Source organism: Phaseolus vulgaris, chromosome 4 (assembly GCF_051622355.1).
Source record: "Phaseolus vulgaris cultivar YP4 chromosome 4, ASM5162235v1, whole genome shotgun sequence".
In the NCBI taxonomy this organism is placed as follows: Eukaryota; Viridiplantae; Streptophyta; class Magnoliopsida; order Fabales; family Fabaceae; genus Phaseolus; species Phaseolus vulgaris.
This window is the reverse complement of record NC_143501.1, coordinates 12,511,930-12,619,501: the sequence shown is the minus strand read 5'-3', so window position 1 is coordinate 12,619,501 and position 107,572 is coordinate 12,511,930. Positions and strand designations below refer to the sequence as shown.

Here is a 107,572-nt window from a genome sequence, read left to right as displayed (position 1 = left end):
TAGGGTCAATCATTGCATCTGAGGAAGTATTGTCTGCTTTGGAGCTTAAAGTTTTATCACATTTTTTTTCCTTAAAGGGTGCCTCGAAGGGTTATGAAAAAATGTGTATTTAAATTGCCTTTGACCTTACTTCTAAGCAGTATGAACTATTGGGTTGTAGTACTTGCTTGATGGGGGTAGTCAATGCGAATAATAATGTTGAAGCTCCAGAAATAGTGCCTTAATCTCTAGGCTGAAAAGACTAGGGTGAGGACGAGCTTCTTAATGACCTGATACCTTTCTTCAGTCAGTTGCAGAGTTTGGTTAATAAAGTAAACAAAACTTTGTTTTTTGCCATCTTTATAAACTAACACTGAGCATATTGCCAAGTATGACACTTCCAAATAAAAAATGAGAGAGGAATTACCAAGGTTGGTAAAGAAGCAGTGTCTCGCTTGATTTTGAGAAACTTTTCCTCCCAATGTTTATTCCATTCAAATTTAGTAATGCCTTTTAACAACTGAAAGAATGGCTTAGACTTGTCGGCAAGCTTAGGCAAAAATTGAGAAAGTGCAATGAGCTTCCCATGTTGGAGTTCTTTAAGGCTACTTGGACTCCTCGAATTCAAAATGGCCTCGTATTTATCTAGGTTGACCTCTTTTCCTTGCTAAGTAATCATGAAACCAAGGAACTTTCTGCCCCCAACATTCAATAAGCTTTTTTCAAGGTTGAGGTGCATGCTATGTGTTTGTATTCGATTGAACACCTTTTCCGGATTAGTCGGATGATTATCAGTCGAGGTTGACTTGATCACCATGTCATAAACATAAACTTCCATATTAAATCTAATGAGGTTTTCAAATACCTTATCCATTAGACGTTAGTAACTAGCTTCAACATTCTTGAGGCCAAATGACATGACTTTGTAAAAATAATTATCTTCTTCAGCCATAAATGTAGTTTTATCTTTGTTAGGATGATACATTATGATATGATTACCTCGAATATGCATTGAGGAAATTGAAGAGCTTGAACCTCGAAGTATTGTCAACAAGTCGGTCAATATTTGGGAGAGGATATTAGAACATATTTTGTTTAGATCGGTATAATCGATACACATCCTCCAGTTACCGTTGGCTTTCTTCACCATAATCACATTTGACAACCACATGGTGTAGGCTATCTCTCTGACAAGTTGGCCTTCAAGAGCTTACGAACCTCTTTGTCAATTAGACGTCTTTATTTGCCGAGTTTTCTCTTTCTTTAAGCCATTAGTTTTTCCTCTTTTAAACACTTAAATGCATAATGTATTTTCTTTCTAATTAGTATATATAATAATTAAAACGCAATATAAAAATGATAAGAGGGGAGAGAATAAATGCACAATTTGTTTTAATATTGGTTCATGTGAACACATACACTACATTCAATTTTCAATCAACAAATTCAATTCCACTAAAGAAGAGAATATTGCTACAAAGTACAATACGAGTATTCTTTTGTCTCGTAGTCACTCTTGACTAACCCCTTTAGTATTATTCTGGCTCATAGCTACTTCTCACTGACCTTTTGAGTATTCTTTTCCCACTACACTTCTAACTTAACTAAGTACTATTTCCCAAGCCACACATGGCTTAACCGAATATTCTTTCCACAAGCCATTCCTAACTTAACCAAGTATTCTTTTCACTAGCCACTCTTGGTTTAACCGAGTATTATTTATCAAACAACCACTACTGGCTAAGATATAAAGATAGTATATATGATGATTAACCGATCACTCAGTTTCTCATCAGAAAGGATAATCGTCTAAAGAGGTATAAATTTGTTCACTCTCTTCTAGTTAGCTAATAGAATAAAAATAGTGTTCTCTAAGAAGCTTTTGATGGAGTACAAAACAATTGAGCAACATTTTAGAACTATACAACTAGTCTCTCATGATCTTCTTCTTTTTCTTCTTGGATTGCTTTATATAGGCTCTAAAGAAAGTAGTTATTGTAAATTCGTCTAGATATTAAGTAGCTTAAGCTACTTTAATGTCCTTCTACCTCTGATAAAGTAAGATGCATTGAATGCATTCCAGGAAACACTAAATGTCATTTTCTTCTTTTACGTAATTCACATAGTTGGATGTACTAACATCTTCTTGCACAATGTGTCTTTTCTTGACTTTGTCAAAAGTACATGGTTGTTTGAAGTAGATATTCTTTCTAGAGTTATCAATGCTCATTGTCAAGGAATTGTAAAAGAAAAATGACTTTAACTCAGACTCCAAGAGGTCTTGATGTTGTTGTACTTTAATTTGAACGAATTTTTTTAACAAATGAAAGTAACAAACATTCCTTACAGCATAGAATACGCATGTATATGTTTTTGTTTAGTGTCATGTTAGTTTAAGTCTATACATGTATTGTTTGAGCATTCTTATGCTTTATCTTAATTAGTATTTAAACACTACCTTTTTTACAAATAAATGATTTAACTTTTAATTTAATCTAAATTCATCCCCAAATTTTAATTTTAGCCTGATTAATACTAAAGTTGTATTCCTGTGGTAAATAATTTCTTTAAATTTTTAATTGGCTTTCAAAATTTAGTTTTCCATTTTATAAATAAACACTCTAGACTTTTGTTCTCGCCAATTGACTCTCCCGCCGATTGACTGGGTTGAACGCCTCTTCTTTGGATCTGCCTCAGCTGGGTATTGACTCGTCTCTCCCTGTTGCACTGAATCGTGACTCCGTTGTGACAGAGGGCACCCTACCTGTTGATTGCACTCCGACGCTCAAGTCAGTAAGGGATCACAAAAAGTAAACAGTTTTCAGTCTAGTGTGCAAAAACAACGTCCCTTCATCTGGAGTCTTAGGCCCCTTTTATAACCGCACATGCAACAATTCTCGCTTCAGAGAATAAAATTTTAATTGAAAATATACTAAGCACATTAATCTTTTATCTCTAAAAGAAAAACCACCTGTCACGGGCACCAATGATCTTCAGGTGCTAAACCGTAGGCCAACATTTTGTTTTAACTGCACGTCCCTATCTTTTAGGGTTAACAACAACTATCAACATGCATTAATACGTAATTAACATGCAACAAATAACAAACATGCACACTTAACGAGTAACAAACACGCACATATCGTACCTACTTACGCATACTTATCTATAAGCATATATAATGGGGCCCTCTCAAATGGCAGCCCCATATATATCTATAAGCACGTGTACATAAAAAACTTATTTCGCGGAACGATCTTATTGTGCGCTTTAGGCCCATTCCTGGAAGAGGGCCATTTGCGCAAGTCTTACCCAGGCCCAACAACCGAGTTGAGCTTGGCTAAGCAAAGAGTCTCCTAAGTACCTTTGGCAATTGACGTGACCGTTTCTCAGGGGTAGGTGAGGCACGGCGCACAAAGCGTCTTTGAAGTGACATTTTACTGCATGCGACCCCACGTGTACACGTGTGTGGTAGCAGAAACTCCATCGTTTCGAATTCCCCTTTTCCACTTAAACTTCGTCCAAAAATGTTCAATACTCTAAACCTTCAAAAACTTACTCTCTTCTTGACTTACAACTCAAAGCTCTTCGCACATTCCTTAAAGCTTCTCTTTTTCCAGCCACAAAAGATATTCCTTTTTTCAACCCCGATTATTCATCTTTAAAATTGTATGCTCTGCCCGGGATCATTCTCTGCTTTTACCTATTCATATACATGCTTGATGTTGATTACTCATGTCGTATGAATTCCCAAATGTGTGTTAGGTTTTTTTTTGTTCTTCTATTATCGTATGAGCTTTTGTTCTACTGTTTGATCCGTGTTTTTGCAAAGTGCCGATAAAAATAATCAGTTGATTCTCATAAACAACCGATTGATTTTTTGGAATCAATTTAAAACAATTGTTTTTGGCTGGTACTGTGATTTTGCATTAATCTTCATTCTTGTCCAAAATTTTCGATAATCTTTCATTAAACAATTGACCCCCCCTCTTGTTGAAGGCCTTTAATTTTGACAACCTTATATTGTGTTTTTCTCTTTTCCCTCTATAAGTGAACATTCACACTTACTTAACCACTTGGTTAAGTTCGTGTCTAGTGGGAATCTTCTTTGGGTTTCTAACCATATTTTTCTTAAAACAAAAACTCATAAACCAAGTGTCACCATAAAATGTGTAATCCTAAAATCAACTCACATCATGTAGTATTCAGAGCATGGTTATTTTGTGCTTAATTGCTTTGAGTTGATTTATGCTTTAAAATTCTAGCACATTTCAATAATGATTTTATTTTCCAGCAATTTAAATTCCACTTTACGATTCAACACCTTTCAATTCAGTTTTTAATTTCCTTGTCATTTATGATTCTGCTTTTTTATTCATTGAGCAATTTAAATTATGCTTTTGAATTATTTGTGTCATTCGTTTTCTTTCCTTACCATTTTTGCTTGAGTCTTATGTTCTTAGTGTTCTGGGAGTGTTTAAATCCATTATGCTTACTTTACTTTAAATTGTGAAGAAAAAAAGAAACAATTAGAATTTGTTTAAGTGGTAGTTAATTTAGTTCCAAACAAAGAATTCAAGTGATCACATGATTTGAATCACAATCCCTTAGTGAAATTGAAAAGTGAAGTAAAAATATGCATGACAAGAATGTGGAGCTATTGACTCCATAAAAACAAAGACAAAATAAACAATTTGACTACATTCACATTTCAAAGTTCAATTACAAAAGAGGATTCTTTTTATGTGGCAAATTGTTTTCATATTTTTGGAATTTTATCCTTCTTGCTTTCAAAATTTCTTTTGGAATTTTATCCTTCTTGCTTTCAAAATTTCTAAGAAAATTAAAACTTCATATTTAAAAGTTTAGTAAGTTTCTTTCAGTCTTCAAAAGTGTTTTTCTTGTTTATCTTGCAAAAGTTTTGTCATGATTTAATTCCTTTTTTGTTTAGCTTTCTTTCTTTCAACTTTTCTGGCTTGTCTTCCACTTTTTTGTTCTCTTAAGTTTTGTTGGGGATTCTTTGTGTGAGCAAGTGATAAGAGCTTTGACTTCTTTCACTTGAAGTGTTGCTACCAAGTGTAGACCCTTTGGAATTTAAAATCTTCCTTGAGTGAATTTAAATCTTTTAAATCCTTTACTAAATAGTCGAGTGATACATATGAGTGAGTGCATTAATTGTTGTTTTTCACCAATTATTTGCTTTCATTGGCTCATTTGTCTCCAGGATAATCTTCAAAACTGTTAGCTCCTCAAAATGCATGTCTTTTAGGGGAGCTTGAGAATACCAAGAGGAGTTTGGCCCACAAGGAAGAGGAAATGCGACAACTAATGGAAAGAATACAAAGGCTAGAGAATGCTCAAGAGAGACAAGCTAGAGAAAGGAGGCGGGAGCTTAGAAGAGCTACAAGGTACCATATGCATTATGGAAGTGAAGAAGAAAAAGAAGATTGGAGAGTGCAAAATGTGGGAACTAGGGGCCACCAACACCAACCATCGAAGAATCCTATCCCTTTTGTAAAATTACCTAGTTTTAATTGGGATAGTGACCCAAATGTATATCTAGGATAGGAAGCTAAGGCAGAATATTTTTTTTTTTAATGTGTATGAGGTCGAAGAGGACCAAAAGGTTAAGTTAGCTTCCCTAGAATTTGAGGACTATACCATACAATGGTGGCATCAAACTGTAATGAACATTGGGCTAAAAAAGAGGTCAGTTGTGGTTTCTTGAAGTGATTTAAAGTTATGCATGCGCACACGGTTTGTTTCTCCTCACTATAGGAAGGAACTCTTGTTGAAGCTCCAACGACTTCATTAAGGACCTAGTGTTAGGATTGATGGCTAAAACAAGGGGGAGGGGGGGGGGGATTGTTTATAAAAGATTTTCACATATAATTTCTTTAGAATGAATCTTTAATAATCAATTCAGAAAGCCAATCAAATAGTCCAACAGAAACTGATATCAGAATATCAATCGGTTAAAAACACGATTTAATTGGTTGTTTATGACAGCGGAAATATCAAACAGTTATGGAGAAGAGAGATAGAGAGCTTTACACACAAGGTTTATACTGGTTCACTCAATCTCTAAGCTACATCCAGTCCTCAGTCAACCCACTGAGTATTCCACTATGTAACCAATCACAGATTACAAACACACACCACAAAGAGGTGACTTTGAATCCCACAAAGCCTACTCACCCTCTTTGCACACAACAAACACCTCAAGCCAGAATCACACTGACTTTACAGAATTTTAAAAACAGTTTTACAGAGTGTAATTTGAACAATTACAAGGAACTAAGAAAGGGTAGAAAACACATGGAATTACAGTACACCAGAAACCCTATTGATCAGTTCTTGAATCACAGCAAAGCCCAAAAGCAATCTTGCTAAACTTGGAAAAACAGCTTTTCACAAACAATTGGTAATCTCTCTTTTTGATCTCAAATCAGAGTGTAAAACTTCTCTCTTTTATATTCTTTAAACATTTGAAGGAAGACTATATTTATAACCTTTGAAAAACTACCGTTAAGGTAGATTTAAACAACTGAAACAGTTAAAACAGGTTTTGAAAAAGCTGTTATGAAAACTCACATTTAATCGATTGAAATTGCGGTTTAACCGGTTGAATGGTTTCAGTTATACAACTGATTCAAAAAAACAGTTTCAAAAACTCCTTTGCTAGCTAAGTGACAAACAACTGATTGTCTCGAAACTTTAATCGGTTGTTTTTCCCTTAGCATGGAAAAACACTTAGTTCTTTAAAACAGAATGAAACCAACTTTGTGTGAGAATCAAGACTGATCTTACAAAGATTCTAAACCCCCTTAACTAAACCCACACTTAAAACACAACACAACTTCAGGTTCCATGAGGATTTGATACATCAAAGCTTCCCATCTTCAACACCTAGGAGTGTAGATGAATACTTCAAAGATTTAGAAGTAACTTTGACTAAGATTAATATGCATGAAAGGGAAGAGTCAAAGATTGTTATATTTGTGAGTGGATTACGAAGAGAAATTCGAAATGTTGTAGAACTTTATGAGTATACATCTTTAGAAAAATTGATTCACCCAGCCATTAAAGTTGAATCACAACTTTTAAAGAAAACATCTTTCAAACATACTCGTAATGATGACTTTTACAACTCATAGAAGGATAAACATAAATTTCCTAAACATGATAATCCTTCCAATTCTTCTAAATAATCCAACCCACAAACTTCTAAAGACTTCTCCTTCTAGGACTAAATCGCCAAACAAATCCTCAAATAAAAAATGTTTTAAATGTTTATGTTTTGGTCATATCGCAACAAATTGCCCTAAAAAAATAACCATGATGGTAAAATGGGGGATAGTAGTAAGTGACAATAGTGATCAATCTTCTAGGTCTAACTCCCCTACCCCTTCAAAAACCCCTAGTGAAAATGAATGTGAGATACCTTGTGAATGTTACTTATTGGTGGTAAGGCGAATGTTGGGGATTATTCAAAAACCTTTTGATGAAACCTAAAGAGAAAATATTTTCCACACCTGCTGCCTTATCAACAACAAGTTATGTTCCATGATCATTGATGGGGGTAGTTATGCTAATGTGGCAAATACAAGAGTGGTGGAGAAGTTTGGATTACCCACTATCTCTCATACAAAGCCCTATAAACTACAATGACTTAGTGAAGAGGGTGAAATTCTTATTAATAAACAAGTCCTCATAACTTTTACTATAGGAAAGAATAAAGATGAGGTTTTATGTGATGTTGTGCAAATGGAAGCAACACATATTCTATTGGGAAGACCTTGTAAATTTGATAGGAAAATTTTACATGATGGCCATACCAATAAGATTTCTTTCAACTTCCAAGGGCATAAGATTATCTTAAAACCCCTATCTCCCAAAGAAGTTAATGATGACCAACTCAAAATGAAAACCAAAAGAAAAAATGAAAAAGATGAAGAAAGAAAAGATAAAATGGGTATCATCACCTCACCTCACGCAGTAAAAACAATAATGTTGACCTGTACAAAATTACAAACTGCACCTCAAAGGTATTCTTCTTACTTATCTTTTTCATTACTTAATCATTCTAAATACTCGACATCTTTGATAAATAAGTTTAGGGATGATATTCACAAACCTCCTAAGGGTTTTCACCTTCTAAGAGGATTTTCACAAACAAAACATTTCCTCCCTAAACATTCTCTACAAACATGACCTATATATAGAACTCATTCATGCGAACTCACAAAGCTACATGGACATAAGTTTGATTCACAAACCACTTCTAGAAGTTTTTCTATCTTTCCTGTGAATAACTATGTTATTTATAGGATTTCTAAATTCGAGGTTGAATTCTTTTCAACATGGGAGGCATGATACAACCTAACTCGACAAGCAGGTGACCAAGGACACAACATACACTTCACAACTAGGCCAATCATCTCAGCATACAAGACCAAACCCCGCTAGGCCTCTGAAAAGCGAAGAACCGAAGATGGACCAGAATATCAGTTGTTCTTCCTTCTAGTCTTTTCACAATACAAGTTTATGTAAAATAAATTTGGCTCACTTTAGGGGTGCCAAATAGAAGAATAAGCTAGAGTAGGGTGTGCTTAGTAATTTGAGTAGGGTGTGCTTAGTAATTTGAGTAGGGTATGCTTAGTAATTTGGGTTTGTGTCAAGCCCACCTTTCATGACATGTGCACCTAGGTTTAGGGTTTCTTTGACCTACCTTCTAAAAGGTTTCTCACAAATGACAACCCTACCCCTCTATCTTACTCTCCAAGACACTCTATCTTATAAATAGAGTTCCTTGCCTAATGCTTTTTACACATTGAATTTTGAATAGAAAAGAAACCTTGTCAGAGTGTTGAGTGAGTCTTGAATGCTCTCTTTTTGTGGGTCTTATCTTGGGTGTTTGTGCATTTCAAGTGGCCACTCTTCACCATTCATCTTGGAGTCTCCCACCACTCCAAGTGGCGTGACCTCCATCATCATCCATAAGCTTCCTTTATCTCTTCATCTCTTCCTTCCTTGCACCATTTCCATTCCTCTTATATTCTTGTGTTCTTCTTTTCCTTTTTAGTTTTTATATTGTTTGTCTTTCCATTTATGCTCTTCAATTTTCGCACCTTATCATCATCATCACCTTATATTATGTTTTTTTCTTTGCCCTTTAGAAGTGAACTTTCACATTTACTTAACCACTTGGTTAAGTTTGAGTCCATTGGGAATCTTCTTTGGATTTCTTACCATATTCTACTTAAAAAAAACACATAAACAAAGTGCCACCATAAAATGTGCAATCCTAAAATCAACTCACATCAAATTGGCTCCAAAAAGGGGATATTTGAATGGAGTCTAAACTTTTTTTCACAGCGGATAAATATAAACTATTTAATAAACCGTCTAATAAATCGTTTAACAAGAAGAATAGAGAAAATAACAAAATATGAGCAACAACAAGAGTAATGAGAAATCAACACACAAGAATTTATCTTGGTTCACCCAAACCTGCATACATCCAATCCCCTTAAGCAATTTCTTAAAAGCTTCCACTAATCAATATACTTGGTTACAACAAGTATTCTAACCTCTCTAGGTTACAACGGGTATTTTTACATTTTCAAGTTACCAGGTTATACCTTTATAACCTCCCTCTGAGATTAATAACTCTCAAGAAAACAAAAAAACACTCTCAAGAAAGCACAAAGAAAACTGACAAGGGTATACCTTCACAATGAGAAAAATTACAATGGTTTAGAACTCAACCTAAAAGGCTAGACACTATAACAACTTGATTAAATGTTCACTATGGCTTTAGTATTTTCAGCAAGATAACTTGAATTGCTTGGCTTGGCTTGCTTTCTTTCTTCACCTTGAATCCCTTTATATAGCTTTTTGAATTTGTCCTTTGATACTTGAATCGGTTAAGTTTGGATTTTGAAATATCTTCATCCCTTCAGTGCTAGACACTCAAAATAAAGAATTTGGATTTGCAATCTTTCAATTTTTTTGCATCAATTTTTTTTAAGAAACTAATTCAAAAATATTTGCAATATGGGTTAGTAAAATCAAATAAAAACATAATAAAAAAATCCTTTTATTCTAGATAGTACGTGATACTAAAAATAAAGTACTTGGGATTTTTAATTATTCAATTCATTCATGTTTAAAAAAAATTATATATTCGCAATATATTACAATTGATAAAAAAATTTTACGCACGATAATTCTAAAAGAGATAGCCAAATTATTCTACAAAACTTGCAAATACAATTTTTTTATTTTCAAATATAATTGATCTCTGATTGAACGTCCTTTGACAAATATTTGTATTTAGAAGATTTCATTTATCATAATTATTTGTTTTAAACAAACCTATTACTCGTTCAACACATTCGTCAGAACGTGAACAAAATTGTAGACACTCAGAGGGTCTACTATATATTGCAACTTTCACTAACCACTGTTAGATCATTTAAATCACAAATAAAGCATATAATTCAAATCACAAATAATTTTAAATTTTGTTATGGAAACAACTATTCTTATTAGATGTCTATCATGAATACATGTAGACGCTTAGAGAGTCTACTAAAAACTGCAACCGTATAAATATTGTTAGAACAATCAAGATACAAGTAAACATTTACTTAGTTTTTGTTATCATAAAAACATAAACTCCACATATGATTTTCTGATCATTATTGACTCATAGACTGTTTAGTGTCTCAATAGACTATCAAAGATCTCAATAGTGTACTGTCATGATGGTTTCCCACGTTGGGTTCGACCTAGTTGAGGTAGACATAAGCCAATGAAAGACTTATCAGATCGCCTTATGAACGATAACATAAGGTTGTGCTTAAAAATCAATATCACCTAGGTCCAAAAGTGCAACCTCTTTAAGTTAGTTAGCAATAATATTTGATTGTTATTAAAATGAAACAATCATCTATCTTTCATTCTCAAAATTAGGTTAGATTGTTTTTATTCAGTAAATCTCTTTACACCACCTAAATAATTTTGTAACCAAGTAAAGTTCTCTTATAAATATGATGGTAATAATAATAATTATTGTATGGAAAAGAAATACTATGTGTCTATATAATTTTCTTAAAAATGAAATTAATAGTAGTAGTTACTTGAAAAGAATAATAATAGATGATTGGTAATGTATTATGTTGTATATACAAGTTATTTGTATTGTGTTACAGTAGTGAAAATTGTGTGTAATAATTTTTAACATTTAATTAACTAATTTTTAATTTTAAAATATAATTTTGATAAAATAAAAAATATGTATATCAAAGATAATATTTTTATATATTATTATAGTTGTTTTTTTTTCAATATTTGTTTAAGAAAGTATTTTTAAATCATCCTTCTTCTAACGTACTTATATCGCATCAAATATACTTATATATATATATATATATATATATATATATATATATATATATACTTTGGTATCGTCAATTTCGGCTCCCACTACCGAGCTAACCGAATGATACACGTCCGACGATCAACACCTTTGGTCTATTAACGCTCAATCAAGGTTAACAAAGTTAAACCATCATTATGAATTAGGTAATACCCTTCTAAGTGCAACTCATTTCACTAATTCGGTCCAATAAGGTAAGTCTATTAAAATAATATAAATCGTGCATATTTCAATAACAATATATGTCATTATTAAATATACTCTGACAATCGAGTGTCGAACATTCTTTACTAACTTGAGCGTTAGAGTGCTTTTTGTAAGTACCTTCCCCATTCGACATTACTCGAGAGATTGAGTGATCAAGCAACTAACACCTAAGAGAACGACACGAAAGTTGAAAGAGCAATTTGAAGTGCGAGTAAACCGACCGATAGAAGGAAAGAAGATGAATTCATTCAATAGTTCTTTACATCTAACTCCCTGACACGAAATATATATATACACACTAATACTAATTATATTTATTAAAATATATTAAAAACATAAAATGTTAATAAATATTACATTATAGGAAAAGACATAAATATATGTCGATAGGGAGTACTTTAGTTTCGCATTACTAAGCGAGTTGTCCTCACTCCTCATAATTGTATCCGTTGGGAACAGGAAAAGGTTCGGCTTAAGACCCGACCCGACCCGTACCCGAAAACAATGATTAAATCAGAAAACGAAAGGCTATGTTTGCTCTTCTTCACATTCAGCATAGACAACTGAGTGAGTGAGGTCAGAGGGAGGGAAAATGAGACACGGCGGAGGAAAGAGGAAGCGCGTGGCGCCGAAACCATTCGTCGTTTTGTGTTCATTGGTGACTGGCTTGTTCGGACTGTTGGTGCTCGTTTTCAGGCCCATGGAAGATGCCCCTCGTACTCCCGTTCCTTTCGCGAGAGCTTCGGAGTTCAACGGTTCTTCTTTGGACGGTGGGAGGAGCATGGAAGGCGTGGTGGCGTTTGAGCGCGTGGCAGAGAAGGCGTGCAAGACGGTGGAGGAAATGGGGGAGGATTACGGAAGAGGAGTAGGGAAGGAGTCTCTGAGAGTGAGAAAGATTATCGAGAATCATTTTGTTGCCAATGGTTCTTTCTCCATTCTTTATACAACCCTCGCTTTCTGCTCTGCTAAATTATTATTATTTTAATGCTATAACAGCTTTACATAATTAGTAGACTAAGTTTGTTATGTGTCATTTAGTAGACTAAGTTAGTACTAATTTATAATATTATTACTATTATTATTGTCATTATTATTATTATTATTATTATTATTATTATTATTATTATTACTTAGTTACTTACTTTCATTTTTCAATTCAATATATCAGGAGATAAAAACATAAAATGTTAGAAAAGATTTTACTTACTTACTTACTGACCTTTGAATGTTGCACGTGCATTGCTAAGCCCTAATGACATTACAACATGTTCACAGTGTCCCCCCATTGAGTTCTAAAAGTTGTTTTGTGCACATCTGAACAGTCCATCCTCACTTGGTTGTAGCCAAACCTTAGGCCAGTCTTGCATAAGATTGTAGAACCATGTAATTCATCTAATAGATAATCTATCAAAGGAATTGAGTATTTATTCTTAATAAATTGTAATGAATGTCCTCAAAGAAGAAATTTGTTTTTAAACGAGCAAGACAATGAGAGCACTGAATATTCTACTTCTTCATCTAGTGAAGAAGAGTCTGAAGTCTCTGAGGAAGAAATCCAGCCATACCTAGTCAAACTCTTCCCTAGTCTCACCCTCACCTTACTAGCATCAGCTACTGTACTAATGAAGCAATTTTATCCAGACTCAATGGTCTAAGCCCAACACCCCTTGGTGCTACTTATTGATACCAATAATCACAAAGCTTGAAGTATCAGCTCTTGCCAAAGAAAATGCCTTAGTGTACCTAGTTGAAACATCTTTACTAACATTTGAGTATCCTTCTTAAGCCCACCCAGAAAACAACTAAGCAAATACTCCTCAGGAAAATTCAAATGAGTAATAATAGCATCAAACTCCTCATTATTACAATTGACTTTTTCTATCTTAGTTTCATTAAGTCAACCATGGATCATCACACACATCACAAAACCTTTAAAGAATCAGTTTCTTGTACTCCAGGCAGCGCAAATTAGAACAGTTGGTAGTTTTTGCAAGAGCTGAGTGCCACTATAAAGCACGACCCTCCATATGAACAACTGTTGGGAAAAACGGGTAATTTTCTCACTAAAATAGAACCCTAATAGAGCTGCCCGACAAATAATATTGAATAAATAAAGCGGAATAATAAAAGAGATAAAGAGGAAAAAACACACCCGAAAATTGTTAATGGAGTTCGGCCTGTTTAGCCTAATCTCCGAGCACAGCAAAAACAACTCACTTTTATTATTATGGGAGAAGATATTACAAATTGGGGATATATAACAGTGAAGGAGGAGAGTTTAATTTATAACCCTCAAACCTCCTCCCAAACAATGAACCCACTGATGTGGGACTTGGGATTAAGCCAAAATCAACAAATCTCCACCTTGGCTTAATTTCAAGTCCCACCTAAAACAAATCTTCTCACAACATAACAAAAACAAACTTTACCGTGCTTCAAATTTGCGCCTCCGGGCGCCAACTTCAAATGTGCAAAAGATTAACCAAGTCTAAACAATATTCAAACTTGGCCCTTGTAACCACCTTGCCTTGTAGCGAACATCTTCTTTATTAGAAAATTCTTCTTTCTTTGCAAATACCCATTTGCACCCGATTTCCTTCTTACCTTTTGGTAATTGTGCCAACTTCCACGTCTTGTTCTTCTTCAAAGACTGCATCTCCTCTTCCATCGCACCCGCCCAATTACCACTCTATGAACTCAGAATGGCTTCTGGGTAAGTGGATGGAATGTCATCAACAACTGGAAGTGCATAGGCAACCATATCCATGAAACGAGCAGGCTTCTGAATATCTCGTCTCTGTCTTCTAACTGCAATTGGCGCTGATTGTTGTTGAGATTCTTGGGTAGGAACCTCTTCCTCATCTGACTCTTCTTCTGCCATAGGAGAGTCACTTGTGGTATTTCGTGTTGGGATCACCACTGTCGGCTCAAACTCCACCTGCTTCCGGGCACACTCCACCTGTTGCGGAGTACTATCATCTCCTTCTGGATTTACCTTCTTTAACATGGCAGATTCATCAAAGGTAACATACCTGCTGATAATCGTCTTCTTTGCCTCTAGACACCACAAACGGTATCCCTTCACTCCAGGACTAAAGCCCATGAAAAGAGCCTTCTTTGCCCGTGGATCCAACTTTGATTCAATCACATGATAATATGCAATAGAACCAAAAACATGCAAAGAATCATAATCAGTTGCAGGTTTTCCAGACCATACCTCTAACGGGGTTTTGCCATCTATAGCAGATGATGGCAAACGATTGACGAGATGTTGAGCGTATGTCACAGCCTCAGCCCAAAACTCTCTGCCTAACTCAGCATTAGACAACATACAACGAACTTTCTCCACAAGTATCTTGTTCATACGCTCCGACACCCCATTCTGCTGTGGTGTTTTTCTAACAGTGAAGTGCCGAACTATGCCACAATTTTGACATACCTTCAGGAACGGATCACTCTTGTATTCTCCTCCATTGTCTGTTCGGAGAACCTTAATCTTCCTTCCTGTCTGGTTTTCTACTTCAGCTTTCCACTTAAGGAAAATTTCAAGCACATCATTTTTGTTCTTCATAGTAAACACCCAAACTCTCCTAGAAAAATCATCCACAAAAGTGACAAAATAATGCCTACCTTCGATTGACGGAGTCTTGGCAGGTCCCCACACATCTGAATGCACATAATCCAGAATACCATTGGTATTGTGAATTGCAGTGCCAAACTTCACTCTTCGTTGCTTTCCCAGAACACAATGCTCACAAAATTCAAGTTTGCAAGCCTTCGTACCTTTCAACAATCCTTGCTTGGTAAGAATTTGCAAGGATTTCTCTCCAGCATGTCCCAACCTCATATGCCACAACTTCGTTGCCTCAGCATCCTTCTTAGAGCTAGAAGTTGCTGCCGCTACTGTCCCCACCATTGTATAACCTTGATAGTAATACAAATTGTTCTTCATCACGCCTTTCAACATCACCAGTGCTCCTGAAGTTGCTTTAAGAATTTCATCTCGCATCGTCACAACTAGGCCTTTAGATTCTAAAGCCCCCAATGAGATGAGATTCTTCTTCAACTTTGGCCATCCCGCAAAATTCTGGTGGATCCATCATGATTCCGCAGCTTGATTGAACCTATCCCGACTGTCTTACAAAGATTATCATTACCCATGTAAACAACCCCGCCATCAAGTTCTTGAATCCAATATCCACTCATCTGGATACGATGATGCTGAAAGCGAGACAATTAAAGAGATATCTGATTCCACATCACTTTTGCATTCTGCAACATTTGCATCTTGCGGAGCCTTCTCTTTCTTCTGCAGTTTTGGACAGTCTTTCTTCCAGTGTCCTTTCTCATGACAGAAAGCACACTCATCTTTGGCAACGGCTCGACCTTTAGACTTAGACATCCCTCTTCTCTCCTTTGTTTGGCTTTGCTGACGACCTCTTGCCACCAATGCTTCTTCTGATGTCGTTGATTTGGTTTTCATCTTATCCTGCTTTCTCAATTCATGACTATATAAAGCAGAACAAACAGCATCTAACGACACATTCTCCTTCCCGTGAAGGAGCGTAGTCTCCAAATGTTCAAATTCATCAGGAAGAGATGATAACAACATCAAAGCCAAATCCTCATCCTCAAACTTCACATCTAAATTCAACAGGTCTGCTACTAATTGATTAAACATAGTGATGTGTGCATTCATAGTAGTACCTTGTTGGTAGTCAAATCGAAACAACCTTTTCTTCATCAGGAGCTTGTTCTGACCACTCTTCTTCAGAAACTTGTCCTCCAATGCCTTCCACAGTTTGTGTGCAGAAGTCTCGTTTTTTACAGCGTACTTCTGCTCTCTGGACAGGCAGGATCGAATAGTTCCGCATGCCAACCGGTTGATGATGCTCCAATCTTTCTCCTCTACCTCTTTTGGTTTCTCTCCTTCAATAGCAATATCAAGACCCTGCTGAAAAAGAGAGTCCAAGACCTCTCCTTGCCACATGCCAAAATGTCCAGTGCCATCAAATATTTCCACCGCCAATTTCAAGGTGGACACCGGGAACCTCGACCATGATGAAGAGGAGCCCGACACTCTGGATACATCCTTGGCTTCTTCTTCTTGATTTGCCATTACAAACTCAAAATATAATATTCAATATTACAAATAATTTCAAACAACCCAAGGCGAACCTTCGGCTCTTGATACCACTTGTTGGGAAAAACGGGTAATTTTCCCACTAAAACAGAACCCTAATAGAGCTGCCCGAAAAATAATATTGAATAAATAAAGCGGAATAATAAAAGAGATAAAGAGGAAAAAACACACCCGAAAATTGTTAATGGAGTTCGGCCTGTTTAGCCTAATCTTCGAGCACAGCAAAAACAACTCACTTTTATTATTATGAGAGAAGATATTACAAATTGGGGATATATAACAGTGAAGGAGGAGAGTTTAATTTATAACCCTCAAACCTCCTCCCAAACAATGAACCCACCGATGTGGGACTTGGGATTAAGCCAAAATCAACAACAACCAACTGAACACGAAAATCTTCAAGTGATTATCTATAAGAAAGAAATTTTCACATTGATAAATCCACTAGTTCACATTATTGCCATTAAACCTAGAGAAATCAATCCATGCAAGCCTTATTCCACAATAATAAGAAAAAGACCCACATTGCTCACCTTGAGCACCTGGAGATCCTGATGCAACTTCCATATTTTGGCTGAGCAATTCTTGCAATGTTTCCTTCATAGACTCACTTAAAGTTCTTTATATTGGACTTGCAAGTTCTGCCAAACTAGCCACCAATGGAGCTGAGACACGATCTTCCAAATCCTTCATTGCTGCTGCATTGCAAGTTGATTCTGCCATAGAAGTGTACTTTGAAAGAATGGTACCGGCTGATATCAATTAATGTGGTTTTTCTTAGTTTTAGGAATTAGATGCAACTCGAAGAACATATATGAAATTGGGGAACTCCAAAGGAGGAAAGGCCCGAAGAATTCATTGAGTAAGAGTGTTTACAAGAATACGATCAAGATACATGAACAATGTCTATGGCTAATCAACTACTTGCCATTTATATTTAACCTCCAAAACTGAATCTAACAATTTGCCTAAGAAAAAGGAAATATCTAACTAACTCAAACTGAATCTAACTAATTCAGTTCAACAGCTAGCAACTGTTGCTAAATTACATTATTCTTCCAGAATTTTTCATATCACACTCACTTATGTACACTCCCTGCACTTCTGTGGAGGATGGTGTGACCATGGTCAATTATAAGATGGTTTTTTATTTTGTTTCAGGCGCTTCAAGAGTCAGGGATTTTCCCCCTGAGCAGTTCTGTAGACATGGCTTTGTTCTCGGGAAGACAGCTGAGGCAGGTTTTGGGAATGAAATGTACAAGGTCTTAACGGCTGCAGCACTTAGTGTAATGTTAAACCGCTCCTTGATCATTGGTCAAACCAGGCATATTAGTTCTTTCTCAAGCCTTTCTTAGTTTCTTTCTCTCCACTGAAAATATTGGTGTCCATGTTTATTGGCTCTTATATGAATGTCTGTGGTAGCTGGTAGCTTTGAAGCATAACTCGTCCCAGAATTTTTTTGACTGTGCTGTTGAGTCCCGAATGTGTGGTACTCAAGTCACGAGACTCTTATTTAATGGACTAGGCTTTTGAGTTAGACTCTTTTAGGTTATGACGGATTCCCTACCCCGACCTATTTTCAAGCACTTTTGCAGACTACTTAGATAGTTTATGGCCTCTGATATTTGCATACTAATGCCATTGTGCCATTGATATATTTGTTAAACTGCTCTGCTCTTGCAAAAGATATAGCATATTTGAATCAACTACAGATCATTGTTGTTAAAATCGGCCAGGACAGCAAACCAGTAATTTGTGTGACCATTATAAGTTGGTTGGCTGAACAAGATAACATGATAAAAATATTCCACAGCTACAACATGAAAGATTGAAGAAATGTTGAAATGAGAAAAAATAATGAGCTTTATTTAAATAAAGAAAAGAACTAGAATTTAAAACAGTATTGAAAAGTGGCTTGACTATAATTTTGATTATCAGACTGAATCCCAACTTGCTAGAGCACACTGTTACAAATATTGTAAATTGTAATAAAACAAAGTCCTGTCTTTCATTATCTGATTGATGCCCTGTTGCTACATTTCAGAGGAAAATATCCTTTTGGAGACTACATTTCTTATTCCAACTTTACTTTTACGGTGAAAGAAGTTAAACATTTGTGGAGAAAAAAAGGTTGTGAAAGCAAATATGGGAGGGAACTGGTTATGAGGATTGATGATTTTAATAAACCATTAGAAACAAATGTTCTCTGTAGCAACTGGAAGAAATGGAAGCAACCCATCATATGGTAAGGTGAAGAATAGTTTTGTTAATTTATTAGTCTCACAAGCATCATAAATGAGCATAAACTTTATGTTTTAGGTTTCAAGGCACTACTGATTCAGTGGCAGCACAGTTTTTCTTAAAGAATATATACTCTCAGATGAGGCTTGCTGCTCTTAATTTGTTTGGTGACCCACAAGATCCAGGTTTACGACCAAATGTTTTTGGGGAGCTCATGAGAGTTCTCATATCCCCTTCAGAAGATGTTGAAGCAGCTGTAAATTGGGTTATTGGTGGTGGGGAGAATCCTGACATCTCATTGCATATGCGGATGCTTATGAATAGGTATTGGATGTATGCGTCAATTTCATGGAGTGGGAATGTTCATGCTTGATTGATGAATAATAAATTTCTGATATCAATCGTAGGATAGTTTTACTTTTTACCACTTTTGGAAAGTTAAATTAATATATCTTGACAGAACGCTTTGAGGAGCCAAAGATTATTGCCAATTCAATTCAGTATCATGTTATCTGTTTTCATTCCATTCTTCTTCCTCGATTTATTTGGCTTTCATCCTCTTCTGTAAGCCCTAATTAGGTACATATTTGACTCCAGAGATGTCAAAGGATTTAGCCTCCGCAATGGTATAGGATAACAGTATATAGAACTCATATAATAAAACAAAGTAAACAAGGAAAGCCTACCCATATGTTAAAATTTATTAAAAATTACTAAATCATGAGAGATGTTCATCAAATATAATGTGAAATCCACAAAACTGTGAATAAATTATTACGGAAGAGCCTGCAGTGTGTTGGTACTTGCTAGCAGTTCCTTTATGTTCACTGTTGATGCAAAATTTCTATGCAGTATGTAAGGAAAAAAACGATCCATGTAGCACAAAAGCATTTTCTTTATTATTGGTAGCAACGGTCAACCTTCATATTTGATATGGGTTTAAATTACTCATTCAGTTTCCGGCATCCCCTTTTCAGGTCTGGAAGAGCTGTGCAGGCAGTGTTGCGTTGCCTGAAAAAAGCAATACGAAGTCAACATCTAATGTCACAAAGACCAAAGGTGGTTTTAGTGTCAGATACACCTGCTGTTGTTAAAAGTATCATGTCTGTGTCTAACATAAGTGAATTTGCAGAGGTAATTATTCTGGTCCTGATTGCTAAACTGCATGCAAATACTCACATTAATGTGCAGATGGAACTGTATACCATTGTTGATTCTTAATAGTAATACCCAAAAAAATATTATTAATTTATTACTTGTTAACAATGACATTATTGCGTTATATTAAGAACTGGCTACATGCTATTTTCAATATTGCCAATCTTCTCTCATAAATGCTTTATTGTTTCATTATTCAACCTTTTGTTTAATATACGGTGGTGGTGCATGCTCCAACAAACTTATAAATGCTGTAAAATTTGTGGGGTGATTCTTGTTCATATCTACTTGCCCCCAGGTTCTTCATTTTGATTATGACCAATTCAAAGGAAGTATGTCTAAAGGTCCGCGCATGTCAGATATTAGAAGGAAGGATTGGGGTTCAGCGCCTAGATGGGTTGCGTTTGTCGATTTTTTTCTTGCTTCCCGGGCAAAATTTGCTGCCATTTCTGGAGCTCACCGGCGTGTTGGTACTACGTATGCTCAATTAGTTGCTGCACTGGCAGCTGCACACAATCTGGGTATTTCTTGCTATTCACTCTTATTCTTGTAAGTAGAGGTTGCAGGAGGATCAATCCAACGATATTTGAGATTTAAAAGAACTTGAAAAGACTTTTGTTGCCTTAAACAAGAGGGTTATTAGTTAGGCCTTTTTTTTTTCAAAGTATGTGTTTTTCGTAAAAACTAAACGCAAATAATTTTTGTTTGTAAGTCTAAAACTTGATCTTTATGAGCCTTACCTTTGGATTGACCCTACATGTCAAGCACAATTTCTTGAAACATGCAGCTGAAACATGAAAGTTGTTTATTCTTCAGGGAACAAGTCTGGTCCAAGGTTTGTATTCTTCAGCAGTTTCCAGAGTAATTTGTTAAATGATGGCCTAAAGCATCAGGTTGGTTGGGGCCATGTGTGGAACAGATATGCTGGTCCATTGAGTTGTCGGAACCAGGCGAATCAATGTGCCTTCACACCAGTCCTCCCTTCTGCATGGTGGGACGGTCTTTGGCAGTCTCCAATTTCAAGGGATATTAACCGTCTTTCTTCTTATGGCATCAGATTATCTGGTCTTGGCAATGTTGATAGCAATTCCCTTAAGAGTCACTGTAAGAAAAGGAAAAATGTTGTACGAACTATTACCTTCAAATTGTAGTTTTTGGAAGTCACAATCATGTGTGTTCTTCTTAGTTGGATAACCCCAAAATGAGTAAGATTAATTATGTTTTTTAGTGGATATATTTAACGTCTGTGTCAAGCGTCTGGTACAGGGTCGTTTGATATAGTGTTTGTTACAGGATTTGTTATAACGATGTTAGTTTTGTATTAGTGTCTATTAGGGTGTTTTCTGTTAATGGTTTAGTTTCCTATATATGTATGGAGCTATGCTCTTCTTGAAAGTGACCTGTAATTCTCTATGCATGAATAATATTTTGCAACATATCTTTTCTTCTTTGCTTTCTCCTTTTCTTGCATCTTGACCGAACACCAAACTTCTTCCATCATGCATCTTCAATATGATATCTTGCTCTGCTTACTTTGCACCTTCTATTCTTTCCCGTCTTCATTGTCTGTAACTTTTGATCAAGAATCTGTTTTCTTTTCTTTCTTTTTGTTTCTGCGGGAAGTGAGAGACACAACACCATGGATTACTCAGTGGACCTCTCAAACTTGTACTAACATTTTGGAAAAAATCCTGGGTATGATTCTTGTTAATCATAAATTAAATGGAGCTAATTACCATTCTTGGAGTAGAAGTATGAAACATGCCTTGCTTTCTAAAAACAAACTCACATTCATAGAACAAAGTATTGGAGCTCAACCTAGTGAGGTTGTTTTTTATGCTTGGGAAATATCTAATGTTATGGTGATTTCTTGGATTACATGTACTCACAAATTGCTCAAAGCACGGTTTATATTGATTATGTTAAGGATTTTTATAAAAAGGAATTTAATTCAAGATCTCAAATTTATTATTGGGAATTCATCAAATAGGGCAAGCGAAATGTTTTTTAATTTTTCACTACTATAAAGATTTTAAAGGAAGAATTGGAATCTTAAAGACTTATTCTTAGATGTGTATGCAATGCAAAATGCAATTGTGAACTTATGAAAACCATATCAAAATGCAAAGAATCTGAATGCCATATGTTTCTTAAAAGGGTTTGGAGATATCTTTGGTGGTATCAATACTTAAATTATTTTAATGGAACCTCTTCCAAAAATTAACCATGTGTCTTCTCTTCTTCATTAACAAGAAAGACAATTAATTGGTATTTTTATTTTTGACATGAAGATGATACAAGAAAGATAGTCAATTCAAGAACGATAAATGATACATCAAACACTTGCTAAAACTGTCAGAAATCAAAATTGGGGATCTCTTAGGAAGTTTTCTGTTCCTAAAGATCTTTTGAAATGGGTTTCTAATATTTCTAAGGTTCCTAATGTCCCAATTAATGTCTCTAGACTCATTTATAAGGGGACCAAACCTTGGTTTTTGATTTCTCTCTCTTTCAGGTATTCTTTGTAGTCAAGGAAACATTGAGTTCAAAGAATAAATGCTCTAGGGAAAACCAACCAAAGCAATGACTGTCCTTATGTTTCAAATGTATACATCTTACAAAGTTTCTTCACAGTTAAGGAGATTCATGACCCATGTAAAGTAAGTTGTATATTCTCATCCTAAGTATGTGTCTCATATGACCAAATGAAAATCTAAATGTTTTCTCTTGGCTGAATCTATTGAGGTTATCTCTACGCAAAGGTATAAACAGATTACATATTTCATTTTTCATCACTTTGAAAGATAATTTTTTTTCTGGAAAATATTCACTTGTTGTCATAATAAAACAACTGGTTAAAAGTTTGAAACAACCTGTTGTTTTGCCTCTGACACCTCTGCATAAAGCTGCCAAAATTGCTTACGCATGGTTAAACCTATTTCTGCTTTTTCAAAACCGGTTGTTGGTCAAATATGCAATAAATATGCCTCAGAATCTTGTCATAAAGGAATATATTTTGTTGTTTTCTTGAAAATTCTAAGCTCTTTATGAATGGTCAATCACAATAAGAGCACTGTCAAAGTAACTTATATTTGGGTCTAACACACTACTTTTGTTCACTGTAAAAGATTCTTTTTTCTTGAAAATTAGCCCACTAAAAGTCAATTTATCTCTACCATTTTTTATGCTTATATAAGAGTGTTTTCAACTAGATATTTCACAAAACAACCTATTTTTTTTTCTCTCTTCTCTACATCGACACTATGAAACTGTGTTTTCCTTATTGCATTCTCATAAATTCTTTCTCTTCTCTGCATTATGGCCTCCTCATCTCACTCACCTAAGTGGAATAAATCACGTGCCATCAAAAGGGCTGGTCATCTTGAAAATTGGTTCTCGGGTGACAATGATAACATTGAAAAATTTATGCTTGAGATAAGTAGAAAGGTCATCAATACACCAAAGTTGTTGTCCTTCAACTGGCTAAAGGAGCAAAATCCCAAGGAGGTTAAGAAGGACTTGAAAGATCAGAAACAAAGGAGGTTCCTTGAGATGTCTAGAAACACTTATTCATATCTTGTGAAGGTATTCTACACAAATGTACTTGTTGATGGTGAGAACATGTATTCACATGTCAAATGGGTAGATATGGAGATAACTCTTGTTGTATGGAATGCCATCATTGGATTAAAATACTCAGGGGTAAGGATCAACAAATGAAACATAGGTGTGATGGGGGACTTTAACAAAATGCAATACTATATGAGCTGCCTCAAAAATCCCATTTGAAAGTGAAGGGTTTTCATGTTGGTGCCTTAAAACTGAATGAGAGGATCATTGCCTTCATTGTCTCATGGATGCTAACTCCAACGAGGAATAATCATGTTGTCCTCACTGAAGAAGATCTTGTCTCTTTTGTATAATGAAGAACATCAAAATCAACTGGATCCATGTCTTTAAGGAGCATATGCTAAAATCTCTAAGGTTAAGTGATTATCATTTTCCTTATGTTGTTCTTGTATATAAATTTCTTCAATATTTTGAAGTTGACCTCGATGAAGAATTGCCTGAGGTAATGAATCCATCTCATGAAATTAACAATGAGTCTCTTATCAAGATGGGATTCATCAAAGTTGGTAACAAATGGGTGAATAAAGAAGAAGAACAAGTGGGTCCTTCTTAAGAAAATCAAACTGGAACAAATGATGGACACCAATCTGCACCAAATGCTGGGAATCAATCTAAACATGAACAAGATGATCAAGGCACTGAAAATCCAACTGAGCAAGTTGTTGATGCAACCTATGCAGCTGGTTCAAGTGTTGGAAATGCAGAAGAATATGCTAGGCGGCTTGATATCCAAGTCTGCAGAATCAACGTTTCAAGCCTTTTCGCCTCGTTAATTCGACTCAAAGCTGGGGGGCTGTGTACCGTCATGGTGAGCCAGGTAGTTTGCCGACCTCTCCACATACTCACACCAATGGTAAGCCAGGAACTTTGCCGACCTCTCCACATACTCACACTCATGGTGAGCCAGGAAGTTTGCCGACCTATCCACATACTCACACTCATAGTAAGCCAGGTAGTTTGTCGACCTCTCCACATACTCACACTCATGGTGAGCCAGGTAGTATGCCGACCTCTCCACATACTCACACTCATGGTGAGCCAAGAAGCTTGCCGATTTTCTCACAGACCCATGCGAAGTGAAATGTGGACGGACCACTGTCCATCACATAACTAGGAAATTTGTCGACCTATCCATAATGGCAGTTCGCTCGGATAGCCCAATAACACTTTAGCCTTTGCGCCTCGTAGGCTCGGCCTAAGGCTGAGGGGCTGTGTCCTGTCCCGAATCGGGTAGGTATTTGGCCGAGCTCACTAAGGGCCCATCTAGGGGAAGTGACGATGTGAGAACTTGGCATGGGTCGCGAACCGACCTAACAGGCCCAAAAACACAACCTGTTTTGGCCTTGGCTTAGTATTGCGCAACACCAACAAGGGACAAATTCCACTAAAGGAAAGTATAACGTTTTTCCTACACACATATTCCCGATAGCGTAATAAATATAAATATCATATTCTCGATAGCATAATGAATATAAATGTTATATCCCCGATAACGTAATAAATATTATCCCCAGTATCCCTGATTACATTGTTTAACTATTCTGATTTATATACTTTATATCCAGATTTTATAGAAAGTTACTGTGAAATGACACATTAATGCCAGGAAAGACCAATGTCAGAAATCCAAGCTCATGTATGTTTATAAATAGACAACCACCTACAGGGAGTATCTAACTTGCATCTTTGCAGTATATTTTACCATACACATTATATTTTGTGCTCTCACTGACTTGAGCGTTGGAGTGTAATTGCGGGTAGAGCCCCCCTCATCCCCAGAAGATCGGTTTGTGTAAACCTGGAGGTAATTCCTAAGCACCTCATCCACTAGCTGACCGACCACCAAAAAGGAATCCGAGAAGAGCTCATCCATACTCCGACCGACTTCGAGCCGGCGAGAACAGTTAACAAGAAACCAATTTAAGCACAATTCCTTGATAAAAACAATCTAAATTAATTAAAGAAGATTTTAAATTTTTTTCATAGATTTATTAAGCTCACAAGCTATAAAGCTCGAACACTCCTCTTAAATGGCGTGTCGGTATCCGATACTCGTATCGGACACTGACACTCGTATGACACCTGTAGGACACGTATCCGTGAGGTGTCCAATTTAAAAAGTATTTGTTATATTTATAATAATTCTAGTACGAGTGTAACACAATTTAAAAATGAAAAATACATTAATTTTCTCAAAATTTAAATTTTATTGTATAAATTGTTATTATGATTATAAAAGTAAGAAACAAATCTTTGTGAACCCGTCATGAAAAACATCTTTCTGCTTCAAAAAATAATCTAAAACATACTTGTGCACATAAATCTTTATTATCAATTTATATAATTCATAATTATAAATATACAAATTCGTATTTCTGTATCCTACATTTTAGATATTTTATGTATTTGTGTCCGTGTCTTTCTTACATAGCTTCCAAGTATTAAAAACGAAGTTGATAAAAAGAAAATCAGCAAAGTTTAGAATTTTTTAAATGGTTTTTTCTGATAATATTACGTGTTTTTGCTCTTAAAAATAATTTCAAACAGCAAAAGTTCTGAAATTGGAACGATTTTACTGTTATAAAATGCTGTCTTTGTTACATCTTTGTTACATTTTTCTTATAAACTAAGATTATAAAAACAAAGTGTTAGCTGGTTTTGTGTAACGTGTCGAATGATTACTGTAAATCCAACCAACAAACAATAGTACAACGGGTCCCACTTTCTTTATTAAACTTTGTTTTTTCTTTTTTCTTTTTTCATTTTCTACTCTCTTCTCTTTCTCGCAACTATTTCTACACACGCACACAACATAACAACACAGTGAGAAAACAAAAGAAGTTCCAATGAGCAATTTCCAGAGAGTATCTCACGAATCTTACCCTCCTCCAGGTACACACTTCACACACCAATCTTATTCCCTATTTCTGATTCTCATTTCATTTTTAATTTCGATTATTCCAATTTTTCATCCTAATAATCAGATTCGCAAATTAATTAATTCATTAAATTGATTTTTTGGACAGGGTACGGATCTCCTTACCCTCCACCGCAACCGGGTTACCCATCGGCGCCGCCGCAGGAAGGCTATCCTGCGCCGCCGCCGCCGCCAGGGTACGGGGGTTATCCTCCGCCGCGTCCGCCATATGACTCGTACCAGGGGTATTTCGATAACGGGTATCCTCCGCCACCTCCTCCGCCGCACTACGACTACCACCACCAGCATGTGGCGCATCACCACCACCACCAGGAGCCTGAATGCTTTTCGTTCCTCCGAGGCTGGTAAATTTTTTCATACTTTAGGGATAAAATGTGATTTAGGTCACTCAATTTTTGGTCTAAATTAGTTTTAGTGTGTCTTAATTAGATCATGACTCTGGTATTTTTTTTATCTCTTTTTTATGCAATTTAGGGTAATCGGCTGAAGGAAGAAATTCCTTATTAAAAATATGAGAAACAAAATTATTTTTAAGCATAAAGACTAAGACAAATTTTAACCTAAATTTGAGGATCTTGAAAACATTTTACATAATTTCGTTTTTTCTTTTTTCTTTTTCTTTTTATTTTTACAGTATGGCTACTTGTTTAGAGTGTGGTCATCTACCCTCGTGGCTTTGTTATTTTTCTGTGGGCAGATGTTGGATAATAGTATTTATAATGGCTGTAGAAGAGAAAAATCAAGAGGACAAAATGAAATAAGTTATTTCAAGATAAATTATTTCATACATAAGATAATTTTGAGAAGTTCTCTCCTAGTTCTTTTAAAATATGATTTTTAACTTTGGAGAAATTTATTTATTTCTTCTTTTCATTAAAGTGTTTACAAAAAAGGAGTTTATCTAAACAGTTCTTAGTTTTACTTCTCCTGTAAGAATGGTAGTTGTATTTTAACTTATCAGCATTTTATTGTTAAATAGTTTGAGGGTTTTAACCTTATAAGTTCTGCTGAATTCGGGGGATGTGACTGTTGACAAAAGGAACAGTGATTAATACATTGAGATTAGAAGATGGGGAAGGATTAAATTTTTAATTATTTATATGCAAGTGAGAAGTGTTCAGTTGAGAGGTGGAGGCTTAGGCTTGATTTATTATGGTTTGTGTTGGCTTTGGCTTAGACAGCACAAGCTATTATTTGATGGATAAACTTGTTTTGGTTTGTTTAACATCCTCAACCTTGATTGGAGAGTGCACATCTTAGTATGTATTGGACCGAAATGATCAACATTTTGTTGGAAAGAAAAATAAAATTTGTTGGTAGATATTACTTTTCTCAAATATCAAAGACATGGTTCTTGAGTCATACATATTAATATATAAATTATATGTGCTACATTTTCACTGATGAGTCTAAGGCATTATTAGTTGATTAATTTAGTTATACTTATTTTTTCTGAATTGAGGTTTCTCCTTATATAAATTCTCAATTCAGATTTCAGAGTGGGTGAGTGTTGTAATTGTCCTGAATGCTTTGTGTGCAGTTCTTCAATTATCTTTGCTGACACATCATTAATGAAGTCCTATAGAGTTGCCTGAAATCTTCTCCTAGTTTCTGTTCTCTAACTCATTTTTGTTAGTTTATGTGGCGGTAACAAGAGTAAGAATCCTTCATTTACATGTGCAGCTTGGCAGCACTTTGCTGCTGTTGTGTGCTAGAGGAGTGTTGCTTCTGATAATCACATTAAAAATGCCGTTTCTTCAGTGTGGTGAACTTGGTTATTATTGCTCTCTAGACATGTATGTGGTTCAAGTTCTAGATAATAAGTGTGCGAGGAGGTAAGACTTGGTCATTCTCGTAACACTTTGGTCTTTCGCTCTGTGTATAGGTTCTGTGATGTGGTTTATGTGAATTTACTTGTACGAAAACTATATTGTAAACAGTTTCTTATGAAGGTATAAAAGACAATGAAGTGATTAATATTGTGAAATTACTCTTCTTTATTCTTCAATATCATTTTCCGTTTTACTTCTTAGCATGAGAATTTCAAGGAACTGTGAATGCCACCTTCACTACAGCACTGGGAAGGACAATGGGTTTAGAAATAGAAAATAAGTGGGTGAGTGTTGTAATTGTCTGTAGATAAATTATACAAGAGGAAACTATGAATCATTCTGTTATTATTCTTTTAAAAAAGAACTACCACACTTGGGCTATGCTAATAAATGAATCATTACAATCACATATGCAGGAAATGTGCTGCTTTCGTAAACATTACATTGTGACAATTAGATGTTGAAGTAGGCAAAAAAACAAGGGTTGAATTGTTTAGGATTCCTTTTTATCAACAGGTCCAGTGACTAGCTTTTTCAAACATGCTTTCCAGAAGATGTTTTTGAAGTTGAGGCCTGATCTATTATGATTATTACAAAAGGATTATCATTTCTTATAATTTTGAACTGAGTAGCAAGGTTTAATTTATTTGAGCTTTTCTTACCATTTACTTTCTTTTTAATCTTTGATTAATAGAAATTCTTAAAACCTTATCATTTTAATTTTGGTTTTTGACTGAATTTTAATGATGGGTGCTGTACTTCATGTTAACGTTAGAGTAATGTCGAACGTTATATTGATTCATGTCACGTTATATAGTTAAAGAAACATATGATTAAGAACTTAATGTAAAAGAACAAACATACTTTTAATAATTATAAACAAAGTTGATCATATAAAATAAAAAAAATATTTGAAGAAAGATATAATCAAGAATATTATATTATACACTTAGTATTAGAAACAAATTTGTTTATTATCGTATCACATCTTTATTGCTAGAGGATATCAAATATCTTTTATTTATTATATTGATTTCTTTTTCTTAATATAAATAAAGTATTGGTGTTGTCTCAAAAACACGATTTCATCTCAATGGTTTTTTCTTTCATTGAGTTTAACGTGGTGTCTAGAGCTTTTTCAAGATCGTGTTGGTTCAGTAGATCCATGGTCTCTGAAGGATTTTTGTTTTGTTTGTGAATCTTTCTCCTAAGGTTCACTCTCATTATTCATCCCCTCAGGTTTTTTTTTTCTTTCTTCAACTCTTCAAATGGAATGTTTTATCTATGAAATGGTATGTGACACGCCAATCCATTAGTAACCTATGAAGTTCGGACATTCCTCTTAAATGACGTGTCAGTGTCCGATATGAACTAGTATCTGTGAAGTGTTCAATTCAAAAAGTATTTGTTAGATTTCTGACAATTTTAATACAATTTTTTTAAAAAAAATACATTAATTTTTTAAAAATTCAAACTTTATTGTATAAATTGTTATTATGATTATAAAAATAAGAAACAAATCGTTGTGAACCATAATGAAGAATATCTTTCTGCTCCAAAAAATAATTTGGAACATACTTGTGCACATAAATCTTGATTGTCAATTTATATAATTCATAATTGTATAATATATAGATTTGTGTCCCTGTGTCCTACATTTTAGAGATTTTACGTATCTCTGTGTCGTGTTGTGTCTAGTGTCTGTGTCAGTGTTTGTGCTACATAACACTACTTTGATGGCAGATACTAGTAAGTAATCTATTTTGTCTTTCTCAATCTTCTTCTTTTGGTCCTAGGTTCTTGACTCTGATGCAAGTGAGCATAAATATAATAATTGTTCCATTTTCTCTTCCTTTACTAAACTTGTCAATTTGGCTTTTATAACTGTTTTCGATGGTTCATAAACACAAACTTGTGGAATTGGTACTATCCAACCCCTTCCTTCCCTTACTCTTAACTCATTGCTCTTTTAATTTAATGTTTGTTGTCTAATTGACCTAACCCTATGATATTATTTTCTCATGATATTGTCTTTACCTTCACCAAAAATAATATTACCTTGAAGGATCAAATATAATATTAGATAATTGGTATCGGATGTGAGTCACATGAACTTATTATCCCTATCCATCATCAATAATATGTGCATCAACGGTCTCTCTAATAAGGATTCATGCTTAATTAGAACATCTCATCTTAACAAAACTGCAAAAGATTGTGTTATGTTTAAAATATTGGTCTATGGATTGTGAGTAATGTCAACTAGGAAAAATATACTTGTCACCCAATCATCCTAATAAATGAGTTTTATCGTATTTTTCTTTAGTTCATTATGATATTTGGGGTTTGTTAGAGCAAAAGTTCAACACCCCTAAGATTTTGATTTAAGTGTTAAAAATAACTAAGTATAAAACATGGTCATGCTTCGTTTGTAAGATAATACTTTTAATTCAACAATGAATCATGTTAGACGCAAGTGTTTTATTTGACAGATGATACAACATTGTAGTTTTATTCTACATCGGATGAAGCATGAGTATGCTTAGATGATACACACATGGATTTAAGTTAATCTCATACTGCAAAAAACATGTATATGCTTCTATGTTGTATGGAAGCTTTATTACTTTCGGTTGCCAATAAGACCCATTTGCAAGAAAAAAGTCACATAAAATAACTTCTTGGATAGAGAGCTAATTTTTTTTTCCCAAAATTCACCAACACCAACATTGACAAGTCTAGAAAGATTATTTGCTTCATACAACTTTACACTTTAGACAAAGTCAAGTAAAAACACACTATTGTCCAATAAGAGATAAGAACATACGATTATGGGATATTATGTAAAAGAAGAAGAATATAAGTAATGCTACATGGAATGCATTTAAGTCATCCTACTTTATTAAGCCCGTTAGACGTAGAAAGACATTAAAAAAAGTTAAAGTTGTTGATGCAATCCTAGCTTGTATCTTCATTTGTAGATATTCTTCTTCATTGTTTTTATTTGAATTTCTTCTATGGTTGATGAATGATGTTGCAAAAGCATGAAGAATTGTAGAATTTTTTAAAAAGATGAAAATTATGTTGGTGAATTTAAGTGAGGTTAGACCAACACTTACTTTCTAGAGTAAGGTTGGGTCAACACTACTAGTAGGACTTTAGAAATTTGTGTAGTTAGAAGACAATTCTAGAGAGAACTTTGAAAAGTAGAAATGTCTCACAAATTGGACAACATTTTATTACTCAAATCAAAAGAGACTCCCATTTAAAAGTAAAAGTCTCTCAAAACCTCTCAAATGAGAGTGTGACAAGTGTCACCACCTTATTGATGCAAATTTTCTCCATTGGGAGAGTGACAAGTGGCATGCCTTCATTGGAGTAAAATCCTTTCCATTGAGGAGAGGACATGTAGAACCTCATGCCTTCCTTGCCTATAATTCTATTTGCACATTTCTTTTACTATGTTACACCCTACTCTCTTTTCTATTTACATCATACTTTACTTTGGCCCAAAATACAAGACTCAATAAATCCTAACCACTCTATACAATTTTTACAAGGCTAAGAATAAGAAAAAGACTTTACATCCTAGGAAACATGTTACAAAAAGTGAAACATCAGTTGTCAAACGAAGATAACCACTCATAAATGCACATTGGAAATTGTTCTTTGTGTGACATCTATCATAAAGTACAAGTAAAAATGTCAATATGTAATAGTTGAACAAAGTTGGTGTCGATGAAAAGTTTATAAAACATCAACCTTGAAGAGGATGGCTATAAAAATTAAACCAAAAAGTTAATTACATAAGGATGATTTAAAAATCACTTGATAAATTATAGCCATTCATTCTACAAATCAGTTCACTTGCACATCATTTAGGGATTATGATGTTAGGGGACTTATATACCCTCCTCCCTTCGAGAAACTCACAGATATAATTATAAATGAATATTTTTAATGATATATGTATTTGGTATCCGAACAACCTGGATATATTTGATAACCAACTAATAACATCATATAATTTGTAACTAAATAAGTACCAAACTACAAGTACTAACTAACCAACTATATCTTTTTGGTTATCTAGGACTTTATTTGATATGCAAAAACTTATAAATACGCATTAATCTTGTATTGAGTACTCACTCAAGTCTTTCACTCAATATTCATATATATTATATATAAGTTCTTACTAACTTTTTGACGTCAAAGAATCAATTGTAGCTGGATCTTTCATCGATCTTTATCAACAACTCGGTGTCTACATCACAAAAAAATAAAGCTTGGATTCGAGAGACCTTACTCTTTCCACCTCAAAAGTAAAAAGGAATGCAATATATGTTATTTATGAGAAGAAAATATAAGTGTAGGATTTTAATAGAACATGTTTGAGTCAAAATGGTAAATGAGTAAGTTTTTGTATAAGGGTCGACTAAGAATTTGGTTTATGGTGAGGGATGCTGATGCAATCCAAATTGAGCTTTGGATGAAGTGATATAATGATGTAGCAAAAGTAATGTGAAATGCACCGAAGCTATGAAGAATTGATGAAGGTTTGAAGTGGTTTTGGTGCTGAAATTAGGGAGAAATTTGGCCAACTCCCTAGGGTTTCACTAAGTCTCTAGACTCTCTAGCAAAAAGGAGATTTAGGGAGAATGAGGTCTGGAATTCAGAGGTTTTCATTCATTTATGCCAAATATAAATACAAGAAGTGAAGTTCACCTATTTATAGGTGAAGATGTGAAGATAGCTTGCTCCTTAAGTTACCATAACTTTAGTTAAACAAACTTAACTATAGTAAGTTTTAGTAGATTAAGTAGGTGTCGTTCAAATCTTCTTAAGATGCTCTAAAAACACTTGCTTGCATGACAAGTGAGGACTTATAGAGTATGTTTCATTTATTTACAACTACTTTAAAAATGGTCATGAAATACAAGATCTCAACATAACTATTCTATTTTTTACAATTTTCATACAAACTAAGACAGTTATTTAACGGTGTATTCTTCTATTCTTAGCTCTGTCTTGTAAGTTGTGAATGGTCTCCATCAGATGCACTAGAAAGAACATGTGGGTTTTGCTTTTCAGTTTTCCAACCAACTAGATGAGGTGGTTTGACGACAAAAGAGGGTGTCATATGTAAAGGAGATACTATGTTAGTTTAGCCCGTTTATTTAAAGATATACTGATTCTATTATGAAAAATATTTGATTTTACATTCAAGTTTTAAAGTTTCCTTTCACTTGAATCTACCTTTTTTCCTTCGTACACAATGCCTTACGTACCTAGCTAGTACAACGTAAATAAACAACAAATATCTATAATCTTAGTAATAACAAATAGGGTACTGTTGGGATAAGAAAGGGAGGTAATTATAAATGAAAGCGTGACTTCCAATTATTCACTTCATTCTGTGAATCAATAATAATGGTATTTACTGCTATGAGGCATAGTTTCAGTACACAGCAGTTAAAAAATCTTACAAAACCATACCCATAACAAGGTACTGCTATTGAGTGCTCTAAATACACTAATTAGGAAATGATATAGAAAGTTTTAGGACTTATTATAAACACACTTTTCTTTATAAAAAAAACTTTATTCTTTTTTATTCCTTAACCAGTATTTTAAAGACACTTGCTATGGCCTTTTCGTTCATTTCATATAAAGTTCCCTATATATTTAGCAACTTCAGAAGTTCTCTGATTATTTATATATGGTCCCTACATTTGTTGGTTTTCTATGTTCCTAATACAAAGCGAGGTAAGTGTTTTCCCTTTGACACCTTAGCAAGCTAAGCAGCAGGAGTAGGAAGAGCAGGAGCAACACCACCAGTGGTTGGCCTGATTAGAGAAAAAAAAACAAATTTCATTACCATATATTAATTAGTGACATGATATAAACCAAACTGAACCTATTTATCATAACCAGATAGCAAATAGTGCAAACTTACAGCCCCACAAAAACTTTGAATGAATCGTATATTCCCCATTGTGCTCCTGTGAGAGTTCCAACCATAAGAATGCGAAGAGGTAGACCACTTATAAACATACCCCATAATCCAAGCTTCTTTACAGCCTGCATTTGGAAAAAAAATTCAGTTCTGCAGGATCATACGCTCTTTCCAATAAACCTATATGATATGACACCTTATATGTACGATTCTTTTTCTTTTTTCCTATTTTATTTTTTTTCCCATTGGACAGGTTGGTCACATAATGTTTCAAATGTAGTTATGCAGAAAAAATACCAAAGAAGAGCGTTAAAAATATATCAAATCTGGCACTTACATCACCAACGGTTGCCCCTTTGGAATTATTAAGGAAAGAGACTATGTTATCAGCGGGATGAGAGACAACGGCACACAATATACCAGCCATGTATCCACCGACAATGCTCACACCTAGTTGCAGGGAATTGCTGCATTCATATTTTGGTTTGGGGATGGCATGCTTGTAGATCATCTCAACTATGTTCTCATAAGAAGCAAACTTCATCATTGTATCTGCAAGAACGAAAATTATTTACTTTATAAGTAATGGTTTAGGTAATAATGTTCATCTAAAATCATCAATAAATGACAACTGATTAGCAATTTTCCGAAGGAAAATTTATAGAGGAACACACAAAAGGAATCACTAATACGATTTTGTACAATGACAAGTTGGCAGAAAACCTGCAAAAGGAAAAGTCACAACACATACACGCCCGACGAACCTGAGAGGAGGAGAGACGGAAGCAGGCCAACACATTTTGGGAAGCCCAGAGACTTACCCAGGGGACCACGTTTCAACCGTTACACCCCCTTGACTGCCGAAAGGTCAAAGGTCTTAGAGGAAGCTCTCAATGCAGATCTCCTGAAGGCACCAAGCAGGACTCCTACTCCGTTGAGTGCCGACCAAACCAAGCATTGTCGATACCACCGCAATTTTGGGCACACAACAGAAGATTGTTGGGCACTGAAGGATAAAATTGAAGAGCTCATCCAAGCTGGTCATCTGCGACGCTTTGTCCAGACAAGCCGAGAGGAGAGGAAAAACGAAGTTGATCTGGAAAAGAGAGAAGGGCGTAGGGACACGCAGGCAAACGAGCAGAGAGGCCGAAGAGGCCGGGACGGCCGAGAAGGACGAGGAGCAAGAGATCATCGAAGAACCATGCCGGTACGGGGAGTCATAAACACAATCGCCGGAGGTTTCGCGGGAGGAGGAACTACATCATCCTCCCGAAAAAGACACCTCCGGGCGGTCAGTTCGGTGTACTCCATCAGCAGAAGCAACAGGAGAAGCCTGCCTCCCATGCTTTTCACGGATTCGGACTTCAGAAACATAAACCCGAAGCACGATGACCCTATGGTAGTCACCATCGAGGTAGCCAACTTTGTCATCATGAAAACTCTGATAGATCAAGGGAGCTCTGTGGATATCTTGTATTGGAAGACCTTCCGAAAGATGGGCATATCTGACGACGACATTGTCCAGTATGATGAACAAATCATTGGCTTCGCGGGGCAGAGAGTCAACACCAGAGGATACATTGACCTGGACACCAAATTTGGAGAAGGAAATCGAGACTGTCGGACGATCAAAATCAGATACCTGCTTGTCGACGCCGAAACTTCTTACAATATTTTGATCGGGCGATCCTCTCTCAACAAATTGGGAGTTATAGTCTCGACACCTCACCTGGCCATGAAGTTCCCGGCCGACAACCCGAGTAGGGGCCGAGAGGTGGTCACTCTCCATGCCGACCAAAAAACTGCTAGAGAATGTTACGCGGCAAGTTTGAAGATTCTGCCACCGCGAACACCCACCCGGAGGGCCGAGGTTCATCATATATCCTTGAGTGATGACTTGGATCCAAGACCTAATGACGAACCCCAAGTGGAACCCAAGGAAGAGGTGGTGCCATGCCGAGTGGGCCGAGCAGGTCAGAATACTCGTTTGGGATCAACCTTAGGAGAAGAGGGAAAGAACATTATCACAGCTGTCCTATACAAAAACACAGACTTGTTCGCATGGTCGGCAGCCGACATGCCGGGAATAGATCCTCGCATAATCTCGCACAAACTATCAGTCTGTAAGGAGGCTAGGCCGGTAGCCCAGAAGAAGAGAAAGTTCGTGGGAGAAAAAGGACGGATAGTCGAAGAGGAAACCAGGAAACTACTGGATGCTAGGTTTATCCGAGAAGTGCATTACACCACGTGGTTGGCAAACATCGTCCTGGTGCAGAAGAACAATGGAAAGTGGCGAATGTGTACTGATTACACCCATCTTAATAGGGCATGTCCAAAAGATGCATATCCATTGCCAAGCATTGACCGGCTGGTAGATGGCGCAGCCGGTCACAAAGTGTTAAGTTTTCTTGATGCATACTCTGGGTACAACCAAATACGCATGAATCCGGCAGACCGAGAGAAGACAGCCTTCATTACCGACAAAGCCAATTTTTGCTATGAGGTCATGCCTTTCGGCCTCAAGAATGCTGGAGCCACCTATCAGAGGCTCATGGACCAGATGTTCCAAGATCAGATAGGAAGGACCATGGAAGTATATGTTGACGACATAATTGTAAAATCCGATAGCGTGGAACAACACGCCAACGACTTGGTCGAGGTCTTCCAGCAGATAAGAAAGTATAACACGCGCCTTAACCTAGAGAAATGCGTATTTGGAGTCGAAGGAGGCAAGTTCCTAGGCTTTATGCTGACAAGCCGAGGAATCGAGGCGAATCCGGACAAGTGTCGGGCCTTGGAAACCATGAGAAGCCCGGAAAACCTGAAAGAAGTTCAGCGGCTGGTGGGAAGACTGACGTCCTTGTCCAGATTTATGCCTAGATTAGCGGATAAGATCAGACCAATCTTGAGGCTCACGAAGAAAGCAGAGAAGTTCACATGGAGTGAAGGTTGCGAAGAAGCTTTTCAAACGGTAAAAAAGGCGTTGGCCGAACCGCCTATTCTAAGCAAACCCGTCCATGGGATCCCTCTACTGGTCTACCTGGCCGTGTCGCCGGAAGCCGTAAGTGCCGCCATAGTACAAGGCACGACAGAACAAAAACCAGTCTACTTCATTAGCCGGGTACTACAGGATGCGGAAACCCGGTATCAAATGATCGAGAAGGTAGCTCTAGCCCTCGTCCATGCCTCCAGAAGGCTACGACAATATTTCCAAAGTCACGAGGTTATAGTGCGAACCGACTTCCCCATCAATAAGATTTTGCAAAAACCCGAGTTGGCCGGAAGAATGATTGGCTGGTCAGTCGAGTTGTCCGAATTCAGCATTAAATACGAACCACAAGGACCTATCAAGTCCCAATGCTTGGCAGACTTCACTTCAGAGTTACAGCAATGCCAAGAACCTGAAACCATATGGGTCTTGCATGTCGATGGCTCCTCAAGTAAGAAGGGTGGGGGGGCCGGAATTGTTCTGGAAGGGCCAAAAAATATACAGATTGAGCAATCTTTGCGTTTTGGTTTCCCTACTTCGAACAATCAAGCAGAATATGAAGCGCTCATAGCCGGACTGTTGCTGGCAAAAGATGTGGGAGCTCAGAAGGTGGAATGTCATACGGACTCACAACTCATGGTCGAGCATGTCAATGGGAACTACCAAATCAAAGATCCTCTGCTCCTGAAATACTACCACAGAGTGGTTAACATCATCAGTCAGTTTCAAAACGTCAAGATAAATCATGTGAAACGACAAGAAAACCTGAGGGTCGACACCCTGTCCAAACTGGCAACCGCTAGGACGAAAGGCCGACACGCCTCTGTCATTCAGCAGATCTTATCGGCTCCGTCGGTCCCCATCGGGGAATGCATGGTCACCGAAAAAGGAGAAGACGACTGGGTGTCCAACATGAAGAAAGCTGTCAAGGACCGTGAAGAAGGGAAGGACGGCCATGACTTACACCTATCCAGGAAAGCGTCACGATTTGTTATAATAGGAGAAGACTTGTACAAGCGAGGATTCTCAACCCCTTTACTCAAATGTGTGTCGAAAGTAGAAGCCGAATATATTCTGCAAGAATTACACCAAGGGGCGTGCGGGTTACATTCTGGGGCCCGAACAATGGCGACGAGAGTCCTGAGGGCCGGTTACTATTGGCCTACGCTAAGAACAGATTGCACCAACTTTGTGAAAAAATGTGTAAGTTGTCAAGAGCATGGTCCGCTAATCCACCCACACCCTCACAACCTGCAAAGCATCAATTCTCCCTGGCCTTTTGCCCTGTGGGGGATGGACATAATAGGTCCCTTCCCCCAGGCAACCGGGCAAAGGAAGTTTCTACTGGTCGCAGTGGATTACTTTACAAAGTGGATTGAGGCGGAACCCCTTGCAAACATCACAGCTAGGCAAGTCCAGAACTTTGTATGGAAAGACATCATCTGCAGGTTCGGAATCCCGCACACCATCATCACGGACAATGGGAGACAATTTACTGATCGCAAGTTGGCCGAATTCTATGAAAGCCTGGGCGTCCAGCACAAGACAAGTTCAGTGGAGCACCTGCAAACCAATGGCCAAGCCGAATCTGCCAACAAAGTCATCATGAACGAACTAAAGAAAAGACTTGGCAGTGCCAAAGGTAAATGGGTAGAGGAGCTCGTAGAAGTTCTCTGGGCATACCGGTGTACCCCCCACTCGGCAACTGGGGAAACCCCGTACAATCTCACCTACGGCACAGACGCCATGCTGCCGGTTGAGGTCGGAGAGCCGACAATCCGAAGAGAACTCCACAGTTTGAAGATGAATGAAGAGTGTCTAAGAGCGGAGTTGGATTTGCTCCAGGAAGCACGCGACAGGGCCAAGATAAGAGAACAAGCTTGCAAGCAGATGGCTGCGAGAAGATACAATTCAAAGACAAAACCAAGAGCCTTCCAAGAAGGAGACCTGGTCTGGAGAATGAAAGGGGAAGCTCGCAGGATCCCAGCAGAAGGAAAGTTCAATGCAAACTGGGAGGGTCCCTTCAAGGTCAGAGAAAATCTCCAGAACGGCGCATATCGCCTAGAACACTTGGATGGCAGGGAAGTTCCCAGGACGTGGAACGCGAGCCATTTGAAAATGTATTTCAGTTAACATGTATTATAGGTGTACTCTTTCCTACCTTCGATCTTTTTTCCCAGAGGGCTATCCCGAGGGTTTTTCATTGAAGAAGGTTTTAACGAGGCACCACAATCAATGAAATCATTTTTATCACTCAAAATCCTCTGGCAAATCATTAATACAAGAATCAATAAAAACCTCTCGGCCAAGGAAGAATTCACTCAAGTGAATCCCTGCCGAGAGTACAAGAAAAACATCTCGGCCAAGGAAGAATTCACCCAAGTGAATCCCTGCCGAGAGTACAATAAAAACCTCTCGGCCAAGGAAGAATTCACCCAAGCGAATCCCTGCCGAGAGTACAAGAAAAACCTCTCGGCCAAGGAAGAATTCACCCAAGTGAATCCCTGCCGAGAGTACAATAAAAACCTCCCGGCCAAGGAAGAATTCACCCAAGTGAATCCCTGCCGAGAGTACAAGAAAAACCTCTCGGCCAAGGAAGAATTCACCCAAGTGAATCCCTGCCGAGAGTACAATAAAAACCTCTCGGCCAAGGAAGAATTCACCCAAGCGAATCCCTGCCGAGAGTACAAGAAAAACCTCTCGGCCAAGGAAGAATTCACCCAAGTGAATCCCTGCCGAGAGTACAATAAAAACCTCCCGGCCAAGGAAGAATTCACTCAAGTGAATCCCTGCCGAGAGTACAAGAAAAACCTCTCGGCCAAGGAAGAATTCACCCAAGTGAATCCCTGCCGACCGAGAGTGCAATAAAGACCTCTCGACCAAGAGGGTTCACGATAAACCTCTCGGCCAAGGAAGAATTCACTCAAGTGAATCCCTGCCGACCGAGAGTGCAATAAAAACCTCTCGGCCAAGGAAGAATTCACCCAAGTGAATCCCTGCCGACCGAGAGTGCAATAAAGACCTCTCGACCAAGAGGGTTCACGATAAACCTCTCGGCCAAGGAAGAATTCACTCAAGTGAATCCCTGCCGACCGAGAGTGCAATAAAAACCTCTCGGCCAAGGAAGAATTCACCCAAGTGAATCCCTGCCGACCGAGAGTACAATAAAAACCTCTCGGCCAAGGAAGAATTCACCCAAGTGAATCCCTGCCGACCGAGAGTACAATAAAGACCTCTCGACCAAGAGGGTTCACGATAAACCTCTCGGGCAAGGAAGAATTCACCCAAGTGAATCCCTGCCGACCGAGAGTGCAATGAAAACCTCTCGGCCAAGACAGTTCAAAAGAAAAACCTCTTGGCGAAGGAAGAATTCACTCAAGTGAATCCCTGCCGACCGAGAGTGCAATAAAAACCTCTCGGCCAAGAGAGTCTCAGAAAGTTCAAAAGAAAAACCTCTTGGCCAAGGAAGAATTCACTCAAGTGAATCCCTGCCGACCGAGAGTGCAATAAAAACCTCTCGGCCAAGAGAGTCTCAGAAAGTCAAACAAGTAACGTATACGAGAAGTGAGTGAAAGACGACATTCAAATTATGAAATTCTCATTCATGGTATTCAAAAGAAACCGGCTACGCCGTATCGAATACACAAAAGACGGGGTCACGACTTTACAAAAAATAACAATTAAACGCGACCCATGCATAGAGGAACAAACTAGCTATCGGGCTCTAGGTGTTCGACCTCTGAAGCTGTCGGGGGAGCTAGCACTTGAGGTGAGCTTGGGATTTGATCTAGCGGCATGAGTTGGCCTTCGTAGAAGTCCTTGTCAACATCAAATTTCCCTTCATCCAAGGGAACATTATAGAAAAAGGCTGCTTGCCGAAGGGCTTTCTTAAAGCCAAGTTCATGTTCCTCCATGACGCTATCTTCGGCCACCTCTAGTTCCTTCAGCAGCTTCTCTATCTTCTCTTCGGCTCGATGGTTGGTATGAGCCATGTCCAAGAGGCTTTCCTTTAAGCCCTTCACTTCGTTATCAGCCTTCTCGGCAACCTCTCTACCAGCCCTCTCGGCCAGTTCGGACTTCTCTTTCCACATCGCCACCTCAGTCTCTAGAGCTTCCTTCTGAGCCACAAGTGTAGCATTCTCGGTCAACTTTGTTTTCAAGCTGGCCGAGGACTCATTCAGCTTAGTTCGGAGTCCCTCCACCTCGGCTGCATTTTTGTCCCTCTTCATCAAATCGGACGCCATCCGTTTGCCGAGTACCAAGGTCCTAGAACACAATTCCATGAAGGCGTCATGAACTTGAGCAGGGCGTGCCGACAGATACGCATCTTGCTGGTAAGGATTCAGCATGATGCTCACCTTCTCGGCCACATTAAGATCGTGTCCAAGAAAGTCAGGCCCACTTGAACCCGGTCTCCCAGGCAATCGGCCCCTCTTAGGAGACCTTCCAGATGAAGAGCGCTCCCCATGGCGCCGAGAAGACTTGCCACGATCCTTGCCATGGTCTTCTTTTCGTTTTTTTGGGTTGGTCGGGCGGTCGACTTCGGCAGCTGGCACTATAGTAATGGGGATAGCAGCCTCGGCATTCGGTGCACCCGATCCTCCCAGCGTATCCCCCCTCGCGGCCATCTGTGCTTGCCGCTTCAGGCGAAGCTCTCGAAAATAATCTTTCTTTCCACCTGGCGGCACCAAACTTGCCATTATACCTGAAGGACGAAAGCAAAGTTAGTCATAGTAAAATGCACAAAAAGACGAGTAAAAACACATACCATCAACATCAACACATCTATCAGGGGACAAGTAGGCACGGACGAGGGACCGGGTTGGAATCTTGCGAGGAAGTTGGTCCAACACCGATAACACTTCCAAGTCGTCATCGGTCATCAGGGACCTCGGCCATAAATTGAAACGTGCCGGATCCTTCGTCCAATAAAAAGGAAACTTAGGTGTCTCACCATCAAAGAAAAACTGCCGTCCCCCCTCCTCAATGACAACCTTAAAGAAACCTGTTTTAAAGTTCTTATAAGATGTCGTATAAGGAGCGAAAAGGCTATTTTTTGTTTGGCCGACAAGGGATAACCAACATATTCGGTCACCCGGCCTTGTGCCAAAGAAATGCAGAAAAGACCTAGCTGTCGGCCTAAGACTCAACACATCGCAAAGCAACCGAAAGGCCTGGAGTGCTGCCCAGCTATTCGGGTGCAGTTGCGTGGGGGCTACATTTAAAACACGCAGCACCTCCATGGAAAAACTATCAAGGGGAAAGCGGATATGCATATCCGAAAACAAACAAGAATAGAAATAAAAAAAAGTCCTTTCGCCCTTCCCCCCTTCCCAAACAAACAGTCTCAAACTCTCGACACCTACGAAGAGCGAAAGCACCACTAGGCACACCATCTAACACAATATCTACGCTATCTACAAAATCCTGAAGCAACGAAACTTTGGTAAAGACAGAAAAGAACTCACGAACGCTACTATGTACCCATTTATACTCGGCCTCTCGGGTTTCCTCCCCTGCGTACCCACTCAATGACAACGACTCTGCGGGTTGTTCACTTTCCCGACTCAAAGGGCCGACAGCCCGAGAAGAGCCTTCGGCATTCTCGGCATCTATGACAGGGATATCATCAGCCAATGGCCTCTCCCTATCAGACCCCCTAGACACAGAAGGACATGAGGCAGCAGCCGAAAGAAGAGACATTGTTACCTCCAGGAAACTCTTCAACCAATACACAAGGAACGAAGGAATATCACTCGGTTGTCGGACTCTCAGAGCTAGTTCATGAATCACATGAAGAAATCGGAGCCCACTGCCACTCCTATTTATAGGTGAGAAAAACGAGAAGGCGAAGCGTCACAACGAATGCCCACCGTTGGATCCACATGCAATGAACGCGTGAGATCCTACCCAGCGGTCACATCCCACAGTACCACGTGCACGCGCCTCGAGTACAAGCCAATGTACTCAACCTCAACAAACTGAAGGCTCACGGCAATTCGACTCTACGTTACATTTTAGCCAACTCACTTGAGCCTGGGGGGCATATGTACTACCAGATGGCCGTAAGGCCGACTAGACCGGATAGACGACAAAACCGACTAGACGACAACAGGCGAAGCTAAACGCGTAATTAAGCATAAACAACCCAACTTAAATGGTAAGCACGGTTAAGACTCAATTGGGCCTTCGTTTGGACCCTAAAGCAGGCCCACAGCGGCCATAGCCCACCTAGAGCAGTATAAATAGCAGAAGAGGCACATCACCCAAGGTAACTATTCACTCCCCACTCTTCTGGTACTTAGCTCTCGGTCTGACTTGATCGTCGGAGTGTCTTCGCAGGTACTCCCCCCATCGTGTCCAAGCTGAAGATCCAGTCGGAAGAAGACCAACCGGAAGACCGACAAGACGAGAAGAACGACACGACATCATCAGAAGAAGTGTTCTGCAGGGTCAGATCTTGTAGGAACAAAACCCATTTTCATTTCCCGTGGCGTCAATTCAATTCGCTCCGGGCCCTCGTTAGAAAATTGTTCAACGAAAATTGAATATGCGAAAATTCAATGGCGTGGAAGGTATAAGGATGCATGTGAAGAGAGCTAGAGGAGACCTGTATGTTGCATTTGACAACGTCAAGAGGCGTGATGGCGGTGTGCGTGAGGCCACAGCAGAGGGCTCCTCCGATGGTGCAAGCAGCGTAGTACGACGGTGAAAACATCTCTATGCTGCGTTTCTCACTCGGAGAACGAACCGCGAAGCTCGAAGCCTCCATCGTCTTCTTCTGCGGCGGTGACGGAGAGGAATAGAGAAAGCTCGGAATCAGAGAATGGCGCCCCAAAGCTTCAGAGTCTGAGGGAGCCATCAACTGCGAACAGTTTAACAACACTGCGTGTGTGTGATTTGTTGGAAGAGAGAAAGAAAATTTTGAAATGTGTTGTATTTGTTAGTTGTTCTGTTTACAACGATTATTTTTGGGTTTCACGGCTTTTATATACCGAACGTGAACACAACGAAACGTCGTCGCGCGAATTGTCAACTTCCTTTATAAAGAAGAGAGAAAGATTGACCAAGTTGACTTCCTTGATCCAGAAGAAACAAGTATTAATTATTTTGATGGTTGTTAAATTCTTTTTCTCTTCTTATCTTTTACCTCTTCAACTTTCTATAAACTTATTAATAGATTCTCATTCTCTTGTATAGTATCTTTTTTTTTATAATAAAATAAAAATGCATTGATTTACGTACACCATACACTTTTCATGATTAATTAATTAAAAATAAGTGATCACTCAATCTGTTTTAATTAATGATTGATTTTAATTATTTAATGACTAACTTTTTTTATGATTATTTATGATTTTTTTATAGTGATTTATGTCTCAGTTCTTCTAAAATTAATTCAAATAATACACTTCATATAAACTAGATTTGAAAATATGGAACACTTCGGAAATGGAAAGTAAAAGAATAAGTGTTTATAAAATTTATTTTGAAATTAAATTGATTTTGTAATGAGGTAGAGTAATATTTAAAAACTTTTGCAAAAGTAAATTTACTGTAAAATTTAGTGTACATTTTTACCCATAGTAAACCTATTAAAGCTAGTTTAATTCAAAATGAGTTTTGATTCAACATGATTGAACCACAGTAGCACAGTATCTCACAAACGTTCGTTTAATATTAGCATAAAGCAATTTGTGAAGGACTTGACCACTTCTACATTACCAATTTTACGAAACGTGGCTGCAATTTCAAAACTATTATTGGTTAGGGAAAAAAAGTATTTTTGACATCATTCATTTAGAAAAAAAAAAACCGTGCTTTTAATGATAAGTTATTAAAGAAGGTATTTAATTAAAATAGAATTTTTATTATTTAATAAAAATAAATAAATAAATTCAACTTAATGTGAAAAAATTGATGATTGTGAACCAATCATGACTATTCCTGTAGGCCAAGAAAAAAGGAAGATGATCAAAGAGATTTCGGGTCAAAACTCTCAACTTTGGAGCAGGCATACTATTATTATTATTATTATTATTATTATTATTATTATTATTATTATTATTATTATTATTATTATTATTATTATTATTATTATTATTATTATTTGTGATTAAAATGTAATTAAAATATTATTATTTTAAGTTGTGATGTGGTTTTTTTTAATGTGAAATATCAGTACCCTTGAAAATATCAATGAAGACCCTTCCATTTTGGTTCCTCAACTTCTCAGACTTTTCTTCATTTTGACTATCACGTCCATATGCAAATTCAGAAACTCGTTCACTGGTATTGTTACAAACTCTTTCTTCGTTTTTTTTTTTTAAGAATATTTATCAGTTTCTCTGATTATTGATCTTCAGAGGAAGTGAAATTCTTTAATAAGATTTTATTTTCTTATTATGTTTTTCAGTCTACAATACTCAAACCTGAGCCAAAACATGATTACGAAAGCCAACTTCAATATTCTCTATCTAATGAATTCTTGGTTTATTTTATTTTGATTTAATTATATCTTTGGGTTTATTTTAACTTCATATGAAAAAGTGTTTTAGTTTTGATCCTTTCTTGTTAATTTTTGTTTTGCATGGATATTACTTTCTTTATTATTTTTTTGTCTCTACCCTTATTCATTAAATAAAATATGAGGCATCAATAAAAGTCATAAAACATATTACATCATGTGACATTCTTAAAAACTGAAATAAAAAAGTGATGTATTTGTAGGACAAACAGTACAAAAATATTTATAGGGACTAAAATTAAAAGTAACATATTTATAAAGGCTTAAGGATTTAAAAAATAGTTTGAGTGGTATAATTAAGATGCTATTTCAATATTTTATTATTAAAGTGAGAAGCATATAAATAAAATAGTTAGTTATTCAAGTTTTATTTTAATATAATCATCATTTTTTTAGATTTTTTTTTTCTCCTATGTCTTCTTTTTAGATTTTGAACCTTATTTTTCATCATACTGACTTTATTTTTGGACTCCTGATAGTGAGTAGAGTAAAATTGTTCTATCAGAATTTTGATTGGAGTAAGTTCAATTATGATTTTTTTTCCTTTGAATTAGTTTTAAGTTTTCCTATTTATTTGGATAGACTTTCTCTGTTCATGGTACTTGAGATTTCAAGACGAGTCTTTGTTAGTTCAGAGTTCTAGTAATATGTTTGGATCATTGATTGGGACTTTGTGCACTACAAAAAATTCATTAAATGGAAACTAATTTTAGAGGCCAAAATAATTAGTCACTATATTTACTAAATTAGAGACTATTTTATAAACTAAAAAATTATTGGTATCTAAAGTAGTTTTTATTATTAATAAAAAATTATAAAGTAGTTTCTAAATTGGCATCTAACCATTAGCTACCAAGATTTTAGTTACTAACTACTTATGTTCTAAATTAGTCTCTATTAGTTTTATAAAGACTAATTTAGAATCTAAAATATTAGTAGCTAATTTAGATACCAATTTAAAAATTATTTTATAATTTTTTTATTAATAATAGAAATCACTTTAGATACCAATTAGTTTTTAGTCTCTAAAAGAGTGTCTAATTTAATCAATATAGTGACTAATTATTTTTGTTCTCTAAATTTAGTTACTATTAAATTATTTTCTTGTAGTGGTGATGCAAGTTAGGTTATCCCTATTTTCTTTAGGAGCTGAAACCCTTTGTGAGTACACCTACTTCTAATCAGGTAAGGTAAGCCTAGGTTAGAGGATCTGGATGTGAAGGTGACGTGATTACAAGTTCCAAATTTCTGTTGCAGGGTTTGTTAAGTAAAATTGATGTTGATTTATTTATTTGATTTTGAAAGTATAGAAATAGTAGATTTTGATGATTTGGTAAATTATAGGTTGATTTTGATGTGGAAGAAGTTCTTGATTATGATTGAATTGTGTTATGAATTATTTGAAGTGCAAACAATAATGAATATTGATTGTTTGAATTGGGATTTGAGTGAATCTTATTTAGATTTGAGTAAGATAGTATTATATTGAATCTTATATGTTTTGTAAGAATACAAATTTTAGAAATGAATGAGTGAAAACAAGAAATTTATTAAGTTAACAGTAAGAAAATAAAGTTGCTCTCAGATAATTTTTCGCTCAAGCGAAAAAATGGAGTAAAAAGTTGGCTTGCTCTCGGATTTATTTTTCCTCAAACGAGGAAATTCTCGCTCAAGCAAAAGTAGTACTAGATTTGGACTTGTTCTTGGCCTCATTTTCAATGGAAATAGTGGCAGTTCAAAGAGCCATCGGAAAGTAACTGTCCTTCCAGGGGTTACTAAAAATCGTCGGTAATCCATTAGTGACGTTAGATCTACTAGGAGAGAAAAAAAACGTGGGTAACCCACTTAGCGAGAGTTAAAACTGTCGGAAATGTTAAATATAACCCCATTGAAAATGATATATTTTTTAGTGGAAGGATCTTTATATTCTCTCCTGAATGAATTGAATAGAAAATAATATTTTCAAAATCACGAGAATAAGAAATAAATAGTTACCCAGCGAGTATGGAGCAAGTTGTAAGTTAAAGTTAGTTGTGTCATGATTCATTTTTAGATAGATAAATTGTGAAAGTAGATAAGAAATGTTGTCAGTTTAAAGATTTAAACTTATTTCCAAAGGGAGTACCAGAGTCGATTTCCAAGATGAAAATAAGAATTTTCTTTGATATGGTGCTTAGACAAGGTTAATGTCAATGACACACTATAAGATGGCTCTAGCTAAGCAATAAAGCTAAAAATAAAATTGGAGGTTTGATAGAGAAAATAGTTTACCAGGTTGAGTATGTCATCCCGAGAAGCACCAATGATATTGGAAAAAAGAAATCATTTGCTTAATTTTTAGTTTTAGAAATTGTTTCTTCATCTCCTTTTCTCTCAAATTTTGTTTTGACTCTTCCTCTTCTTCTCTCAATTTTTCTGAATTTGTTTTTATGTTCTTCATGTATGAAGAATTAATTCTTGAGGATCAATTTATGGAATCAAGAGCAAACAACCTAAATCGAGTTTTGCACTTCAAGTTTGTTCTTATCTTCTCTAATTTTTGTTTCTCACTTTTTTATTACAATTTGCATTTCTAATTTTAAAAAGAAAATTAGGAATCAATTGAACCTTGATTTGATAACTAGATACAAATTATATTGAATGATATTTTTTATTTGATTCATATAAGTGGTTTAATAGATTAATTGAAGTAGTTAATTGTTTAAACTTGGATCTGAATATTTAGAGAATTGTGATAAGAGAAAATTGTTTAATTCTTAAATATGTAAATTGACCTTTTATCTCCTATTGATTTTATTTTTTCATCTTTATTGTGTTTCAATTTCTTGTTGACGTTTTTAATCAATAAATCCATAAATTTTAATTTGTGCGAGAAGAATATTTAAAATTGAATGCAATATACATGTGATGGAAGACCATGCAAAGTCACCATACACAAAAATAAAAGACAGATGAGTTGTCTATACCAATAATAGAAATAACTTGTATAGGATTTGTATTTTACTTTTCTCTAGAGTATTTTATAGATGAAATAAGGATACTATAAAAATCCTAACTTGTCACACAAGTAAGGGCTTCTAGAGCACCTTAGAAGAGTGCACACGACTTCTTTAAGCCACCATAGTTAAGTCTATTTAACTAGAGTCATGGTAGCTTAAGGAGCAAGCTACCTTCATCTATAAATACCCTACAATCTATCCGTGTATTCAAATTTGTAATTAAATGAATGAAGAGTTTTGAATTGGAACAATCATTATCTCCCAAATCTCTCTGGCTAGTGAGCCTCTTTGGCCTAATGAACTTAGGAAGGTTGGCCAAACCTTCTTCCCCTTCATTGCACCATCAAACTTCCAAAACCTAGCACCTCTCAATCGTTCGGTGCCTCAATTACCACTCCACTTTGTTGCATTCTCCATTCAAGAGCTTGGATTGCATCAACATGTGTCATCTAAGAATCAATCTAAGTTGTGTTCTACATTGCACCTTTTAGAGAAAATTTATAATATTTGTTTTCAAGAACAACACTGAAAATCAATCAACACAATTTGACCTTAAATGATCTTATCACTAACTAAAAGATAAGGTCAATTAGCATACATAATAACATATTCATAAAAGGTAGACTCATTCTTGTTAAGATCCATACAATTTATCCTTGTCTAAAACAACTAGACCATATTGTTGGCATAAGTGATTCCAAGAAGGGGGTGAATAAGGTCCATAGACTCTCCTCGTTGAGAAGTAAATTAGATCGTTTAGTGAAAAAAAACACAAAATAACATAACATAAATTTATATTGGTTCATCCAAACTCACGAGCTACGTTCATTTCTTTCTTAAGACAACTACTTAACATATTTCATTATTCAAATGAACAGTTATATGAGTACACAAATCACTTCTGATTACCTTTGTATACAAATCACTCTTGGTTGTACTGTCATAATCTCCCTTTGAGACTAAGACCTCACAAAATAATAAAAGAAACAACTCTCAAGTAGAGGAAAATATTGTTAAGACACTAGATGGTCTAGTACCTACTTGACAATATAGTACTCATTAAACGATCTTGTGATAAGAAAGTCTATGAGTTTTGATGATAAAACACTATAAGAATTGTTAAAGAATATAATAAAGCTCGCTTATAAGTAAAATCAAGCAAAAACACATCAGACTATCTATTAAGATTAAATCTGTTAGACGGTCTTGCAGTATTGAAATTGTTAGACGATCTATCATTGTAAAGCACATTAGGCAGGCTTTATGTTAAGAAAATAATAGTCAAATCATAAAGCATTGACTTATTAGAAAATCTAATTGTGCATAGACGCGATAGACGGCAGTACAAGGACATGTTGGATAGTCTCATCAGACAATTTCTAAGGACATAACAACCTAGACGACTCTAAGGCACAAGACATGTCAAACGAAATAATGGTAGTGAACACACTAGACAATTACTAGACGATCACTTCGTTTTCTACGTGTTAGACAGTCTAATGCATCGAGGAATGTTTATACTCTCCTTTTGCTCGATGAACACAATGTAACTTTCCTATATCTCTATCTTCCTTCATTTTTATAATTTTCTATGTATCTTCATAAGGTATCGGAAAAGTCTAAATTTCTCATGGGTCATATTTTTATATTGCACAATTTGAAAACTTATTTTAAATTCTATAATTTATATTATAAATACATTTTCGATTTGTACATCCTGGATTTTAGATTATACAATGCTTTTTGCGATTATGCAATTTGGAATATATTTCTAATTGTGTAATCCATAAATATATTTCAAATTGTACAATGTAGATTAAATTTATAAAATATACAATTTAGAATCTAGAATGTTTCTAACTTTATGGACATTAATCTTTCCCACATCAACAGAAATACATGAATAAACCATGTGATGAAAACCATCCAGCCTCAAAACTTTCGGCTAAGAAGATAGTCGAAGATCGAGACTCACTAAAGAGATTGGAAAGTCTTTTTCTTCTTCCTAGCCTGTAAAAATTGTATAGAATAGTTAGGAAGTTTTGGGTCTTGTATTTTGGGCAAAAGTAGAGAAGGTTGTAAATAGAAAAGAAAGTAGAGTGTAAAATAGTAAAAAAAAAGGGGTGCAAATAGAAATGTAGGCAGGAAGGCAAGAGACTCCACATGTCTTCTCGTTAATGGAGAGGATTTGCAGCAATAAGGTGGTGACACTTGTCACACTCTCGTTTGAGAGGTTTTGAGAGACTTTCTCCTATAAATAGCAGTCTCTTGTACATGATTTTTAACTTTGATTTGAGTAATGAAATGTTGTTCAATTGAAACACTTTTACTTGTTCAAAGTTCTCGCAAGAGTTGTCTTCTTGCTAGACAAATTTCTAAACTCCTCCTAGTAGTTTTGGCCTAACCTCACTCTAGAAACTAAGTGTTGACCTAACCTCACTTAGATTCGCAGTCATAATTTTCATCTCTTCCAAATTTCTACAATTCTTCATTCTTCCACAATAGTGCTCATCATCCATAAAAGATACTCAAATCAAAAAATGAAGAAAAAGATTTACAAATGAAGATGCAAGCTAGGATTGCATCACTGTGAGTTGCTAAAACAAAGAGCATGAGTTATTTTGGTAAATTTTTATAAAAAAAATTAATTGTAAAATAGGTTTTTGCTACTTGCACCCCCATAAATTGCCACCACATTATTTTAAAAAAATGTACCCTGCTTCATGGTGACATTCAGATTACCTATTTCAAAAATCTTCTAGAACAAGCTCAAGAATTTCCAGAACATTATTTTTGGAATAAGATTTTCAGAACATAATAACTTAAATCGAATTTTCAGAAAAAAAAAATCCAAAACATATGAGATGCTTTCTAAAATAAGTTTTATGGAACCTATGAGATGTTTTCCAAAAACAAGTTTTCTATAACCAATTTTTTAAAGCATATAAGATGTTTTTTGGAATAGGATTTTCAAAACAAAATTTATAGAATAAACTTTTCAAAACATATATTCCGAAACAAGTTTTCCACCAAACCGAATGATTTACTCTCTCTCTTTCTTTCAAAGAGTGCAACCAATTTGGATCAATCACTAAGTCAAAAATTAAAGCGGATAGTTAGAACGCAACTCTTTTTACTTAAGTGTATGACAACTCAAATATCACAATAGAGACTTGATCCACTTATCACGGGACAATTGATATCACGTGCAACAACGACATGATTGTGTAGCCAGGTCCTTTTGCTATTATTAGTATGGGTGCATGTCGTAATCATAGTATACAACAAATAAAAGCCCACAAAATGTGGGTGTTTCTTTATAGATCCCAAGAAGTTAACAAGCGCGATCCTTTTACATTTCAGAATGCTACTCCGTTGAATTTTTTGAGATAAGGAAGCCAATGAAAAAAAATGTAAAAAAAGTTTGCAAAATTATGTTTAAAGTGCAAAACATTCTAACTTAATTCAAATACTACTTTTATCACTCTGAAGCCAAATTCAAGTTTAATCAATAGCCAAACATTTTTTTTTCTAAATCACATTTGACAGAAGATAAAATAAATTTTGATACTTTCTACCATAAAACCAAACACATACTCAATTGAGTTCACCGCTTGTTAAGTTCTAGAACATGACTTGTGATTGTCCATTCAATTTCAGTTCTCCATTTCCCTTGTTTTCAACAAGATTTGCCTGTAGATGTTACTTTAGGGGTCGGTAACATGTGAAGCAAAATTTATCACATCTGGGATTTGGTACAAAGACCACAAGGTATTGTGTGAAATATTTTTCCATGCTAGTAATTGAAATATGAAGAAGCAATACTATGAAAAAGACTTCATCTAATGGGAGAAATGACATCTTAAGAAAAAAACATCTACAAATATTTATTGGTAAATGCTCAAAAAACACTATGCAAATATTAAGAAACTGCAGAGTAGGATACCAGCAATGGCAGCTGCATAATTGAACCTAGATGAACTGGAGGACTTCCCAGCGAACTCGCCGGGACTCAGCATCGGAGAGGAGGCCTCTTCCTCTGGAGGAGCTGCCCATCTCATAGGTGGATCAGCAGTTGGAGTGGGGAAAAAGGAGGTAATAGCAGGTGCAGTCCAATAAGGTTTATCTGTTGGAGAAGCTGAAATAGTTGGCTCACCATTTGAGCTGAAAACCAGTGAATTGGCTAAGAAGACAAAGAGAAGGACAAAGGAAGATAAGTTGGAGATGGTAGCCATGAAATTGTGAGAAGTTTAGCAGATCAGAAGGATGCAAATAATGATATAGGCTGGGAGTAGTAAAGATATTAATTTTTATACGGTGTTTTCTGAACTCAAATTCGAGAGACAGCATCGTTATGGTCAATTACCGTATTCTAAGTATTGTCTGTTTTGAAAATCGGTATTCCGTCACAGTTTTATTCTTAAAATACGTCTTGATAGATTGAGGGAGTATATAAACTGTTTTTGACCTCGACTTTAACCTCGATTCCATGTGAGATTATATTAAGATACGAAAACATATAGTAATTTATATTCATCCATCACATAAGTTCTCTCAGTTCGTTTTATATAAAAAAAAACATCAATATTTACATTGTTTTTTTTTCTTTATTTATTTGTTGTTATCCTAAGAGAAGAGATTTCATCTTGCTAGTGGATGGAGAAAAGTTTGAACTTTTGAACACAGTGGACCCATTTATATCAGTGACCCTTTGGTGCCAATTGCTTCCTGCACCATATCACTGCACACGATTTCAGCAGAAAAGACGAAATTGTCCTTAAAAACAATTTCTGAAATATGTGTTTTGGATTTTTTTTTTCCGGAACGAAATTTTATATTACAGATTTTTTTATCCGGAATGGGTTTTTCATTTTTGTTTCTGGATTTTCATTTCTGAAACACAATAATCTCTTTTCCAGATTTTGTTTTCAGAATGTATTATTTTCAATTCTTGATTTTTTTGTTCGAAATAGAATTTTAATTTTTGTTTCCGAATTTTTATTTTTGAAACTCAATAACCAATTCCAGATTTATTTTTTCAGAATATATTATTTTCAATTCTGAATTTTTATTTCCAAAATTAAGGGCATTTTGGAAATTAAAAAAATATGTGGGTGCAAGTTAAAATTGGTTGGGTGTACGAAGCATTTGCCACTTTGGTTGGTGCTGTCCTACCCCCATGTGACTGGTTTACGTAACTCCAATCAATTGCTAGTTTTGAAATAGTTGGGTGAGTAAATGAAGTATGCTCAAGGTCAAGAAATACAAAATCTAGAAAAGAGAAATACTTTTACATTATTCAATTACAATACTGAGTGAAATTAGTATCTAATATTAACAGGTGGAGAAAATGTTATAAGACAAAAAATATAACTATTTATATGCTATTAATCCATTAAAAATATAACTCTTTTATATGAAGTTTAATGTGTCATCAAAGAAAGTATCATATAAGATCTAAGATTTAATCAAAATATAATTTTGTTTTACTCTAGATCATCTTGTCACAAATTTTCAGGCTTTAATGGGTTTGACGTTTAAGAGTGAGAATCTTTCTCGACAAATGAGTTGTGGAGATTTTTTTTTGGAGAGAACTGTAAAAAATATTTATTTCACAACTCAATAAATTAATATTTAATTATATTTAGTTTATTTTTTAATTTAAAATAATATTATATTATTATTTACATTTTCGTGTGAAAGTAATTTTTTTCATTTTTTTATCAACAAATTTTCTATCTAAATGTCTATAAATATGAAAATTCTTTCTTTATCTTTTTTTTAGGTTTTTTAGACTTTACAATTAATAAAAATTTTAGATTTTACAATTTAAAAGATAAAATTGACTTATAGATTGTACAATCTTAAAAATATATTTTACTTTTTATTATATAATTTGAAAATAATTTTTTATTAAAAATAATTTTATATAATTTAGAAATTAATTTTGATTTTCAAATTATATAATCCAAAAAATAATTTTTGTTTGAGACTGCTTCCCTTCTCATAAAAAAAATTCTAAATTGTATAACTCAAGACTGTCATATAAATTGTAAAAAAAATAAAAATTGTTTGCATAAAAAAAATCAATTGTGTAATTTAAAAGTTATGATATAATATTTTATTTTAAATGGAAAAAATAATATGTTTTTTTTAAATGAAAAAACTGAAAAATAAAAAACATAGAATAAAAAGAAAACACAACCACAAAATCTAAAAAAAAAAATGAGTTAGCAACAACGACATAAAAATAGTATATATTAATGACAATTTTATTTTTTACTCATTTCATAAAGGTATTTCATGAAGGTGTAGAAGTAGAAGAAGTCTTGAGATTGATTGGAGGAAGAAATGTCCACTTAGGGTTGGATGGCTCGTGTGGATGTACTCTTCACAAGTAAAAGTATGAGAGGATATCAGTTATTTGGATTTAGGTTTTGTGGAAAAAAGAGAGAGGGAAAATATAAGTGTGAACAATAAATATTCTTTCCCTTTAAAATAAAGAGAAACAAAGAGAAAGTAGGTCAGCATGTGATTATTTCCGAATTTATCCTTATTAAATAAATTCAACTAACACAAATATTTTAATAAAATAGTAATTAATAATAAAATAAAAAAAAGTTAATAAAAAAATATATACTTATTTATAATAAACAAATTATATAATAATAATTATTATAAATATAATAATATTATTTATATTTAAAGGATCTTCTAATTATAATTTTTAAATTTATAAATATTTAAATTATTTATAACTATATAACAATTGACAATTTTACATATAATCAAAATTTTACATATAAATTATTATTTGTCAAGTAACTCATTTTTTTTTCAGAAATTAATTATTGAATTATATCGGATTATACTACTAATAATTTTAATTCATACAAATTTACACAAAGTATCTAATATTTGATTATTCTCTTTTTTAAAGACAATGGTAAATTTGTAATCTTACATTTTACACCTTTAAAAAAAAAAATACTCTCCCAACAATCACATTACTCACAAACTTCAGTAAATTTTTCATACAAATCCACTCTAATATACCTCAATCTAAATACACTAATTTTCTTCACACTTTTCTCTCAAATCCTCACATATCCACTTCCTCAAATTTTCACACTTTCACTCCTCAATCCAAACACAATCTTAATGGCAACAAGTGAAACTTGTTTGAATAAGGAACATACTAGAATATGTATTCCATTGAAACCCTTAAAGTATGAATAGTTCTCCTAGATATAATAAAAGTGCTCACACCACCGGGTACGAGTGGTCATGGATTGGAATTTTCAAAATCCAATCTAGATCCAACGAAATGGATTATTTTAACTAGATCATATTTATTTGGATTTTTTCAAATCCATTTAAAATATATTAAATTAGATGAAATCTACTTTGTCAATTAGATTAAATGCACTTTTTCAATTAGATTAAATCCATCTCGATCTGGGCCCTAGCTGACTCAACTCGACATGGGCTCAGATCTACTCGGTTCGACATAAACTTTGGCCCACTCGGCTTGACATTGAACCAAGCCGACTCGGCTCGACAAGGGCCAAGACCAACTTGGATAATCGATTATGTCGTATTTTGCACTTGGTTGATAATCGATTATGGTTCTAATTTTCCAAATTTATGACTTTATGTTTTTTGAACTAATTTTTCAATGATTTTTTTTCAGACACAGTTTGATCAATCTTAGACTTGCATTGTGTTATGATTTTGTTATGTTCTCTTGAGGTATGTGTTTATTTTTTTAAAATTGTGTTTGGATGTTTAGTTTTATTTTGAATTTAATTTGTTTAAATTATTTTAAAGTAGTTGTTAATGAGTTTTTAATTTTAGATGTGAATGTTTAGGAAATTTGATTATCAAAGATTGTATATTGTTAATTGTTAATGTAAAAATTTCATGAAATTTGAATATGTTATTTTTGTGACATGGATTGAATTGAATTGAATTTATAGATTAAAATTAGAAATGAATATGTTATTTTAAAATATTGTTATTAAAAAAATTATAAAAATTGTTGGAGTAATTTAAAAAGAGAAAAACCAAATATAGAGAAGATTGTTTTCAACATTTTACAATGTTAATAAATAAATTTATGAATGTATAGATAGTATTTTTTTTTAAACTTTGAAGCTGTTAATAAATAAATTTTTTATTTAGATTTACAGAATAGACATTTTTTAGAAATTATTATTTTTACAGAATGTAAATATAATTTTTTTAATGTTATTTTTTAAAACAAATATTGTATTAATTAAAAAAAAAACAGAAAAATATTACATAATAAATTAGAATTTTTAATAATATGTGTACATAGTTACATAAATTGTTAATGTTATTATGGAAAAATTTAAACAAATATTGTAGTAATTAAAAATAACAGAATAAGATTACATAATAAATTCGATTTTCTAATAATATGGGTAGATAGTTATATTTTTTTAACATTTAATGCTTTATTAAAAAAATATTTATTTATTTGAAATGATTATTTTTATAGAATGGAAATACAAATTTTGAATGTTATATTTATAATTTATTTTTCATTTAATGTTATGAAAATATATATAATTTATTTCTCATAATTTACGTAAATTGTTAATATTATTATTTAAAAATTAAATCAAATATTGTAGTAATTTAAAAAGAAAACAGAAAAAGATTACATAATAAATTAAATTTTTTACTGATATGTGTACATAGTTAATACATTTATTTATTTATAGTTAATATTTTGACATAATGGCAAATTTGATAATAACTGTTAACAGAAGTTTTTATAGAAATTAATAATGTTATAGAGAGTTTTATTGTTACATGGAAATGTAATTAAAAAAATTAATAATGTTATACAAATTTTTATTTTTTATTGTTACAGAATATAATTGTAATTTAAAATATTAAAAATATTATTGTACCAAAACCCTAAATCAAAAAAGTTAAGAGAATATATATTTATTTTTTGATTGATTAAATTATAATTTTGTTATTGTATATTTATTTTATTATATTACATAAATTAAATGATAGAGTCCATTATAATTATTTAAAATTAGATATTAGGGTTATTGTATTGGTGTAGTTTTACACTAACATAATAACCGCATTCAGTATGTTGTATTGACACTTATCCATAATCATGGTTGTGGATCAAAGTTCTACATTTCGTGGATAACATTATGAATTCAAGTAGCAACTACGACGAGGCAGAGATGGTACATTTTGAGAAAACGGTTGCAATTTATGATGACCTTGTTGTGGCGAATATGAATTTAATTTCACAAATACAAGAACAAATTAAAAAAAAAAATAATGAAGGTACTTCAGTGATGATCCTTTGTATGATTGGTTTTGGATTGAATTTGTTACGTACGGGGCGTACTACAAGGAACTGTATTAGTGAGTTCCAACGACAAAAAGAGCGTCGCAGACAAGAATTGATGGAATATTTGGTTCACACTGAACAATGTCGTGATATTATTCGCATGGGACTAGAAGCTTTCCTTCAATTATGTCAACGAATACGAGGAACTGGACTTGTTAAAGATGCATATCGATCAACCATGGAAGAACAAGTTGCGAAATTTTTGCACATTATTGGGCATAATGTGAAAAATCGAAGTGTGTAATTTTTTTTTCATCGGTCTGGAGAAACAGTTTCCCGTCACTTTCACAATGTTTTGAGTGCAATATTAAGGTTAGAGGGGGAATTCTTAATTCAACCAAATGGAACGGTTGTAGAACCGCACATCCTTAACAACAATCGATTTTACTCCTACTTTAAGGTTTGTTTATGATAATATTATTTTAAATCACGTAATGTTATATTTATTTTGTATTTAATAAAACTTATCAAATTTGGTTTACATTAGCATTGTTTAGGGGCAATAGATGGGACTCATGTACGTGTTAAGGTTTCACGTGGTGATGCACCTCGTTTTCGAGGGAGAAAAGATTGGCCAACTCAAAACATATTTGCAACGTGTGACTTTGACATGAAGTTCACATATGTCATGGCCGGTTGGGAAGGAACAGCCTCGGATTCAAGGATATTAAAAGACACTTTGGTACGAGACGATCATTTGGTTATTCCAGAAGGTTAGTTTTAGGAGATTGGGTGTGCAGAAAAATAAATAGGTTATAGTAGTATATACTAACGCAACTTTCCAATATCTTTGTAGGAAAATACTATCTTAGTAATGCAGGTTTTATGTTAAAACCAAATATAATAACACCTTATCGCGGGGTTAGATACCATTTGAAAGAATATTCGCGAAGAGGGCCACAAAATGCTAAAGAGCTATTTAATCTTCGACATTCATCACTTAGAAATGTAATTGAGAGAACATTTGGGGTACTGAAAAAACGATTTCCAATTATAGCCAGTGGGACTGAGCCCCATTATGATGTCGATACTATGACCAAAATTGTTTTAGCTTGTTGTATTCTGCAAAACTTTCTTCGCGGGGTCGACAATGATGAGGCTCTGATTGAAGAAGTAAATAATGAATTGTTACAAGAAGATCTCCAAGCGACCACCACCCATGCTTGTGACCATGATTATAGTCTAGGGTGTCATATTAGGGACACTATAGCAAACGAAATGTGGCAAGATTATGTAAACAATTAATTTCTTGAAATAATATATTTCCTTTGATTTTTCAATGTTTGTCATTCTAACTTTATTTAAGTTAATTAGATGGATCGTGGGAAAAATGTTGCTTCAAATTCATCGGGTTCTTATCGAGAGTTCACAAAGTGGACGGCGGAGATGTACCTAATTTTTCTCAATGCAATGATTGGCGAGGTACAAAAAAGGTGTAGAATTTATGGTAGCTGGACCACTCAAGGATACACTAACATAGTTATGGCTTTAAACGAGGTTGGCTTATCGGGTATTAAGAAAAATAATATGAAGAACCGTCAAAAAAGCCTGAAGGATAGGTGGAGGGAAGTCCATGATATGTTTGGGGGATTGAGTGGTTTCGCATGGAACCATACCACCAAACGTTTTAAAGCCGAGGACGAAGTTTGGAGTGAGTTGATTAAGGTATGATGATAAGTAGTTTTTATTGAACAAATACATTTGACTTCACATTTGGCATAAAATAATAATATGTGACATGTATGTGGGCCAAACCATCTGCGCGAAATGGCGTGTGAATCCCATTCCCCATTATGACCTCATGGAGGAGTTGTGGTCTAATGATAGAGCCACGGAAAGTCGGGTCAGGACAGCCCGTGACATGAATTCACCTCCTGACATGAGCAATTTTAGTGTCAACCTTGGGGACAATAATATGGATTATATCTTCGACCAACCGAACTATGATCATGCAGATGACTACGTCCCATGATCACCTGGTCCTAATGTCCAATCTAGTGATACTCCTTCTGACACGCCGTCAAACACTCCTTCTATGTCGTCTGCTGGCTCTGCGGGCACATCCTCATCTCGAGGATCAAAGAGAAAAGGCCCTACTATGGACGGTATTGATGAATATTTTGCATTGTTGAATACTAATCTTCAACAATGTGTGTCATCAATGAAGGATGAAAATGAAAATGTCTCTCAATTGGTGGATATCGCTTGTGCACAGGCAACGGCAGCTCAAGATATAGCTGCCCAAATTAGACGAAGAAATGACCTATATGTTGAGCATGTACACCACCATCGACGTCATGCCTCATACCAATACTCAGAGTCTGATATTTGGGCAATGCTCGTGAAGCTTAACATCCCGGACGAACAAGTCATGGATCAATGCTACGAGTTCTTATGTGAGCATCCAGGCAGAGTTAAACAACTATTTGGGATGCCATTTAAGCGTCGCATGACAAAGTTGATTGGATTTATGACTAAGCATTGATTTCATATTTGTGCGTCGGCGTTACCTTTGATTGTGTTTGTTTATTATTGGACATGTAATATTTGACTGTGTTTGTTTATTATTGGACATCTAATATTTTTCTTTGTGAACTTGTACTTTCATTGGCATGTAATATTTTGCTTTGTGAACTAGTACTATTGGGTTTGAAATGACCTACCATTATGTTTATGATATCATTTTAACTTTTGTTTAGTTATTTATTGTAGTAATTGCATTATACATGACATCATCATCCCAGAAACGTAACAGAACCCATAAGGGTAAATCTCCAGCAGAAGATATTGACGTTCCTCCTCAGCCAGCAACGACGATTGAACAAGTTCTTGATTATTCAAGATACTTTAGTACTAAACGTCAAATGCTGGTGTTTGAAAAAAAGTTTCACACAAGACCAGTATTACCACCTAAAGTTATGCATACTCCATCTTTTGCTGCTCCAGGATTTGAATTCCAAAATGCTCTGAATTGGCAAGGTTTACAACCTTTTCTTGGAATTAATCTTCCGTATTATGAGGACTTGGTAAGAGTATTTTATACAAATGTAAAAATCACACTTGTTGGTCACCTTGCCATTGAGATTTGCGGAACGATGATACACATTAAAGAAATGGATTGGATGATCATTGCTCATCTCCAGTATGACGGTCTTAAGTTAACGCCTGGGACGATCCCTGAGGAACTGAATTTTGATCGAGCACTGGCATTATCGTCCATGATTCGTGAAGATGTTGAAGGTGAAAATTTCAGAAATACCGGTAATCTGAAAATGAATGACCGATTGTTGCATTACACATAGGTGCATATCTTGTGCCCTCGTGGAAGCAACTTTGCACAACTACTGAATGAAGATATTTTGATATTGTGGTTAATAAAAAAATAATGTACACATTAATTGACCTCATTACATCATGCAACACATCATCAAATGTCGGGATAACAAGATGCCTCTCCCATATGCAAATTTGATCACGAGGATCTTGCAGGTGTATGGCTTCGACTTGTCGAATGAGCAACCAATAATGCTAGGCTGGAATCACTACTTTGGGAAAAAAAGTATGACAAAATTAAATATATTCCAGGTCAATGGCGTATGGCAACTTGGTAGACCTCACCATGCACACGAATAAGATGATGAAGAGGATGAATTGCCAACACAAGATGTTGAAGTTGGTCAACCTCAACCAGCAATCCCCAATCGAACTGAAATGTTAACCCAAATTTGGACGGGGATGCAAGACATGAGAGAAAGCATGAGGAACTTTAACATTCGTTTTGACAGTCTTGATGAAAGGATGGAGCGGAATGAACAAAGGATGGACAGATTAGAGGATACTCTGAATCATATTCATCGTCAACAAGGTCATTGATTGTCTATTTGCATTATGTTATTGTCTTTTATTTTATTTCTATTTTTCGGGTTGAACATTATTATTGCTATTTTTGTTATTTTTGTTATTTTTCACCTTGAACATTGAGAAATTCATATTTAACATTAAGCTTCATTTTATTTTAAATGCAAGTTGTTTAAGATTTGAATTCTATTATGATTAAAGTAAATCTTTCGGGTCCATTATCTAAATTGGAAAATTAATAACATTTAATACGTAGCCTTCAATGTCTGCACATGACATGACATCATCCTCTAGTTGCACTGGTTTGGTGCAAAATCACATGGTACTTTTATCCATGTTGCTGGGAGCACAAGTGCGTTCGTTGCTCCCATTTGTGATTGTGGACACTTTGCTGTTTTGAGAACAGCAACAATTGAAAAAAAATGTCGGAAAACGATTTTGGGATTATCCCAAGTACAAGGTGAATTTAACTCAATTCAGTTTCATGCAAACTTAACTTTGGTTATTTAAATTTTTTCGTTGTTGAATTTTATTCTTTTCCCAAAACAGATTACAAGTGGCATTGTTCTAGACTGTAATTTTTTCAAATGTTACAATGAAGACGTTGTCGATGACAAAGATGCAATTATTATCAGACAACGAAATAAGATATGCCTTCTAGAAACACGTTTAAAGGTTTCCACAAGAAGGGTTAAAATGTTATTACTGGGGATGTCATTTCTTTTTCTACTTAACATTATTATGTTTTTAAGTTTTCTATAATTTTAAATTAACATGTATTTATCTCTCTCTACATCAAATGTAATAATTTTATATATTTTTGCAACTAATTATTGTTCATGATATCTTTTCTTAAATTATATTCATGTTATTATTAATAGTAATCAAAATCATAATTAATAATAATTATATATTTATATATTAATATAACATAACATTTATTAAATAATCATTAATAACATTATAATTATCTACAAACAAAAATTTTACTAATACAAATATTTTCAATTAATAAAATTATAAACAAAGAATTCATATTTCATTTCTATATTCTATTTTTTTAATTCATTTTAATTTTATATTATTTTTTAAGTTATAATTGAAACTTACAATTATTTTAATTATAAAAATTATGTACAAAAATAATAATCATTTCTTTATTATATTTTTACAACAAAAGTATATTTTATTATTATATATAATGTAATAGAAATTAAATAATATAATACTAATTATTTTAATTAACTTAAATATCTTTAAACTAATTAATATTTTATTTTCCTATTTATTTATATATAAGAGTAAATTTGTAATCTTACAATTTATACTATTCAAAATATATTAAAATACTCTCATAACTATCACATCATTCACACTTAACACTTTTCAATGAACTTTCTTCACACATCCACTCTAACATCTTTCAATCAAAACACCCTCAATTTTCTTCACACTTTCACTCACCCACACTCTCAACTTTTCACTCACCTACAATCTCTAATCCAAACAAAGCATAACATGAGCCTTTTACCAGAAGTATATAATGAGGTTTTCCTCAAAAGGTCCCTACTTGCCCAAGGATATGAAGCATTGTAATCCATGGCCACATAGTTAATATCGACTACCCAACTACGACTAAACAAAAGACAGTTTTCCAGAAGACTCCAAACTAATCTCGGGTTGAATTGAAACTAAGAATTCAAAATGTCTATGCCACAAATATCTCCCCTCGAAGGAAAAACCCCATTTCAAACGAAAGGAATGTTTGACATACCTACAAGTATTGACACGAAAAGGATAAATTGTTGGAGATACATTGCAAAGGGAACGAGGAGAGGAACTTGGAAAGTTCTAGAATGTGCCCACATATTTTGTATTCTGGAAAGTGAAATGTTAGGGGAAGTTACACGGAATTAAGGAAGTTATGAGACGTTTCAAAAAATAAAAATTGCAGAACTGATAGACAAGTGTCACGTGTAAAAATGGATGAATGACGGTCAGAGTCACGTCTTTCACAACATCTTAGTGACACATGTAAACCTCTTCACCTACTCAATTCAAGGTTGTTTCACCAACTCAATTCAAGGTGGGTCTATGTGTCCTCCTCATATAGATTGGAAATGTTAGAAATGTTCAATCAACGAGTTTTAGTTGTTTCTTGATACTCTCAAGTCAGTCCCAAAAGGATCGTCCTCGAAACCTGAATTTTGCAGTTTGTTGCTACCAACCTATATTTTCGACAAAATTTCCAGAAACTAATTAATTGTATCCAAAATCATGTGAAATCGTTTTTTATCATTCTGTTTTATCTGGGAAATCTGAACTAAGTAGGAGAAAGACATAATGAAAATAGATCAAATTTTGTATTCTCATTTATGATTGGTTCACTAGTACTATATTAGAGATTCATTATACGATACGTGATTACCCAGAAAAACACTTGAACCATAACAGTTAGTAAAAGCAGGATAGAAGCAAAAGTTTACCTCATTAAATGACTTTTCTGATTCAACTATAGATCAGTTGAAACTCAAATTAGCTTTCAGATAATAAAGGTATCCTACAAACAAAAGCGAACCAAATTTATGATTCCGCACACCAACCTTTTCCAAAGGATTTAATTCACGTAAACCAAAGTGTAGTAATATAAAGGGATACTGGCCATGGTTGAAGTTGCTGCACTTGTTAGATCCCAGATCCTTGAAGGATGAAAAATACCATAACTATCTTGTGAGATTCACAAGACAATTGGTTTGTAGCATGGTCCCTGCTGCATCCTACAGTAATGATGAGGGGTAAAAGATAAGACCGGAGTACAGATTAAACTGACAGGTCTACTTCTGGTAACCCCACTCAGACTAACAATAATTCCCCCCATGAACTGTGGTCCAATAGTCCAAGTAAATTCTAGAACAAAATTTAACCGTCATATCATATCTTCAGGATTAAGAATTAAATACTATATCTTTAAAGCTATTGATCCGAAATAATTGTATCGTTTTAAGTACAGGGAAATACATATGTAGATGTATAACAACTCCAGTAATGCTACAAACCAAAAAGAATTAATACAACAATCAATCCAACTCCTGCATCATTCCTCTTTTGGAATAGATCAGTGCAGAAACAAATAAAGGTTACAATAAAAGACCTCAATTCTTTTGAATCGGTAGATATCAACAACCAAGCTAAATTTATATCCAAGCCAATGCCAAAATCAGATCCTTTGAGTACAGCTTCTCTAACTAGAGAAGCCTAAGATGTGCCGTATCATTCAGCCTTTTTATCTGCCAACCAGTTCTCAGAGAATGCTGCAACACAGTCACCGATGAGTCATCTATGCAAAACTTATGTGACATCAGAGGGCTACATCCAAGAAGACCAGTCAGGAGACACTTAATTGGCACAGAATGTGTAAATAGTCCTATACAAGACACAGTAGGTGAAAAGCTGCTGAAGCCAGAATTATGCAGAGAACTTTGGTGGTTTACATTGCCAGAAGAAATTTCTTCTTCAATTACATCACCAGTGGTTGTGACAAACTGTAGCCTGCTTTTACCAGACTTTTTCCTAGAGAATGCAGGCCGATGCCTGCTGACCAAATCCCATTGGTTTGGAGGGAGAGAAGGTCCATCTTGGTCGTGAATTGAGTTTGTCAGAAGAGTATGGGAGTTGTGCTGTGCAAATGCATGGTTGTCATTTTGATGTGATGATAAATCTAATCTTAATTTTTCATGTAATCCCAAGACGGTTCCATTTAAGAAGTTAATCATCCGGAATTCTACTTGTCTAAGTGATTCACCAGAAGGTGCAGTAAAATCTGGCTGGAACCTGTCAATTAAGGCCTGAATTTCAGGGGTGTATATTTCTGATCGAAGGCAGCCTTCCCAATTCCCTTGACTAATCTCTGCAAGAGCATCAGAGGATTGAATTTGTTCCTCTGAAAAATTGACTTCCTGTTCATTGGAACTTTAAAGAGTAAGATTTCAAGCACAATTTTCTGGAATGCAGTAAGTCCTTTTCTGAAGTGATGCAACAGTGAACCATCAGATATGAAATTTCTGAAGACACATGAAATTTAATGTAAAATAATCATGCCATTACTACAGATTCAAGTAAACTAATTTCTAGAGTTTATTTTGCCAACCACTGAATACACTTAACCAAATCTTTCTGAACAACATTATTCAGTGTCGAGCATCAAAATCATAGTAATAATTGAAGTTTTTACAGTTTCCACCTTTTCCATCTTGCTTTGATAAAAAGGAGAAATTTCTATAACTTTTATTCATACAAATCACATCCAACACAAACAAACAGTAATCATTAGTTCGGGTAGCTTTGGGTTTTCCCCCCCACTCTGCAATTTCATAGATATGTTATGTAATCTCACTTCATTCATCTAACATTCATGCTTTTTAGCAAACTGCAAGTGAAAATATTCAACATTGGTCTTCCATTTATCATCAACACCCACAATGATAATTAATGCCATAAATTTTATTCTTAAGGTCAAAGTTGATGGCAAGAAAATGACATTACAGAACCAATTGAATGTGACATATATCTGGAAAGACTAATTTCACGCATGTATGAATAGAGGACCAAAATTACGTCACATGTATCCTTGAAGAATCTAAACAGATATTTATTGGTTTAAAAATGAACTAGCAGGATACAGGGTGTGTGGAATCTTTAAAAAACCTTATATCTTACTAAGGGTCTGGTTTTTAATAAAAAAGTGTTTGGCTATAGCTGGTTATAATCTGAACTAAATTTAAAATGAAATTGTTTAGTAAAAAGTCTAGTTCATAGTTGACTTTTCCAATCTAAATTTATCCCAATTCTTTTCCCTTCCAGTGTCTCTCCTCCTTCGGAGAGATTTCAAGGCTGTTCAAGGATGAGATAAAATTGCAGGAACCACCCTATCCACCCAAGGGTTAAAATAAGCTGACAACCACAAAATTTTACAATTCTATATAGAAATTCAATATTAGAATCAGTTTTGGAGTGATTATGAATTAAACTACACTCAACCTTGACCTGTGATTTGTTTTATATGCACTCATATAGGTTGTTTTCTTTTATACCATTTAAAACTAGACATCAAAGTTGAAGAACATCCCCTTAGTATTTTATCTCACTTAATAAAAGTGAGTTTCATAAGCATCTACCAGTATTAGCAGCTAATTGTTCCTTAAACATTCCATTACTCAGTTAACATTATTATCACTAAATACCGATACAGTCAGCTAACATCTGGAAAATAATACAAGGTACCCAACTTTCTTCCATGTATTTTATCTCAGATTTGCCCTATGACAACATCCACTAATTTCAGAATTGAACAAAATACTAGATCAACAAATTTGTAAACAGAAAGAAATGGAAAGAAATTGAAGGCAGAAAATGCCAAACTTCTGTGGACCTTTTTCCAATTTTAGTTGTCTACTGTTCTATGCCCTACTGCTTTTAAGATTACATGAGAAGTGAATGTATGATAACAACTTAAGTTGGTTTTCCACTCTAATATTTAAAGAATTGAGTTTTATGCTAAATTTCATGTTACAAGGGAAATGATTTGAAGTCAATATCAATTCTCTAAAATATTAGAGGATAAAACCAACTTAAGTTGTGATCGAAGGATACACCCACTTCTCTTGTAATCTTAAAAGTAGCATGGCTCCAGAGAGCATGGTAGCCTTAACATCAATCTAAATAACACATGGTATATTGATATGTAACCCATCTATCAAAGACGTCAATTCAGTATAAGATGTCCTAAAAAAGTAAAACATATTATTATAGTAAAACAATAAGCAAATTGTTGGGTTTTTTCTATGGGAAATAATGCACATAACTAGTACAAAATCAACATCAAACGCAGTCTCATATCAAAAGGAACAATGCTCTAAAAGAAAACATGAGTCGGTATTATTGTAGACAAAATAAAATGTTATAGTTTGTCTAATTACTGGAATATTCTAACCTATCTTCCTACAAAAGCTTAAACAACATAAAATGCAGTTAGAAAGCATTCAGAATACTTGGCAATAGCACATCTGGAACAAACATACATAAACACAAATATTTTGAAATCTAAGTGATCCTTGCACTTGCAGACGATCAAGCACATTCAAACCAAATATTCTCATTTATCTTTCTACAAAAGCTTAAAAAACATAAAATGCAGTTAGAAGCATTCAGAACACATGTGGAAAACATATACATAAACACATATATTTTGCAATGCTGATGATCCTTGCACTTGCAAACAATCAAGCACATTCATATTAAGTATTCTCATTTCCTCCTACAAAAGCTTAAAAAATATAAAATTAGAACTTAGATGCATTCAAAATACATAGCAAAAACGCATGTTTTGACACACACACATAAACAGTCAGACTATTTCAAAATGTAAGTGATCCTCGAAATTGCAAACAACCAAGCACATTCAAACTAAGTATTCTCACTTAAAGCCATCCGCAAAAGCTTAAAAAACATAAATCGCAGTTACAACCATTCAAAATACACGGCAAGAATGCACGTGGAACATTTAAAATGTAAGTGATCCTTGCACTTCCTCAAAATTGAGCACATTCAAACTGTGTAAAGTACCTTTGACACTGACACCGCCGTGGACCGAGCCCGATCCAGCGGCGACGAATACACGGCGCTGAACCGGACCCCCTGCGACTTGAGGAACACGGCCATAGCCCTGGCCTGGCGCATTCCATTGGCGGTGAGCGCGGCGGCAGGGCAGCGGCCGCCGACCATGTCCGGAGCCAAATTTAACTCGCACTCGCCGTGGCTGATCAGGAAAACCTCCGTCACGGCCTCGTCATCCGGCACCATCCCGTTCGCGGAGAAGCTCCGCGAGAGTGCAGGTGGCGACAGCGGCGGCGGCGGCGGCCCGAGGACGTTGTAGGGATCCCAGACCTTGATCGAGGGCCCGAGGCGCGGCGTCCCGAGCGACGAGAGCTGCGGCGAGAGCGGCGACGCGGAGGCGTGGCACGGCAGCATCTCCGGCTCCTGTTCGAGAACCTTCTTCACCATGTGGTTCCCCAATTGGGCCCGGCCCAACAAGGGCCCGTTGAGGTTCCTCTCATCTTCCTCCTCCTCTTGGTCTTCTTCCTCCTCTTCTTCGCTCTCTTCCACAACTTGCAATGACTGGTTCGCGCCCATTTCCAGTGGGTTCGCGAAACGGCGTCGGATCGCGCGAGATGCGGGATTTTATCGCTCGGATTTGAGGCGCATCAGTGGGGGCGAGAAACGAATGAAAATCGGTAGAGAATCGTGAATGAACGGAAATGAAAAGAAGTAGATCTCGCTGTGTAGGGCTTTTCGATCTTCATTGGATGCGGGTTTTCATGGTTTCGTTTCAGTGGTTCTTCGGAGCTAAAATCTATCGTGTCACATGAATATGTAATATACAACACTTACCACCTATTCACTTTTTTTTTTTGTCTTGCCTCGTTAATCCCTGTTTTTTATTTTATTTTACTACCATATACTCTTGTGTTTTAAAAGAAATTATTTTATTTTATTGTCTTTATTTATTCTTTTAAACGTGTAAATAAAATTAATTAGAATAATTTTAATTGAAATTATAAATGTGTATATAATAAATTATAAATGTTTAAGTTATAATAAATTTTAAAACAAGATATGATTTTCGTCTTTATAAAATTATAAATGTTTGTTTTTTGTTCGGATAAATTATTTTTATCCTTTTCTCTTTCAGAATTATAAATGTGTTAAGGGTTAAACAAATTTCAGATTTCTAATATATTACTAATCTTTGTTTTGAGTATTTTTTTTCAAATTGAATATCTAATAAATTAAAAACAATTGTTTAAATATTTACAGTTATTGTTATTGTATGGGCTAGTCATTTTCTTTATTATTATCCTTACATGACCACTCCTTGTTTTATCTATATACCGAATAATGGATAGGTTTCGAGAGTTTGTTTTCCATCAAGGTTAGTCATGTATTCCTTCTCAAGCTTGTCGGGCTCTCTAGTGGTCAGTCCTATGTTAGTTTTGGGGAGTCCTTGAATCAGAAGGGTAATAATGAAGCTGAGATTAGCTTGGCTCGATCCAATGTGTTAGAATTATAGGCCTTAAAAAATAAGGGGTGAATTGTTTTTGAAAGATTTTCGCAAGTATTGAAGGTAGAATGAAAGACTATGAAGAATAAATCAATTAGAAAATTGTTCGGCCAATTAGAAAACTGATTTTAGTTTGATTCCAGAAAATCAACTAGTTCTTTTGCGAAACAATCATTTGTTTATACCAGCATAATTCAAAATCAAATATAAAACAGTTTAATAAGTGTAAGGATAGAGAGATTCACACAAGATGTTTATACTGGTTCACTTTTAACCAAGAGTTACATCGAGTCCTCAACTAACCACTGAGAATTCACTATATAATCAAACCTAGATTACAAACAACACACCAAGAGTGATGATCTTGAACCCCTCAAGCACACACACACCACTCTTTGACAAAACACACAGTTTTCAAACCAACCCTCTGGAACTACACCCACCAAATCACACAAAAATATAATGTTTAGAGAATAAGAGAATAGAATACAGTTGGATAAATCAAAGATTAAAGTTCAGAATTACGAGACAATCCTATTTCACACTTGAGATGATCCAAAAGCTCTTTGAAATCTTAAAAATTGTTTTTGATTGCTCTCTCTTTCTTAGTTAATGACCAGGAGCGTAAAACAACCTTTTTATACTCCAATGAGATGGTCAAAGCAGTTAAATCAAGAACCAAAATCAGTTTGAATCGTTTTAAACAGATTGCTACAGCTTAACAGAATTCTGTTAAGGTTTTCAGAAAAACAACCAGTTGAATTCTCGAAACAACCAGTTGAATTCTTGAAACAACCGGTTCAATTAGTTTGACAACAAAGTCAAAACAAAGCCAAGCTTTTCAAACTCATTTTAAAATCCACTAAGTGTCAAACAACCGATTGAATCGACATTTCAACAGGTTGAAATCTCACACTCTTTAAAAAAAACTCATCTTTTTCAAAAGGATTAAGATTCAATTAACCTTGGATCATCATAAAGAGTGGATTAACAAATTAAAAGACTACTAGACACACAGACACAACCAACAACAAGGTATTCAAGCATTCCTCTTGGATTTGGAGAAACAAAGCACGTTGTTCAACAATCTCCCCCTACTTGATGAAGACAAATGTCTGGTTTGCTTGTGTTGTAGTGTTTGAATTTGATAGGTCCTGCAAAAAAGACTTTGTGCATATACATAAGCATACATAGCAGCAGTATAACCCAGATTTAAAAAGGAACACAAAAACCAGTTTTCTGCATAAGCCTTTAAGCAGTAAAACAGTGTGTAAACCAGTGTAGAATAAGGTGCAGATCAGTGTGTATATCAGAGTTATAACATAAAACAAAATAAAGCCCCATAGAGTGTAGAGTAAAATACAACACAGAAACCACCAATTATCCTCCTATTTGTCTTCACATATAGAATAAGAGAAGGGAGAAGAACAAAATTAAGAAAAAATTTGAGAATCAAGAATACCCAACTCATTTCTTAAGAAGAAAAACCTTTCCTTAGGCAGCGGCTTAGTGAAGATATATGCAAGTTGCTTTTTAGTTTCAATAAACTGAATTTCACAATCCCCAATGCTCACATGATCCCTTATTAAATGGTGGTGAATCTCAATGTGCTTAGTCCTTGAATGCCGAATCTGATTTTTAGTGAGGTTGATAGCACTTGTATTATCACAAAGTAAAGCCACCTTGTTGACCTTCAAGCCAAAGTGTTCTAGTTGTTGTTTGATCCAAAGGATTTGAGCACAACAACTGCCAGTAGCTATATACTCAACTTCTGCAATTAAGAGAGCCACACAAGCTTGCTTCTTACTATACCAAGATATGAGGCTTGAACCAAGAAGATGGCAAGTGCCACTTGTGCTCTTTCTATCCAGCTTGCATCCTGCAAAATAAGAATCAAAATATCCAACCAAATTTCTAGGAGAGTGAGAGGGATACCATAAACCAACATTGGTTGTGCCCTTAAGATATTTTAGATTTCATTTGGCAGCCTTGAAGTAAAATTCTTTTGGATTTGATTGAAATCTAACACATAGGCAAACAACAAACATGATGTCGGGCCTGGTAGCAAAGAGATAAAGCAAGGAACCAATCAATCCTCTGAATTTGTTTTGATCTACTGCTGTTCCAGCCAAATCATCATCCATATAGCAGCTTGTTAACATTGGTGTGGATGCCTATTTGCAGTTTTTCATCTCAAACTTCTTGAGAATCTCCTTCCACTACTTGGTTTGACTTACGAAGATGTCATCCTTTGATTGCTTGACCTGCAAGCCTAAGAAGAAGGATAACTCTCCCATCATAGACATTTCAAACTCTCCCTATACAGCTGCAACAAACTCCTCACATAGGCAGTCATTAGTAGCACCAAATATGATATCATCAACATAAATTTGAACCAAAAATTATGATAGATTTTGACATTTTAATAAAGAGTCTTATTAATTTTTTCTTTCTCATAGCCATGAGATAAGAGAAAATTGTTAAGTCTCTCATACCACTATTTAGGGGGTTGCTTGAGTCCATACAAAGCCTTTTTCAGCTTGTACACATGGTTAGGATGTTGATGATCTTTAAAACTGGGTGGTTGTGAGACATAGACTTCTTCATTGATGAATCCATTGAGAAATGCACTCTTCACATCCATCTAAAATAGTTTGAAACCACTCATACAAACAAATGCAAGAAGTAATCTCACAACTTCCAATCTAGCCACAGCTGTAAAGGTTTCATCATAGTCAATGCCTTCTTCTTGATTATATCATTTAGCAACAAACCTAGCTTTGTTTTTTGTTATCACACCAGATTCGTCCAATTTATTTCTAAACACCCACTTAGTTCCAATGATATTCATGCAATCAGTTTTAGGAACAAGAAACCACACATCATTTTTAGTGAATTGATTCAGCTCATCATGCATGGCAGAAACCCTATTTTCATCTTTAAGTGCATCACCAATTGATTTAGGTTCAATTTGAGATACAAAAACCATGCTTTTGTAGTAATTAGAGATAGAGTTCCGAGTAGACACTCCCTTATCAATTTGTCCAAGGATGTTGTCCATAGAAAGTTCTCGTGGAATTTTCAATTCTTTGGGCAGATCTTCCTGATGCAAAATTTCAACAGGTTGTTTGCAAGATTAAACCAATTGTTTTTCTAGACAGGATTCCAGCTTCTACAGAATGGTGTTTTGATCATCTTCTTCTGCATAATTCTTCACAGATTCTTGTTCTGCATGGTTAGTCTCATCAAATACGACATGAATAGACTCTTCCACAGTCTTAAGCCTTTTATTATACACTCTATAAGCATGTCGAGTTAAGGAATAACCAAGAAAGATACCATTATCCGCTTTCTCATCAAACATATCAAGGTTTTCCTTTCCATTATTTAAAATGTAACACTTGCAACCAAACACTTTTAAATGACCAATGTTGGCTTTTCTTCCATTAAATACTTTATAATGGGTTTTCTTCAAAATTGGTCTAATGAGGATCTTGTTTATCACATAGCAAGTTGTGCTAACAGCATCAACCCAAAAATATTTTGGCAAATAAGACTCACTCAAAATAGTTCTAGCAAGTTCCTCAAGAGACCTGTTTTTCATTTCCACAAGCCCACTCTGTTGGGGAGTTCTAGGAGCAGAAAAGTTATGGAAAATACCAAGTTTTTCACAAAAACCATTGATTTTTTCATTTTGAAATTCCCCCCATGATCACTACGAATGGCACAAATGTTACTGCAACACATGTTTTGTAATCTCTTGGCAAGCTTTTTGAATGCAGAAAATGCATCACTCTTGGATTCCAAAAACAATGTCCATGTGAACCTAGAGAAATCATCAACAATAACAAGTGCATAGTAGCTTCCACCAAGACTCATGGTTCTTGAAGGACCAAACAAATCCATGTGCAACAGTTCAAGGGGTTTGGAAGTTGAAACAATGTTTTTTAGTTTGAAAGAATGTTTAATTTGCTTCCCCTTTTGACATGTTTCACATATGTCGTCTTTCTCAAACTTGAGTTTGGGTAAACCTACCACAAGATCTTTTGAGATCAACTTATTTAGATGATTCACGTAGATGTGTGTTATCCTTTTATGCCATAACCATGATTCCTCATGTTTGGTTAGAAGGCAGCCAATAGATGCAAAATGTGAGATATCAAGACAGACATTGTTGATCCTTTTACCAATCAACAAAAATTCTTGTGATTTGGGCAGTCGTATCTCACATGTATTGGGTTTGAAGGTTATTTGATAATCTTTGTCAGTCAACTGGCTTATGTTGAGGAGACAAAGCTTGAGTCCTTCCACAAATAGCACATCATGGATCAAGAAGGTATTCTTGTCTCCAATGGTTCCTTTTCCAAGAATTTTTCCTTTGTTATTGTCTCCATATGTCACATGACCTTCTTGCTTGAGGAGTAGATTGACGAACTTGGTTTTATCCCCTGTCATGTACCACATGCCATTGTCCAAGTACCACATGCGCTAATTTTCCATCAAAGAACCCTGCAAGAAACAAAATAAAGGAGCAAGATTTGGTCCCTTTTAAATTTGGGTCCATGAGCATTAACTAGAATATTAGAAACCTTAGAATTCTTAGGAATCCACTTTAAAACACCTTTGGGAACATAAATTTTCCTTACTCTGCAGAATCTAACAGAGTGGTCTCTTTTTATGCAATAAAAGCACAAAACAACCAGTTGTTTTGACAAATCAATAGGTCGTTTTTCAAAGAAACTTGAAAATGACTTTGAAAATGATTTGTTTTTGCTATTTGGATTAAAACTCAGTACAACTTTTCCAAAAACACATTTTTGATATGCAAGAACAATTTCAAAAACTCAGATCGCATAACTGATAACTTTGCATGTACTATGGGTTGTTTCATCTCAAAAGCTGTCATAAAGAAGTAAATGAAATTAGTTAAATGGTAAAAGGTCGTAATTATCTATGAGAGAAGGTAAGGAATGTCATTACCCATGTTAATCAATTGTCGTTTGAGCTCAGCATTTTTGAATTTTTTGTTGAAATTCGATGCGATATGGCGTATGCAATACACAAAAACGAGGTCGTCTCCTTCCTATCCAACTTCTTCAGATTGTAATGCTGAAATTATATTGGTTCCTCTATCAGTAATCATGCACAAATTCGGCTGAGGTGTCACACATTGTCGCAATAATTGGAAGAACCAAATTAAAGCCTCCCGAGTCTCGCCTTCAACAATCGCAAACGCCAATGGTAATATGTTTCGGTTCCCATCTTGAGCAGTTGCGGTCAACAATGTTCCGTGGTATCTTCCAGTTAGAAATGTCCCATCAACTTGTACAATGGGCTTGCCAAAATTGAAACCATCGATACAAGGCTTGAAAGACCAAAACATGCGATCTAACGTGTAACAATAATTGACTTGAACACCATCAACCATACAAGGAAAAGCAATATACTGCACAATTGTCCCAAAATTGCTTTCTTTTACTGCTTCCAACTATCTAGGAAGATCATTGTAGAACTGTTTCCAATCGCCAAATGCCAAAGCAAGAGCTTTCTGTTTTCCCAACCAAGCTTTTCTATACGTGATAGTATAGCCATGCAGATTTTTTATTTCTGCAATTAAGCTTTTAATTGGGACAGAAGGATTTGCTTTTACTGAAGTCAGCACCATGGACGCAATATGGGTTGAATCCAAATTAACACGGTCTGCCGTAAGATTTGTTGACAAACAACTATGTTGTGCATCAATTTTTTTTATCTCCCATTGACTTTGGATTTTACTAAAAGATGAACGTAATCTCCATTCGCACCCTCCATCATGATGTATGCATCGAGCCACATATCTATCTGGCTTTGATTCCACGACAACAAATTTGTAACTGTTGTCTATGTGGTATCGTTTTATGGCATTCAATGTCGCCTCCTTTGACATGAAAGACATGTGCTCATTGAGGTTGCAATCAATGTTATGTCTGGATTGACTGCCAGACGGAATATATTGTGAAGATCTGTTGAACTGATCTTCATCATCCAAATCAAAGTCGTAGTTATCTCCATCTTCACTTATGTCGTCCACGATGTCTCTAATTATTGGTTCTTCATGCTGGCTTAGTGACGTTCCACCGACATTCCACGTGTCCATATGCATTTTTAAAAAACATGATAAACAAGAATGTTACCGAAAATTTACATTACCTTTACAACTTTCTTTGAACTTTATACTAGAAAGAGAAAATAATATATCTCACAAACCTTGTCCTCAATTTTTTTTACTTAGATGCAGGAATTAAGACAAGAAAAAGTGTAGAACAAAGAAGGAGTGCAAGGCTACATGGTTGCATTGTTGTTCCGTTGTATAACAAATGTTCTGTATGAGTACAATATAATTTTAACATAATTTTTGAAATTTTTATTCATAAGTCAAGTCCTCAAGTACTTGTGACAGAAAGCCATCACTCCACGCTACACTTTGTTTAATTTTTTTTTCCAATTTCAATAACAAAGAAGTTGACTTTACCATTGGCAACTTTGGAAGAAGTTGCATTCACCATTGGCAACTTATATTGAAAGTTGCCTTCATGGTTGACAACTTTGCATAGGCACCAAATGAAAAAAGTTCACACACCATTGGCAACTTCAATTGCAATTTTGTGCACCACCAAGCAATGCTTTATTTTCTCTCTGGCTTTATGTTCACATGGCTATAGTTTTCATGGCAGAGATTCTTTTTTCATGGCAGAGATTTATTTTGGAAATAAAGTTTGAATTGAAACTTTCATTTCTTGAAACTCACAAGCAACTCTATTTAATAGAGTCTATCTCATATGCAAAACACTCTCCAACTTTGCCATTGTTCCAAAGTGCTTAGGTGTGGCATTCAACCACAAAGGTAAGTTCTCTCTAATATTTTAATTATTTAATTAATTGTAGTAGCAAGCACATGCTAATAAATATTATCAGTATTTTAGCTCTCATAAATTGTTTTTGTATTTTCTGTGGATGGATCTGTATGTATTTTTGTATTACATGGTGGCATTACTCATGAACCCTTGTTCATTCCTGAAGAAAATTATATCTTGATTTTGACTTAAATTTAGTTATATATATGAGGAAAAATTACATGTAAAAGAATTTAGTTATAATAATTTAGTTCTAATGTACTAATATCTTTAAACTTGTAAACAAAGTTAACTACTTGAAATCTGTTTTAAAAACATTAACAAAATTCAACTAATATTTTTTATTTTCATACAATGTCTTCCATTATAGTTGATGATTAAGTTTAAAGAATAAAGTACGAGTATGAGTATTTTATAAATACTAAGAAGTAGAATAAGAATCTTTGACGATTGGAACAAAGACAGATACATAAATAAATTGTTCTCCATTTAGTGGGATATAGCCAATGGGCAAAAGAGGCCTAGTTCTTGACCTAACACGGAAAAGGCCAAAGTGAAAAGTGGTCACATGTTATCCACGCAGAAACTTTAATTTTGAATATCAAAATGAATATTGTTGAATGAATGAAATCAGAAAAGACACACATGTAATATATGTTATATTTTAATACTTTTATTTGAATACTTATATTTGAATACTTATATTTTAATACGTTATCCACACACAAACATATTTAATACTTATATTTTAAATGGATACAAATGTTTAATATGTTATATTCAATACTCTTTAATTAGTATATGTAAATATCTTTTTCTTATCTTTAATTTAAGAAAATTAATGTTTATTGATAATATCATCGAAGTCATGTGAATTGGTAGAAAATGAACAAAAATTAAAATAAAAGTTGAAGACAAAATTCATATTAATGTGTGAGAGATATATTATTCTGTTAAAGAATTTAAAAATGATAGTTTAAAACATGAAATTTAATCAGTATCAACTTATAAAAAAGGCAAGTTAATATAATTAATTGATATCAAATCCCTCTGTCAATTTTTCTCTTCTTCGGACCGGTAATGGAGAAAAAAAATCGTCTAACAATTTAAACATTGACAAACAATTCCTAAAAAGATACTTTTTTATTTTATTTTTATTGTTCGTACATAACTTATTACTTTCAATAATTTTTTTTATAATATGTTATATTAAGTACTCTTTAATATGTTATATTCAATACTCTTTAATTAATATATGTGAATATCTTTTTCTTATCTTTAATTTAAGAAAATTAATGTTTATTGATAATATCATTTTAATAGGAATTATCTATAAATGTACTCTAAAAATTGGTTGTATTTTCAGGAATCATTTTATTAGAATTTTATGGCATTTCATCGTCTTCCCGCGAATATGTTTGTATTGCGACTCCAAGAGAAACATGTTACTAAATACGTATAGAAAGGTAATGAAAGACTATTGAGACCCAGAAGACATGCAAGATGGGTACTAAAGCATGAGGATATACTTGACTAACGAGTCAAACAGTTAATTAATCATTCTGGTTTTTTACATTTGTTAAAATTTAAGCACATTGACTTCAACCACGTACTAATTACATGATTAGTGGAAAGATGGAGAACAGATACTCATACCTTTCACTTTCCTCTCGGTGAAACAACTGTTACTTTGGAAGATGTGGAATTAATATTGGGTTTACCTATTGATGGACAGGCTGTCACCAGGATTACTAGTGGTGATTTAATATCTTTTTGTGAGCCGTTGCTCGAATTTATACCACCCTTAACAACGGTAAAAGGAAATGCAATTAAGTTGTCTTGGCTTAACAACACTTTTCAGGAACTTCCACATAACGCAATTGATGATGTTATTGCTCAACATGCTTGAGCCCACATATTAACACTTATTGGGAGTCTATTGATGTCTGATTCTTCAGGTAGTAAGGTACATTTAATGTATCTATTATTGTTGGCTGACTTGAACAACATCAAGAATTATAGATGGGGTCAGCTGTATTGGCTTCTCTGTATCGTGTGCTCAATCACGAAATACACTTTAATCAAGATAATATTGGAGGTTGCACGCTGTTTTTACAGTGTTGGGCATGGGAACGCCTAACATGCATTTCTCCACAACTTCAACCATTGACCGATGAAGAAGTTCAACAAGGAGTTGGTTTCCCACTCGGGAAAAGGTATGTTATTTTTGTATTAATTTTCGAGATAAGAAAACAAAGTTCTTAATATTCTTTTGCTTACGTTAGGTGGACTCGGAGGATGCATAGGACGCACATAGGAGGAACCATTGTTCCACAAATACGAGCAATGTTTGATGGCATTAAAGCTAAAAAGGTTGTGACCAATATATAAACTAACATATCATTTTAACTGAATATTTCATATTACTGATGTTTCAAACATTTATATACAACTTTTTTTTGGACTCCATATCGAGTGGATTATGTTAGGCGCTTGATCACTATTGAGGTTTCCCCAACTGCACGGGTTGTAGTTCCTCTCATATGTTTTGCAACTGTTGAATTTCATCAGGTTGATAGGATTATGCGTCAATTTGGATTTCGACAGAGTATTCCAAGTAACCCATTCAACCTTGATCAACTTCACAAAGAGGATATGAGAGGACGAACTGATCGATACTGGCCACAATATCATGTCGCATGGATAACTATGTGGAATGACCGTCATAATCATCTAATTCACGAAAATCAGTTTAACGGAAATGGCCATTTGCATGACAAGTCAACATACATGCAATGGTACATCAATCATACTATCCGCTACATCATGCCTATACGGTCATCGTCCGATGACGATGTAAGTTCAATTACAAAATTATTTATTATTCTTCATTCACTCATCCAAAATTAACACATATTTTCAAAACAGTATGATATGCCACAGGAGACTACACAACCTCACCATCAACATCATGTCGGGTCTTCTTCTCAAGTTCAATCATTTGAACAACAATCTTTTCGTCCACCAGGTGTTCAACCGAATTAGTTGTTCGGATATAGGGATCAATCTCACATGTCATTCCAATCATCATTCCATCAACCACCTTTCAACTACTCAACATTTCCATCTCAACAACAATTTTTTGTTGGCCTATCAAATCCCTTTGCAACCTCTACCATGACCCCCCATTTGCCTACAATCCAATGTCATTTATGCATTATTATCGACCAACAATTCCTTCATAAGTGTCCGCAAATCAGAGTGATGACAATGAAATCGAAGGCACTGACAATGATATTTCACCTCCGCCCCCTCCTACCCTTCCATCCGAACAACAACCACAAGGACGACCACGAAGACAACGAAGAAGACCACCATGTAGCACAACTTCTCATAGATGACAACTTTTCCTATATTTCTATTTTCTAATCATGTATAATATCATTTTATAAATATTGTTTAAACGCTATCTTTTTTATTTATAATTGTATCAACTATAAACGTTACTTCACGAACATAATTTCAATTTTTTAAAAACAATAAAAATATTTTTAATTTTAATAATATTTAAAAAGTACTAAATATTTTACATTTATTACACCACCTATTTTAAATCCAATTTAATTTTAGGTAACTTTGTTTTTTTAAAACAAAATTTAGTTCAATTTTTTAATATTAATTATCTATAAAAATACAAATTTTCTCAATATTCTTATTCACTTCATGTAATTTGAAATAATTTTTAAATTATTATTATATACATCTTTTAATTTTAAAAAATATTAATTATTTAAAAAAATCAACAAAACTTGCCAACATAATTGAAAATTTCAATTGAGATAAAATATACCTAAGTTGTGAATCCAATATATAATCTAATTGAAAATTCTAATTAAAAAAATAAATAAGAAATTAATGAATTTAATTGATATTGATCTATTCTTATAATTTTTTTTCTGTATTCCATTTAAGTAAATATAAAAAAATACCCCATTTTAGTAAATCTAAAAAAAAAGTGCACAATTTTAGTAAAAGAACCGGAAGACAAACATTTTATTTTATGCCAGGTGAAGATTGTTTCTGAAAAGTAAAAACTGCAATTATATATTGAAAACAAAACAGGTACATAGATAAACCTTCAAATTTCTCATAATTTTGTTTCTGTGACCTTTCACCTTCTCCAAATGCTTCCAACTAAAACTTTAACTCGTACTTTCCGCGTTCCATGGTTGGAACCCCAACAAAGCGACGTCGTTACGGGGACGGGCGTTCTCTTTCATTGCAAAACAATGCTGGATAGTGACTGGTATGTGGATCAGTCTCACCACGAGTTTCTCCAAAACGACGCGTTTTTGTTAAACTCTTTGGACTCTTCTTCGTCTTCTTCATTGCCGCAGCAGCACCATATGGTGCCGCAGAAGCCGAGTTTCTCCTCCTTCTTCGAGGCCAACGGGAACGGTTTTCTCGACGGTGGGTTTGATTTCGGTGAGGAGAGCTGTTTCTTAGCAAGTTTTTCGGGGAACGTGCCGAGTTTGAATGCCAAGTTTGCGGAGAGGCGTGACAGGGCAGCGGTGCGGTCTCTTTACGAGCTTTCTCCGCCCACTCTGTATCGGAAGCGGATGGAGCGGTGGCGGGAGGCCGGGAATTTGGAGGAATTGGAGCTTCAGCCTCCGGCAGCGGAGGTGGCCGAGAGGAGGAGGAAGGGTTGAATTATGAGTCTGATGAGTATGGGAAGTTGTTGGAGAATGTTTTTGATGCAAATGATAACGATGATAATGAGAACAGAGTTGGTGGTGGAGACCACAAGGGAAAGAAGAAGGGGATGCCGGCAAAGAATCTCATGGGTGAGAGAAGGCGGAGGAAGAAACTGAATGATAGGTTGTACATGCTTAGGTCTATTGTGCCCAAGATTAGCAAGGTTTGAAAATTTTGGATTGTAACTTTTTTTTTATTGTGAACTAATTTAATGACAGTTTATGTTTTTAGGATTGGTTGGTTGTGTGTAACGATGGCAAAGTGGACCATCTGGTTCGAAATTATTACACTAGACAAGGCTTCAGCTTTAAATCCCAAGTCTGAATTAAACCTGGATAATTTTGGCCCCAATCCAATTAAACTTGATCTGAGTTTTGGCCGAAAAATTGAGCTTTCACTGGACTTAGGGATGTTTTAGAAGCTCAAATTAAATTGAGTCTTATATTTTTGTGTCCTTGGTCACTATAACCCACTGCTTGCAATGAGCCCCATAATCAATTTTGCCACCTCTAGTTATTTAGAATTATTAGATGTATTTCAGACATTTTAAGTATCTTGTGATGTGAGGTGATTCATGGTTGTTTATGTTTGAATAATCTTATATGATGGTGGTTTTTATGAATCTGAAATTTAAGCTGTGTGTATGTGTTGGCTTGGCTTGGTTGTTGTTGATTTGGTTAATGACATCAATAGTTTTCTCCCTTGATGTGTTTGGGATGGTAGAAGCTGATTTCCCTTTTTCTTTTGGTAGATGGATAGGGCTTCAATACTTGGGGATGCCATTGACTACCTGAGGGAGTTACTACAGCGGATTAATGATCTTCATAATGAACTAGAGACAAGCAAGCTTGACTCATCCCTTCCACCTTCTGCTAGTTTTCACCCTGTGACACCCACAGTGCCTACCCTTCCCTGCCGGGTGAAGGAAGAACTATGTGCTACCACTCTGCCAAGTCCTAAACATCAATCAACGAAGGTATTTGTTTGTCACAGTGCAAAATTGTATTTCTTCCCTGTCAGTTGATGTGCCAGACCCAAAAAATATTCCGTAGTGCTTTTCATTATTTGGATATTTGTCAATTTACTTAGTGGCTTATTAAGTATCTGAATTATTTAATGATTCTGTCGCCACCCCCTTAAAGTTTATTTTTAATTTAGGAGGGTTAACTCGTTTAGATTAGACTGTAAGCCAAATGATAGTTCTGACCCTTCTGAATCCCTTGTTAGATTCAGATTCTTTAACCTGCAGACTAGATAGACCAAATGGCCCTGATAGCTCCACTGAATTTAGTCGCTTGTTGCTTCTTCCAATACCATGATATTCTGTCACTGCTATGATTGTGACTTCTCACATGTTCAATAACTATAAAGAGCATTGAATTTGAATAAATACCCCCTTTGTTTCTGGATGAATTGCATCATATAGTGTGTCGACCGGCCAAAAATATTGATTTTCTGATTCTGCGTATTTCATGCATATGGACTGCTTACAACCTTATTGTAGGCCGAACATAGAAATTACACAATTTACGCTCTTTTGCTAGTCTTGTGCTACATATTACATTTTGGAAACATGTTTTTAACACTGATAATGGGTCCTATGTTTCATCTGTCATTGTTTTGATGGCTTCATTTTTTCTTTTGAAACCCATCATCATTGTTTTTTATGGTTTCAGTGTTTTTTTTTTTTTCGAAATCCATCATTGTTTTCATTTCTTTCTGTTATTGATTTGATGGGCTTCAGTTTTTTGGCACCTGTTAGGCTTTTGCTACTGTTAATCTAAAACTAGGGTTATCAAAAACTTCTCTGCCCTCTTTTTTACTATTGCTTAGTCCCCTATAAGGGTAAAAAAGGGTCATGGGCCTTATAAAAACCTTTCAATAATAAAATGGCAGACATTTACTAAGGACACATGAGTCTATCCTATTATAAAGTCCTTCATCCAGTTGGGCTGTCTTTTTGGTCTTGTGCTTGTGTATGGGCCCAGTCTAACATTACTATCCGCGCCACTAGACACTCTGTCCTCAAAGTGGGATCTTGGAATTAGTTGGGCCGTTGGACGGTGACTGGGCTGTTGTGGGTTCTCGTGGGTTTGGATATGGGGTGGGGTGTATGCAATCTGGCGCGGGGGTGCAGGAATTGGATGGGCCATTAAGGGTGAGTTGGGTTGGGTATTGGTTGTTGAGTCATTAGGGTTTGTAGGGAGTGGTGCTAAGGTTTTAGGGTTTTGAGGGGGTGGCGCCGTTTAAGGTGCTTTAGAATTAGGGTTTGTATTGCGTGGAGTGCTAGCGTTGGGCTCGAGGCGTGGGGAAGCTGCACCAGCAGTGAGTGGGACGCGCGGCTCGAGGTGTGGGGAAGCTGCACCATCAGTTAGTGGGACACGCGGCACACTCTTGTTGGCTCCGTCAGGAAGCGCGTTCAGCCCATTAATGGGCGTGGGAAGGGTTTGCTGGTGCGCGTGGGGCTCGAGGCGTGGGAAAACCGCGTCACCAGTGAGTGGGACACGTGGCGCTCTGTTGTTGATTCTATCAGAACGCGTGTTGAGGTGATTATGAGGCGTGGAGATGGCTTGTTGGTGGGGCACGTGAGCGTGAGGCTCGATGCCAGCTAAGTCGGTGTGATTTGTGAGTGTAACACATGGCGTGTTGTCATTGGGTTCCTGATACGGTGAGTTCAGAGCGTTCTGATTTGGGTTGGGAGATGAGTTAAGTGGTGTTGGAAGTGCCAAGTTCTTGGATTTGGTAGGAAGACCCTGATGTTCTCCCACAGGTCCTTTGAAAGGTCTGAGCAGCGAAACGTGAAAAACCGGGTGGACCCGCGTCGACGGTGGCAGTTGAAGCTCATATGCGACGGCACCGATGCGGCGTAGTACCTGGTATGGGTCTGAAAAACGCGGGCCAAGCTTTTGGTGTGTTCGCCGTTCCAATGAGTGTTGCCGGTAGGGTTGGAGTCGTACCCACACCCATTCTCCTGGTTCGAAACTACGATCTGTGCGGTGGCGATTAGCTTGGTCACACATGCGCTGGCGTGTGCGACGCAAGTGCTCCTTGAGGTCGTGGAGGATGACGGTGTGTGCCGACAGTGTCTCGTGGATGGAGGTTCCAGCGTTTGGGACGCTTAAGAAGTCAACTACTGTGGGTGGTTGTCGACTGTACAACGCATGGAACGGGGAGGTTCCAATAGCCGAATGGTACGTTGTATTATGCCAAAGTTCTGCCAAGTGAAGATATTTGTACCACTTGTTTGGTTGGTTTCCCACAAAACATCTCAGGTAGGCCTCTAAGCCGCGGTTCAATACCTCTGTTTGACCGTCCGTTTGGGGATGGTATGACGAGCTAAATTTTAACGTTGTTCCTTGTGCTTTGAACAGGTGCTGCCAGGAAGTGCTAACAAACAAGGGGTCGCGATCTGAGACAATGGTTTTTGGTAGTCCGTGGAGGCGACAAATTTCTACTGAGAAACGCTTGGCTAGTTGCTGGGCCGTGAAGTGTGTGGGCAGAGCGATGAAGTGCGCATATTTTGTGAGTCTGTCGCACAATACCCAAATGACCGAGTGTCCGGATGAGACTGGAAGGTGAGTAATAAAATCCATTGATATGTCCTCCCATACTTGTTTTGGAATTGGTAATGGTTGCAGTAAACCCTGAGTTTTGGTTGGCATATACTTATTTGTTTGGCATGTGGAGCATTGTTGGACAAAACGATGGACGTCTCTGGTCCATTTCGGCCAATAGAATGAAGCGGCTATGTGCTTGAGAGTTGGTTTGATGCTGGAATGGCCGCCATAAGGGGAAGCATGGAACTCTGTCATAATGCGCTGGCGGAAATCAGATGATGCTGACACGAATATCTGATGGCGAAAAAACAGTAAACCATGGCTAGTGAAGAACAAGCTTGGCTGTTGTTGACTGCTTGTGCACGCCTGGACCACTCCCTGACCTTCTGTGGTGGCAAAGAAAGTTTGGAGTTCTTGAATAAGCTGCGGGATTGGGGACGACACTGCAAGCAGTATGGTAGAGGAATCATGACCTTGCCTTGAAAGGGCATCAACCACAACATTTTCCTTCCCAGGTCGGTAAATAATTTGAAAATCATATCCCTGCAATTTAGCAATCCATTTCTGTTGTTCTGGGGTCTGAATGGTTTGGGAGAGGAGGGTGTTTAGGCTCTTTTGATCTGTTATGATTCTGAAATGTTGTCCTATGAGGTATTGACGCCATTTTTTTACTGACTCTGTTATGGCATACATCTCTCGGACATATACGGAGGAAGCTTGGAGCTTGGGATTCATCTTTTTGCTGAAAAAAACTAGTGGTTGCCCAGATTGGCTGAGGACGACTCCTATGGCCATTGCAGAGGCATCTGTTTCGACCACAAAGGGCAGCTTAAAATCTGGAAGGTGTAGTGTGGGCATTGTCTTCATGTGTAATTTTAATTTTTCGAATGCTTGCTGCGCGAGCTCAGTCCATGAAAATTTGTGGTGTTGTAATAAGTCGGTGAGAGGAGCGGCAAGAGTGGCGTAATGCTTTATGAATTTCCTGTAAAATCCGGTGAGGTCGAGGAACCCCCGTAATTCCGTGAGTGATCGTGGTTGCGGCCAGTCGTGTATGGCTTTGACTTTCTCTGGGTCTGGTTGGACTCCCTGTGCAGAAATAATGTGACCCAAGTAACTAACTTCCGCAGTTGCGAAACTGCACTTTGAAAGCTTGGCAAAAAATTGCTGAGTGTGTAGCACTTCCAATATAGTTTGTAGGTGAGCAATATGATCCTGCAAACTTGGACTATAAATCAAAATATCATCAAAAAAACTAAGACAAACCGGCGGAGGTATGGTCTGAGAAGATCATTCATGGCTGCTTGAAAAGTAGAAGGAGCGTTAGTTAAACCAAATGGCATCACTAAGAATTCATAGTGGCCGTCTATAGTGCGAAACGCTGTTTTGTGAGTGTCTTCTGGGAGAAGCAGTATTTGGTGGTACCCTGAGTGTAGGTCTATTTTAGTAAAAACAGTAGCTGAGCCTAACTCATCGAGCAGTTCATCAATGGTGGGAATGGGGAAGTGGTCACGAATGGTGGCTGCATTTAAGGCTTTGTAATCCACACAGAAATGCCATGTTCCATCTTTTTTTTTTATTAAGAGCACCGGTGAAGAGAATGGGCTTGTACTAGGTTGAATAATGCCCTCTTGCAGCATTTCTGATATCGGTGTTGTAATAACTTCCTTGTGGTGATGTGGGTACCGGTATGGTTTCACTTTGATTGGTGGGGTATGAGGTAAAAGAGGAATATGGTGGTCATGTGGTCTCTGTGGAGGTAACCCTCTTGGTTTTTGAAAAATACCTTGGTATTCCTGAAGGAGGGATTGGATGGGTGAGGGTAGGTGAGATAACGGGGATGTGAGATTATTAATGGTAGTGGCTAAGGTTGTATGGGGGCAGTGTTGGGTGTCCACCGATAGAAGGTGTAAAGAGGCAATAGAGTTATTGGATAGATAGTGGCAAAATTGGTGATAAGTGGTAGCTGATGGGTTGGGTGAGTGGGGGGCTTGCAATGTAATATGTTGGTTGTTGTGGGTAAATTGTATGCTGGGGATTGAGAAATCTGCTTAGATGGACCCTAACGTGCTCAACCATTCCACACCCAAAACAACATCCGCACCTTCAATCGGAAGAAGGTAAAAGGGAACAATGAAGGTAGAGTTCTGGAGAGATATGTCCACCAATGGACAAATACCCTGGCACTTAATGAACGCCCCATTTCCAACCATTACCGAGAGGGGTGGGCTAGGGGATATGGCTAGGTTTAAGTGATGGGCAATACGTGGTTGAAGAATGTTGTGGGAGCTTCTCGAGTCAATGAGGACGGTAACAGGGAGGTGATGAATTAGACCTGTGAATTTGAGGGTTTTTGGGGAAATAGTACCTGATATGGCTTGAGGTGAAAGGTGAAAGTGGATAGTGTTGGCGTGGTCATGTGTGGGGGAAATCTCCTCATTGGGTTCAGCTAGGAGTTCTAGGTAAGCAAAAATCGAGAGGAAGTGCATTTATGCTAGGGAAGAATTTTTCGTCACAGTTGTAGCATAACCCTAGGGCTCGTCTCTCTTGCATTTGTGAGGAGGATAAACGTTTGATGGACATATGGGCTGGGGGTGTTGTGGGTGTGCTGGTTCTGTTAGTGAATGAGGGAGTGGGGTTAGGGTGGGGATAGGTAGGTGCTGGAAATCGAATTTGTTTAGGTTTAGAATCTCTGAGTTTGTCTTCAATAAGCTTAGCTAGACCTATGGCTTGGGCAATAGAATATGGGTTCAATATAGTAAGTTCTCTGCGGATTTCAACATTCAGACCAGATATGAAACAATTAAGTATAGTTTCAGGAGTGAGACCCACCACACAATTGCATAAGCGTTCAAACCTGCCTTGGTATTCAGTGACCGACGTGGTTTGCTGGAGTTTGAACAACTCCACTTGATGATTGATATAGGTGGAGGGGCCAAAACGAAGCTCCAAAGCCCTTATGAAGAAGTGCCAATCTGTGAGTAGGTGGTTATTGTGCAGCCATTTAAACCATGAGAGAGCGTCTCCCTGCATATGAAACCCCACCATAGGAATGCGTTGGTCCAACGGTATTTGATAGAAGGAGAAATATTGGTCCGCTTGAAAAAGCCAATCTAGTGGATTTGTACCGTCAAAGAAGGATAGGTTGAGTGTGGGTGGTCGTATGGAAGGGGTGTTGGGTGGTTGCTGGTTTGAGTGATTCGAATGATGGCTACTTTGCTGGTTTATGTGTGGAATTTTAGTCTCCGTTGGAGTCAATAGAGCAACCTGGTCCAGGATGGACGTGAATGTAGAGTGAAGGTGGTCATTTTGAGCCTCTAAGGTAGATTGTCTGCTAGTGTGTTCGGCCAGTTGGCTTTGGATGTTGGTGAGATTTGTTTGGATGTTGGCTAAGGCCTCGTTCAGATCTGTTGATGGAGGTTGGGGAGCCATGGTAGGAGCAATGAAAGTACCAAATTGTTAGGCTTTTGCTACTGTTAATCTAAAACTAGGGTTACCAAAAACTTCTCTGCCCTCTTTTCCTATTGCTTAGTCCCCTATAAGGGTAAAAAAGGGTCATGGGCCTTACAAAAACCTTTCAATAATAAAATGGCAGACATTTACTAAGGACACATGAGTCTATCCTATTATAAAGTCCTTCATCCAGTTGGGCTGTCTTTTTGGTGTATGGGCCCAGTCTAACAGCACCCATCATTGTTTTTATTTCTTTCTGGAATTGTTCTTAGAGTACCCATCATTGTTTTTATTTCTTTCTGGAATTGTTCTTAGAGTGTTTCTTTCTGCACCCATCACAATTCTTCCTGTACTCCATTAATTTTCAGAAAGACTGTTTTACCCTTTTTTTAATGACTTTCAGATTATCTTTTTCGAAAGTTTTTCAAAACATTTTTTGGAATAAACTTTCTGGATTGTATATAATATATTCTAGAATGTATTTTTTAGAATAACTTTTTTGGAGTATGTTCTGGAAAGAACTTTCCAAAATGAGGGTGAATTAGATGGAACATTTAGTTATTTCACCAATTTGATGGGTGCAGAAAGAATTTTGATGGGGTGCATAAAGAAACACCCTTGTTTTGATGGCTTAAGTGTTTTGAAACCCATCATTATTTTATTTCTTTCTATTATTATTTTGATGGTTTAGGTTTTTTAGACATCATCATTATCCTCGTCTCTTTTTGTTATATTGTGTTTGGACGAGGAATTTAAAAGGTTTCAGAGAATTTGAAGTGATTTAAATTCCCTGTATCTTTAAATACTTTGTTTAAATAAATCAAATTAAAATTTTTAATTTCAAATTCTCACATTCTCACGTTAGACAGGGCAATTTATTTTCTGCTACATGTAATATTTTCTGATATATATATATATAAATTGAAATTTTAATATCAAACATTAGTTAATTTAAATATTTAATATAAGAGGAGAGTATGAAGAATTTAAAATTTTTACTTTTTAGATGAAATTTAAAATTCTACAATTTTAAATAATCAAATATTTCTAAAATTTTAATTTCTTTTAAAATTCTCGATTTAAACAATTGCTAGAAAACATTTTAAATTAGGTTTTTTGACACCTGCCTCGATTTTCTTTCTTTCTATCAATGTTTTGATTTTTTTTACACCCATTAAGTATGTGATGTATCAAAGATTTATGTGACCATGGGAACCGAAAAGTATTGGTTTTATGATTGATTTTTTTTAATACACAAACATTTGACCTGTGAATGTATTAATAATTAAAATAGTTGAAATATGTTTTTTAATTTTTTTGACATAAAGTTGAAATAGGTTAGGCTTATTTTTACCATTTTGTTCTATTGCCTGTTCAGCTACCAATAATAGTATTTCATTGACCATTAAAACAAACCAATAAGAATTCAGGTCGTACTTATTGATTCGCAGAACTTAATGATAGTGGTGAAACGGATGAAATTGTTTTGACTGGACTTAAGTTTTTCTGAAACTTATGTAGGTGGATGTTAGGCTAAGGGAAGAGAATGCATGAAACTCATACACTTATTTTAAATGGCGTGTCGGTGTCAAATACAGTAAGATGTGAAGCTGTTCACTCTGCTTTCCCTGGTTCAGATAGATTACCAAGCTAACTCATATCGGATACCGGCACTCGTATGACACTTGTAGGATACGTATCCGTGAAGTGTACAATTCAAAAAGTATTTGTTGGATTTCTGACACTTATAGTATGGTTCTAACATAATTTTAAAAAGGAAAAATACATTAATTTTCTAAAAACGCAAACTTATTATATAAATTTTTATTATGATTACAAAAACAAAAAACAAACATTTTTGAACCAATCATGAAAAACATCTTTCTGCTCAAAAAAATAATCCGGAACATATTTGTGTACATAAATCTTTATTGTTAATTTATATAATTCATAATTATATAATATATTGATCCGTGTTCTCGTGTCCTATATTTTAGATATTATACATATCTTCGTCTTCGTGTCCGTATTGTATCAGTGTCCGTGTCAGTATCCGTGTCAGTGTCTGTGCTACATTTGTGCTCGAGACCAAGTTTTTTACTTTCTACCATGAGGGCATTGGACAACCTTGGATTGGATGCTCAGCAGGCAGTTATCAGCGGTTTCAATGGTTTTGTTTTAGATGTGTTCAGAGCTGAGGTATGTAGCTTTATTTTTTGATGGAAGTGTTTTACACAAATGTTTCCTTTTTAATTTCCCTGTTTATTGTTGTGCTTGCCATTGTTTTTGTTCGGGCAATAGCACATTGTACCATAAACATAATATTGTTAGTAGAGATATGCATGATGTCACACTTTGAGTACTAACTCCCACTTCTCAAAACTATTATTATTTATGAACTCATACTCCTGGTACAATAACATAATAGCGGTCTCAGCCCTATCTTCCTCTCCCTCTGTTTGATTGATCTATGTACAATATGCATGAAGCTTGTCAGTTATGAGAGGTGACCACTGGATAAACTTGAGCTGGAGAATTTAAGGTTCTGTCCTTTTTTATTCAATTGTTGAAACTTTTTAAGCATGTGTTATTTATGTGAGTGGTTGTCACAAGTGTTTCATCTTTAAAATTTGGCCTCAGTCTTTCTTGTTGCTGTCTTATGTTTTGCTTCTGATATCTAGTCTTTTCCTGTTTCTTGCCAACAATACCGAGAAGGCCAGGATGTCCTCCCAGAGCAAATTAAAGCGGTACTGTTGGAGACAGCAGGTTCCCATAGTATGATGTGAGTGAAGTTCTTGACAAACGCTATCCCAATAGTGGCAGTAAATGCAGTTGTTATGGCATGCAGATTAGAAATGCCATTGCTTATTCTTGTATATATAGCTTTGCCTAGGCTAATGATGACTAATGATGGATTGTGTCTTTATGAACGAATTGATTTTTTTTTAATTTTGGAAGGATTTGCGAACGCACAAGGATGACTCTCATGGAGCAATGGATTCCTTGAAGGTGCATGATAAGTAGGGAGAGTGATTGGTTGGGTCATATCACTTGAGCTAGGTGAAGAAGAAGATTAAAGTGTTTATCATAGAGAGGCAAGACAAGAGAGTGAGATGGCTAGCAATTTTGGCAGCAGTTCACTCATTCATTAATCTTACAAAAAATTAGCCAAGCACATCAATTTATAGGAGAGAGGGCTGAACATTTTGAAACCAAAGTTTAAAAATTCAAAATAAAACTCTCTAGTAAGGAGTCATATGAAGTCATGCTTTTCATATTTAGCTCACACCTTCCATGCTAAATTCTCTTCATTTCTAGGTTGTCATAAGCTAAGATCAAGGGTTTACTATAATATCTGTGTTGGGAGGAGTTAGCCCCTTTATTTTCTGAATTTTAGCTAACTTTTAGTGTTAATTATAGTCATGGAATAAATTGTTTTTTTAGCTACTTTTCCGTTCCTAGAATAGTTCTTTAATTTCTTTCTTGCCTAATTAATTTTTTTGACACTTATATATAATTGTAGTCTCAGATTCGGAGACTTCATAACCATTATGATGCAATTATGAGGAAAGTGGTTTTGAGAGCATTCAGAACATTTTCAAAGGTTGATGGTTGCCACGTTAAAGGTTCTTCTTAGCGCAGTAGCATGAGGGGTGACCGGGATTGTTTTTGCCGATCCGTGAATCTATTTAATTAATATTACTTTTTAAATAATAAAAATATAAGGAAGAATAATAAGATTGAATTATACTTTAATATTTTAATAAAAAAAATTTAATGTTTAATAAAATAAAGTGAATATCAACAATACTTTAATAAATAAAATAATGTATTAAAATATAAATGTAAATAAAGTTTTATATAAACATTAATTATCATTAATTTTAATTTTAAAAGTATGAGAATCTTTTTTAAAGTGTCAAAAATAAAAAAAGAATGAGTTGGTGGGTTGGCTCGTCTCGTTCCACCCGTGATTTGTTACGTTGACTAATTAGGCGGATGATCCGTTTTGCCATCTCCTAAGTAACGTTAGATGGAAACAATAAGTTGGACATGCTTCTTACAACTTTTTAGGAAAATGATTAACCATAGAGGATTGAAACCATTGGTTATAATGAGTGATAGGCATGTCTTAATTGAATACAATTAATTCTAATTTCTTTTCTAACTTGATATTTTAAAGTTTGTATTTTTTCAGGGACTACTTCAAACAATTGCAGATATTACGCCTAACACAAAACATAGGGTTTATTGTAGGCATTTGAATAGTAATTTTAAGGTTGAACATTCCAAAGTCATGCTAAGAACATTATTTTAGCAAGCAAAATAACAACTTTTGAATGGGAATTTAAGAGAACAGTGACATAAATAAAGAGAATAACATGAGGTTTTTTATTGCCTAAATAATATTCTATAAAACTTGGTCTAGACATGCTTTTACATTACCAACAATACGAGTAAGTCCTTTAATGCATGGATAGGTGGTTTGAAAAGTAAACATGTACTTGCATGGATTGATTTAGTGGTAAAGTTTATGGAAAAGATGCACTATAGATAAGAAGAGAGATGCATTTGTCAACACGAGTTAAGTAGTAAAATAAAGAAAGGGATAAATAAAATCAAATGCCTTAAAAGATATTATTCTATTATTATTGCATGTCATTTTGCATTTTCAAGTGACTGATAAGGATATAAATTGAGTCGTGATTGATTTAAAACAATGACATTGGTCTTATGGGTCTTACAAAATTAGTGAATATGATGTAATAGCTTGCATGGAATATAATGGACGTTGAACAGTATTGCCATAATATAGTAAAATTACCTAAGTGCTTATAGTGAGGCTATTCACGCAATACTTAATATGAATATAATGGACAAAGAGGAATCTCCTAAAGATATGCTTAAGCCACCACTGTTAAAAGACTTCTAAGTGTAAGAGGTCAATTGACATAAGTTGTGACAATTACAAAGGCGATAATATCAAGACTTGACAAAGAGATCTTCACGCATGACTTCACTCTTCAATTGTAATTAGGACTAACACTTCACAACGTTGTTTCGACTCCTAACAATTGACCAACCTTCGTCTAGGTGGTCTCCTTTGGGCACTCTTATCTCGGTGGTAGCGATTCCATCATAGTTCATTTGGTGGTTTGATTTACTTTCCCCTCTTCTTAGGTTATATTATTATTATTATTTGTTATTGTTATTATTGTTGTTATTATTATTATTAATATTATTTATTAATATTATTATTATTATTCCAAATTTCAAGAAAAAATGTCTTCCAACACAACATCAATCTTCATAACAAATTTTTGCATCTTCTTTAATCATATTGCTAGTATTGAGAAGATGAACTCTTAGGTTTCCAAAATCAACTTATAGTTAAGTGGGTAGGACAATAAATCCTATCTCATTATACCAGTTGAATTTTTTCCTACAAAATAACGTGAACAATAGATAAAGATTGATGTAAAACTAAGTAGTGATGTTAAATCCACTGTTCGTACCTCACTCAAACTTTTCTTTTCTCATAAGATGTGTACATCAATTTGGAGTGAGGTTCGTGCTCTTTATACTAGTGACACAATGTTTGTATGGGGTGTACCGAGATCACTTAATACTTCTTGCTCCATGATGATTTGAGGGTCTTTTTGTTTGTATATTTTATTCGACTTTATGTTACCTTACATAATTTTGATGAGCTTCTTTTGTCATATATAAATGTTAAGAAGGAACATGTAAACTACAATACGTTTTATATAACATTGAACTTGATGACTTGCCACAAGAGTGTGTTTGTGATCAAATTTTGGAATCACCAACAAATCCTACAATAACGTATGCATAATCTACTCCTTTTGTATCCCTTAGAAAATAAATATGGAGGCACATCCTTTGTCTGTAGGGAAAAGCATTGTCTTCGCATCACATAGTAATAATTTTGGACGTTTACACATGTAATTCTAAAAGTTGTCCAAAATGTGAACATTGTCACCACATTGGACATGCCATTTATAGATGTGGGAAGTTGCATGGGAAACCCTTTTTCCCTTGAACATTGCCCAGACATCTACTATTTGATGGGAAAAACGCACGCGGAAGCAACACATACAATCACGAATCAACTGCAGAAAAATAAACGACACAAGATTTAACGTGGTTCGGTCTCCAACTGCAACCTACATCCACACGGGCAACTATTAGGTTTTCATTATGTCCTGTTGCACACCAATTACAAGTACAATGATATCTTTAAATAGAGATTATGAAAGGGACACAATGATTAAGCCCACCCACTAAACTAGGTGCCTAGTCAGCCCTACTCAATTGGTCCTGACTTCATACCCAACAATCTCCCACTTGAAGCCACAGAACAATGTTCACCTGCGCTTCAATTGTGTACAATGATTAAGTCCACTCACTAAACATGGTGTCTAGTCATCCCAACCCAATTGGTCTTGACTTCATACCCAATAATCTCCCACTTGAAGTCACGGAAGAATGTTCACATGTGCTTCAACTGAACTGTGTACATGTACTTCTGTAATCTGTCGACGAAACTCAATGTTCCACCTCTAGTTGCCACCAGCCTTCTTAATCATTTTGAAGACTTCGTTAAAACTCCCCTGAGTTTCAACACGTCAGTCACTGACCCGTTCTCTGTTCCTACCGACTCCCACTTACAGGAACTGCGAATCCTGGAACAACCTGAGAACAAACACTCACCATATTCAACAAGAAATTTTCTGGAGAAGTTTCAATCGTTGGAATACTGGTTCTCCTAACCCACTGTCGTCTAGGAACCTCAGTTGAAGCACGACCCGTGCTCCCATTGCCACAAGTACCTCTGACTGGTCTACCTGAACCTTTCCATGCTCGTTCTCTTGTAAAGACAACCCTCTTCTGCCCACGAGATTCTGTGAACCGGACTTTGTTTATCTTCTGAACTGGGATGGTCACTCCCTCAGACATGGTAATCTGACTATATACAACGAACCTTTCTTTCTTTCGCAAGCCATGACAAGATTTCCCTTGATGACCTTCCACTGCTGATTTCCAAACTTCACTTCATGTCCCTGTTCGTCCAACTGCCTAACAGAAATCAAACTTTTCGTCAAGCTTGGAACAACTCTGACATCCTTCAAAGTCCAGAAACCAACTGGTGTCTTCAACACTATGTCACTCATGCCCGTAACCTTAAGAGTTTTGTTGTATGCTAGTCTTACCTTTCCAAAGTCTCCAATAACTAGATTCTGCAATGCTTCAGAATCCATGACCCAGGAATCCACACTGCTATCCGCACAACAGACTAAAAAGTCCTCGTCCGCGAAATCTTCTGCAATGTTGACTTATTTATCATTAGGACATTGATTCCTGAAATGCCCCACCTCCTTGCATGCAGTTCCAACATGTTACACTTGAGCAATCCCGAGTCTTTGACTGACTCCTTCTTTTGTTCTTCCTCCCACTATCTCTGATATTTTTCTTACTCTGATGACATATAGCGATTCACTAGATAATTGCCTAGAACTCCTTCTTCGGACATCCTCGTTAAGAATGAGATCACTAATTTTCTCAAAAGTGAATCCATCTGATCCTGCTGAACTGGTAATTGCTGTAACCGTTCCGGACCAACTATTAGGCAAAGAAAATAGCAATAGTAAAGTTTGAACTTCATCATCGAACTTAATGTCCACAGACATAAGTCTGGCTAAGATCATATTGATGTGCTCAGTAACTAAACTCACAAATCCTCAATTTGCATTTCCACCAACTGAAATTTGTACCATTGAATTTTCAATTCGGAACCTCGCGTCTTCTGCCATCTCAAATGACTAAACGAGATACTTGGTGCAACTAATTTCAGATCTTGGCAATTTTTTTTTTAAATCAAGAACACAAAAATTGCACCACCCAAAATCACTCACCAACAGACTTGGTCGCAGTCCCCACTACATTGGCGCTCCGCACCACCACTGTCGCTGGTCACCGCTGTTGTGAAGTAGATCTGGGAGCCTCCTCTTTGCACCGTTGTGAAACCCTAAGCCTTGGGACGCTGCTGCAGCCCCTGCAAAACCCTAGCTTTGGGACACTATTGTCGCCTCTGTGAAACCCTAACTTTGGGACGCTACTGCATCCGCAATTTTCACGTCTCGTCGGTTAATTTTTACTGATCGGTTCTCTAGTGTGTAAACGAACCAAAGCTCTTGATACCACTTGATGGGAAGAACGCACGCGGAAGCAACACACACAATCACGAATCAACTGCAGAAAAATAAACGACACAAGATTTAACGTGGTTCGGTCGCCAACTGCAACCTACATCCACACGGCCAACTATTAGGTTTTCATTATGTCCTGTTGCACACCAATTACAAGTACAATGATATCTTTAAATAGAGATTATAAAAGGGACACAATGATTAAGCCCACCCACTAAACATGGTGCCTAGTCAGCCCAACTCAATTGGTCTTGACTTCATACCCAACACTATTAAGTCATTTGTTGCTCCTATAATATTAGGTGATCTATCTCCACAACATATGAAGACTTTAGCAAATGTTGTGAGATACACCAATCCACAATAACATTATTTCGATGGCACACATCAATAATTCATATGCTTATCTTTCTCAATCTTCTTCCATTTATCCTTAGGTCATTGACTATGGTACAATTGATCGTACATCTAGAAATAATATTTATATTTTCTCCTTATTTACTATTACTGCCAAATTTCCTTTTATATTGTTGCCAATGGTTCACAAACACATCCTTACAACATTGGTACTACCTAACTCCTCTCATCCCTTCCTTATTATTGACTTTGTTCCTTATTGATACAACTCAACTAGACAAGCAGATGACCAAGGACACAACAAACACTTCACAATTAGGTTAGTCATCTCAGCCTACAAGACCAAGCCCCACTAAACCTCAAGAGTGCCTTAGCAGAAGAAGAACTATATATAAACTAGAATATCAAATTTTTTTCCTTTTAATCTTTTCACAAGACAAGTTATGTAATTAAGTTAGGCTCACTTTGGGGGTTCAAAGCTAGATTGGGGTGTACTTAGTAGATTGGGCATGTGCCAAGCCCACCTTTCATGACATGTGTGTTGGGTGTAATAGTGCCAAAGTTCAAAAGGGGGGTGAATTGACCTTTTAAAATCGATTTATTTGAAATTGAACAGATTTATTTTGGCACTGTTTGTGTTTGAAAAACGTTTATACAGTCAAGTTTATCACAAGATTATGCAGATTGATTTTCCAGATTCACACACTATAAGGAAGAAAAACAGTGAATCACAAAACATCAAGCTTCAATTTTAAGCAAGTGGTTAAGGTTTAATTGATAGCTTGACACTTAATTGAGTAACCTATTACAATCAACATGTTCCAGTGGCTTTTAACAGATTATAGATGTTCTTTTCAGAATCAAACAGTTTTTCTAGAAATTAAGAATAGTATGAACCGAGCCCAGAAAGAACAAATTTATTATTGATTGAACAGATTTATTTCTTGACTGTTTAACAAATATGCAAAAATTTAAGTGCAGAGATTAAGGGAGAATGAACACAAGGCAATTATACTGGTTCATTCAACTGAGCTACATCCAGTCTTCACCTAAACCAAGGTGAAATTCACTAAATCACAATTCAAACAAACACAAATTCCACTGTTCTTGAACCCTACAAGAACCTAGGTACACTTGCTGAAAAACCCTATTTCAGCACACACACGCTCTTCAAGAAACCCTACCAAGAAGAGTGTACAACCAAACTTTTACAAGAAAAGAAAAGTGAAACGACTACACCTGATTGAGGATGCAGAAATCTGCCTTAAACCAGTAGAACATATTCCTAGAACAGTAGCAGCACCTCTCACCAAGCTTTTGGAACCAAACAAGAACAAGCACTTTGTGATTTTCGAAATCTTTTAAGAACAAATGCTAATTCTTTGTAAATCCTCAATTCTCTGATGCAAAACTTGTTTTCTCAATTTGTATGATTGATTTTTAAACTCAGAAACAAGTTTTCATTTTATAGAAAACCAACTTATAACAGATTTTTGAAAAACAGTTAAAGTTGTTATAAAATGAACAGATTTATTTTCAAAAAGCAGTTAGAGAATTTGTTATGTGAGGAGACTTAGTCAGCCATTCTGGTGCAGGGACAAAACTGAAAACCGTTTAAGATAGCCATGGCACCAGAGTCAAAAAGAATCTATTCATTTACAGATGAACAAATTTATTTTTCAAAACGATGACAGAAAAAGCTTAACTATTAGAACACAGTCGTTTTGAAAGGTACAAGACTTAGTCAAAATACTTGATGCACAAAATCTAATTTTCACAAGACTTAGCCAAGGCGTCAGTTTTAAAAATGAATCTGTTTATTTAGAAAAAGAACAGATTTATTTTTATGCAGTAAATGTAAAACATGTGAAAAACAGTTTAAGAAATTTTGTGCTTGCTCTTATCACATGGTTAGTGGTTAAGAGGTGAGTTACTCAGCAAAAAGTCTACTCTTAAACAACCTCTAAACACTACCTAAGACATTCTTAAAGCAAAAAGAAATATACAAGAATTGTACATAAAAGTCTTCATTAAACACATGTCTTGAAGGGGCAACAACCATCTTCAACAATGTGCACCTAGGTTTAGGGTTTCTTTGACCTACCTTCTAGAAGGTTTCTCACAAATGATGCCCCTACCCCTCTCACTCTTGCTACCCAAGTCATTCTCTTCTATATAAAGGGTGTCTTGCCTCATGTATTTTGACATTGAATTTTGAAATAGAAAGGAAACTCTGCAGGAGTATTTAGTGAGTCTTTAGTGCTCTCAAATTGGGTCTTATCTTGAGTGTAGTGCACCTCAAGTGGCGACTCTTCACCACTCTGAAGTCTTTTCCCCCTCCAAATGGCGTGACTACACCTTCATCATCTTAAGCATCTCTTCCCTTTTCATCTTTTAATTTCTTCCCTGGGGGCACTTTTCTTCCATTCCTTATGTTATCGTGTTCTCTTTTCCTTATATGTTTTTCATTTCTGCCATCATCATCTAAATCACCATATAATTGTGTTTTCCTTTTTTACCTCTAGAAGTGAACCTTCACACTTATTTAAGAAATTGGTTAAGTTCGTGTCCAGTGGAAATTTTCTTTGGGTTCTTACCATATTCTGCCTAAAAACAAAACTCATAAACAAGCGCAACCCATAAAATGTGCTATCTTAAAATCAACTCACATCATCTATGACCCTATTCTTTTAATTTACTGTTTGTTAATCGATTGACTCAATCCCAATCCCACGATATTATCCTCATTTTAACTAAAAATTATGTTACTTTGTACTATCAAATATCAGGCTAAGCTAGACAACATTGGATGTGAGTCACATGACCTTTACTATCTTTCTTCATCATCGTTGTTATGTGCATCAACGATCTCTCCAATATTCATGTGCAATTATGACATTCCGAATTGACAAAGTTCCAGAAGATGGTGTCAAGTTTAAAACATTTGTCTACTTTGAATAGTGAGTTATATTAGTTAGGAAAACATATTCATCGATCCTTTGTTGACAATCCTAATAAATGAATTTTGTCTCCTTTTTCTTTGGTTCACTCTTTATATTTGGGGTCCTTTTCATACTCTTATCCCATTTAGTTTTCAATATTTTGGTATCTTTATTAATGATAATTATCATATATGTATTTGAATTTGATTAGTGAAGAATTTATCAGAAGTGCTTTCTATATTTTAAACTTTTATAAAAGAAATCAAAATGCAATTTGGTATATCCATACATGTTTTCGTATTGACAATGTTTGTGAATATTTGTCTCACCAATTCCAACAGTTCATGACATCCAATGGTATTTTACATCAAACTTCGTGTTATTTTTCTTTAGTTCACTCTTCTCATACTGTTACCCCATTTGATTTTCAATATTTTGTTACCTTTATGGATAATTATTCTAGATGTACTTGAATTTGATTAATGAGGAATCGATCAGAAATGTTTTCCATATTTCAAACTTTTTGAAAAGAAATCAAAACAAATTTTGGTATATCCATATATGTTTTTTGTAATCACAATGTTCATTGATATTTGTCTCACCAATTCCAATAATTCATGACATCCAATGGTATCTTCATTAAACTTCGTGTCCTCGTACTCTTCAAAAAATGGAGTAGCCAAATGCAAAATCAAACATTTATTGGATCTATTCAAACACTTCTTCACAATCATTTTCTTCACCTTTACTAGGGGATGTTGTCCTTACAACATGTAATCACATTAAATGGATGTTCTCATCTCTCCTTAATTATCATGTACCATGTTGTTCTTTTGTCCTCATTTCCTAATCTATACAGTCTTCTTCCACATGTTTTTGGTACCACGTGTTTTATAGATAACTTCACAGTTGGTTGAGATAAACTTTCACATTTATCATTCAAATGTGTCTTTATGAATATCATTGTTCCCAAAAAGGGTATCAATGTTTCTCTCTTGATCTTTATAGATATTTTATGTTTATTGATGTCTCTTTGAGAATGTTCCATACTAAACATTTGTTCCTTCTAATGCATTTTCCCACCACCGTCAATCTTCCTTCATCACCACCAAAGGACTTTATCATAACTCGAGATGTTTCTTAGACACCTATTCATGTATATCAATGACATTCATGCCCTATTGAAACTATAGTATGTGACCTATCTTTGGTGGATAGTAATATAGGGGACCTCATGTTTGATCCTTCATCAACATTATTTTTCGTACCAAATTCGATCTCTTCTAACAATGATTAGTCTATTGCTATTTGAAAAGGTACTTATTTTACCCATAATTCTTTTTCCCACTATATGAACCTCAATTATCAGTGACTTTTCACCATACATTATATTTATTTGTCATCATTATATTTTGCTAAAAAAAATTATTTTCAAGGACCTAACAAAAGTGCACAATTGTTGGATTTTACTATGAAAATATGCAAAATATATACAAGAAGGAAGAGTTGAATTGTGTATTTAAAATTTTTGTAATTTACGCAAAACTAACATATGATGAACACGGTTAGACAAAAAAAAAAAAAAAAAAACACGGTTAGACAAGGTTTTAACTTGATAGACCCACTGTTAAGATGTTTTTGTAAATGAGCGTCAAAGAAAGATAGTCAAAGACAAATTTAATTTGACAGATACACTTTCAAAAATAATCTTTATAAATATCATTTTAAAAAAAGCTCTCATTCTTTAGTTAGTTGCATTTCAATAATATGCAATTCAAAAAGATTAAAGTAGAGAAAATTTACACTTGATGTTTTTATATTGATTCATCTGAAAATCCAAACCATGTCCAGTTTGTGATCAACATGATAGAGTTCCACTAGCAAACTACTATTGCAAAATAAAAGGTGAGTATTCTTTGGACTGTAGTCACTCATAGCTAAAACTGAGTATTATTTGGATCGTAGTTACTCTTGGATAAGGCAAAGTATTATTTGGAACACAATCACTAATGGAGCTTGCTCCATGCTTGGACATGATTTTCATCGAATATGGAAGAGGAATGGTAACGAAAGGATTGGTTTGGAAGTGTAAGTAGTTGCACGGTGCAAATGTGACGTTGCTTCATGTAGAAGCTACTTGAAAAAGAGGTTTTTCTTCTCGAAACCCTATGCCACGAATTGAGCTTCTAGCTTACATGGCAAGTTAGGGTTTGTAGAGGTTCTTGTTCATGTCCTTTCATCCCTACTCAATATAATTCTAAATATACAAGTGGTATAAGGCTCTATTTATAGCCATGGAGGAGGAGTGGACGTGCAAGGTAACTTCCATAACCCTAGCTTACATGGCAAGTTAGGGTTTGTAGAGGTTCTTGTTCATGTCCTTTCATCCCTAGGTTTAAATTCTTATTTCTATTCTACTCTATACTCTTAGCATTGAGTTGTGGTGGTTGGTTGTGTTTGAGATGGATCTCCATCAACCACTCTTGACTAAGACAAAGTATTATTTGGAAAACAACCACTCATAGGTAAGACCACCGAGTATTCTTTGGAAAACAATCACTCCTGATTAAATAAATTTGTTTTTACAAAGAGTGCGATATAAATGATCACATGTTTGCTAACTAAAAAAGGGTAAGTTCCTAAGATGGATACAAGATCAGTAATACTATTTTAGGTTACTAAGGAAGATAACAATATTCTTGTGTTACAACTAGGAAACAAGTATTTCTTAGAGATTGTAAGAGTGTTAGATCATATGTTTATCATCATTAACCTTTCTTCTTCAAGAGATCTTTGATATATATAGGTTGAAAAGAAAGAGTTGTTGCAAATCCCCCCTAGTCATTAAGATCTATAGAGAATGTCTATTATTTCAAGCTTGCTTTGTCCATGTTCAAACATAGAGATACATTAAATTTTCTACATGCAACATGAAATGCATATCTCTTCTTCAAGCAACATTTAGATATAAAGCATGCCTTATCAAGCTTAGGTCAAATAGATTTTGTCCAACCTGGAGTAAAAATGCAAGATTGTACAAGGTTGTTGTAGTCTTTTTAGAAGAGTTGTTGGTGTGGAACAATTTTAGCGTTGAAGCAATTTCAGTGTTTTCTTCAAGAGATATTGATGTTGACAAGTCTTTGCGAGACCCTCTTATAAAAAGGAATAAGCGAACTTCCTCTGAATACATAGAATAAGTATTTATAATATTAGACATGTACTATGAAATGCTCAAAATTACATATCTCTATCATTTTTTTCAAGTATTAATTTATCGAATGAAGATATGTCTGCAAGATAATGTGTTTGTTAGTCGAATGAAGAACTTGTGTTTGTCATGATCTGATGCTTAAAAATCATGTTTTATACTTTGTTGTAAAACATTTAATTGAAATCAAATGGGGTTTATTAGATTTTACTCTAACAATACTTAACATCATGAGAGGTGGTTGAAGTGGAAATCAATGTTTTGACAAAACAATTAAAAAGTTTTGTTCACAAAAATTCCTAGTAAGTAAATTATCAACTACTAAATCTTAGCTCTAAATTAAATTTTCAAATGTTTCAACTATCTTTTAGTAAATTTTATTCAATATAATTTATGTACACAAATATATAAGACCTTACAACCTATTTTTTCTTGTTTTCCTATCCATGTCTTTCTCTTTCTAATTTATTCCCCTACCTTCTTTATTCGTTCATGAATATATAACACTTTTTCTTTATCAAAATCCAATTTAACGTAATTTTTTTTTCTCTTGAGAATATCTTTATTCTTAATCCTTTAACTTTATTTGTAAGTATTTCAAAATGTTAGACTTTTTTGTTGAGAAATGTTATTTTCTCAACAATTTATCTTTTAATTTTTATTTTGGTTGTTCAGATACTATTTTATTAGGTTGCTAAAATTATTGTGTATTTCCAACTTCTTTTTGCTATTGTTTGGGACAAAAAAAACTTTCAAAGAGAGGTTATTTAATTAGTTAAGTTTATTTTGAGTTAAAATGGTATGCGGAAGAGGAAAAAATTGGATTTTTGTTGTTGGAATGAGCATTGTATTAGTACTTGTTAATAAACTAATTTGGTGTTGATTAAAGAAAATGTTATGAGAAATATTATTGGCGAGAATTTTGGGATGATGAAATTAAAATTAATATAGATGGAAGGAATTTTGTAAATATGAATAGGGTTTATGTAAAATTTCGTGATTGAGATGATTTGTGATCTAATTTTGATTTGATGAAGTATTGAAAAGAAGAAAATATATGTTTGTGTTTTCTTAACTTTGTTTTTAACATTGTATTATAATTTTGTAGCCTAAGATTAGATGACAAATAAATAAGACTAGAAGAGTGTGAACTTTGACAACTTCATTGTGGCGTGTGATTTATTTTGTGCATATTAAATTATGCATTTGGTTAAATCTAAGGATTTTTTACCTTTCGAATTTTTTTTTGAAAATAATATTATGATGTTATTTATGTTTCTTGTTTGATGTTTTGATTGATTGATTGAAAAATTTGAAATGTTTAATTTATTGTTATGTTGTTTGTGTGATATTGTGAAATAAGTTCTTTTTTATTGGTTTTACATAATTTTTCCATCAAATGAAAATTTATGGAGAAAATCTCAACCAAAGAGCAATAAGATAATTTCTTATTTAAATATGTCAAGTGAATTATACTTCACCTAACAAATTTGTTTAATTTAAGATGATGTGTTATATTTAAGATACATGAGTTATATATAAATTGAAAATGTTTATCTATATTGATATATGCATTGAAATGAGGTTAATGTATGTCTATGTTCAATTAATCAATTTATATGTGTTAAATTATTTGATGATGCAATATTTGATTTGTGAGCTAACGTTTGAGCAATTATATTTGAGGGCATTAAATCAAGTATGTTATATTGTATTAGATTATTTGAGGTTATATACATGGATGATATATTGAACTAATACGGGGTTTGTAGTATTAAGTACAATAACTCCTTATTGAAAGAAGATGTTTTTGCTTCACTAATTGTCTAAATCACATAGATTAAGATATTAAAGTTGCAGGAGAGTTCTTGCATCACTAGTACATATACTCGGTTGAACAATTATTTATACAACGAATTTATCATGACTTATGGAACTAGGGTTATTGTGTAAACCAAAATTTCTTAAAATAAGTCACATGTTAGTGTCTAATAAGATATGCTTAATACTAGTTTTATGGAAAAAAATTATGTGCTATTTTGTATCCATATTGTATAATATGTTTGATATAAACTAACATAACTTTGAAATGAATGATAAATTGAATTTGATTTGATTGTATTGAATTACATTAATTTCAGGGAGTTAAGGTTTATGTACCACTAATAATGAATAAGGTGTAATTAGTTAAATATTGTGATTTTACTGGTTTGTGATCATAAATGTAAATATAATAATGAATAAAGTGTAATTAGTTAAATATTGTGATTTTACTAGTATGTGATCATAAATGTAAATTTGTATTTGATAAGTTCGATCAATTATAAAAAGAGGTATGGGTGTTATAAATTTATATGTATGCTTATTATTGAAATCAATTCAAGTTAGCTTACTCTTGTTTGATTTTTTTTTTCTCATGAATGAACTGTTATGATTGTAATTAGTATAGCATCAATTCCAAACAAACCTAACTATTCAATTTACTTCCTTTATAAAATCTTTTTATATATAATTTTTAATTCCAACGTTATATAATATATATATGTATACACAATGTATTGGGTAATTTTGTATTTAAAGTTGGAACGGTAAAAATTACATTTTCTTTTAAATCAGTAAAAAATTTATTAGATTAGATAAAAGAGAAAACTTACTTGTATTATCATAAATAATGTAGATGTTGATTTCATTCATTTTTAGAATTTCTTTTTGATACCATACTATATATTTAATAAAATACAATTCAACATAGTAAAACTTCAAAATTTAATTAAAGAAAAATAATATATATAAGTTTTGTCTTTAGATAAAATCTAAAATAATTTTAAATGTCCCTTTTTAGTTATTGATTGCTACATTTTACATTACTATAATAAGATCACGTTGGGTGCTCACTAGTGACAGATTTGGTGGTCAGTATTAGGAGTGAATCTGTGGTGGAATATCTCTTCTCTCGTCTCACCCACTAAACCAAACGCCATTCCGCGCATCGTTCGAACACAAAATCTGTGGTCCCTAGCACGTTGAAACTAACCCCACTCCCAATCACTACAATAGTCCAATTCTTCCTCTTTCAAAAGTAATTATATAAGCTTTTCATAAAGTAATATTTTACTTTTAAATGGTTCTATTCTATTAAAAAAATAATATAACTAAAGAAAAAAGGTTATCTAGATCCCTTTCAACATTGGTCGCACTCAAACTATCTTTGTATACGGTTAAATATATTTTTCATCTGTGTATTATATTTTGAATTTTTTTTAATTTAAACTTTAGCGTTCTTGGACACTTGTAAGAAAGAAACTATTAAAATAGGTACTTGCATTTTATATGTAACAAACAGAATGTTAGGTAAAAAATTAACAAAGATCCATTCTAGTAATCTTTTTACTAAAAGTATCCAATAAGTATAAAGTTTAGATTAAGAATGAAAACCAATTTCGCGTGAAAGCATAAAAATAATTAGTTGGTATAGTGACTAAATTAGAGATTAAAAAATGGTTTTTAAATTAGTTTCTATTATTTTAAATAGTTTTTAAATTGGTATCTAATTAGCTACCAAAGTTTTAACTACCAATTATTTAGATTCTAAGTTTGGTAGCAAAAACATTGATTGTTAATTAGATATCAATTTAGAAACCATTTAACAATAATAGAAACTAATTTAGAAACCAAAAATATTTTTAGTCTCTAAAATGGTCTCTAATCTAATCACTATGACAACTAATTGTTTTTTGTCTTTAAAATT

At 35.1% G+C, this 107,572-nt stretch overlaps 8 protein-coding genes across 9 annotated transcripts; 4 read left to right on the top strand and 4 right to left on the bottom strand.

Annotated features, from left to right (window-relative positions):
- The first annotated feature begins 12,038 nt into the window (after positions 1-12,038).
- On the top strand, positions 12,039-21,622 carry LOC137837261 (uncharacterized). Of its 2 annotated transcripts, none has more exons than XM_068646218.2 (7): positions 12,039-12,555; positions 17,937-18,099; positions 18,820-19,020; positions 19,095-19,340; positions 19,994-20,150; positions 20,473-20,695; positions 20,991-21,622. In XM_068646218.2, exons 1-7 carry the CDS (start codon positions 12,225-12,227, stop codon positions 21,323-21,325), a joined length of 1,656 nt encoding a protein of 551 aa, XP_068502319.1. In that variant the 5' UTR covers positions 12,039-12,224; the 3' UTR covers positions 21,326-21,622. The 2 variants fall into 2 exon arrangements, with proteins under 2 accessions (XP_068502319.1, XP_090157574.1); XM_090301448.1 differs by having other exon boundaries at positions 12,169-12,555; positions 17,937-18,061.
- A 4,896-nt stretch (positions 21,623-26,518) lies between these two features.
- On the top strand, positions 26,519-28,729 carry LOC137837260 (proline-rich family protein). The gene is made up of 3 exons (XM_068646217.2): positions 26,519-26,696; positions 26,831-27,086; positions 28,426-28,729. Exons 1-3 carry the CDS (start codon positions 26,651-26,653, stop codon positions 28,472-28,474), a joined length of 351 nt encoding a protein of 116 aa, XP_068502318.1. The 5' UTR covers positions 26,519-26,650; the 3' UTR covers positions 28,475-28,729.
- Positions 28,730-33,961: 5,232 nt separating this feature from the next.
- Positions 33,962-38,576, bottom strand: LOC137837258 (mitochondrial phosphate carrier protein 3, mitochondrial). The gene is made up of 4 exons (XM_090301257.1): positions 35,298-38,576; positions 34,871-35,085; positions 34,534-34,658; positions 33,962-34,423 (listed from the first exon to the last, which is right to left on the bottom strand). Exons 2-4 carry the CDS (start codon positions 35,078-35,080, stop codon positions 34,375-34,377), a joined length of 384 nt encoding a protein of 127 aa, XP_090157383.1. The 5' UTR covers positions 35,081-35,085; positions 35,298-38,576; the 3' UTR covers positions 33,962-34,374.
- A 1,702-nt stretch (positions 38,577-40,278) lies between these two features.
- Positions 40,279-44,555, bottom strand: LOC137837259 (uncharacterized). The gene is made up of 2 exons (XM_090301256.1): positions 44,133-44,555; positions 40,279-42,227 (listed from the first exon to the last, which is right to left on the bottom strand). Exons 1-2 carry the CDS (start codon positions 44,143-44,145, stop codon positions 41,233-41,235), a joined length of 1,008 nt encoding a protein of 335 aa, XP_090157382.1. The 5' UTR covers positions 44,146-44,555; the 3' UTR covers positions 40,279-41,232.
- An 8,404-nt stretch (positions 44,556-52,959) lies between these two features.
- LOC137838287 (uncharacterized) lies at positions 52,960-53,283 on the bottom strand. Its single transcript, XM_068647537.1, has one exon. It carries the CDS (start codon positions 53,281-53,283, stop codon positions 52,960-52,962), a length of 324 nt encoding a protein of 107 aa, XP_068503638.1.
- A 5,274-nt stretch (positions 53,284-58,557) lies between these two features.
- On the top strand, positions 58,558-60,128 carry LOC150027910 (uncharacterized). The gene is made up of 4 exons (XM_090300947.1): positions 58,558-58,693; positions 58,955-59,170; positions 59,254-59,690; positions 59,772-60,128. The coding sequence occupies exons 1-4, from the start codon at positions 58,558-58,560 to the stop codon at positions 60,126-60,128; spliced, it is 1,146 nt and encodes a 381-aa protein (XP_090157073.1).
- Positions 60,129-65,260: 5,132 nt separating this feature from the next.
- On the bottom strand, positions 65,261-69,792 carry MEF14 (Phosphoglycerate mutase family protein). Its single transcript, XM_068646214.2, has 2 exons — positions 68,937-69,792; positions 65,261-66,271 (listed from the first exon to the last, which is right to left on the bottom strand). Exons 1-2 carry the CDS (start codon positions 69,501-69,503, stop codon positions 65,561-65,563), a joined length of 1,278 nt encoding a protein of 425 aa, XP_068502315.2. The 5' UTR covers positions 69,504-69,792; the 3' UTR covers positions 65,261-65,560.
- Positions 69,793-81,469: 11,677 nt separating this feature from the next.
- LOC137837256 (transcription factor ICE1) lies at positions 81,470-92,038 on the top strand. The gene is given in 6 exon segments (XM_090301662.1): positions 81,470-81,995; positions 81,998-82,242; positions 82,831-83,055; positions 90,608-90,653; positions 91,161-91,290; positions 91,794-92,038. Coding segments are annotated over 6 exon segments (1,212 nt in total). The 5' UTR covers positions 81,470-81,508; the 3' UTR covers positions 91,873-92,038.
- The last annotated feature ends 15,534 nt before the right edge of the window (positions 92,039-107,572 follow it).

Excerpts from the sequence above, each read along its gene's own strand:
- LOC137837258 (XM_090301257.1), bottom strand. The coding sequence starts at position 35,080 with ATGATGAAGTTTGCTTCTTATGAGAACATAGTTGAGATGATCTACAAG. Across the intron at positions 34,659-34,870 it reads AAGGGGCAACCGTTGGTGAT|GCTGTAAAGAAGCTTGGATT; the intron begins GTAAGTGCCAGA and ends TTCCAAATGCAG. Across the intron at positions 34,424-34,533 it reads TTCAAAGTTTTTGTGGGGCT|GCCAACCACTGGTGGTGTTG; the intron begins GTAAGTTTGCAC and ends TTCTCTAATCAG.
- LOC150027910 (XM_090300947.1), top strand. The coding sequence starts at position 58,558 with ATGGGACTAGAAGCTTTCCTTCAATTATGTCAACGAATACGAGGAACT. Across the intron at positions 58,694-58,954 it reads GCATAATGTGAAAAATCGAA|GGGCAATAGATGGGACTCAT; the intron begins GTGTGTAATTTT and ends AGCATTGTTTAG. Across the intron at positions 59,171-59,253 it reads TCATTTGGTTATTCCAGAAG|GAAAATACTATCTTAGTAAT; the intron begins GTTAGTTTTAGG and ends ATATCTTTGTAG.
- MEF14 (XM_068646214.2), bottom strand. The coding sequence starts at position 69,503 with ATGGGCGCGAACCAGTCATTGCAAGTTGTGGAAGAGAGCGAAGAAGAG. Across the intron at positions 66,272-68,936 it reads CGGCGGTGTCAGTGTCAAAG|GAAGTCAATTTTTCAGAGGA; the intron begins GTACTTTACACA and ends TCCAATGAACAG.
- LOC137838287 (XM_068647537.1), bottom strand. The coding sequence starts at position 53,283 with ATGGCTACCATCTCCAACTTATCTTCCTTTGTCCTTCTCTTTGTCTTC.
- LOC137837261 (XM_068646218.2), top strand. The coding sequence starts at position 12,225 with ATGAGACACGGCGGAGGAAAGAGGAAGCGCGTGGCGCCGAAACCATTC. Across the intron at positions 19,021-19,094 it reads TGGAAGCAACCCATCATATG|GTTTCAAGGCACTACTGATT; the intron begins GTAAGGTGAAGA and ends TTTATGTTTTAG. Across the intron at positions 20,151-20,472 it reads ACATAAGTGAATTTGCAGAG|GTTCTTCATTTTGATTATGA; the intron begins GTAATTATTCTG and ends ACTTGCCCCCAG.
- LOC137837260 (XM_068646217.2), top strand. The coding sequence starts at position 26,651 with ATGAGCAATTTCCAGAGAGTATCTCACGAATCTTACCCTCCTCCAG. Across the intron at positions 26,697-26,830 it reads CGAATCTTACCCTCCTCCAG|GGTACGGATCTCCTTACCCT; the intron begins GTACACACTTCA and ends TTTTTTGGACAG. Across the intron at positions 27,087-28,425 it reads TTTTCGTTCCTCCGAGGCTG|CTTGGCAGCACTTTGCTGCT; the intron begins GTAAATTTTTTC and ends TTACATGTGCAG.